Raw genomic sequence first — 130,000 nt, forward strand, 5'->3', positions numbered from 1 at the left:
TCAAGTCGGCTCGTTGTTTGCATTACGTTTTGTGATGGAAGACGGATTAAAATCAGAAATCGCAAACAGATTTTTCATTTTATCTTCAGAGGGATATGTTATCTAAAGATTAAATAACAAATCAGCCTGAATAATTGGTTGGACCCACAGAATTTTGCAGTTTTTTTTTCTAACGCAATTTTTAAGCGACTGTTTTGGCTAGTTTAGAGTTTACGAGATTTAAACTCCGTTTATTAAACAACTATCATAAGAAAACAACTTTTGACCTGAAATTCACAAAATAATACATATTTGAATGGCACTGGCAAAAAAACAGCGCTGTTAAACCGCCCGAACTCGCGATTTCCTTTTTCATACTTCGCCAGCTGAAGTTGGACATTTTGACCCTGGGATATTAGTCACGTCATTTGGTGTGAACTTCCAAGCGTCATTTCTTCCCAAATAAAACCCCCATGACCTCCATATTGCAGGTATTGCTTTTTCTATAGAACCTCGACCTGCAAAATGTTTTTGAAGAAAATTGGAAAAATAAATTTGTTTGGCATCCGGCGCAAAAAGGCTTTTTTTCTCGATTTTTACAGTCAAGCTCTCTTAAAATTGAAGTTGTGCCCGTGCGCATCAGTTTTTTCAATAATTTCAACTTTTTTAAATGTCAAGAAACCGTAAATGTTCTTCATTTTGACTTCTCAAGAATTTAATTATCCATTCGCATCAAGATGTTCCTTCAAAACTATGGAAAAACGAAAAAACGTCGTCTAGGAAATGGAGACGTTTTTTTCGCTTATCCAAAGTTTTGAAGGAACATCTTGATACGAATGGATAATTAAATTCTTGAGAAGTCTAAATGAAGGACATTTACGGTTTCTGGACATTTAAAAAAGTACAAAATTTTGAAAAAAAACTGATGCGCGCGCACACAACTTTAATTCAATCCGAGCGACCTTTTTTAGACGCAAAGCTTAATAATACGTCAAGAAATAATTGGAAACCGTCATTTGATGGAAATTTTAGTAAGAATTCTACTAAAACAATTAGATTATTCGCTCTCGATTTCTATGAGGTGATAGTTGATTTGGCCGGCTTCGGCCTCATCAACTAGGGGTATCGAATGGTCCCATTCAATTTAAAAGTGCTCGAACTGCTCGCAAAAATTAGATGAGTGCTCACTTGCTCGTGCTCGCAAAATTTTTGTCACTGCTCGCATGCTCGGATTCTCGCTAAAATTCCCGTATGGCAAACCTGAGGAACATTCGGAAAACTTCACGCGCTATGAATGTTTCTGGAAACATGCTTCCTTGTTTTGCTGACGTTTTCTTGAAACTGACGCACGTAAGAATTCTTCGCGAAAGGCACCAGTAAAGGTAGAAAGTAATCTAGAGACATTAAGACATGTAGAGCATTACTATTACTATTCGACCTTCAGAGCTTGTCAGAGCTGTTTGGCTTCAATGTGAAACCTTCCATGTCACAACACTTGAAAGTCTGGTAACTTTAAGCTTCTTCCCATGATGTGTTCACAATGCCGAAGTAGAAAGCTTTGGATCTCCCGGCCTGAGCGTCCACCTGGTGTACCGCACTGAAGCTCACGCGAAGCTACCTGACGTAATTTGACATCCAACTAGGCATAATTGGCTGTAAGCCGCTGGGATTAGTTGAACGGTGTCAGCTAGATTACTTGGCTCAAAACGTTTCTTTCCAATAAAAGAGAGATATAAATCCCGCCTAGAAAATTTACGAAGTGCTCGCTGCTGGCAAGACAAAATTTGATCACTGCTCGTGCTCGCAAAAATAAACGCGCTGCTCGCATGCTCGCAAATGTTCGCAAAGACCATTCGATACCCCTTCAACTATCACCTCATAGAAATCTCGAGCTCATAATCTAATTGTTAAATAGAAACTCTCGTGAAAGTCTGGGAGAACTCGAAAAAGCCGTGTAAACACTCGCCTGCGGTTCGTGTTCCCACAGCATTTCTCGTTCTCCCAAACTTCCACTCGTGTTGCTATAACTCGATAGAAACACGGCACATGTTTCTATTTCTTAAATAGTAGGATCATACGTAGAAAATGCAAAATGGAGAGCAAAAGTGTGATCTCAGTCTTTGTAGTAACAAAAAATGGTCTTAGCTGGGGTATCATTGGGTATTGAAAGGGGGTCTGTGAAAAATACAAACAAAGAAACCGACACAACGTAGGATGATTTTTTTGAAGGTGTACAATATTCGGCTGGCCAAACCAGCCTTCTTCAGGTACAATGAGAATTTTACATTGGAACGTGTTTTTATGTCGCATGTTTTCGTAATACCGGAAATACGTAAAACTAATTGACAGTGTAAATTAAAGATAAGCATAAGGCAAAAACTGTGCTACTTGTCCCTACATTTCTCACGGACATATACCTTCTTTTCTACTCAGGGAAACGCGCCCCATAAAATCTAACCTGACCTGTGACATTAAAAACCTCATCTACATGATTTAATGTAACCGCTGTAAATTACAATACATAGGAAAGACGAAACGACGAAACGACGTTTAAACGACCGATTTAATGAACACCGCCGTACTTTACGGATCACCCTAACAACAAATCTAAACCTGCTACAGCCCCAGAACATTTCCTGTCCTCTCCTAACCACACTGCTAACGACATACAATTAATCACCATTGAAAAAATCTTTTTTAACCGAGACTCTATAGGGGAGTAAGCCCAACAGGGAAGCTTTTTTAATTCAAAAAGACAGAACAATTGATCCTGATGGTCTGAACATCCACGAAGAACCATATTAATTGTTTTCTTTTATTATGTTATTTCATTATTTTTATTATGTTATCTCTTTATTATATATGATACAGGAGGGGGGGGGGGGGAAGAGAGTGAGGCAACCACGTTCCCAGGATCTCTCATCTCACCGCCCCCTGGTTGAGAGCGAGAGCGGGGATAAACGTTTTCTTGCCTCCCCACCCCTTCCCGTTTACTCCGGCTATGTAAGTTAGTAAATTTCTTGTGGGGGAGTCTATGGCGGGGGCGGGGGGCGGGGGAGAGGATTATTCTACTCGCTTTTTTGCGGGCTTTTGCATTGCGCATGCATAATCCCAGTAAGCCATGAAAATCTTGTGGGTTTGAGGACGTGATATCACGTGACAGAGCTTTTAACCGACACTTTGCCAAAAATCACGTGAGAGGGTTTCACTAGAGAAGCCCTTTTCTTCCGCGAAGAATTATTTAAATTTCCATATTGTCTCATTTTTTAAGTATTGTTGCTTTACTTTTATTGTTTCAACATTTTTATTTTCCTTTATAATATCACAGAAATTTATTATCCTGCCAAGTAGCTCGTTGATATTCCGAAGTGTCTCTAAGGTTTTCGTTGATCCTGAAACTGCTTGTTCGCTGCTAAAGTATTCAGATGACATGCTTTAAGGCTTTGATCATATGCTGGTATGTATGTTTTGTTTGCGCTGCAAGGTTTTTCCCAGACTCTTTATCAGTACACTTTTTGCCAAGGAGAAGTTGTCTACAGTGTCATACCAACCAAAAGGCACGCATTTTTCTATATTTTAAACAAAACTAGCAAACGGCTTTTTAAATCATAAAAGACTTCTTTCTCTTCTGCGATGGTGAAACATCTACAAACTGTTTAGCATTGTTAACTGCTTGCGTTGATTGAACAAAGAATGCCTATACTGAACAACACTTGAAGTGCAAAGGAAAAACGAAATTTTAAAACCCACTATGGCAATGATACATTTTATTAATGCCTAATTTTCCACTGTGAATTTCCAACACAACTATGTTTGCATTTAACAAAAGTTAACGCAAAGAATTTGATTACAGCGATCACGTAATCGCTGTAGATTGTCTGGGCTTTCTTTTTTGTTTTGTTTTTTGCACCGTTGCGGCTTTCTTTGGCTGGAATTTATCGAAAATAAAAGATCACACTGCGGCATTTTAACAATCTAGCTATCATGCTATAAAAGTAGACGGTAAAACCACTTCGTTCTCACTTCACTCGGTGTCAGCCATGGCCACAGCTCCAGCAAGGCAACTCAATAATAAGGTATGTACGAGATTTGATATCCCTTCTTCGCTTAGTCTTGATTAAACAAGTTAAGGAAGAAAAAATGCTCCCAATTCTTTCAGTCAACGAATTTACGAAGATTCGACTTAAAACGTAACATACTGGGAATGAAATTCTACATCGCTTACTGTTCTTAACTAGCTAATCTAAGAGACTATGTAGTTTGTAACATGCAAAACCTGTGGATACGTTTCCTTCAAGATTACAGCGTTGTGTTTAACTATATTCTGTACCGATTATTTTTCTGGTTTTCTTTGTCTACTTTTTAGAGAATACGAAGTGCCCTGTTAAGCAAGGTCTTACCTAGACTTGCCACAAGTCGACCTCATGAATTTCAGGGTAGAATATGTTAGGCCGCGAAGCGGCCGAGCGAGCGACGAAGTCGCGAGAGGTCGACTTGTCTCGCTTGAAGGGTTTTCATTTACGTTCCGGGCAAAAATGAGGAGTGGCGTGACTTGCAACTGGTGTGTCAGATTACATTTGGATTGAATTGAATGGCGGAAAGTATCGGTTCCACTCCGACCAAAACAATCGAAAGTGTGTGCGTTTCTCCCGCGTCGAAAGAACAAATTTGTTTACTCTATACTAAAGTGATTACGAACAAAGATTTTAAACGAAAATCGACGATATCGGGTGGCCAAAAAAAGACCAAAGTTTGTTTGAATCTTGAATTGATCGCCGGAAAGGATATCCAGATATCCAGTGGCGAAGGTTCACTTTTGACAAACATTTTGTGCCGAAATTGCGCAGATAAAAACGAAACCGTAGTTCGGAAGATTCTTGAAGTAAGAGAAAGCTTCGAATCATCGAGGAAGTCCATTGAAGCCGAGAAAGGCAGAACAACAGTGTGGCGATAGTTGTTGAGAATCGCCTCCGGACTTCCAAATACCATTTTAACTTATCTCACGAAAAGATTAAGAATGTGAAAGGAGTAGCATTTTTCTTCTCCTCTGTCGCCGCCCTAGAGAGGCGAAGTAAAGAAAAGGGAGAAAAGGCAAACAGCCAAGAACAAGAGGACGACCAGAATGATGAATTGCCTGAAAAGTATTGGCCAGCAATAACTTACTGGATTGCAGTACAGTCCTCCAACGGCATGCGCGTGTCGACGGTCCCCATGCATTCAACCCTATTAGAAACGGGCATGGCAGTGATAGCGAAAGTCCTGCCAGACAGAAAAAGAGGAAACAAAGAGGACTCCTGCGCACCATTATGCACCACGCTAAAAGATGACAACAACCACTTTATGCAGACCAAAGTGGACATGTCTTTTTCCCACAGTCTTCAGTTGCTACAAGATCAACTGGTAGAGGAGCCCTTGGAGTCACTTCATGCAAGTGAGCATGTTGTCAGGTTACAAGTTGTCTGTAGCTTATTCACTGCAAAACTGCGAGACAAGTTAATACCCTCTGTCGTCAGTTCCGGCCTCCAATTTGATGTGTTTGGCATAGAGGTATGCGACTTGCCCTCGGAAATCCCAAAAGGCCTCGCATCGCCGATTGTCGTAGCAATGAACGACATAGAACAAGCCATGGCGAAACTGGGCTATGCACTACACAGTGGGGAAATGTTCAAGAGGGACAAGAATTCTGAATACACATGACATATCAGCACTGGTGTTCGGTGAAGAAATTCCTTTCTCTGCTGGAAAGCAATGATCAGTTTAAGGACACCATCATCAATTATATGAACAAGCTCGTAGAAATCCTTGGCAATAGAGAATGCGAATTCATGAAGCAGCTGCGCATCAACTACGACTTGATTGAAGTGAACGGAGGATGGTGCTTCTCAGTAAGTCAGAGAAAGTTCCTTTTTCATCCCATCCAAGGCACGGAAATTGGAAAAGAATCTCCCAAGGCGTACATCGAATACGAGCACACTAAGACGCCAGATCCAGGTTACTTCAAACAAATACTACAGAATAGCCTCAACCAGCAGGAAATGGCGCACTTTTGCGAATATTACATTCGACTCCTCGACTGCCGCATTAAACAGCACAAAGAAAGGGTCATGTGCCTCGTGAGAGAGCCTAACAGTGGAAAAACGAGCCTTTTCACGCCAATCACCCGCTTCATCTCAGCAAGATACATTGCCATGATCAGTAAACAAAAGGCTTTTAACAAGAGCGTGGTCGATGAAAACACTCAAATCATCTTCCTAGACGAGACGCACGCGAAGCTGATGCATCCAGATGACCGGAAAATTTTGACGCAAGGAGGGCTCACTGCACACGACCGCAAGTACAAGACATCAAGTCTAGCAGTCATAAGATGCCCAATGTTCATCACATGTCAAACGGACATGGATTTGGCCAAGAGCACAACGGCGCCATGTCCTACCTTTAAGAAAGTTCTTCTTCAAACGCTTGACATCACCGTGTGTAGCAGGAGTACAAGAATTCTTGCAAACCAATGTAATGGACTGCATTGTCTGGGCATGTGGCCTGGCGATAACTCCAGACGATGAGTTACCACCTCCTGTGCCTGGAACCAGTGTACAGCGAGGTGACATCGGTGAGGAAGAAAAGGAACGGATTAGGACCATGGAACTGGACGAAAGCGAAAGCGAGCAAGAAGGGAGTGAGCCAACGGAGCCGAACACGGCCATAGACGATAGTAATGTGTAGGGAGATGGCGAAGAGGCAGACACTGATTCTACCTATTTGGACCAATGGGAGGAGAGTCTGAAGAATATTGCACGTCTGCAAGAGCAAGAGCCATACCACAGTCTCAAGCAGAGGCAACTTGGTCTACTCGCCGCTGACGTAAAACGTACCGTCGATGAAAGGGAAAGCCGGGAAGAGCGCGCACGATTGCGGGTGCTGGAAGAATCTGAGAAACGCTGGATCTCGCTGGGGATATTGAAGGAAGAAGACGCCCACTTGCTACAGTCAGTCAACGGCCCCTACCATCCGAATATAGAGCGTTCTCGAGACCAATACTTTGCAAGGAAGAAAGAAGAAGACCAACGGATGCTCGAAAAGAAAGCACGCGAGTACTTCAACAACGAGTGGATTATGGAGGAGGAAAAGGAACTTCGAGATCCCCAGAGTAAAGAGGACGCGGCGACAGACGAAGATGTTAAGCGTGCACTCCAGTACATGTTGGAAGTGACTGTCGAAGCACTCAAGTTGAGATTTCAGAAGGAAAAAGTTCAAGGGCTCGCGAAGCTAGTGCTGTTGGAGCGGAGGAAGAGGGCCGTGGAGATGCCATGGGTTTTCCCGTCTCAAGCGCAACGTATAAACAGCATCTGGTGTCCCCTACCCTATCCTTGTGAAGAGATGGAAGATAGCGACGAGGAGGAGCTCTTCATAACACCCTCGACGGCGTCAACAGCGCACAGCCGCTCATCCAGTCAGAAACGACGAAGTCAGCAAACAAGTACATCAGTGCCCAAGAGAGGAAGAATAACTCACTTTTTCACTCCCAGTCAACAGTAAAGCTGAAAGTCTCATGCCGTCAGGAATCACTGAATTAAGTTAGCATCGAGTTTACTGTAAGAGTTTACTATACTATATATAGGGTATAGAGTTTACAAACTCTACAAACTCTATGCCCCTGTTTTTTTCGTCAGTTAATGATGTTTTATTAGCTAGTTCACTATAAGAGTTTACTATAAGAATACAAAGAGCATACGTCTTGAGTGTAACATGCATCTGGATGCATTGTCAATTTCGAAATGAAACGTTAGATCATTGATGTCATGTAAGTATTTTTTTCGTGGGTATATGTCCCTCTGGTGTAAAGCCAGCGGCATTTTCATTCCAGCCCTTTTCTTTAGAGAGTCTGCCGTTCTTCCGTCTTGAAACTTAAAATAAAGGTCTCTCAAAATAGCAGTCCACTGCCCAAACCCGTGTTTAGTTATCCCTTTCTTTAGAAAATCGTCCTCTTCTGTTGTCAATTTCAAAACATGACGAATGTTCCTCTGAGAGCGCAAGATTCTTTTACGCAGGGCGTCCTTTTTGGGAGAGGAGTTGACATTTTGCACTGTTTCAACAGAAGGCACGGCGTTGGAAGTCGAATCTCCGGGTCTTGCGTGGACGTCCTCGTCCACTTCTGCCCCCTTGGCGCCTTGAAGTTTCTGTATGCACTCGTGACTCTTCAAAGCAACTTCTCGGGATCGTTGCTTTTGATAGTGAACTTTAGCAAAAGCAGAACTGTTTTTGGCCTTCTGACAAAATCCCCTGCTCTTTGCTAGTGAGCTGATTGAGGTCCTGCGTTTCAACAATTTGGCGATAACGCGTGGGATGGGTGTATTTTCCAATTGCATCAAACACCAGTTTGCTCATGATCTCGCCCAATTTACCATGTTGACCTCCATTTCTGTTGACGAGAAAGAAATCACATTGGGGTTTAAGCAAAGGTCTAACGTACGAGATGTAGCCATTGAGCACTTGCATGTTTACATCGGTCAGAATCAAAGAATCAAATCTATACTTTCCAGCAGTCTTGATCGTTTTCTGATCAATGAATCCACCCTTTTCCTTAGCTGCAGCAATCATGTCCACCGTCAAATATTGATAAGTCATGAGACGCGACCCCTTCACTTTGATGAACAGATACATGGCTACAAATCTCGTGGCAATTGCAAAGTCCGAGGGGTTAACTTGAGTTGGACTCAATTTGCAAATCTTCACGGTATTCTGGTAGCGCGGCAGGTGGAATTTCGCGACCTCCAACAATTCCTCCATTGTTGCCTAATGGCCTCTCGCTTCTAGTGTTTCGATGTCTAAATCTTGTGTCCACTGCAATCTCATCATCTTTGCAACCGTCTTTCGCGCTCTTTTGAGGTACAGCTCTGTTGCAGAGAACTTTCGAAAGACTGCCTCTGATGCGCCATGAAGTTTTCTGAAGTCTATCATTTCAGAAATAGCATCTATGTAGCTCAAACGCCCACCCATTCTCGTCCTCAGAGCCCACGATCCTTCCGACCTGCGGCAGGGATCGAGAGCTCTGGCCGGACCCGATTTTCTGAGCATGCGCAGAGCATGCGCAGAGCATTCGCTTCGTATTCTCAGCCAATCAGATTTGCCAGATTTGACGGGAAGTCAGTGAATCGCAAACTTCCGGTGTTGGACCAGCCCAGAGCTCTCGATTCCTGCCGCAGGCCAGAAGGATCGTGGGCTCTGGGGATGAGAATGACGCCCACCATGTCCGAGCTTGCATACGTCTTGTAAGTAGTCGATAAACTTGATCAACAAATTTGAAGAACACAAACTAAAGTCCACCACGTCAAAAGTCAACTCTTCCTCGTCTTCGCAACAAAATCTAAGAAACTTAAGGGGGTACGATACCCTAAAATATGGCGATGTTAATGAAAAATTCAATTTCTTGGAAATACAAGACTTAAGACCCTTGAGGACTTATCAAAAACATTTTGAAACGACTTGCCGAATTTCCTTCCAGATGAGTGTGTAGCAACAGCCATAGCAACGACTGTTTACTATAAGAACGTGACCAAAAACATAGATTATTTTTAACTTATATGAACGAAACTATTTAGAAAAAACTTTTAAGACATGCACAACTCGATTGGTATAATTATTTGTGAAAAGCTTTGCCTCAAATTGCCATCACAGGCTCATTCATTTCCCTTATGAAAAGGAATATTTCCTACAACTGCGGTAACTTTTTACAAAATAGAACAACCATTGCTCCCCCTCCCCCGAGATCCAATCTGCACCCCCCTCCGCTATTTGTGGCTCGTTAAATGCTTAATACTTCGTGTAAGAAACTTAAAGTGCATTTTTCTCAAAAGTTTTCTTTTGTACCGACTGACTTCGCGCCAACATTTCTACTTTGCAAGGTTTTTAAGTAGAATTCCCGAAACTTGGGCTGATCAAAGACCAATAGTGTCGTGATGCAATAAACTAAAAAAATCATAACATTTTTAACGTCTGTCACGTGACACTAGATAATTGTTTCACTGGGTTTGGTGCAAAATAAGGTTATTTCCAAATAAAGCGTGTGGAAAGCACTGAAAACAAGAGTTAACTGTCAAAACTTTAGTTTATTGCATAGAACGAAACAGAAACTTGCAAGATATTCTTGCTTGAAAATCAAATCTTGTTTTGTGAAAGAGCAGGAACTGTTGGCGTCAATACTGTAAAACACTACCTCAAAAGGTTGTGGCTGGTTTCCATAGCAACCATTTTGAGTAAAACTTTCAAAATTTAATTTCTCTTCTAGAGTGCAATGGCACACAACTGATCTTTCTTCACCATATTTAAACAAACTGTTTGGTCCATTTCGGGGTACCATACCACCTTAAAGCATCTTGTCATCGTTGAGTTGCACGATCTTTCTTGCAACCGCACCACTTCCAGTGAACAATCTCGCCAATGTCACACGGTAATGAAAATGAGGGAAGTAACTTTCCGGCATGTTTTGTGGTCCCAGTTGTTTGATCTTGAATTGTGTTCACCATTGGAACATTTCTTGCTACCTTTAGCGAATCTGTGATTTCCTTCGAATTGGGCATTTCATCAAAATAAAAGAACCAAGTGTGCTTGGTATTAACATGTTTTCTGCACCCTCTTTGACTTTGAAATCCATCATGGTCACACTCTTGTATTGGGCAGTGATACAAGCTGTCGGTTTCATCCTTTTCCAAGTGAAGCCGTTTTGGTTTGGGTGATGCTCCATCGATATCCGACCAATTGACTTTTCACTTCTTGCTTATTTTGCCTTTTAAAGAGTATTTGGCCAACATGATCTCCTTTAAATCTGAACCATAACCAAGGAGCCGATGACAAGCAAAGGAACTGCATATATGTTTGTATTTGCCAAGGCACGCCCTTACTTGCCGCCCTCATTACTATTGTGCAAAATTCATGACAGTGACATGCAACCAAACTTGCCCAAGCAGGTCTGAGCGCGCCCTATTGTTTGTCTCATTCACAAAGGACACCTTCATTTGGGAACAAAATAGGAATGTGTAGAAAAATGGTCCGAAATCTGTTCCCAAATGACCAATTTGGGAACAATATGTTCCATTCACAGAGAGGAACTCAGAAAAAAACGCTCCTAAATTATGAATTTGGGAACAATATGTTCCATTTACAGATAGGAACTCGGAACAAAACAGTCCTAAATGTCCAATTGTGGAACAAACTGTTCCATTTACAGATAGGAACTCGGAACAAAACAGTCCTAAATGACCAATTTGGGAACATTTTGTTCCATTTACAGAGGGGACCTCGGAACAAAGCGGTCCTAATTTATCAATTTCGGAACAATGTGTTCGATGCACAGATAGGAACTCGGCACAAAACAGTCCTAATTTATCAATTTAAGAACAATATGTTCCATTTATAGTTGGGAACTCGGAACGAAACGTTCCTCTTTTACAATAGAGTGAACGTTTTGTTCCTACCTTGCAAAAAATCTGGTCCTCTTATAGTCAATAGGAACACAAAAACGAGGAACAGTCGATACTACAGGAACGCTCCTTTCGGAATATAGGGACAGGCAACGAAACTTAAAATCAGCGAAAAAACGAGGCGAGGACTAAAGAAAAACTCAAAAAAGCGTAAGACGAAGAAGAAGAAGACGAAGAAGAAGAAGAAGAAGAAGAAGAAGAAGAAGAAGAAGAAGAAGAAGGCGGAGGTGGAGGCGAAGACGAAGACGAAGGAGAGGAAGAGGAAGAAGAAGAAGAAGAAGAAGAAGACCACCAACCCTTCCATCCGACTACCGATTCCCTGACTGAACGCTTACCGCTGCGCGACCCATTAATAATTAATTAATCGTGAGGGAATACGGCTGTGAATTCATCACAGCCTATCGGAAAGGCAAATGCTGCCTTTCGGTAAATGTTTCGGTAAATGTTAGTAAATTTTGACCCACGACACATGACACGTTTTCCTCCGATCGGAAAACGTATTTGGGTTGGGAGGTATAACAAATCGGTTTGTACGGAAGCGATGGGTAGTTAAAACAGCAGGCTCAAGTACGTTCCTAGCATGAACCTCATTTATTTGTGTGCTTTCATCTTTCCAGTGATTACCCACTCAGCGTAAGAGTACAATACTTCAACCTAATTAATAAAACTAGTCATAAGTCCACAAGTACGCATTGTGGGGCTATTTTTTTCTTATGTAGTTCAGTTACTGATTGATGCTTGTGAATTTCTCCAATCTTGGACTCTTTTCTAGCCTCCCTTCTCTTAAGTTTGGACTTCCAGTCTTGAATCAGTGACCTTAAGAGCCTTACGACTAGAAGCATATAACTGTTATGTGACTTGAAAACCTCCACCGAGCCGAGCCTCTCTTTTCTTTGGACGAGATAATTTATAACACGTTCCGACTCTGAGAGGCGTTTTATTTTGTTGGATCAAGTACAGAAAGAGAGACTTTCTTCAGCTTATTCATTTCTTCTCAATTGATCAATCAGTATTAACAGACTTATAAGCACCATAGACAAATTAACACTATATAGACAGATAAACACTATTCACTTGCCTCTTAAATGACTTCCGCGTCAGTCACCAGCAACAGTTCTTTTGAAAACTAACTTCACCTGAATCACCTTAGATGAACAATACCTGCGAGGACGTCCCAGGTGGGATACAAGTTCCATCCATCCTTAAAAATTTCACATTTTCTCTCTCTGTTTTCGCCTGTTGTTACCGAATTGATTTTTCATCGAAGTTCCCATTACCAGACGGTATAGATATTATTTCCAAAAATATCTCTTGTTCCCGGACCTTGAAACAAATCATGGTGTTCCTTGTTTCCCCAAAACCCTTTGAGTTCCCCCTCCCCCTAGGTTCTAACTGTTTACCATGTTCCTTGTTCCCCCAAACCCCTTTGAGTCCTCCACCTTGGGTTCTAAGACTTCTAACCGTTTATTATTTTCCGTGTTCCCCTAAACCCCATTGAATCCGTCACCATTATGTTGTAACAGTGAATTCAAAGATTCGCATCAACTGCTCAATATCAGCAGTTCTCCTGACATACTTTCATACAATGGTGCTTTTCTTGTGCGTTTGGCAATAGAAACAAAAATAAACGACACTCCAGACGGTGTTACAATATCGTCTTCTTCATGATTTATGCATATAACCGGAACAAAATTCTTTTGGGTTAAAACCAGTTTTAAGACATACCGAACAGCCGATACGGAAAATGTATTTAAACCACATCCGTATGCCTCGACAGTCGGCCCGCCTACCTAATTAACTGGCCAATGCACGACATACTCATACGTCGTGCTTTCAAAGTACCTCGAATTATTTCCTCCCTATCCTTTATTAGATTTCTGTATTTCCTGTTCATGCTGATCACCAAAGCGAAAACAAACACCGTTTACTTTTGAACGACGTGAGTTATAGGAGAATTCGTAGAAATGTTGAGACGAGTGCTGAGAATATCAACCTTACCTAGAAACTAGACTGTCTTCAGTAAGTCGATGCGTAATCATGTGTTAATTTATGTTGCGAAAAAATAAAGAAATCTGCAAATGAAACGGAAATATGGAAACTAGTCTAACGGCAGGACTGCGGATTGGTTTGGCCAAACAATGTCAAAATAGTTTAGCCCCACGCAGTATCAATGTCCTCAAACTAGATTAACCTTAAAATACGTACCGCCAGGCCTCATATTTTCCTCCATTTCCAATTCATTAATTTTTCTATGAACGAGGAGATTTCAGACTCAGGAGTTTTCAGACTATTTGCTTCTTTGTCTTCAAACAATTATTCTTTAACAGTCATTCAAGAAAATAATTTGATTTATTGGCTTTTACATTTTACTTGTAAAACAAATCAAAACTCAACAAACGGGATACCCATTCGAGTTTTTAAAAATCGTGTAATATCAATTAGGAAATCAATTTGGTACATTTGAAGAATATCGCTGAAAACTGTGTTATGACCAGGTTTGAAGTTCGCTCACACCTTTCCAGTCTGACCGTTAAGACAGGAATAATCTGTCGTCTTACCCCAGTACCCCAATTGAGTTAATTAATAAGCTTTTTTTCGGAAATGACTCGTGAATCCATTTTCATATCACAGGGCGTCTTCTTTCCTAAAAGAACAGTGATCTCGATGAAGCCGTTACAATTTAGGGAACGGAAAAAAAACTCTTAAAAAACACTCTCCAAAATATCAGTATATTGGTAGTAAATCGTTAATTTTGGCCCATTGACGTCACTGGCAGTTCAAGAATGACAGAGTGTTTGTTTTGAGGTGGTTTGACAGTGAAAGTTATTTAATCCAACTCAGTTAATTTCATATCCTCCCAGCGTTATGTTGAAGCAACGACATCGAAAGAAATTATGGAACCTGCTGCCCGCCTGATATATATCCGGAAAATTTCGTTCATAACTTTGAAGGCCACGATCGAAAATTAGTGTTACAAACTAAAACTAATTTTCACCGATTAAGCGCTTAGTCACGACAACAGTTGTTGTCCATTGAACCGATGAATGTTGAATTGTTGATGAATGACTGTAGTTTTCTTTGGCGGTAAAAGTCAGGTGTTATCATGAAATTGCAACCGGCCACAACCAAGCAGAAGTTGAAAACGCTGGATAGTGACCCGCAATAGCTTGTATATCTTTATTGGCCCAAAAAGCCTGATATAAATACCAGTGAATGCATACAATGTTTAACGTAAAGCGGATAACCTAACCGTATAACAATTTAACCGGGATTTTGTTTTTCTCTCTGCTCTTGGCGATTCATATCTCCGCTTTGATCAAATCAATTACTCTTTTGTTAGAATATTAAAAACGTCCAAGTCCTTACCGCTGAGGTGATTGTTAGCAAATTAAACCATTTACCTTGTTTCAAGTATGTATTATATATGCCGTAGCCACTATGTCGGGTACTCTTGATGAGTAAATTTCCTCAATCAACTGCCTACTGTGTTTAACTGTACTTTCCAGACTAGCTGCCTCGGAAAACCTAACTTGCGAAAAGGTAGCCCTTTCTGAAAAAAGCTGTAGATGTTATTTTTTTGGCAAGGATTCTAGCGCTTTTTATATGGCAACAATTTTGTTTGAGAATCAAAAGCGATTACATTACGACAGCTTTTGCATTGTTTTTGAACCATAGACTCTTCAAGATCAAATAAGTTATCCAAAACACGATGTTTTTGTGATAACCATCTCTGAAATGCTCCGTAACGCTACTTTAATGCATTTTGAAGCGATCAGTTGAAAGTGTCCCTATTTCGTAACAAATAAATCTGCGGAGCCATAATCTTGAAAAGTAACACATTTTCAATGTGTTGCAACCGTTGAAACTCTCTCCTCTCTCGATCTGGGACCCCGGGACATGATTTATAGCTTTTTGGTGTTCGGCTTGCGTGAATGGAATTTGTTTATTCAAGTGGCCTGAAGGCGGCTCGTTTGATAGATGGGTCTGTAATTACGTGAAGTTCTTTGCAAAATCTCATTTGTGTATTATTAGTAGCCGGAAAACGTCGCTCACACTGCTCTTGTTTCAGCCTGTATTGCAAGGGAGTGTAAAGTGTTGGAGAAAAGATTCAATACCCGTAAAATTTGAGTACTCCCCAAGTGAGAAAAAAGTTTTGTGGTGCACTATCTTTCAATCTGAGCGAGTGCGTGTCAATCCAAGCCCAGCTGTTTGCACAAGCAAATGAAATTAACATCTGTACACTCAATTGGTTCGTTTTACACGTCTCATTTCATATCAATTATTCCGCTGTCAATCACTCTTTGGGAAGGCTGAAATTTGAGCCTCATGGATGAATCGGAGCGAATACAACAAATTTTATTTGGGTTGTATCCCGCGGCTTAGGTCCTTGTCATTTCACCGACAGTCCGCGAAGTCGACCAATCAGAGCGCTCGCTATTGTTGTTGTGACGTTCGTGGGTGGTCAGTTTCATGTCGAAAGTAGCATTCAATTTCAATCTGATGGTTTCCTCTTTGAGGCTTTATGAAAACTTTGCGTGAAGGTACACATTCTCTAATACCGACACCCCGCCAAGCTAAGGAAGCTTTTACCCAAATGAAACTGCCTGTTTGTTCGAAGTGCGTCAAAGAAACGCTTTTCTAGTGTAGTTTGCCGTGGGAAATGTGAAAACGTTGTGGATTTCAATCAAAGATGGCGTCCATTTATATTGTGAGTGCTTTGGCTGCAATATGTTTGGCGTTGTGTGGATTGTCGCGCGGAGAAGATGCAGATAGCCAGGCGTGTGTTACAGCCAAGCCGTGCATTTGTTCTGGAACAAGAGTTTCTTGCAAAAACCGCCAACTACAGGGAATACCTCAGGGGATTCCTTTGCAAACGACCTCATTGTGAGTAAAACGGTTTCTTGTTTTCTTTCTAGTTCTATGCCGTCTTCAGGCGAGTTGTACGCTCGCTCACCAGCGATTTAAAATCCCTTAAGTCAGTCCTAACGAACTTTTTTCGAGATCTCGTGTTTATCGGTCGTGATAAGATATTTCGGGCTACCCTTTATCTAAGGTGAATACTTAGTTATTTACGAATGGCAGTTTTTGAACTGGGAGATTTCTCGTGGTGTCACCTTTCAACGCGAAAAAGTCCGTGATTTGAAAGCGTGTTGGTGTAACGTTTACAGGTTTCCTTCTAAAACATAATGATTAATGGAAGGCGCTTTTATTTAATCGCGCGAGGGTTTTTGGTTCTGTACAATACGCTCAAAAAGAATGCAAGAATTCATCAGAAGGCATTGCTTCGAACGAAATTAAACACGTCACAGATATAAGCTTTCAATATGTCAAATCATCATGCGACAAGTTCTTCCGAGGAATTGCAATTCTGAGTTGCACGCAAGCTTATAAAACGATAATATTTTCTTTAAAAAGCCTGGTTATCGCTTCGAAAGGTGACCTGATTTCCTTGCCAGCGCTGAAAAATGGTAAACAAGTGACATATTGCCAACGAATCACTGCTGATACGTTCTTTCAACTGATAATGTGTCAACTAAACCATTTCTTTGAAAGGTTCTCTTCTTAGTTATCTTTTCTTCGCTAAACAAATAACTGCACCTTTAATAAGCTGTGAACTCGATATTTCCTTCAGTATAAAATAAATTTTGGTTTGGCGCTTAGAGAGGTTTATTTTAGGCGAAATGTGAAGGAAGGATTCGTTTGAGTGTTGTTTGGTTTGTGATCATGGGATATATTGACATTATGCACATCGTTCACAAATTATGTACATATTGGAAAGGATTTCCCGTCGCGTTTTTGCAACATGAATCAATTTATAGTTGTTCCTCAAACAGAGACTCTCATTTTTCGTTTCTTGGGCTTCTCTAGTGTCTATTTTCTTGATATTTTCGTGCGATGAAGCCGAAATAGATTCAATGGCAGATTTCCTTACCACGCATTACTCTACAGTCACATTATTCAATTATAGTCTGCAATATAAGAAATCAAAAGTAAACGAGGAAAAGGAATGATTTTTATCGTATGCAAAGTCGTGAATTCAGATCAAATTTTTATCGTGTGATCGTCTTGCAGCGGTACACGGAGTTAAAGTCAAACCAAAGACCTTTTGAATGAAAGTTTTCCGTCACCGATCAAGGACAATTGTTTCGCCTGAGACAAATTTATTAAATTAGCTACTTTGTTTTCTTGTGCTCTGAATTGTTTTTGTTTGCCTTAAGAACGTCATTCATTGGTGCAATTGTTCTTTCTTTCTGTGTTTGAATTTATTTAACAATTGGACTCAAAGCCAGGAGTTATTTTTTGATCATCACGCTTGTGCTTCTTAATAAACTGAACGTTTTTTTTTTCGCTTGTAAACACCTTTTCTCAGTTCCAATCCCGGGGCTGTCGTTAATTTCCTGTGCTTGCATATCTTGAGGTTTTTAGCAAAATCTCCTGCTGTTGTATTTATTCAAACTGCGTTTTCCAAAGAGCGTGATTAGAAATTCTAATTTTGTAGCAATCTCGACAATGTAAATGCAAACATGTATTGAGAGCAAAGGAAAGCTGGCGTCACTGCACAGTTTTTATATTCCTTTAGTTCAATTTTCTATCTCCAAAAGACGTCTAAAGTTCAATTGATAATCATAGGAGAGGATTAAGAATCTATAGATGCTGGGAAATGTGTTTTTTTATACCCCGAGGCTAGAAAACAACATATGCAAATTCCTCTCTAAATGTAGGCCCCCTACTGTTGAATTGGCGAGAACCTAGTACTTTGGCTATTGTAGTCTTACTTCACAATTTCAAATGGAAACCTGGGAGTGGTTATGGAAAATATTTTTAATCCTATCCATTCCAAGGTATTTTCGTGTTTATTTCTGTTCTGCTTTGGGTGAAAATGAACTGAAGATTAGCTTTTCGACTCTTGAAGTTCACAAGTCGAGTTCGATTGTTATCAATTTTATGAGATTTACAATCGCTACAAGAAATGTTATGCAGAACAGACTAAAATTCCAGGTGCTTTTAATTACGTTTTAGATACAAAAACCAAAGTAAAGGGAGTTTCAGCCATATTCGTTATGAGATAGACGTTTGTATATATACTTACGTGTTATTTTTGTCACTAAGAAGTCCCAAGTTTCAATTTAGTCGGCAAAACACAATTTATATGTTTTCCTTGGTGTTGAATGTGATTGTTTTGATGAAGAAAGTAAATACGATTTAATGCAACAATTTTTTTTTGTCACTGAAATGAAATGAATTTTATGAACAGAAGGAAAAACCATTTTTGGGTCATACATTCTCTCCACATACATACAGCGTGCGCCAGTTGTTATTCTCTCCAGCACAGAAAGTGAGCAGCGTCAGGTATTTAGAACTGCCGCGCATCCAACTAGTTTTGTTGTGGGAATTCTTGGAAAGACTGGTAAATGTTGTAGTTAGCATTTCATTTCCTTTCCACTACACTTGTGATCTGTACAATTTTTCTTTACAAATAGAATTGTTACAAGGATGCCATCTGCACTGCACAGTAACAACATTTTCCTGCTGGCATGGCTAATGAGAAAGACATTCTCTTCTCTGTGTGTTTTCAGATTACAGTTGTTGTGGACATTTTAATCATATGTGTTGCTTGTTACATGCTGATAGGAATAGATTAGGTGCAATCATGTAGAAAAGATGTGCTTTGTGAACTTTGTGTTGTAAAGTGTGCCCCTGCAAGGCTGTTAACACAGTAAAACTATCCATTGAGAAACCAAAGTCTGACATGGTGGGATGTGATTTTTGCATGAATTTGACTTGATAATAATTTGTTTTAGGACTAGTACATGGATGAGCAGTATTATTCTTTAGTTTCTAGTTCTTAAGAATGTGGAACCGTTGAAGTGAAAGTTTCAAAATGTATTTTGACCTGTTCTAACTTTTATTGAACTCTCCAGAATTACAAGTTCGTTTAGTATATGTACTGTAATGCGGCAAATTTATCAGCAAACCTTTGAAACATTGGTTATTTAAGTTGGTTTTTCAAACTGTGTTAGCCTTGGACATCTGTTAGCATGCGGATTTCAGATTTTCCAATGCACAAAATATAGTTCCAATACTAAGCTATTTCTCTAAAAGCCACAGGTTAAGAACTATGTAAGGAAATTTAAATCAGCATGCATTGCCTGCAAGTCATCTTAGAAAAAAATATCCAAAATTTTTAAAGCTTGATCTTTGTAACCCGTATCATGAATGTCTTTCTAATCGGTACTTATCCTTACTTTCATGCTGAACTGCAGTACAATGTGAAGGAATTATTTGCATCCTAAATGATGTTTTGACACAGTATTTTTACACAGAAACGTTTGGTATGTTGTAGTTGAGTATGAGTGTGGCTTCTTGACCTGTCAAGAGTGTCTACAACTTGTAGGACAATTCATTTCTAACATGTATCATTGAATGAACAATCACAAGGTGCACAAACAAGCAAATGAGCAATGTTCATGAACACCCATGGTCTCTGCTATGGGCATAGGCTGTCAGGCAACAAACACATCATTGTTAGTACCAAAATAACTTTTTTCTGGGGTACCTAACATTTGATCACAGATAATTATGTCAATTGGCATGTTCCATTCAGGCATCCTTTCATAGTTCTGTAAATCAAACAAAAAGAAATTTCATTTAACAATTTTAAGGAAAGGCTGTTGTTTGGAAACTATTGCTTTGCATCAAGTTGCAAAGAAATTACCCAGTGTAACATACATTAGGTGTTGCAGAGACCAGAAACGAGTTCAAAATTTGCTGCAGAATTGTTATTTTGCTTTTTCTCTTGGTCAGCTTGTCTTTGATAAAAGCGTGACTAGTTAATTTTCTTGTGTGGTTGTAAGTTGCAGGAAACATTACTTTCTGTAGTGACACACCACTTTTAGTGAATACATGAACCAATACTTAAAAAAAACAATTTGGAAGACAAGAGCCATTACAATTTTAACAATTTATTTCATTACATTTTGAGAAGATGAGCTAAGAAAGTAACTAAACAAGCCAAACTCTATATACATTGTACACCACTAGTTTCCAATTTTTTTTAGATTTTTCTCTCTAATGTTTTTTTTCAATTTATAGCAACACGTGTTATATGCCAACTAATCTACATTACACTAGCTACATCACAAGAAAACATGTTAAAAATCACGTTTGCTCCCAGTGCTGTTTTAGTTAGTACCACTTTCTTTTTTATCATAAAACATTTTACATTACATTACACTGTAATGCAATGTTCAAACTTTCACAGTACTAATGAAGATTTGCTTTGTGATTGTTGGAAAATAGCTAAATGATTCAGTATTTGATTTCAAAAAAAATTTGTTGGTTGTATAGTCAGCTCTTAGTGTCACAAGAAGGGAGTACTATTTATAGCTCCTTTGTTCAGACATAAACTGGTATGACTCTTCTACTGAACTGGCATAAAAAATGTTCACTATTCCAAAACCTTTGATTTGTTTTACTTCATTGCTTGATTTAAAACAAGGACCTGATGTACTTACAAATTTAAGTGAACAAAGAGTAGTAACTAAACTGACATTTTGGAAAGTGAAAAGAGTTATTGGAATGATCAAGGTAGATATTGCGTGCACTCTTATTGAAATCTCTTACAAAGAGTGACCATGCACCAACATGTGCATGGTGTACAGCTAAACATGTTGATCTGCCCATCTACCTTGGCTGTCTTTTGAAGCCGTACTGGAAGTTCTGTGATGTTTTTGCTTAAAATCACAATATTTCAGCTGACTAATTTGTATTAAGGAGGTGAGGGTGATGATATTATTGCTCATCAATAAATAAGTGACAATTGTGCACTTAGAAGGCTTTAAGTGCTGTTAACAATATCACTAGGTTAATATTGTGAAGAGTGTTAATCTGTAAAGCTCAGCTGTATGTATTGCCAAAATAGTTTATTCTGTTTCATGTAATATCAGGATCAAGATGAATGTAGTTAATAAATACCAAAATTAAATGCAAAATGGAATGTACATGTACAAGTTAGCATGTTGCACCATTGGAGACATCACTGTCCAGAAACCTTTTTTGCAGAAATCATTTAGTAATCAATATACAATATCTTTTGCCAAGATCTACAAAGATTTTATTCCGGAAATATTTGTAATATACAATATTTGACCACATCTTGTGTGTTCATAAATAAAATGTCTTATATGCCATTTATTTCAACTGTTTTTTACCACAATTACTAATTATTGGCCAGTATTAATGCTTATTCTTTTACAAGTTCATGAAGTTGATGGGAGTGATCAAGATAATTTTGTCACAGGAAGAAATGTTGATAGCCTATTTTAGAAGAGGTTAATTTAAATGGGCCTTCTGGGAAGATGGATTTGAATAATTTCTTTTTTTCTATGCACTTGTGTGCTGTAACTGCAACCTTATAGTTTGTTTATAACTATACACTATCCTTGGTGGTACATGTGGTTCAACCATTTTGTCTTGGTCAGAACTAGTGAGATCACAGCATTGAGTGGTGCACAACATCATAGTGAGTAGTTAGTGACATTTTAGTGTTAAGAAAAGATGAAATGAATTAGCAGGTTACATGGCTGTCAGACCTTTGTAGAGTCTGTACAAAAGTATTTTGTAAATGCTTTTATATATATAACTTAGGAGTTCTTGCAATTTAAGCAATTTGAGAATTTTGGTTTTTCAGCCACATAGTCATGAGACCTCAAGGTTTGTTCATTTACAAGTTTAGCAGTAAATCATATCATTAGTGGTGTTGTAATAGGATGGGTATTTTGACTCCATGAAAAACTCAGGCAGAGCTGATACATTGTCACTACTGTGGGCTATTCAGGCAACTGTATCATACATTGTCTTCATGTGTATATTAGTGTCTGGCCCTGTCACGGAACCACTTTACAAGCAGTAAATCGATTTGCTGTATTTATTAGATGTACAGCATATTAGAAAAACATTCAGTGAATGGCATGTTTGGGAGAGATTAATTTAATTGTTGTTTCCTTGTTTTGTGTCAGTTATCTTTAATAAGTATGCCTGTTTGAGTTTTTTGTGAACTGACAGCACTTTAAACTTTTTGCCAACTGACAGCACTTAAAATATTCAGCCTGTTTCAGACTCTTTTCTGCTCCTGCAATATGTTGTCATTTTGTGTTGAGATGGCTCTCAAGGAATGGCATTCAGAGTTGTTTTGCAGGGTGACATTTTTCAGCTGTCACGTGCATGCGGGCACAAATCTACAAAATGTTCCTGTTGTTAGTACTAAGTCGTTTATTTTAGGGAGCTCCTCATATATGCAGTTGTTAGTACTTAGCTCTTATTAACTGAGCTGGAGGTCTGTATGGGAGAATCTTGACCGAGGTCGTGAGTACAGACCAAATGCGGTGAGGTCTGTACACATGACCGAGGTCAAGATTCTGCCATACAGACTGACTTAGCTTGGTTAATAAGATGTTTATTACATGGGAAAGAAGAAAACTTTAATTTGTTTAATGTAACTGGTGTGCTGACATTTTACTCTTGAATGGCGATGAGCTTAACTTAAACCTGCCGAAATTTGCTTGTCCTCTTTACTTTTTTTTGTCATTAGGCGTTTTGCACTTCCATAAGTGATTGAGAAGAAAATAAAAGAAAATGGTGAACATTTTTGTATTTTAGTTTGCTACTTTTTCAACGCAAAATGAAACTGGTCTAGATGCCAGTCTAGATGGGAAAATCTAGGCCGCAGTCAATATCGATTTCAGCCAATCAAATTTGTGAATTTGGTAGTTCCCAGTCCTTGTGAAACACAGCCATACAATAAATGCAGATATTGCTTCAGGATTTCCTGTTGAAGTTGTTTATGTGGCACAGAGTCCATTGGTACTTACCAGATTTAAGTGTTAAGAAAAGCTTATTTCTTTGTTGTATTCTGTGAAAGTATCATTTTTAGTGCAGAGTGCACTATTGGGATGGTTTTGGGGGCTGCTGTTCGGTCAGGTGCTAACCTCCTTACACAATAATTTACTAACACAATAATTAATAATTTACTAACAATCATGTTGCATAGCTGGGCAAGGGAAACAAAAGTATCAGGTTACATACGTTGGAGTGAAAAATAAAATTGTCATATTTGCCACTTCTGTGTATTATTGAATTTAAAATGATTGCAACTCAGCGTAAAACATCACAATAAAATTCAAAGCCGTCTTGACAAACAGTAATTGTAAGTTGTTTTTGGGCCTTGAAAGAAAATACAAACATGAAACTTATGCAATGCTAAGATTACGTCCTATCAAGTTTTTGCCCGCTCATATTCTGCAAGGGGAAAAGGCCTAGTTGACTACCAAGGGAGAAAACGGCATGGTTAAGGACCTGTGCGACTACTGTATCAGAGCCGTAAATTGCACTATGCACTATCTGAAATTGTCTCACTAGTTTTGTCATTAGAGAAGTGCTTTATTTTCCTTTACTCTGTTGTAATTAACAGGTGTTAAATACAGATTTTCTTGGAGATTTCATTTAGTCTGGATGTTGATTTTTTTGTCCATATTGTAGTCACTGTTTTATATTGAGAACTCAATATTCTTAATGTCGCCATGCTAAATGAAAGGCAAAGTTAAAGATTTGTTTTTGTAATATTATTGTGCAAGGTACTTTAAATTTAAGACCTTTACATTCCAATAACAAATTAAAGCTGCCTATAACTGCAAGTCTCCAGGACCCGATCATCAAAGAAGAAAAAAGGGTGTCGATTAAGATAAGAACCAAGTGCATTTCTACGATATGAATGACATAAAGAAAGGAGACTGTGATATCGATTTTGTGGATTAGAAGTATGCATCACCCAGATAAGTGAACCCTAGGAGATAAGAATTGTGAATTGTGTGATTGTGATCACTATTCTGTTGGTTTGTAAACTTTACTCAGTGAAAAGAAACCATAAAAAGCTGTGTTTGAGCTGCTTGTAGGAGATTAATTTATTTAACTGTGTTGTCAGCTTGATGACATGAGTTTGGCAATGCTCAGTATTCTTACTAGTGCAAGGGTCTTAATACTAAGTAAATAGAATTTTCTTGAACTTTCTGAGCTACAAAATGTATTGTCAGCATTAGGTTTGTGTTGCGGCGACATAATATTTTCATTTCTTTTTTTAGAATTATTGTTTTGTCATTCTCATCATCAAGTGTTATATCCTTTTGTTTGTTTTCAGTGTGCTGCCAAATTAATTTCTGTTGTCTGCATAATGCTTAATTACTTGTAATCAGGGATTGGGAAGGCAAAACAGGCAATTGAGCCTATGGCCCGTCGCAATGGAAGTTATGGGCCATTTGTAAAAAGTTTGGGCCATTAGGGTAAATAAATGGGCCATAAAAACATTTTGACAAGCGATACTATGTGCCCATTTTGTTCCTTCAGCCTCCCATTGACCCCTTTTCGTTCTCCACTCATGACATTTGCTCCATCAGAACCAAATCCAGTCATCTTTGTAGGGGATATATTCCTTTTCTGGGCTTCATTTAAGATTTTTTGTGCTAAACCTTCCCCTGTGCCATTTTTGTACTTAACATCCCTCAATTAGACTAGGAGGCTTGGAAGCTTTGTCTTCATCATTGTTTTTGTTGTGGTGGACTCAGCGTTCATAGTGCAAAATGGCAACAATCTCCGAGTCTTGGACATCCAATTTCGGAACTTTCGCATTTGGAGGCATATTATTTGGCTAATTATAGCATGCAAAACATATTCAAGTCAGCTGATTCTATCAATGAAAACAGAAAGCACATGGATTGAGTGAAAACCTCATTTCCGAGCAGAGTTCGAGTAAGGGATCTGGGACGAAAACAAAGCGAACACTTTTATAGCGTTGATTTAGAGCAAAGGCATCGTGATTTCTCACATGTTTATTCATCAGTACTAAAACTGAAAATATCACAAATGAAAGTCCTTCTCACAAAATAGTGTATATTTTACTTGCTGTTTTGTGGCTAGGATGCATTGCAGGCCCAGTAAGTACTTCCAAAATGCACCATTTCATAGCTTTATCTGCCATATGCGCATGGCACACAGCCTTCCCAATCCCTCCTTGTATTTGCATTTTTGAGAGGTGCAGAGCTGAATATTTGATTTGGCAATCCATGTACAAACATAATGTCAGTCAGAGTTGTAAAGCCCCCTTAATTAGTCCATTGTGACATAGTTCAGTACATTCATTTGCATGGTGTATTGATATGTCTCTGTATAGGGATGATGGAAAATGTTATAAAAATAATTTTATATCAGTTATTGACTGCTGTATTGGCCCTGTACATTGTTCCTTTCACTCCTGTGGGAAATATCATAATATTATATATGTAAAATGGTACTTATAGAACCAAAGACCAAACATATAACACACCATTTGAAAGGTATTGTTTGTGGAATACCATAAATCAATCCAACACTTGTAGAGAAAGTCACAGCTTGAAGTGAAAAGCATTCAGGATAAAAAAAGAAAAGTGTTGAAAATTTTGTTACTTCTATAGTTGGGGTATACCTCTGAACTATAGCTTAATTTGCAGTTCTTTATATACAGATCTCTACTTTACCTTAAAAGTATAAGAGGGAAAGAGTTGTAAATGAAGTCTTACATACATGTAAGAGGGGGTGTGTGATTCTATGCAAATTAAACCTTTTGCCTGTTCAAATATTGAGGAGGTAATGGCAATTTTGTACCATTAAGTAACGCCCTGGCTAAGAGTGATAACACTAACAGCCATGGAATATGCGGAATTTCTTTTTTAACCACAGATAATTGGCTTAAGTCATTAAAATACGGCATTCTGATTGGTCTAAATCAGTAGTTACCTGAAAATACCACGAGTTTTGCTGATTACAGCCCTGAAAGCCCTGACAATCGGTCAAAATCTATTGTTGTGCAAATTCAGGGAAAATTTGTACGTGGGCAACACGAGCTATTATAAAACAAAGATGGTAACACGTGGAGCTCATATGTCACAGCATGGTAGCCATCTTGTGAAGAGCAATTCTTTGCATGTTTTATGAATTTTTCATTAGAACGGTAGAACAAAAACAGCCTAGAATTACTCACGACTTCAGAACAATTCTAAAGATTGTATTCATGAAGATCAATAATCGTGATCTTTGGGGTAATTCCTTGAGGGACCTCTCATTGTGTTGTTGTTCCTGCTGGGTATGTGCGTGGATTTGCCTGTTTGATATCAAGTGCCTTTGGCTTGCAACTGAGGAGAGAGATTTTCAAAATCAAAGAACTCTGTACTACAGACACTGCTAAAATTAGGCAGAGTGACAGAAGATTTATATCCGTTGCCAACTGGAATGTGAAGTAAGATTTCTCTCCTTTGTAAGTACATTCACGTCACGTTCCCGCGAAATAATTATTTTGTTTTTGCTGTGCCAGGCAGGAAAAATTGAAAAAGTAAGAAGTTATTCCACAGAAAAGAAAAGGTTATTTTCCTCTCTGCCCACTTTAATCAAAGAAATTCCGTTTGCATGCGAAATTTGTGTGGCAAATAAGCTTTGTATGAATGTTTGCTGTGTATGGATAATGAGAATTGCACAAAGAAAAAATATCACCATAACTTGCAGTGAAATGGCAGTCACTGGACATCAACTGATATGGCAGTTTTAAACAGTAGTTGCTACAGTTTATATGAACTAGGGACGCAAAGGAGAGAAATACACTGTAGAATCCCACAGTAGAGTCGCAGCCAAGTATGTTATGTGAAAACAACGATATCCTGTTAATTTAAGCCAAGCAAATGGCCTCTGCATGCTCCAAATTTTTATAAAAACCATTTGAATTTCGCGCTAATGTGATTTATCCAGTAAATTAAAGTAGCTCAGATTAATTTAATTATCAAGTTTCTGCCCATCGGCTACTAACGGCTCCAGGAGCCGCGGCCCTATTGTTCTCGCTATTGCTCTTAGCCAGAGCATTACTTAAGGTGGTTGCCAACAGTATCCAGCTCTTTCCAAGACTTGGATTTTGATTGGTCACAATAAGCACTTTTCATCAGTTCATGCTACAATCATGGTACTAAAACTGCCCAATCATGGTGAACAGATTGTTATCATTTTTGTGACACAATAGGTTACCATAGTGACACTTACCTGCTAAAAACATCCTATTTTTAAAACAAAAATGTTTTTTTTTTAAGATTTTAGAATTACTTAAATGACAATGGAAAATATGGTTATTAACAAGTGTCATTATAGTTCACTTTGGTCCTGTCACCCAATACTTTTGTCCCTATTGTATCAGTAGAGAAGAAAGGTTGGGTGCTTCGCAAATGTCAAGTTTACAAATTAAAATTAACACCTGCGCCAAACAAGTGACCCCCCCCCCCCTCACTGTTTCCTCCACTCTGAGTTAGTAAAACATCAGTAATAACACCCAAGTTTGTAAATTGAATTTTATGATTAATGTATTACATGCACATATGACATTGTTTTTCCTTTTTCTAGAGATTTAAGTAACAATGAACTGAGAACCTTGGATGTTTCAAAACTTTCGAGACTTACAAATCTTCAGGAGCTGTAAGTATTTAGTTTTTATTTCAAAATTTATGCTCTAAATTTTCTCACTGATTGCTAGTTTGTGTTGAAGAGGCAGTAAAACATATGAATTAGTCAAATGGCCATAAATTTAGATGGCTTTGTTCCCTGCTTATTGTTTCTTAATGACACTAAACTGGACAAACCCCCAAGTATTATACAATTTTCAAGTTATTAGGCTCAAAGCTCTATATTAGTGCAGATGGATGACAACTGTCATCATCTATTATGGTAATTGTTCAATTTTAGTAAAATTTTTAAGCTAGGATTGATACAATGTAACTTGATTACTGTGAGAAAAGCACAACAAGTCTTTACGTTGCTTACCACTTGTTCTTTCAGGCTTCTTCACGAGAATAAGCTCAGGGATATCCCACCATGGCAATCTCTACCATCCTCCCTGACTCGATTATCACTGTAAGTAGTGTATTTACCATCATAAAATGCTCAAGGAATTTCATGCACCCCGACCTTGGTAGTCAGATTGAGTTAGTGAGGATATTGATGATTGATGTTGGTTTATCATGAATATCAACACCATTCAATGGAAAGAAAGTTTTCACAACAGTTTTTGGAAAATTTCTCCATGACTAAACTAAACTAAGTTTCAGACATAACTGTTTTTTGTGATGATAAATCTAAAGCCCTTTCATAAACAGTGTGTACTTTTTTGGTGGTTGGTCTTTTTCAGTGAGAGAGAAGTGGCTGGGTAAATTTTAGTCTTGTGCTAGGCAGTTGATTCAGCAACTGACTCAGTTTTCATATAAGATCATCATACTCTCATCATTTAGCTGTGTACATCAGTGATGGTACTTAGTGGACGCACTGAAAGGACTTGCCTCCTCTTACCACAAGCAAACAGGGATAAAACTTTTGATTCAGAACGAAATGTGCTGTAGAACACCTAAAGTTGGCTAACTATCCCAAACATTCTTCCAATTTGAATGCATGTGTATTACGATGTCCCTGAACTTGTGAATTAAACACTTTATTTGCAATCAGTGTCACTGGCACAATAGAAATGAAGCTTCCGCATCATCTTTTCATGTCCTGGAATCAAGGACAAATACAACTTGATAGATGACGGGAGCACTGGACTAATCAAGATGTAAACCATGTATAACTAAACATAATGATTAATATAGATTTAACCAAGGCTAAAAGCGGAGCCCCTGGGTCGGGTTGTTCAAAGCCTGATTAAGCTAACCCAGGATAAGTGAGAATTTTGTTTTGATTTTTGTAACTTTACGGTAAGGTTTTCTGTTTCTGTTGTTTGGCCTTCTGGTTTGAGTTTGAATAATCTCAAGGTCTTCAAAATACACAAAACAAAAGTAGTGAAAAACATTTGTATAGAAGACAAACTATACTTCAGTTAACTTTTATAATCCTGGGATAACGTTAACCGGCTTCCAAACGACCCGGCCAACAAGTTAACCTGATACAAGGCTATGATCCAATTGAAAACCAGAACTTGGTCAGCGGTCAACTGAAAAAAAAGTATGTGACCTTGATGAGCTCTAAACTTGAGCTGCGATATGGTCACGTGATACTGGTCAGGGGATACCTTGTTTTGACAGGTGTCAATTGACCATAACATGGATTGGAGTATGGCTGCCATCTTGCGCGACTCTTAAGTCGTCGTTGTGCGTATGCGCCCACGAGGAATACTCATAGCCATGATAACCATGAGAAAATCAATTCATGGCTTTCCTTTTCTTTCCTATATGGGTATGGAGCTCTGCTTGGCAGCCTGAAGGAGCTCTGCTATAATCTATGCATTAGACTCATAATTCAGGCATTATTTATTTGTTTTGGTGATTGTTGTAGGCACCACAACAGGATAACTTCAATTCCATCTCAAAATGTCACTAAGAAACTGTCTTTACAATATCTGTAAGTATTTCTATCAATCTTTTTTGTATTAAAGAATAAGCTTTTAATAATGAGCTAAATACTTTGAACAGTCCTGGTCACTTTCTTCCCATCTTTGTGAGAAAAGAACTGTTGATCCCCTTAGGCCAACAATTTCTGCCATTTTATTTCCTTCAATCAAATAAGACTTAAGTAGAGAATGTAGTTATACATACAGGCGGTATTTAAACCTAGGTGCCTAATTAACTTTTGGAAACAAGTTGATAATCAACTTAGTAGTTGTGATGTATATGGGGCTTGAAAAAAGTAGATTTTCCTTCTAGGCAAGTGACTTTTCATTTTCACATCAGGCAAGTTGTCTGCCAACTGAATTATTAAAAGAGCAAACTAAGACTTGCCCAGGGCAAGCAAAAGAAGAGCAAATTGAACAATTTGGATAGGGGTTAAAATACCCAATTGTGCATATGCTTTGTGGACATTGTAGTGTCATTGGTTGTTGTATTTTGGTGAGATGTAGTTGAAGTAAAACAAGCACATAAAAATTCAAATGACACAAATTATGAAACTGACATGTTATTGTTGAGCTGCTGAAGTGGTGCAAATTTAGTCTACGCTTGGCAATAACTAGTCCTCATGATACTAATAATTCAAAAAGGGGATACATCAAAGGAAAATTTAGTTTGGCCTTGCGCACGATGTTGGTGTACAAATCAAAATTAGCAAAAATCGGATGAAAATTTGTTTTAGAAATGCTGTAATTCCCAGGTTATTAATTTTTTTCTCTTCAAATGAGCACCATCTTGTAGTGATTTTCATGTAGTTTCCTTCCATCTTAGCTACGTCTCAAAAGCGCTTGTGCCTTTCTTGTAAGGAGTCAAAATCACACACTCTCCATTCTAATCTTCGCAAGTAGCGTAACACATCAGGCCGTATTTTACGCTATTCTTATCGCGCCCATTTTAGGCGCGATTTGCTATTTTTGCCTTTTTGGCAAATTTTGCTTTTTGCCAAAATCGCGCACGTTACTCCTTTTGGTGGTTTTTGCTTTTGCCTTTCGCGCCAGCAAAAACATCGCTCCCTTTTGGCTTTTTGCATGTTTTTCCTTTATTCCGAGTCCAGCAAACTGAGTTGGTTCAATTCCGAATGTAAGCTTCCTTAATCATAATACAGGTTTCGCAAGGCAAAGCGTTGCAAATTATTGTTAAAGGAGCTCTTTTGAATCACAAAAATGGAGAAAAGCGTTCTCGAGAACGCCACATGCTAGTAAGTTACGCTATATATCGCTATCAGAGTGCTTACCAAGGATTTGGAAACGATGTAACTTTAAACACACGTTTGTCCAATTTTTGTCCAGCCCGGCGATCTTGAGAAAATGACAGAACAAATCATCTTATGTGGTTTTTTATTTCTTTTTATGCGCACTAAGCAAGCAAGTTCCCTGCATCTTCTTGTCCATTTCGTGTTCATCGCGGCCATTTTGTTATTTACAACAACCCCAAATTATGTCCAAATAAGGAAATGGATGGACGAGTCGAGTTAGACTGGGATTGAAAGGTTTCCCCATGAAGAGAAAACAAAACAAAACATCAATGTGTTGGTTGACCTTTATTACGGTGTTGTTCGCCAACTTTGCGGAAGGATCGGAGAGGATAACGTTCAATCTCAACTGAGCATTCGCCTGTGAAAATAGCATCTCTAAAAGTATCATAAAATGCTCGCTTCGGCTTTTTCTCAGTACTTTGCACCGCTCGTGTACTTCAGCCTTTATTACGGTGTTGTTCGCTAGCGCTCTAGCGGCAAAAGTGCCACGAGGCAAAATTAGCAAAATGACAAAATGGCAAAAATAACGCGGGCCTGAAAGGCAAAAAAAATGCGCAATGCCGGAGGTGCGATTGGCAAAACACAAAATTTGTGCAAAAGGCAAAAAAGGAAAAAAGTGCTCGAAACGTGCGAACAAAGGCGCGATAAAATGACAAAGTTTTTAAATAAAAAACGTGGTCTCACGCTAGTTTTTTAATCATATTTTTTTGACAGATACAACCACAAATGAAAGAATCCCACCATTTTAAAGCAAAATTTAGGTGCACTTTGGAGACACCTTCTTGAATTGAATTGTTCACACTAAGAAGTTAAAAATTATAATAATGCACTTTCCGTTTTGGTCAAAAAATGGGGGAAAAATGCCACTTTTTGCCTAACCTGTTTTCGGAATTTTGTTATTGTTCTTCTAATAAATGTCTTTCAGACGGAAAATTTCGCTTTTTGGGGTGCACATAGATGGAACTTTAATTCTGCGAAGTTTTACGACCACTGGCTTTAAGAATGACGAGAAATAATAAGAAATCTAGCGTGAGACCGTTTTTGTTACGCAATTGTACACCAACATCGTGCGCGAGGCTGTTTGCCATCAAAAAATAATTAATACCAAGAAAATGTATTTCTCCAATCAAATGTTGCAATTTTAAATACTGTTTCTGTGCCAGGCGCTGCACAGGCAAACTTTGTTATGGCTTTTTTTCTTGCCATTCTTCCACTGTAAAAGGATATTCCAATCCAGCAACACTACTAACATACCATCGTCTCCCATCAGGCCTGTTAATGACAGTTTGTGAGCTTTTTTTTTAACAAAATATATTTTTTAGGCTATGACATCGGCAACAGTAAGAAATGCCAGTTCTGCTACCAAACATCAAATTGCCCCTTTCCAAGTGCTCAAGGTTCTTTTGGTAGAAAATAATTTGTTGGGACACCTTTTGCTTTGCCATCCTTTATTTCATCCTGCTTATTTTGGAAAGTCTTGCTGTATGTTTCCACAATCTCACAAATATTCTCCATTTTCCACCACGTGCAGGTGCTTCTTGTCAGAATCATGTGATTTTGGGCTAATCATGTTTCAAAAGCCTGGATCTACACACTGCACTGAAATCAGCTGTTGTTTATGTGAATCAAATCCCTTGGGTTTTTGAATCAAAAATACACGTTACACTGACATGAGACAAAGACTGAAGGAAACTAAAATGTAGTTTTTACCAACATTGACAAGATAGGTTACAGTACGTACTCAGAATCGAATCAACACTGTTAAGTAGGCACTGATAACACACACTCATTTCACCACTAAACACAGTAACTTCTTTTACTTTTTTACCATAGGTTGTTGAGCAGTAATCGTATTTCCAGTATTGGAGTAAAGGCTTTTGCCAACCTAACTTCAGTCCAGTCGCTGTAAGTTGATTTGTAGTCTCATTATGTCTCGTAATGAAACAATTATTCACCCAAAATACAACTTTACATGTATCATTATCATTACCAGGGTCTTTCCGTTGAGTTAGTTAAATGCTAGAAGGAAAAAAAAAAAAAAACAAGGCCAGTAACTACAGTATTTAATATATTTTTGCTGTTATATGTGTAAACATGGCACAAAAATTTTGTTGATATTAGGTCTCTTCAAGTCTCAATTATAGTGTTTAATTATAAATTGTTGGTGAAGCAATTTCCCCTTTTTGAGTGGTTCTGTTCATTTTCATCTCCTGTTGACAAAGTAAGGACAATTTATTTAAATTTGGTGAAGACATGTATGCACTTTTGGGAACTAAAGATTTAAACTATAATGTCAGAAAGCATTCCTAACAGTTGTCTTACTTTTGTCAAGAATGTAAATCACCAGTGAATGAAATATTGAGGTGTCTGTGTGCTATTCCACAGAAAGCTAAGCAGAAACAGACTCACATCTATTCCAGTTCAGGCCTTGAGCCATTTAACCTCATTAAAAAAATTGTAAGTTGCTTATGTGAGATTTATTTAATCATTGATGTTGTATTTGATAAGAGGCTTATCTCATATCTACACCTGCTTCTGGAGTGACCCACATGACAGGTTATTGTCCTTGCATTTCCTGTGGGAGAATAGAGCATAGTACTTTTTATTGGCATGGACTTGTTATTACATTTGATGTGGCAGGCACCTAGCTTTATCACCAATGTATTTGAAGTGTCTATTTTGTTTTGTGCAGATGCTATATACTAAGATTACCTAGACTGTTTATCCATAAAAAATGTCTTGTGTGACCTGCAATGTAGGGCAAAGGAGACATTTTCTGAGTATTTTTTTTAACATTTTAACATTTTCAAATGTATTTTGTCTTTGCAAAGATGTGAAAGTAGATAAGGTTAATATGCATAAGGTATAATTATGTTTAACATGTTGTGACATCATATGGGGAAAACAAAGGTTGTGAAAATACACAGCGCTGTAATTTACATGTATCTTTGCTGTATTTTATATACTTTTGATTGAGGGGATACTTACTTTAATATATACCATTTTCTTCTTGTTTCCTTCAGAGACCTCACAAAAAACTTAATCAGGACAATTAACAGTCCGCTAAAAAGTTTAAAGTCCATAGTCATATTGTAAGTTCTGATTTCATGTGAATAGCCAGTGTAATATTCCATGATCCTGAAAACAATTCTTCACATATTTATTCCAGATTAAAGGAGTTTACTATAGTGGAATGAAAATCTAGCTTAATCGGAGGTATCAGGTTAAGTGAAATCCTCTTAGATCCTATGGGTCACACTTTTTACTTGTTTTTTTATTGTTTTCTAAGCTTTGCTTTTGGAATGAAGTAGCATTTATCACATTCCACAAATGTTTTGGCCACTAATTTATCAGGCAAAATTCAATTTTAATAGTGTGCATGTAGAGGAAAGTTTCACACAAGATCATTACTAAATCTTTGTTCAGGGAAGACATATTAAGGAAGGGAGAAATGTGTTATACATTTTTGGGTGTTATAGGCAGTATAAGTGGGTTATTTTACAGGCATTTTCTCTTTCCTCGTGGGGAATGTTGATGTTACAGACCCATGGCAAAATGACGAGAAGAGAAACTTAATCCATACCATTCAGCTGGTGATTGAGGCTCTCCTTATGAGTAATAATTTTGGAAGTCATACTAGCCTTAATCTGTCTACAGTCATTGGCCTAGCAACTTTGGACTAGGGGTCATGTAGACAAATTGTTTACTGCCAAATGCCTTGTTAGTATGTTGTTTGTAGTATGTTAACTATAAGCAGAACTTATCATGTGTGATTTAATTTTGTAATTGCAGAAAGCTTTCAAAGAATAAAATCAACACAATTGCACATTCCTCCCTTTGGGAAATGAACAATCTCAGAGAACTGTAAGTACAACCACTTTCAAATTCTCCTTAATTGCTAATGTTGTACTTTTTCTATTACTGTTTTTGGACAAATAAGGGTTTATAAAAGGACATGTGAGCTTGTTGTTGATTACCCATATTCTCAGTACCCCTCTATCATGGGTTTCATTAGAAGCCGGCAACCAGCGAAAATTGCTGCCTACTTTGTCAGAATTTACCTCTTACTGCTGCCTACTTTGTCTGTATTATCACCAAATTATTAAAAAATTCATCAGTTTGCTGCCTACTTTAGTTAGCTCAGACGGCTATTTCAAAGCTTATTGAAAACCCTGCTCTACACACATTGTGTTGATATTTTAAGAAGGAATAACTTGTACATTACTGTTGTTTGAAGCTTACAACTGACTTTGAATCTTTCAAGGCACTTGGACAATAATAATTTAACATCTGTTTCCACATCATGGTTCATTGGAGTTTCCGAGCTTCATAAACTGTAAGTTGAAAATGTTTTGCTTGAATTCTTCCCATAGTTGTTTTTCTAGATCAGAAAACATGCTATGACTGCTTATTTGGAGAAATTTCATTCATCGAAGTGTAAGGCATTCATGCAGTCAGTAATAGCATGTAGGCAAAAATAGTGACCTTGGTTTTCAGGGCAAATTAGATGCTGATGAATCTAAAAGCTAAAGGGGTTATTATTTCTCTTAAAAAGACTTGTGTTGCAGGACCTTGCAAGTTTATAGCTTGTGAGTTCTGCAGACACTTGGTAAGCTGGTAGAGTCTTTTTTGTGGGGTGAAAAGCAATTACTTACACCCATTGTCACAAGCCCTTTCTCTGATCCAATTTTCTGTGAGCACATTATTGGCTTTGTTTCAATAAACTCTTGCATGAGTGAGCACACTTGTGGGCTGACCACATGTACACCATGTGCATAATGATGCCTTAGCTCTTGCTTTGTGAGGAACTGCATCTAATGAATCCTGTTTTTCTCCCTGGACAAAACAGTTACCTGAACAACAATCATATACGTATAATTAATAAACGGCCAGGAGGCATGGGATGGAGAGCATTACTGCTTCTCGGAGAGCTGTGAGTTGCTTGTGTTGTCATTTTTTCTTGATTTTGCTCCTTGCAACATCACTGCTTGTTGAAGGATTTAAGAGACCCGGCGCCTAAGAAACGACCGATGATTTCCGGCTAAAAAACAAAATAGGCTGATTTTTATCTCCCAAGTAGAGGTTACCGAATACTATTTAAAAATGAATTTCTTTTGTTTCAGTTTAGCTTTAAACCAAAAATATCGAGCCGCAAACTTTTTCCGTCTGACAGCAGCAAAATCAGGCCGAAAATAAGCCCCCGCAAAATACTGTTCAGAAATTACTATCGCAACGCAAAATAATGAGAAAACTACACAGTGTTGAAGAAAAAGGCCTTTTAATGCAGTATCATTCGATAAACATCAAAAAACTGCCGAAGCGATTAAAAAATAAAGTTTCAAATGTTGCATACTAAATTAGATGGAGCGCTGGAGCTGATTTTAAAATAATTATTTCTCAAAAGTCCAACGCTGTTGAAAGCAATCACAGTGATGAATTAGACATTGGAGGGATACACATCACGTTTCTGGAAAAACATTTTTCGGCCAAAGTATATTGACCTTGTACAAAGCGTTCAAAGTTACCGTGTTTGCCATTATCCTGCTACTTCGGCGAAACACTTTTCTTTTGCCAATACAGCCGTGGATAGCGTGTTAAACGTCACTTTAAACCTTGCTAGGCATTCAAAGACCATCCTGAGTAGAAGGATGTAGAATTGAAAGAGAAAGGAAGATGAAAAATACGCAGAAAAAGAAAATAACTCGAAATTACCGTCTGCTAACGAAAGTTGAATCTGGAAAATGTTGTCGCGTAACAGCGGCCATTGACGTCATTTGTCACGTCAAGTCGCAAGAGCGTGGGAAAACGAGTCTGCAATGTCCTTCGGGCGGTCAGCAGCTAGGGATCCAGTCGTGACCCCATAACTCAGATCACGCTGTGGCCAAACCGGTGTGGCGGTTGGGGAAGTTTTTCTTTTTGAGTGACCATCATTGGTGAAAAATAACATAACATTGTTCCACTAAATGTTTTCTGGCCGGGAAAAATTGTTTTCCTATTTGGGCATTCGTTTGCATTCCGCCGCTATTTGTACAAATGACGTCAATGGCCGCTGTCACGCGACAACATTTGCGAGATTCAACTTTCGTTAGCAGATGGTAATTTCGAGTTATTTTCTTTTTCTGCGTATTTTTCATCTTCCTGTCTCTTTCAATTCTACGTCCTTCTACTCAGGATGGTCTTTGAATGCCTAGCAAGGTTTAAAGTGGCGTTTAACACGCTATCCACGGCCGTATTGGCAAAAGAGAAGTGTTTCGCCGAAGTAGCAGGATAACGGTAAACACGGTAACTTTGAACGCTTTGTACAAGGTCAATATACTTTGGCCGAAAAATGTTTTTCCAGAGACGTGATGTGTATCCCTCCAATGTCTAATTCATCACTGTGATTGCTTTCAAAAGCGTTGAACTTTTGAGAAATAATTATTTTAAAATCAGCTCCAACACTCCATCTAATTTAGTATGCAACATTTGAAACTTTATTTTTTAATCGCTTCGGCAGTTTTTTGATGTTTATCGAATGATATTGCAGTAAAAGACCTTTTTCTTCAACACTGTGTAGTTTTCTCATTATTTTGCGTTGCGATAGAAATTTCTGAACAGTATTTTGCGGGGCCTTATTTTCAGCCTGATTTTGCTGCTATCAGACGGAAAAAGTTTGCAGCTCGATATTTTTGGTTTAAAGCTAAACTGAAACAAAAGAAATTCATTTTTAAATAGTATTCGGTAACCTCTACTTGGGAGATAAAAATCGGCCGATTTTATTTTTTAGCCGGAAATCATCGGTCGTTTCTTAGGCGCAGGGCCTCTTAATTAGGAGGTTGGAACAAAAACTTTTACTTTGTCATGATATTCCTGCAGGCTATTTCTATTTTATAATTTTTGTTGTTTTCCTTGCAGAAATCTTGCCCAGAATGAACTTTCTCACATTGATGTGACAACATTTGCCCATCTTTCAACATTACAGAGACTGTAAGTGTTGAGTAGTATCTGTGTAAGGCTTGTATACTTAGCTTGCTTATTTGGCAGCTTCTTTGCTGATGGAGGTTCAACTACATGTACGTATGACAAACAACGACGCTTATTTTGCAGAAACCTGGGCAGTAACCGTATTTATCACATGGCAGAGGGGGCATTTGCTGACTTAAACTCCTTAGTCATGTTGTAAGTCTGTATATTATAATTGTTAAAAGTTTACACCGTGATATTTGTTGGGATCTTCTATTTTGTTTCATTTCTTTCCTTCCTTTTCTGTTTCAGGGGTGAACTATTTACTTAGTGGTGAATTTACTATCAAATCAGAATAGAGTTTGTAATAATGTATTGGCAATGTTAATGTTTGTTCTATCCAAAGAAATAAATTTGGGAACACATGTTGTTCAGATTTTGCTATCATTATGATGCCTGTCGTGAATGCAAAGGCAATTAATCACAAATTGAAAATTTTGACTGAATTGATTCTAAGCTTGGTTTAAAATGACAAAATGTGGCTTGTAAGAAATACACTGTATGTTGTTTATGTTGGTTGACGGAAATAACCCCTGAAATGCTTGGTATCTTATAATTATTTTACTTGCTTGCACATCAGGGACCTGAGCAATAATGCGCTTTCATCAACAGTAGAAGGAATGAATGGAGCTTTCACAGGGCTTCAGAAGTTAATCATGTTGTGAGTACTTTGGTTTATTTGTATTAGGTTTGCTGCCATTGAGTTATTGAATGTATCATTACAACAAGATCATTGTGATATGTTGGGCCAGAATAATAGTTTTAAATTAACTTGGTACATGTATTTCCTATTGTACATGTACTATAGCTCATAAACTGTGTAAACCACGCATCAAAATGTTCAGGACTATTCCTTGATGAAGTAACTAGTAAAATGATAGGAAAATTCCATTACTAATTAAAAGAAGCAGAACAGTTTCACAATCAGGATGACTCCTGCCAAAGTTGTTGCTTTGGAGGTCTCCTTAAATCACTATAATCATGACACATAAGGTCTATTCACTCCTTTGTTTCATCTCAAGAATCTTCTTGAATTTTTTGGCCTTGAAAAGCTCACCATACCTACAACTTTATAAAATAAATCAGGAATCAAATCCATCAAGCATCATTGCACCCACCCTGTTGACATGGCCACAACGTCGATGTAGATGTTACTATGGCTTGGCATTTTGTATTATGTATTCATTTCATTTTAATGACAGCATGTGTGATTTGTTGGTGATAAGAAATCTAAGCCTGTCTAACATAATGTGCTGTGTTTCCTACTTTGCAAGTTTCCTTGGGAGATATAAAATGATTTAAGAATATATCTTTTTCAGGAGACTTGATGGAAATCGTATCACCTGGATAGCTGCTAATGCATTTTCTGGACTAAAAGCCATGCAAAGTTTGTGAGTATATTTGCTGCCCGTAGAGGGCAGCCTCCCTTTTCTGTGTTGATATCTCGCCTTGAGATTGTCTGTTTGTAGGCAGTTCTAAGGCCCCACTGTGTAGAAATCTGCAAATCTGTGACCTCGTGCTTGATCGTTCATACCTTGTACGTTATAGCGAAATAATATACGTTGAAGGGAAGTTTTTTACTGAAATGGTACGTTACTCAGTAGCTTGTCATGTTAGGTGTAAATTTAAGTATTTCAGGAAGTATTCATCAAGGTAGGGAATGTTTTAGTGATTAATCAAGAGGAAGACAATGTTCTTTCACGAGTCTCACCGTGTGGCTGTTCCATGAGTATTGCCCATGCAGCAAGGTAAACAGACTGATTGAAATTATAATTTGCCCAACAAGGCAAATAAAACAAGTGAATTGCCCAGCAAGGTGAACGAGCTGAATTCTAATTTGCCAAACATGACGAATAACACAAGAGAAAATTTTTGGCCTGGGAGCCAGGCGAACAAATTGAATTCTAATTTGCCCAGAGGCAAATGAAACAAGCAAATTACCTAAGGAGGCAAACAAACGGAATAACAATACTTAAATTTACACTTGACATGACAAGCTACTCAGTAACTTACCATTTTTGTAAAAACAAAATATCTATCACGTTTTGATAACAGTTTATCAAAAATGATAAATAAATTTGTCATTATTGAAAATTATTTCATCAGCATTTATTGCAAGTGCTAGACATCTACAGTGTTATTTATTGTCAATATACAGTTTTTACTGTCCATGTTACATGAGTGTTTCAACTAAACTATCTATCACATTTGATAGCAGTTTATCAGAAGAATAATGCTGATTATATTATTGACAATTATTTCATCAGAATTTGTTGTAAGTAATACAAATCTACAAAGAGTCAAAAAAATCAAATGTACCAGTAAAAAGAAATTGTTTGAGTTACATGTAAACATTACCCTTGTCTGTTTGGGTTTGTTAGATACTAATCCGGTTAAAATAAGTGAGTGCAAAGCTGTAAAAACTTGTACCTTAAGAAGGAAAACAAGGTTTAAATAAAAACTACAATAGAATTCAATTTCAAACTTGCTTATTTCTATGACATTAATGTACTGCAAGTGAATATATGAAATATATTGCGGGTATATTATGGGTACATTACGGGAATATTACGAACTCACAGCATGATCAGCTCTCAGTTGGCTTGATAGCTCAGTTGGTAGAGCACTGCACTGCTATTGCAGAGGTCATGGGTTCGAATCCTGTTCAGGCCTGAATTTTTTTCATTTCCAATATGGAACCACTAGTTATTATCACTAATCAATATGCAATCTTCCTTAGAAAAAGTTTGCAAACTTGTCCAAAAAATTCAAACAAAGTTGTAAAAAAGACAGCAATGAAAACGTTTGGCTCAATCTGTGCACACCTTCAAAGGACCAAAGCAATATTATTCCCCTGGTATCCACTGATCAAGCAAGTTCATCTGTGGTTTCCATACAGATATTTCTCTAAATGTGATGAAAACACAAGTTTACATCATACAGGTAATGTAAATCTCAAATTGTAGTGTGACCGTTATGCTATACATACTATTCTTTTTTCAGGAATCTTTCTGCAAATATCATAACATCTATTGAGAAGAATGCCTTCCTGGAAATGGAGAATCTTCAGTACCTGTAAGTAGGCTTTAGTTATGGCTACACAAGGAAATTTTGCATGCATGAGCATATTATTTCACAGGGTTCTGGATCAATAAGTTTTTAAGGCAGGGTGTCAATAAGGAATTCCAGTGGGTCAATTGCCACTGATCCCACCGAAATAATCTTTATAAATTTTTTCTTAATTTGTTGGGTCATGCAGCTGATCTTGTTGGGTTTTTGACCTGAGTCCCCTCACTTCTCTGGAATGCTGATTTAACTTTGATATTAAAATAAATACAAGAACAGAGAACTGTCGCCTGTCGTTGTCAATCATATAAATGGATGTGAAAATTTGAAACCATTGAAATTTAACTGCAAGATTTTATTACAGTTCGTTTGTGTAAGTCTTGACTCTTCAAACTGTGAGGAAAATTAATTCCATGCCTATTTTTTTGATGATTGATGCTTGAGATCACATGAGGACCTGCAATGGACTTCTAAAATGTGGAACTTGTGGTTGTAATTAGTAATTAGGGTTCTGTTTTTGGTAACAGATATTTAAACACAACACACCTTCTTTGTAACTGTGAACTCAGCTGGCTTCCTGTCTGGATTGAGAGTAAACAGTTCAAGTCAAATGTACGTGCTCTCTGTCTTCACCCTAAACAACTGGAAAGAAGAAGTATCTTCAACCTTACCTATTCAGAATTTGTTTGTGGTAAGTGGTGAAACAGTTATGACTGGTAACATGTTTTGCTTCTCTGGACCTCTATAAAAGGGCCTCAGTTGTTCATGTTTCTTGAATACATAAGGGGCGCTGACATTATACACCACCAAACAAGTGTAATAAATGTCTAGCCCCCCCCCCCCCCCCCCTCTTCCTCACACACTAGCTCCCACATGTGTAAGAAATAAGGAGAGGCTCAAATACTTAACCAGTGTTGTCAGCGGACACCAACCAGTTGTCACCAGTCTTAGCAGACTTAATGAGGGACCACCTACACACACACACACACACCCACCTATCCACACACTCAACCAGACTAAACGAGAGACTACATTTACCTTCAGTTATTTACATACTTGCCCACCCGTCTGCCAAAACTTTACCTCAGGGTAATGTATCTGATCCACAGATGAGAGTGATGCTAAACCAGAGATAATAATACACCCAGAAGGGCATAAAGTGCTCCTAGGTCAGAACGTTACACTGCGGTGTGTTGTCTCACAGAAGAATCATACTATCAGGGTCAACTGGACTAAAAACAACAAGCCATTGGCGGGGGCTTACATCATAAACCATGCCAAGGTGAGATGTTAGCTTGTGTGATAGGCATTAACGTGTTGATGAATTCCTCTGAACCCAGCTTGCTACCCTGTGGTGGCAAAAATAGTTTACTTGTGAGAATACAAGATGTAACCTAAGCAATCATGTTTTATCTTGACCATACTGTCACCGTTAGGCTTAGTTTTCAATTCAATTCCCAGTCTCCATCAACTTGCAGATACTTGTTTTCAATTTCATAACAACCGCTGGAAAAGGCCCTCCCCTACTATCAATCATACTTGATAGACTAGCATCCCACAGTGTATCCACTGTACTTGTAGGAGTAGCAGTGCTGGTCCTTGTTTCAAAGCCCAGTGTCAGTTTTGATCAGCCAGTAAGCTTAATCTCAGTCTTATGTACTTCCATGTATTCCTGTACAGTCCAAAGATGGAGAAACAGCAACATACACCAGTGAGCTAAACCTGGTATCAGTGACAGATAAAGACAATGGATATTATCAGTGTGTGGCATCCAATCACTTCACACCTGTCTCATCTAAAATGGCGCACATCACAGTGTTAGGTTAGTGTCAAACCTGCAAGTAAACAACCTATTTTCTCCTGATGTTGTAGTGACTTATTTACAGTTCAGTTTTAAGTGAAATGACAGTTTACTACCATACATGACTAGCTCTGCTGGTGGCAGCAACAATTAAACACTGCACTTTGATTGGCTGCCCAGACAGGCAAGATGGGGCTGTCTTTCCCAGGGTTGTCACTAAGCGCCGGCTGCCAGCGAAATTTGTCAGCAGAGAAAGAGGTGATCGAAGGTGAAAGAGGTTTTTCGGTTGCGCTAACGCACGTACAATCATTCAAATCTGAACCATATCGAACCGTCTAAATGAAAAGTTTGGAATCAATTCCTGACTACCATGAGCATCGGTGCCACCATAACAAGTAAAAAAATTGAAATTTAGTCTTGTTTGGAACACTTGTTTAGCGTGTTCTCTTTCCATGTACTGCGTCTGCCATCTTGTAAACATGAAGCTTGGTAACCCCGCATTCAAGGTATTGCAAAAGATTGGAGACAAAAATTTTGTTTAAGGTCCCTTGTGAAAAATGGTGACCGGTTCAATGAAAATCATAGCCAGTAGACTAAGTTTCTTAGCTACAACCCTGCTTGCTCACTCCGAATAACAAACACAGACTGATTTCCAACTACCTGATTCCAGAAATGCAATGAGAACTGTTGCACTACTTTGGTTTCCTTACATTTGAGGCAAACTTCAAAACATTTCTTGGGCAAATCCCTGGTAATCCTTTTTTCTTGCTAGCTACACACGTCCAACAAATTTCATCTGTACATTAGTTCACCATCACAAACTCTTCCTTGTGAAACTGAGTTTGGTGTGAATGTTAAGGAAGTTAAATTAATTCAAAGGGTTAGGTCATTTGATGTTTGTAATGCTAGCACAATGTAGAATGGCATGATCAGGTCTTTTTTGAACAAGATTGGCTGTCCCTAGTCTGTACTTTTTAGAGCTTCATGGAGATATATTGGCGTGTTATCACTAGAGGAATTTTTGTAATTTAAAATATGGGGCGGTTTTGGTTTTTAACTTAGAACAGGAGTATATGGAATGGTAAATATACTTATTCTAGGACTTACATGTATGGTGACATCTGTGTCTCATGTCTCTTTCTTTTTTTGGTAGTGTTTCCTAAGCTTATAGAGAAACCATCCAATGTGTCTGTTGTGGCAGGCAAAACATTTGAACTGCACTGCCAAGCTCAGGGTCAGCCTGAACCTGTTCTGTCATGGCAGAAGGATGGAGGGACAAGTTTTCCTGCTGCAGATGACAGAAGGATGGATTTTGTACCTGCAAGTAAAGTGTATGTGATCAGAAATGCTCAGCCTGGGGACACTGGAAAATACACCTGCAGTGCTAAGAATGAAGCTGGTTTTGTTAATGCCACAGCTTTTGTTACTGTGCTCGGTAAGGGAACTCCTATCATTTCCAGTGCTGAAGAGCTAATAATCTGTAATGACCACTTGGCATATAAGTAACGTTTCACAGAAAAGGTTACAATTGTTGCAGCAGGTTATGAAGCCAACGTACAGCTTTTTAACAGTCGCGATCATGAATGGCATGCTCAGGAGTCCTTTGATTTAGTGTAATAAAATATTTTAAGAATACATGGTAATACATTAAAGCTTATAAAGAATGCATTCATGCCTCAATTGAAGCTGTTTAGATAGAAGCAAAAACAGAATTCACTTGCCCGACTTCAAAATCTACCAGCCCTGGACTATCGGACATGACTTCCTTTGCATGTTGAACAGCTATGAACGTCAAATTTCCTCCTCAAAACACCAGTTCAAAGTCGGACCTACAGGTCAGAATAATCCAATAAGACGATAACCTTATCTTCACTGAGACTTAAAGAAACGTGTTTTATTACATCTAGAACCACCGCATTTCGTGCGTCCCATGAGGAGTGAAGTTGTGGTGTCCATTGGTGATAGTGTTGTGTTGCAGTGTGTGGCCAGCGGTGCTCCGATGCCTTCCATTCTTTGGATCAAAGATGGTAATATAGTTGTAAAAAGCAGTCATGTTGTGTTTGCCGAGGCAGGACAGTTCCTGGTGATCGCTGAGGCAAAGGAAGAAGACAGGGGGGATTATGCTTGTGAAGCTACAAACTCCCAAGGAACTGTTAGACAAAGAACGCAGCTGTTTGTAGAAACAGGTATGTGGTTGATTCTTCATCGCCAAATCGCCATGTTGGCCATGTTGAATCCCATGCAAGCGAAGTCTGTAGCCATTCAAATTATTTTATAATATAGCTCACGTGCTAGTCCAACCTAATTCCTATTGAGCCATCATGAACGAAATCGCCGTGCGTATATAACATGACGTGTGCAGTTTCAATTTAGCTGCGAGTTCCTTTTGTGATCAATAGACTATCTTTTTCTTCCACTGAAACGTGGACAAAACAAAACGGAAAACCGTTTACAGAAAGAAACGTTACTGACAATCATTTGTGCTAACTTATCTGCTACCCTTTGAATCCTTCTGTGATCTTTTATGCGCTATCTATTTTTAAAAAGCTTCTGTGTTAATTATTAAATTAATTATTATTTTAACAGATTAATAATAAACGCAATAACGTCTTTGAAAAGTGGGCGGGACCGGGATTTCAATGCAAAAACAGGCGGGATGGCGGGATTAACAGGAAAAAATGTGCGGGGAAGAGGGATCTGAGAACCCTGTTGTGGACCTTGGCTAGTTCCTAGGCCTCATATTTCGCCGCAGTCAATCGTTTCGGGTCAGTGGTCTGGGGCGAAAAGTGTGGCGTAGACAAAAACCCAAAAATTGAGACAGTTCGTCTCAATTTTTCACTGAGCCGCTTTTGTGCGATCGTGACTAAAACACCACACGAGTACAAATTAATTTTGTCGTGTGATCGGGTCATGTGCACACACACGCGAGCGAGCCCAAGTGCAATGAAATAAAATGAATTTTCTTAATAGCAAACAACTGAATTATCGTGTCATAATTTTGTGAGGCAGACAACTGTAACCAAACAAACTTCTTCCTTCTTATATTTTAGTGGCACAGACACCATCTCCTCGAAGCATAAAACTGTACTTTGGACTGTTCTTTGGTCTTTCCCACATAATTAGATACTCTCGAAGCGTAAACAGTCAACTGTCACCTTATTTTTTAAACTATTTCTCTCATCTGTCTCGCCCGGCTCTCGATGTCCGACTCTCGAATCACAATGAGAGAGGATGATCAGGAAATACTCGTAGTCTGCCCGTTTATTAATTTTGATTGATTATTTTACCTTTTATTACCGTATGTATCGTCGCATCACATCATTACATCAGCGCTCAGGTCTGTTTGTGTGGGTGTTGCAGAGGCGCATGTGTGTGGTAAGCGCGCGTGTCTGGCACTTGTGGGTGCTCGTGTGTGTGTGTGTGTACAAGATAAAAATGAAATGTAAAGAGAAAAATGGTACATTTCATGTTAATTACCCTCCTGCCATCATATGTTGCTCCTATGTACTCGTATGTTACTCGTATGTACTCGCATGTTACTTGTATGTACTCGTATATTAATCGTATGTTACTCGTATGTTAATCGCATGTACTCTTATGTTACTCGTATGCACTCGTTGGTACTCATATGTTACTCGTATGTATTCGTGTGGTGTTTTAGTCACGATTATTTCTTGCCGCAGAAGAGAATTCTCTGGGCATTTCTGGGACGGTGATGTTTACTGGTCTAGTTAAACGTCTCATTTGGATCTAAACGGACATTTATCGAGTCAGAAGCATGACCGCTTTCAAACCACAGGCAAATACTGATTACTCAAATTATACGTTGAACTCACTATCTGTTTTCTGATTAGTCGAAAGCGTACAGTGAAATTTCGAAATCAGCGCCTGTGACGTTATCTCTGCAGATTATATAGTAATCATGTCAAGGACACTCAAAGTCACGGGTAATCATGTCAAGTTCGCGTGCTTTGTGTTGCTTGCCTTCAGTGGTGAATCAAAAACATGACTTCTATTTTTTTCGTTCAATGTATAATAAAACAATTATTAGATTCGGTTTATGTGATATCCACAATAATCAAGGTCTCTGTAAGGGTTATCAACCTCAACCTTGGGCTTGGGCTGATAACCCCTACCTCGACCTTGATTATTCTGGATGTCACAGAAACCTCATCCAACAATTGCTTATTATTATTCATTGAACTCACTATCTCTTTTCTGATTGGCCGAAAGCGTACAGTGAATGTTCGAATCACCACCTTTGACGTCATCAAGCTGCAGATTGTACAATCATCATGTCAAGGACACTCAAGGTCACGGGTAATCATGTCATGTATGACCGCGGTGCATGATTTCTAAGGGTAATCATGTCAAGTTCGCGCGCTTTGTGTTGCTTGCCGTTATAGTGAAGAAGCAAAAGCATGACTTCCATTTTTTTTTTCGTTCAATGTGTAATAAAACAATTATTGGATTCGGTTTATGTGATATCCAGAATAATCAAGGTCTCGGTAAGGGTTATCAGCCTCAGCCTTGGGCTTCTGCTGATAATCCCTACCTCGACCTTGATCATTCTGGATATCACAAAAACCTCATCCAGTAATTGTTTAATATTGAAGCCTTTGAAGGTTTCTATTACATATAACCGTAGCGCTTGATCAAAGAAAAACAATAATATACCAAACTTCTTCAATTTCGGGTTCAAGAGTAAGCTAGAGTAGCTTTCTAGTTCGACCGCTATGCAATAAAAAGAATTCGCTCGCAGCGCTGTCTTATAACCAACAAGTTTTATAACCAACAAGTGCGAAGTTAGAGCGGTTTTCATTTTAGTATCGAAAGTAATTAGACAGTTACTTTGGTTTGCGGTTTGAGATTGGCTGAGTAGTCTAATTGGTAAGTAATTGGTTTGGTTTTGGTTTTACGACACTCAATTGAAAACCGCTCTAACTTAGCCTTGCATTTAATTTCTATTCGTACATCTCTGGACGAACCACTTAACCACAGGCCTATTTTACTAAACAACAACGTAATACAGCAATCTTTTCTAGAATTCTCTTTAATATACATGTAACGAGATAAAAAGAACACGTCAAATCGTCCTGGCCTTGGACTTTGCACTCATATCACGAGGCAGCGACGCAAATTATTATTTCATCACGACAAGCGCTATTAGAACTGAACTCCGTGAAACACACAGATATTTCGACAGATTTCTAATGTCAAATTCGTACAGAAGCCAAATATTCTTCCAGTTTTCGGTTCAGAAGAGTCGGAACTATTAAAACATTCCGTAGCATTAGAAACTTGATAAAATTGGTTGCTTAGGCTTCCAGTTGAGGTGCATGTCAAATAAAAAAGTTTGTATGAGAAGCATATTAATAGTGCTAACCGTAAGTTCTAAGGAAATTGTTCTTCTGTACCAAACTGCAGCAAACTTGCTAAAAGGTACAGTTTCCCATTCCTATGAGTTGCAACAATTAGCATCTTCTCCGATTGAGTTATTTCGGATGAGAATGTTTGAAGTTGTCTGAACAGCAAAGTCGATCGAGTTAATGAGCCCCTTCGGCTTCCTGTTGTACGTAAAAATTTGCGATTGAAATCCCTGAAGCTTAGCAAAATTAACAACAAGCACTGCTGCTGATCCAAACGCATGCGCATTCGTCTAGGCTACTCCGTGCCGTTCGTCTGGGATACGTCACCGAAATCAATTGAACGCGAAGGCCTGGGAGAAAGCCGTTCGGCAATGTGAAAATTATTCCGAAGAATCCAAACCTTTGACTTGTGCTTTTGTTTGTCTACATTTTCATTAAGTATTTTTGACTTTGTTTGCCTACATTTTCATCAAAATCATAAAAATTACAATTTCCTAAATTGTGATTGGTTTAGAATCTCCTATTTTCTTCTAATTCACTTGCCAAGTTGTTATCGGACAAATCAATAAGCCAATCACATTCAAAGTTTTAGTTTAAATTAACCAATCACATTCAACGTTGTAGTTTTATTTCAGTGCGACATTAAACAGTTTACGCCTCCTTTGTCAGTCTGTTAATGCAAATTTTCCCTTTCTTTCATAACTTGGCTATTCTTCTTTTCTCGGAAATTGTAATTTTTATGATTAATTGGTATTAAAACTTCATGTCGTCCAATTCGGTCTGTAATCATACTCGTGATAAACAAATCAGACTCCCGCTGCGCGGTCGTCCGATTTTGTTATCACTCGTATGATTACAGACCGAATTGGACTCCACTCAGTCCTGTTACCATTACTAATTAATTTGAAGAAGTGAATTTTTCATTGACAGTTTTAGAAACTAGGTTAAGCGTTTCAATCACGAATAAAACACGTTTTAGCACGCAAGTTGCTGTCGCCATGTTATAAAAGAATTGGTTGATGCTGTTAGCTGTGGGTATGTGTAGTTATGGATGCACTTGGGAAGTTCGTAGAGCACTCAAGAAGCTAGAGTTGGTCTCGGCGCCTCGAGCAACTCTTACGCGTCTTCCGTACTCTCCAAACTTCCCGCTTGCATCAATAACTCGATATACGCACGCTAAGCATGAACCAATTCATTATAACAGCTGAAGTTGTCTTCGTGTCACTTTGCTTCAGAAGATCGCAGTTATTCTTTTTGCTTCCGTTTTTGGTCCATTTATTGAAATTTGACTCGTGTCCAAGCAGTGGCGCGCCTTGTATCACTCAGCGGTCAAACTGGCGAAGCTTGTGCAGTTTCCCGCGTAAACTGCCGCCGTTTTGAAGTCAAAACACTGGACTGACAAACTAATAGTATCTTTGTACGCAATGTGTCTAGGTAATTTTATTATGCCTTGTATGTCTTGGTATAATAATTTATTTCTTATAAACTCTGGTATATGTACTAATGACGCTTCAAACTCATTCACTGTGAAGAGGAAGCAACGCCTGACTTACACACAGCATGCAAAGCAAACTTGGGTTATACACCAAAAACGTCTGTTTCTTCAAAGACTTTTATGACACTTTTTGATATTTTGTTATAATTTCAACCCCCGCGCGTTTTTGTTTAGCGGTAACGCCTCGCGGCCCCTGGAACGAGATGGCCCTCACTAAACCTTGTTATGAGGAGTTGTTTCTGAAGATTTAGTAAGTACTGTTTTTTTTTTTATTTCAGAGAAAAGCACTGACGTTTCTGTAACGGAAAAGGCGAACAAATCGAAATACGTGAAATACGACAAGAAGACATTCCTGGGAATCATTGTTGTTGTTGTGGTGTCGTGTATTGTGGTAACCTCAATGGTTTGGCTATTTATTCATTACAATACAGTCTCGTGCGGAAAAAAGAAGTCTCCAAAACGGCGTCCTCAACACGTGTCACATTTTGAAGGGGAATGTTTGGATGACTCGAATGCCAAGGCTTTCCAACATGAAGGCATTAGCTACATTCCTTTGAAGTCATCGAGTTCAAGTAGCACACAAAATAGTCGCGAATCGCCGAGATCAACGGCAACCTTCCTGACGTCTTCCGAGTCTGCGCAAGGACCGTGTATGAACCTCGCGTCAAGTTCGGAAAACGCTTCGGGTTCTGAAGAGAAATCGTCCACAGTGGAAAACATCTCCTCAGAAAACTCCTTTAAAGGCAGCCATAGTTCTTTGACATCTTCTTGTCAATCAGATGCATGTCTTCCCAGTTATCAGCAGGTTGTGACTTCAGCGCAAATTCATGTTTCTGATAGTGACTCTGAGAAACAGAGACCGACTACAGCTGGGTCTAGAAGGAAAAAATCTCAAACCGAAGATCCAGGTGGAGGCCTTGGCCAACTCAAACTAGACATTTCTAAAAGTACTAATTGCCACAAAGAGACTTCGTTACCTCAGAGACCATTGCCAACAAATGGCGACAGCGAGGCTTCTCCAGTTGATGTGAATAAGGACGTTTCCGTGACAATTTATCAGCTCACAAGCACGGACACCTCTTGCGTGACGGATGGTGTAAACTGTTCATCGACAGAAACATAGTATTCTTTGTCTTTACATATATGTATATACCTATGTGTGCAGCAGCGCAGAAGTCGCGCGGAAGCCACTCGATGAAGTTCTCTACGTTTGTTTACGATATTCGCAGACGCTCATTTCTACACTTGACTTATTCATTGACTAAGCAAATTCATAGAAAGCTTCATTGCTTGGTAATGGTGCGACGGATTGTATTCAAGATGTACACTGCTAAAGGAGTCTAGGGTCTTTTACGCGTGGTTCTTGTATCACGATATTTTTCGTCATTAGAAAGCAACATGCTACGACTAGAGCCGACTTCTTTTGCAGACTGTTGGGAGTTAAATTTTAACTGAAAAGACTAGAAGACGACTTCGATTGGAGTTTGAGTAAGGATTTAACATGTCATTGCAAAATGGATGTAGTAATATAATATATTGTGCATTTTGTATATAGGAAACTCAATTTTTTATTCCTACGACAGATATTTACACTTTCTATTTGATACTCATCATCTAGATAAGTGTTTTGTGGAAATGAAATTTACCACATTAACAAAGATGGCAAGGAAAATTTCGTACAAAGTACTCCTTTTCCACTGAGGACACTCGAACCATGTACCTTTTGGTATTTTTTGCCCTTTTTTTCAGTGACTGCAACATGAGGGATCTTCATGGTATGTTAATACAGTAGTAGCACTTTTACACTGCAATTTTACATCAATGAAGAGCCCTCATTCTATAGTCCTCCGAAAAATGTATAAAAAATGTCAAGTGTTCATACTGCTAGTGTTCCAAGGTAGTTTTTGTCATTTGGAACTCGAAACCTTTGGTGATGCATAGAACTTATGAGTACTTTTACTCATGAAATCATCAACTTGTTTTGCAGCTATCACTATACACCCTTTTAGCTTGTGTGGTTTGTTTCCCCATTACAGACCACGTGATATTTTCAAGAGAATTTTTCTTTCATCCATCTAAAAATTATTCCTTTATATACGCACGACTTTTTGAAAATTTGAGAGGAAGAATTCTCAAGAGTATCATCACATGGTCTGGAATGGGGCAACAAACCACCCAAGCTTAAAGGGTCTATTGCCGGCGTTACAGCTGAGGTAGAATAGCGTGTCTTGACAGTATGTAAACGAAGCTAATGGGTCAGTTCAGTTCTAAATACCTAATTCGTTTCGTTTCACTTGTTAACTCCCTGACAGTTGCAATAGCAGGCTTAAAAAATTTAAATTATTAGGGAATTGGCAGTAGTATCAAAGCATCGCTGTGGCTTTCCGAAGTCTTAGTCATTTCAATTTGATAGAAATAAGTCCATTTGTATCCTCCCAAATACTAAGATTTAAAGCTCTGATTAAATTAGTTTGCTAGGTAGTTTATTGACTTACAGTACCATTCATCGCTTTATCAACTTATCAAAATTGTTCATTGTGACGCAGAAATCTAGACGTAGAAGAAGTTTCTTAAATGTCATGAACCTGAATTTACTAGAAAGAAAGGAGAGCATAGTTGGCTAACGGTATCGAATAGTCTGGTAAACCGCGCTCTCTGTCAATCCAAAAGTAGACTTAACTCTCATGGATTTAGGAATGGGTGGGGGGGATAGTAGTCACAACTGAGTGGTCTGAGTGTTAGGAAGCTACATGACCATGAGTCGTATACTATAAATGACTGGTTTACTAGAAGGAAGACCATTTGCGTGATGGGCTTTGTTATACACTTGAAGATGCCATGGAAAACAGTGCTGTGGAATACTCCATGGGGTTTACAGACGTTTGGCTTTAGATTACCATCAGCTAAGCGCCTCTTTCTCGTTCATTTTAGATTACTTCATGTCTACTCAGAAAAAAAAAAAAAAAACACTTTCTATTTTCTCAGACAAGTTTTCCATGTCTTAATATTTATAAGGTGTGATTGTCACTGTTTTAATACTCTGACTCGGGTACATGACACTTAGCGCAAGTTGCCTGTGGTAAAGATTTCGTGACGTGTATTTCTGAAGTGCACATTGCGCATTTCTTTGACTTAAACTGACTTAAGTGTTGGTGTATGTTAACCTCGGACAGACCAGGAGTAGATCCTGGTACGAGCTTGGACGAAAACTTTATTTATTGCAGCAAGAAGCGTCTGGTTGTATAGATTTACTTCCATACTTTACAAATATACAAAGCTGTATTATGAATAAAATGAAAGGAAAAGTATAGTACAATAAAAGAAAAACCAAAATAGAAGTAAGTTGTTGCAGTTGGTTTAGGTGATGGGAGTCGCCATTTTGTAAAACGACACCGAAAAGGCCATTTGGACGAAAGTGACCCGGCAAGAAATCAATTTTCTCCTTCCTGGAATTTTTTAGTTGTTTAATAGAGGCTTTTCTTTAACTTGGCTGAGAAAATTCTAGAGAGGTGGTTATGGAGATTGTCATTGTTGCGTCACACGAATGCATTTGGAACAATCTTCAGATGATGGGGAGGGCATCAGTTAAGAATGCCGCGTCACACCCTTGGCTTGCGGAGGTTCATCAATAAGGCAATACACTTGAAGTTCACTGGAAGAGGCAGGTTGATCTGCGCAAGACGTAAAAAAGATACCGCACGGCCAAAACCGGTCGGACAATTCACAGCAAGGCTGTGTTAACAAAAAGTTGGAAGGCATCTAAATCCGAAAATTTGAATCAGTGTCAACAGATAAAGAACGGTTTAAAATGGTTTTAAGAAACTCACATTATTGAGGGATCTTTTGTAAAAAAAAAATCTAAGTCAACGCGTCGGCTTGTTATGAGCGGATGAGTGCATGAGTGAGTGAGAGATAGTCTAGAGATGTATGTAGGTCACACCAATCAGATTGGGGCTACTATTCTCACTGCATAATAAATTAGCTCATTGCCTATCACATTCCCCATTTTCGCCCATGCTGGTAGCGTCGGTAATGCTTTTCGCCATTTGGAGTTTACATTTGGTCGTTCCGCTTGAAGCGTGGTCTTTTCGTCCTGTACTCCACAGAGACAGTCATCTTTTGCGACCCACCCACCTCCCTTGATGGGAGGGTGGCAAAGGGTTTTAGCGTGACGCGTGATCGCCCCCAAATTAGCAGCGTGATGCGTGATTGGGACCAAACTAGCCGCGTGACGCGGAACAGGACATAACGTAATGCGCGATTTGCTATTTTACAAGCACGGGATGCGTGATTTACGAATGAGATTTCCGTGATAAGTGAACGTCCTTAGAACTAGGATAGCATTCATTCAGAGTAAATAGTCTTAAAAAGGATCATCAAATCGTGGCAGAAGTGACACCAATTTCTGTTCTTTTTCGTCCTTTTCTTGACCTCTGATGTCTTTGATCTTCGTGGACCTTCATGGTCCTATAGGTCCAAACAATGACTATAAGCTTCAGTGTTATTTCTTTCCATTTTGTCGTCCGATCATTTGTGAAGGGTCTGAACGAATTTCGTCCAAAAGGGATGAAACGATAACACACTTTAGAGTTTGGTGTCATTTTATACCGCTCGAGAGGACCGTTGTGTAAGCAACGAGAGACTACACAAGGAAAATGTTTGTGTGCCACTTAATAAAGGTCGTCATCAAGACCTACCTGAACTCAAAAGCCACGTTATATCCTATTGCCTGTATATTAGAGCGTGGCAAAGGTGACGTAAACGTCTTCTCAATTCGTATACAACATCTCTGCCAACTTAGCCTGTGAACAGGCTCCCGATTGTGTTATAGGGGAAGGAAAAACAGGCGGGCAGAGAAAGCCGAGGGTGGTCTGGAGAGGGAAAAATCCCACCCCGCCAGGCTCGCTTCGCTCGCCCTATTTTATTTTTTTGGCGCTCGTCGGGAGCCTGTTCACTTACAGACGATGAAAACTCTGCCAGATTATATCCAGGAACCTCATGGATACAAGCTGATACAGACCGAATCTCCCGGTCTCCCCTACGGATTACCACCTTTATTTTCGGGGGGAAATTATTGGAATAATTGACAAATGGTGTCAAAAGCTTTAGCTAAGTCGAGAAAAACAATAGATGTGATAAGGCCATTGTCGATGTCGAAGTACCATTGATTGGTAGCGTCAAGCAAAGCTGTAGCGGTTGAATGTAACACCGAAAGCCTGATTGATATTTGTTTAGAAAACATTCCTAAGAAAATACGCGCGCTGATTGGTTAAAGGTCGTGTTTCTATAACTCGTTATAGTTCACCACTAAATTTTTTCCGATTGTTATTGGTTTAAATTGATCACGTGACGCGATAGTGTTCATCCGCGGAGAGACACTATCAGGCCATAGTGCCCGTCCCAGGAAAATACCCGGATGGATAGTACTCGTCCATGAACATTTTTTTTTGTATACAAGCGAGCTTATAGAAAATAAACAATTGAAATTGTATTAAATGGGTTTTAGTCTTTTTTTTTCAAATTTTAAATTTGGCTTTCACGGCTTTCCTCTAAATAAGTTGAAAATAATGTAATATAATTTTTGAACTGGCCCGTGGAAGATAATTTAGTGGCTAACAATAAAGACAATAGATTGTTTATGTCTCGGAACTATCGGTCTGATAGTTGCCCCTTGGAAATTGGATGTTCTTAAAACTAGCATATTTGCCCTCGAAGCTTTGCTTCTCGGGTAAGTATTTGTTTTAAGAACATCAAATTTCCGCGGGGGCAACTATCACGCATAGAAATCGAGAGCGAATAATCTAACTGTTTTAGTATAAATCTACTAGTCGTTCAAACCTTTATCTAAATCCTCCTCACAGACACTGAGAAAACGCCAAGAAATGGCCGTCATTTTGTTAACAAGGGCACATTGCTACGCTACTCACTATTTAACAATTAGATTATGAGCTCGAGATTTCTTTGATGAGGCCGAAGGCCGAATCAACTATCACCTCATAGAAATCGAGAGCGAATAATCTAATTGTTTTAGTAGAATTCTAACTGTAATTAACGCAAATAACGGTTTCCAATTATTTTTCTCCGCATTATTGACCTTCAGGCTTTAACAAAATCGCACGTATTGAATTGTCCTTGGTAATTTTGCAGTTGTTTACGCGCGCGCACCCGGTTTTTCAATAATTTCAAGTCAAGAAACCGTCACTTTCCTTTTTTCAGTCGTCTCAGGAATTTAATTATCTATTTACATCTAAACTTTCTTCCAAAACTTCGGAAAAACGATAAAAAAGTCGCATTTCGTGGACGATCGACAGCTACTGCACTCTAATGGCTGATAGTGTACGAGTAGCTTAGTCAATCAGATTGCAGCATTTGCATTAGTATACAAGTAGAATTCTACTAAAACTGGATAGAAACACGGAACATGTTTTCTATTTCTTAATTAGCAATTTGTTATCCGAACGGTATAAACAGAGTTGGTTGCAAACAAGCCTTTCCATAATTTTAGAAATAGAAGATAGAATGGAAATTGGACGATAATTGTTAGGATTTGTGTTACTGTTGCTCTTGTGGAGTGGAAAAACCTTCGCAATTTTTCAATCACTAGGAATATAACCACTAGCGATAGCATTGTTAGTAAACAAAGGGGCTCGGCAATAATATTCGCTGCGACCTTGAGTAATTTGTTTGGAATTCGATCGAGACCGGCAGATTTATTAGTGACCGTTTAATTTAGCTCTGTCTCTCCTGACAGTAAGTGCCGTGATGTCACGAGTGAGCCAAGGAGAAGCCTTCTGACGAACTCGCTTTGTTTTTGGCGGAGCGTGTTGGTCAGCTACAGAAAGAAACATTTTTTTTCCAGGTATTCCACAAATTTTCAGGATCATCGTAATGTTTCAGAGTTTCCTAAGGGAGCTTGGCTAAACCATTACGGAATGTTACGCCGCAAAATGTCATAATCGCCGCAAAATTTAAGGCTAACGCAAAATGTATTAACATCAACGCAAAATGTAATAAAGTTATCAACGCGAAATGTAATAACTTTCCAACGCAAATTGTAACAACTTTTTTAACGCAAAATGTAATAACTCAAATTGTAATAACTCCTGAATTGCAAGTATGTTCAACTTAGTCAAAAATTATTAACAGTATCGTGATTCTGACTTTTCGGAACCCGAATAACCTGTACATACTAGGCCTACTAGTTTTATTATGAGTTCTACACACCCTCGAATCAAAATAAGAAAGATGTTCCTTTTCCACGTTGGTTGAACGAGGAAGGGGTGTGCGTGAGGGAGCGGGAGGACCTTGTTTTGTGTGAAGCTTTATGAAATTATCCACAAATGCATGTTCTTTTTTCTCATACAAAGCTATGGCTGATTGATTTTACCATTGATTGATTGCCATGAGATTGTTAAAGAAACTTTGGCTTCCCAATGAGAGGTTTACCTTAATTTAAATAACACATGATTGAAAGTCAGTGTAATTGCCGTGAATCTCTCTGTAAGCAGTTGGTAAAGGGGTAGAAAAAAGAAAAGTACAAAAGAAATATTGAAATCCATGTTATTGTCTTCAAAGTAATATAAAGATCCTCGCTTTTATTTTCAATTCTCTTCAAAAATGCCTCAAGAAAACTCAACAGTATGTCACAACATTTTTTTTCTCTAGAAGATTTGTTACTTTAATTTCGAAAACACTAATAACTTGAACGTTTATTTGGGAACAATAACAATAACAACGCATGAACGTAACAATATCTGCGAAACTATTTTGTGATTCAAAAAAAGGTTCAATCAATTTTAATTTAATTACTTAAAAGCACTAAATCAATCCAAGGTTCGTGACGGAAGGCACATTGAATACAGTTATTATTGTTGGCATCATTGATGGCTCTTCCGTTTCCAATAAATGTTTGAAACAGAGAACCAACCGTTTCCTAACGCAAAGAAGCTGAGCCACGCGCTTGCCCACAGAACAGAGTTAATAATTTCCTTTAACCTCAAAACAGCACCACTATTTTTTCCTTTTCAGGTCACTCCACTGAAATAGAGTCTGCACTGAGATTTTTGTAAAACTTTGCCTATTGATTGTCTATATTATAGGAAATTAAACTTTGAAATAAAAATGAGGGGTCCCCATGTTCGTTTAGGAGCAACAGCACCTTGTTTATACCCAATAAATCCTTATAATAGCACCACGATTGTAGTCACGATTGCTTGCCAAATTCACGTTTCCGACGATTGTTTTTTGTTCTACACTGAGAATCGGTCCATATTTATTTTACACAGAGACATTTATTACTCAATTCAAAACAACAGAAAAAAATGATGGGTCACCATACTCGTTTGCGAGAAAATGACGATTTACCACTATGGCGAGGACCAGCCGTAAAGAAAAAACCGCCATTTTTTCATGCGCGCGCGCTAGTCACGCGTTAAATTATGCGCAGTAGGGATGCGCGATGCAATACCGGGGAATGACCTTAAGAGGATAATTTTGCGCACACTAATGTGTCGAATGTCTGTAACGTTGTTTAGTTCTGGGATGTACACTCGAGGCAGCGGTTCTCGGTCGACAATATTTCCAAAAAAACCTGGAAACAGCTCTCAAAGAGGAACGCATGTACGGATACAAACGTAGTGGTTGTCGTACAATTTCCTCTAAAATGTCTGGGTTTAAATAAGGCTCTGTGGATGACGAGAGATCGTTTAGTCCGTTCTGGCACGCTTCATCACAGTCCCCGGAGTCTTGTCCGCCCACAGACACTTGATCGTCTTCCCCAGAGTTCTGTCTGTCCACAGATGCTCGATCGCCATCCCCATAGTTTATTCCGCCCACAGACTCTTGATCATCGTACCCAGTTTTCTGTCTGCTAGCAGACGCTTGATGAAAGTGAAGAATGATCAGCGCAGTAAATTTTCCAATTTAAGCAACTGGAAAGAAGAAGCCTGAAAAAATCGGGCTTCAAAGGGATTCGAACCCGTGACCTCCGCGATACCGGTGCGATGCTCTACCAACTGAGCTATGAAGCCACACATTGGGAGCGAGGTCATTTAATTGAGTTCATATCTACATCAGACGCTTGATTATCGTCACCGGATTTCTGTTTGTCCACGCATACCTCAATACCGTTTACAGGGTTTTCTCCCTTCTCGGACGAAGACACACCACTACAGGGAGCACTGTAACCAACATCTGCTAAACACTCAGCCTCATTATCAATCTAATTCATTCAAATTATGTTCATCTGTTAAACAAACATAATGTTCTTCGTCATCCTCGGCAAAATGCCCTAAAATGAATGTACACATCGGGTTTGCAGCCACTGAAGAAACAGTAGTTTCGTACCCAGGACCATTAGACGATAGAACTTGGAACGCGACATTGTACAGATTGGAAGCGGCCTGAAGCGTTGTGTGGTCACCAAATGTACCATTTGGGGACATTGAAGAAAGATATGTAGGCCACGGCAGATCTGTAAAATTTTGCAGTGGTGTCCCTTTGCCAGCAGTGGGGTTATTATTAAGGTAATTGACAATATCTTCCCGCATCGTGTGGTTGGACCGGTGAATTCCTATGCTGTTTAAAAGTTTGCAAATAGCTGCAAACTGGCAGTTTCCATCTTTTGGGGATCAAAGAAAATAACGAAATGGGCCGAGCCTGCTCGATCTTCAAATAAGGACCTCTGGTTCTCATAACTATGGAAATATTTTTTTGCGGTGGGCTTTTTTCTTTTTTTCTTCTCGCGAACATTTTGTTGCAGCTTTTCGTTTTCATTTTTCTCTTTCCATGGTTAGACTAGTCATGTCACTTACAGAAATCCATTTCTCAATCAACTTCCCCGTCGTTGGTGAAACAAACTTGACCTTATATTTATGCTTAGGTACATTTCTGTCAACAACATCAGCCTTTAATACGTGTCTTTTAGATACAGATTTTGTTGCCGAGGGATAGCGAATCAGTACAGTCTCGCCTACTTCGTAAACTGATGGTGGATTGTTTCTTTCTCCACGTGCCATCATACGTTGGGCACATTTTCTTGTTGCTGATGACGCCAAATTCCTGATTACACGAAGATTTGTCTCACGTTCTGAATAGTCTTTCGAACGAGGGTGTATCATGCTGTGATATTTTTTGGAAGTCATATCCCATTCTTCTGCATTTGGGTTTCCCTTACTGTCAACGTTCGGCTTACGTCCATAATAAATCTAAAATGGAGATTTCCAGGAGAGCTCTTCCTTCGGGTCAAGGTTTAAAGGTCTAGCGTAGTCTGGAAGTGACTTGATCCAATTCACACCCGCCTTTCCCATGACCAGGAGGTCGTGCATGATCTTCTTTTTAAAAGATCGATGTGCTCGTTCTACTTTTCCTTGCGATTGCGGGTGATAGGGACGACCTTTAACAACTTTTATGCCTAGCTTTTTACACAACGCCGCCACCGCTCCTTCAAATTCACGCTCCTGGGGCCCGTTTCTTGAAAACTCCGGAAACTTTTCGGGCCCGAAAAGCCATTTCTAGTTAATCGGCATTTAAAGACAGAGAGGTGTATACGCCTGGAACTTCTTGTACGGAATGGAACCTCTGTTTCTATTAAGAATATGTGAATAGATTAGCTCTGTAGTCATAAAGTTTAAGATTTTGCTACGGCTTTCCAGGTGGGAAAACTTTTCGGGAGCTTCGAGAAACGGGCCCCTGGTCGCGCTGGATCACGCGCGAGGCCCCATGCTCTGTGTAAATACGAAGAAGTTCACGCGCCACCTGGGAGCTCTTCTTTGTTTGCAATGGTACTAACCAATGGTAGCGGCTGAACACATCAATAATTGATAGCACATATCTGTATGTCTTTCCCTTGTACTTAGTACGCAATCTGTTCATATCCACCAAGTCAATTTGATGGCGAATCTGGACCGTTCGGCCCGAACCGGTCGAAGTCTTGCTTTGTTTTCAAAACGAACGTTGAGCCTTTGGTGGACTGACGATTTTGCAAGCACTCTCTGGACATCTCGTTCCGCGACGCCACTATAGCTGTTTCAGGGGCACCCAGCGGATCGTTTCGGTAAATTATCTGTTCGGAAGGCCTTTAATCCCCTCTGATTTGCTAAAGAGAATTGTCACCTCGAACTTTCGTGATTTGAGAAATTTAATGTCTGTTGTTCTTGGATTGTTAAAAATGTCGTTTTGGGAACCGAAAAAAGGTCAGCTATTATTTTCGGAAAGGCGATAAGACCTAAGGTTTTCGGGGAATGGACAAAAAGTCCCTAATAAATTCGAGAATACTCAAGTTCCCCTAGAATAACCGAACAGATAAATTTTTTTTTAGCGCAACCTGAAACTAACCTACAGAACTTTAAAAGTACTCCAGATAGCCTAAAACAGCGTTTAAAAGCATTTGAGCGAAAGCGATCGTTGGGTGCCCCTGCTGTTTTTAAGTTTGTGATATATATTTCGTACTCCTGATCCTTTCGAAGACTTATACATCTTTTTCACGACGTCACTAACGCCCTCTTCCTTAACCACGCTCTTTCCATCATAAGTTTCAAATAGTTTATGTTTGATTGGTTGTTAATTATGTTTGAATAATCGATGAAAGACCAAGAATATTGATGACACGACGAGCTCAACAAGTTGTTTACCTGTCTCACTTTGTTTTCAAATCCGTCAGTAGGAAAATTAATTTCTAGTTTATGGTTTGGAAATATATATTTCCTTTAAATAATTTACTTTGGAATCTTTACTTTGATTGGTTGTTAATTGTGCGGCTGGTGTCTAAAAATCTCTCCTCATAAGTAATTCAGACCTTGACAGGAAGTGCGTAGTAAGTAATTTCTCTTAAAGTGTTTCGTAGTAAAAAAGTCTCACCCTTAGTATTTTTTTCTTGATATTACTAAACTAAGAGCTGAACTTTGCAGGGATACTAAGAATTTACGATGTAAAACATGGGCATGGAAATTATGCTATCTGAAAAACAGGCCATTTCCGGTTGCTTCCCATATGCTTCAAATAGGACCACGTTGTGATAACAGCCATAGGCTATCAAAAAATTCTCGTGAGCTAATGTTTTCACCCATAAGCGCCTAAGGATAGGGCATTACAAATATGGTTTTGGGTTTGTCTGAAATTAATTGTACGTTGCTAAAAGAGAAATTGAAAAGTGGCCAAAATTACACTGAAAATAAGCCTTTGGGGACCCCTTAGGGGCTGATATCCAGAACTCGGCTAAAAAATGGTCATTGAAGCTGAAACTTTGGCATATTATATAAGTCCACGTAACGACTTTGTGCACCAATTTTAAGCGAAATCGGTCAACCTTCAATTCCAAGTCTGCCCCGATCTCTCAGGCAGAAGCTCTTAAATCCTCTGTTGATGGGAAGAGAGTAACCTGATGTCACTGTATTGGACTTGGAAGAAAACTCATTTGGGCATGCAGACTCAGACTCCAAAATATCCTAACTAGAGATATTACGGATTGTAAAGGAAATGTTTTTAACTGAGTGGACTAAGAGAGCTGTGCCCTTTCCGTTCAAGTGAATACCATCGTCATTACGATGGTTATCTAAAATGTTTGAATAATCGATGAAAGACCAAGAATATTGATGACACGACGAGCTCAACAAGTTGTTTACCTGTCTCACTTTGTTTTTGAGTGTGGAATCACGACGACAAATGATGCTGGAAACGAAACCTTGCGTTTTTTAGCTGAGCCTTCAGCTTCATTTGCTAATTCTATGATGTTGTCTGCTACTGAGCGAGGATCACGACTAAAGTCGTTTGTTCCGATGTGGATTACCACTTGATCTGGATCTTTCGCTAAACTTGGAACCATGTAATAGAGAGAATAAGCATGACGTTACGTCAAACGGCAAACGGCAAAAATGAAATTTTTGCCGTCTGTCTTCAGCTGTCTATACAGTAGAGTGAAAATATTTGGGTTAGCCTTCGTTATAACACTGGTAACATATAACTAATATTAAACTTGATAGAGGTCCTTAAAGAGTTCCACTCCTAAATTTTTATTTTGTTTGCGGTGTTTATTTATGATGCATTTCTCCTTTGCGCGGGACCTCCGATTTTTTCCTCTGTGGACTCATTGAAGAACGCTTTCTGATTATTGACTTCATTAGAAGCCTAGGAAGCTTAGGCCCGGCCGTCCACACTACACTGAAGCAATTTAAAAACACAACAATCACCGGTTGTTTTATATCCTTGTTTGAGGAAATCTCGGCCAGGGAAATCACGTGATTCTCCTCACGCTATCGTGTTCGAAAAGGTCTGTTTTAATACGTTTTCCGTCCACAAGAAAACTCAAAGCCAGCGTTTTCAAATTCCTCCGGTTTGAAGAGCGTTTTCGAAAAGCTCTGTTTTCGTGACGGATTACTCTCGACCGTAGGCCTAACCGTAGAAATAAAGCTGTGTGCGTTTTTAAATTTCTCCGGCGTAGTGTGGACGGAGTCTGGCGCACACCACGACGTCAATGAGCACCACCAAACAAAAGGTTTAATGAGCAAAACGATGATTGTAAAGTGTGTTCAGTAAACCTTTGTACATTTCATAGCCGTCCTCTGCAAAACAACCAAGGCAAAATGACCGCGAACGCGAACGGTGAGTCGAACTGCTAATTTTTCGTATTTCCATTTACAATTGAACGCCGTCATTACATATTTAGCCTGAGCGAGATTTTAGAGCCATAGGTATTCTGGGGCTAGGTGGAAAACGCGGCGGGGGGGGGGGGGAGGGGGGGGGGGGCGGGGTACGGGATCTCGGGGTGTGGAAAACGCGGGGTCTGGTGTAAAACGCGGGGTACCATTTTTTTCGCCAAAATATGAATTTTCCTCACTAAAATGAGAAGCCAAAATTTTGTTAGCTTTGCGATGAATATCAATTCAGCATCTCGGCCTGAAACGCGTTGCTCGATCAAATATGCAAATTAAACATTTCGTGAGACAGAAAACCAGTCAAGAGCCAACGTGTCGTGCATTGGTTTTCTTTTGGGGCGTCTATTTTGTTTTGGGAAAAAACACAAAAACATTCCAAAGCCAACGTGTCGTGCATTGTAAGTGGGCGTCGTTTTGTTACGTGACACATGTCGGGACTTTCCATTTACGATCTGAAAAACTTTGTCTGCGTGCTTTTGACCTGCTGTGAAAAGTGTATCGATTTGTTTTGTTTGAGATGAATATTGCATGTGCCATAAAATTTATGTTCCTAAATATCTGAATGTAAAACAGTCCAGAAATGTAAAATGTAAAACAGTTCTTTTCTTATACGGTTTTGCTTTTGGCTGACTGCCGAAATGCTATCTGGGGGAGCACACCTCACTTCCCGGCTTCCCCGCGCTCACGACCGTGTCATTCCAATGCTAACCCCCTTCCAATTAAAAACACTCGTCACTGTTTGCAGAAGTAAGGAATAAAACATGTTGCTTTATTTTACCTGTCACTAAAATTAACGAAAGACGAAACAAAAATTACTTGGATGGTTTGTTTTCTCATTTAAGACCATGTGATATTCTTTAGAGAATTGTTCTTTTATCCAACTAAGGCAAACTGTTCATTCGTATACACGCAACTGAAAATTTGAAAGAAAGAATTTTCAAAAGTATCATAACCTGGTCTGTAATAAATGAAGCAAAAAGAAAACGGGAAAGCGAGTAAGATCTATTACAACACAACATATGGTGACCTCCAGGTTAGGAACATAGCTCAAAATTGTTCCGATTACAAACGATCAAAGTTAATTACTATTCAATGGACCTTTTCGGCGATACGGCGGCCATTTTGAATTCCATTGTTTCAAATAGCTATTATGGGATGTTCAGTAGGCAAATAAATACTAATTTGCCCCCCACCCTTGAGCATCCCATAATAGCTATTTGAAACAAAAGAATTCGAAATGGCCGCCGTTTTACCGAAAAGGTCCATTACATCTACTTCCTTAAGGTTACCGCATACCTTCAGGGGTGTCTCGCGTGCAAGCGATGTAGCGCGTGCAGTTTAAGCTGTAGATACCTAAACACCTATATCAAATTAAAGCTTATAGAGCTGGCTATCAAACTACACCAAGAATTTTGAAATAAAATGAATTGTCGAATTTTTCACGACCACTAAATGCGAGCGCCCGAATCACCTTTTGAAAGCTACAAGTCAAAGCGAATTTTGTTTTTCGCCAATTTAATTTTTTCCTGGGTTTCAGGGCCCAAAGCGCTTAAAAAACGTGTCTGCGTTTTGGCATATTCAATTGCAGTAAAAAGTTACAAAACATCTTCGAAATAGGATTAAGAAAATGTGGAGTGATCGTACAAAAATCGCTCTCGAAGAAAAAGTATTTCGAAACTTGCAATTCGCAGACACGTTTTTGTAGTTTATATCTTAAACTAGCTACTGTCCAAATTTGAGGGCAATTGAACAAATTCCCTTTTAGATATAACTGTGCCTGCTTCAAGCGAAAAATTTTTTCGAGAAAACAGCGCTAAGAAGAATCTTCTGCTTCGTAAACAAACTCCGTCCACAAACGCCTTCAACTGGGAAGGTTTACTACCGTTAACCTCCTGGTGAAATCTACGCGCGAATCTCCAAAATACCCTTGTGTTTCGCAATGCGCTCAAGGCGCCGAAGAAGGCCGAAGGAGGAGAAATAATTTTTCCGTAGCTCGGTTGTTCTTGAAGCTGGTCTGGCAAAATGGGGAAGACTAAAGAGGTTACCAACGCTTGAGTGGCTGCGCGAAGAAAATAAACAAAAGAAAGCGCTGTGGAGCAACCGTTTGTGGTCAACTTTGCATGGATAATATTTCAAATGGTCTCATTGAATCCGACGATTCGTCGATATCGGACTCATCAGAAGAGTCTCTGTCAACATCCCTGTTATTGCTGTCAAGTTCCAAAATTTTTACAGAACCTTTCTTTTCTCTTACCACGAATTTTTTGATACGATAGCTATAGCTTCATCCGCGAGGCGAACTTTCGCTTCTTCACTCATTGATGTATTTTCATTTGTTCTTCGCTGTTTTCGCTTTTTCGAACTGGTTCATGTTTTTAACGTGGTCTATGTTCACTTCTAACTTAACAGAGTTACACCTAATACCAAGAATGCTTGGTAGTCGGAACAACAAGGCTGATCAACTGAGAAGTCAATTCGTGACATCCGTACAGGTAATTCCCGCGAAAATCGTCTCGGTTGATTGCATACGCGCCATAGGGCTGTCAATCAAGAGGTAAACTTTTACTTCCGGCGAAAACGAAAAACCGCCATTTCTCCGCCAATATTTAGCCTTTTTCAAAATATTTTTCAGAAATTCAAGATTAATCTTCGACCACTACTTCGACCCAAAAAGCCAAATTTGAAGAAAATTGCCGACCCGAAGGTATACTGTAACCTTAAAATTATTAATGTACTACAAGTTTCAACTGGAACGTCCGCCTTCAGTTTCCTATATCCCTCAATAATGCTAGTCTTTAATTAATTACTTAGTATAAACCCAACACTTCTTTACTGTTCTGTTTCAAACGAAAATCATTCTAACTGAAAACAACGTGATTCAGAACATTCGCTTTAAATGAAGTTAAAAAAATAAATAAATAAAAATAAATAAATAAATAAATAAATAAATAAATGAATAAATAAATAAAAGCACAAAGTAACATAACGCGCCTGTGTACGGTATTCTGTAAAAAAAAATATATATATAAACTAAGGAAATGTAATTATATATAATTATATCTTTTTTGGAAAAAATGCCAGCAAACAAAAAGTTATTCTATAGCCCTTTTTTTTTGGTCAAGTAGTGAGCGCAATAAATGTTTATAACAAGTTACGACTTACTCGATTAAACCCCGGTTACCCTGTAAGTAGGACTATAAGAAATGGAAACAAAAATTGCCATAGAATATAAGGAATAAACATCGAACTTAGCTAAAACGTAGAAACAAAGTATGCCTGGCCCAGCCGGGTTTAAAGGGTTTAAAGAGTTTAAAGGGGGTTTACAAGATTATAAATCGAGAAAATATAGTAATCTTGAAATGCCAGTTCGGTATAGTTGCTCGCGTTAGTTTCAGCGCGAATAATCTCCACTCTCGCGTATATGAATTTCGTGTTGGTGTCTTCAGCCATACAGTTTACAAAACATTTCCTTCTAATAAAGTCACAATGATATTTCCGTTACATCAACTACCGACTGGGACCTCACTAGCGATATGCCACTCTCGTTTCATAAATGATCGGACCAGTTCCAGGTTTACAATTACTTGTGTCGTATTCCATGTAGCTGTTGTATACATTAGTCGCACACTGAACGCTCAGGTCTGCAGTCAAAAGCGAATTAAAGTGTACGGAAAGGCTTTTTCATGGTTAAGGATACTACGCAAAACCATCTTTAAAGCGCAGTAAGCTAGCAAAAGTAAAGGCGAATCCAGACAAGGTAGGGATCCTCAATAAAAACGCGTTTAGCGAGACTTATAAAGGAAAACATTCTGGATTCTCTACAGCGATGAATGTTAATTAATCAAGGCTGCTTCACAAATGTGACACAAACGTAGTATAGAGAAAAGCAAGTTTGACAACGCAAACGTAGTAGGACTGTGGACAAGAAACCGTTCTAATGTAGCTGATCTGGGCGTGGCACTAATTTTGCGTTTGCGGCATGCTTTCAATTTTTTAAGGTTAACGTGCACGTCTTACGAAGAGGAGAACTTGTCGATTTTTTTGCTTGCATTACCGCTTGTTTTTGCGTCACACCTGTGAAACACTGATTTACCTGTTAGGTTTTCGCGATCTTGTTTTCAAGGGATGTCTAAATTCCCAGGTGATTTCTGATAAACTGCCTGTGGACATAAGTGAGAAGGGATTCTATATCTAAATTCACGAAACAAGACCTTCCATCAAAGTTTGGCTGTTTTCTTTAAACGCATGGAACGTTGCAGTGGAAGTATACATTCGAAGGCTTTCTGTACAGACGGCCTGTACAGACACCACTTTTGAGACTGGTTTTTTGTTTCCAACAGAACGTTTCCTGGGAGCACGTTCCCCTTTACGGCCCCTTCCTTTGGGCATGCCGTAAGCAACTGCCGCGGATAAATTGATCCCGCCCGAATTACGCTTCGTACTAACCAGCCAACGAAGAAAATCTTTTAGACGATCTATGGCCAAACATGCAGCCAGGGTGTGGGCACAGATTGAAAATGCGGCAAATCCGGGACATTTTGCACATTCATCTTTTCCGTTAGCAAACAGGTTTACCACGTGTGGATCTCTGGGATTTGACTTTCACGGCACAACGACTGTCTCATTGTTTTGCGGCATTATACAGAATGATGTTCTTTATTCAGGGAATCCGCCTTATTCACTATTGCAGATAAAACGTCATGAGGTATCCAGTCGATTCCGATACTTTGAATTTCCTGCATAACGGGATGTGCTCCTCTTCGAAGGGCATTCGTGGCTTGGGTAACGCTTGGCTGTTGCATTTCATCAATGTTAGCCTCGTGAATTTTTTCTAACACTGCTTTTCTCTGATCGTTGCGCATTCGGCTCCATTCGCTGGGGACAACTTCAAGGTACCGGAATTCTTTTCTCAATTTGTATTCCCCTCTTCCTACTACTGCTGGCTCGACATCTTCCTTTTGGATCTTGACCAACTTCTCAACAGATGATGCAAAGGAATACTCATCCACTTTCTTCTTTCCATGCGATTCACGTGACAAGAAGTCCTGCAATACATTGTTGGTTGCCTCTGAACGGTTGGCTGTGAACTTTTCGGGTGGACATCCCAGTCTGGCTCTTTGACGAACTGGACTAATAACAGAGTTCACGAAATCAGCGCTCTTGTGATTATGAAACCATTTGAAGAAATTCCGCCCATTTTGGTGTAGTGCTGACCATGGTTCCTCCAGCTGGCCGAGCTGTTTGGCAAACATGTCTATGCTCGAAGCATCTCCAAGCCCAGCTTCAAAGACAGTTCCTCTCTGTCTTCCACATATGCAGTGACAAGAGCCTTCTCGCCATCAGTACCAAACGCTAAGACTTTGCCTAAGCCTGGGTTTAGTGATTTCAGGGTTCCGCTAAAAACGGAATATGTCTCTGTCGTTTTCTTTTCGTGAATGAGGACAGGGCCTATCATTGAAGGGTGCTTGCCATCTTTTCTGTTTTCTAACAATAAGTGCAGGTACGTGATTGGCGTCACAATATAGTCACCTATGTCAAATGTTGGGTCCTCGGTGAAGGGTTTGAACTCGACTGGATTACAGCAAAATCTTACCATATCATTCAGTTGTCTGTCGGTTGTAAGGACACACATTGGTTCTGGAGCGACTTTTACGTCTCTTATGAATGCTGATTTCCGGTCGCTTGCTTGTTTTTTACAATCGCCGAGAAGACGAAACCACGGACCATCTTGTTTTCCTGCCCCAGAAATATTCTTCACGCGCACACTCGTTTTGTCTCTGGCCTTTACTTGCTGTCTACCTCTGGGGAGTTGTCCTATGCCAGAACAGCCGGGCAGATCCCCAAGTTCTTCTGTGACTGTTTTGTAGACCACTTCCCCTGGCTTAGATTCTTCAGAAGCCGACTTCAGGAAAGTCTTGGTACTGGTCCAAGTAGTCCTTATGTATCCTGTCGACCGTGACTTGCAATTTCCATGTGGTCTGAGCTCAATTGAGTGTTCGGCGCCTCCTTTAAAGGAATACTGAACCAAACAATATCGATGCATCATACCATTAGGCCCTATAATGTGATATATTAATATCAGTGATGCTTCATTTGTCATAGGTTAGTGGCTTTTACCACTAACAGTTTGTATTTTAGTTTTAAGGTTGTCGACAGTGGACATTTTTTTACATCTAACGGTTTAAGGACGTTCGCGCGAAAATGTTCTACTCGATAGATTTTCTTCAAACTTTTATTGCGGACAGATGAATTACTTGTTTCAGAAATGAAAAAAAAATTGGGGGTCACGGACTTCGTTTTCCCTTTAGCGCGCCCTCGATGCCGTGACGTGGCGTGTGAATTTGCGTGTGCAGTAAGGATGCGCAGAAACAATTAGCGCGAACCGGTGTCCTTACTGAAGGGCAAATTGAGCCCTTTCAACTCGAAATTTACTTCATTTTACTTCTCGACATTGAAGCTGATAAAAGTTGCGCGACATTGTAGCATGACATACCCGTGATCAAAATCAAATTCTGTCCTGTCTCGACCTATTGAGAAAAAATATAGAGATTTCCGCTTTCAAAAGCAAACGCAAATCTTCAAATATAATTTATCTCTATCTTCTATTTTGTGTAATGGGCCTTTGCAACTGCACGGGTAATAATAGCTCCAAAATCTTCGGACTGTTCTTTAGGGTAATCCTCTTGAAACGGCAAAATGCTTACAACCCAAATGGCTCAGGCAAGCAAATCTGTAACCTTGCATACGTGCTTGGTAACTCATCGGTTATGGAGTAATCCCGTCTCTAAACAGCTATCGCACCACTGCATAGAGCGATGCCGGTCACATGACGGTCACTGCTCTATTATAATTTTTTAAGCCAAAGGATCACATTTTTCGGCGTTTAACGGTTGATCCCCATTGAGACCCTCACGTCGGGTAGAGACACCCGGGTAAACCCTTTCTACATAAACGTCAAAAGTAACCTACCATAAATGACATTAATCCTCTTCCTAAAGTCATTTAGAATCCCGTCTTTCAAGCAGAAGTACTCTCTCTTAAGCGTAAGAACAACAGCTGAGCCATTTATTTCTTCACTAACGTCTTTGGAGACATTTCCACCCTTGTCAACAACAAAACGGAATTTCTTGTTACTGTTATTAAGCCAGCAACCACGATCATCACACTTGAGATCCTCGATGGATTTCAATGCTTCGGTGTCGACATGGATACGTTATTGGATACAGGCGACGCTTATGGGAAGCGACGTTCCAACTGATCTAAGAAGTTTTACAACTCTCAGTGGTCCACGAACCTCTGTTTTCTTTGTATATACAGGAAGTTTAGGGTTGGCTTTATAATACTCAGTGACACGAAATGCTTCATGCCCGCTACTACTGTCACTTTCTTCGTCACTTGAGCATTTCCATTTACTGCAAATTGCAAAGGAATGACCAGAATAAAGATTAATAAGGACGGGAGAGTAAGTTGGAAGCCCTTCTCCATTCATGAAACAGTCATTTAAGGACTCCCTAGTTGATACACAAGAGGCCACCAGAGAATATCGATCATCGTTCAAAGCAAAATATATTTGCCCGGCAGCATTAAGCAGCTTAATATAGACATTGTTGGATGTAAATGAATGAAACACTATTGAAAGTTTCAGTTTTCGCTTTAGTATCCCACAGTAAAACCATGAAAGCAAATAACTATCAAACCTGTCTTGTACTGACGTCCGCCGGAGAGCAAAGTGAATACTTTTATATAAGAAACTGATTGCAAATATACCCTATGCATGCAGACTAGAATGTTTTACACTCAATGTTAATTAATGAGCTGAAATCAAACAACGCTAAAATGACTTCTCAGTTAAAAGAATGGTTTCATGGCTGTTCAGAATTTTTCTTGTATCTATCCGGTATCTATTCGGTTCACGAAATCTGCCTCAGTCTTTACTTGAGCGTCTTGACATTATAAACGTCGAGATATAATACCTTGTCTTTGGTGAAGGCATCTGTTGGTCTGCTGATGTGGGACTCTGGGACCCGGTAAGATCAACGACATCTTGAATCTTTGCGACAATGTCCCCGCTGTGTAACAAAACGTATATCGTATTTATTCGAAAGCACTACTATATCTGTCCTTTTTTGGAGTAATGCAGTCATTTTTTCAACAAACTAAAATCAAACTAAAATAACTGGAAAAATATAAACAAATACATCAAAAATTAAAGTAGATATCTGGCCTAACCTACAAGTAATTATGCCTTGCCTCGCAATGTCTTACATGTAAAATCATAAATACACAGTTGGCATATTAATTTACGAGATGAATGAATAAAGCTATGGAAAGTTTCGGCATCTTAGGATAAATACTCTTTTTAAGCCTCAGATTGGGCCTGATTGGTGGGTGGAATCCACTCCCTTGTTCATCCGAGGCCGGCAGTTAACAAATAAACTGCATCTGGGAGTTTCTTTTAAATATATAACATAAGGAAAAAGACAATTAAATTATTAAGTTCATGAGATAACATATTACCTGGTTTCTGGTGAGGAAATACTTTGTTGCGCTGATGCAGAATTCAGGCAATGAGTAAGATCAACGACATCTTCAATATCTTCAAAGCGGCTTCTGCATGAGAGAAGCAATTATAAAACCAGTGTTTTTTTCTTAAACAATGAGTACTAACTCAATTTCTTCACATCAAAAAATAATACACTTTATAATTTCTGTTGTAAGGGAGAAGGCGAACACCTTTGTTTGTCTAAGGATATTCAGATACACTCGTATTTCTACCGACCTGTCTAAACTGCCATCATTTTTGTTTCTTGTTTCTTTGTTTCTTGAGCCCATCACATCTGCAAATTTGTTCTCGCTAGTTGCTGGGTCGTCCCTTTAAAATTATTTGCAACGAGTCTCAGTTAGTGTCAGCGACCTTTATTATTTTCTCCTAATTAATCAATTAGAGCAAAATTTGAATATACGTCTTTTCACATGGATAATGAGGGCCGGGGAAGCGTCGAAGGGCATTTGGACAGGACGGAAGGTCTCGCTTTTTGAAAGAGCAATGTGTGAGCTTAGAGTTTTCAGTGTTGTACCTCCCCTTAAAGCAAAAGCAATCATTCTTACCTGTTAAGCTGGCGTCACGAGATTTTCTCTTTCTATGACTCAGAGCGGATCCTGAAGCATTCTGAACTTCGTTCTCGTCAATCTTGGAAGAATAACTAAAAATAGTTGGGGTGAATTAGTGTCTAATTTCAATATACTTAGTGTTAGTATTAATTTATCACGAAGGTAATCAAGCATTTGAACTTTATATTTTAAAAGCCGTTCTAGAACTGCAGCATTGGAGTTCCAATTTATGAAGCCCGATTTGCGTTCCCACCACTTACTGAAAAGGGTTCCACTTCCCCTCTAACCTGCTAAAAGGGTTTTGAGGGGAAACAATTCTGCGCGAAGGTAAATACATTTTGGCGAGGGAACAGGGCTGAGTTTGGCCTTGGGATGAACGGAGGGCGGGGGAGCTTTCCCCAGATCCATCATCAATACCTGTTGATATCGTGCGCAGGTTTTCCAAAATTGTGACATGGTATAGATCCTTTACCGTCCTCTACTTTGTTGTTGTCATGATCAGCCTTTCTGTTGGTACTGCAAAAAAGGAGAAAATTGGCCTATTGTATATTATTACACTCCTTTTTCAGAATTTTCAAAATAAAAATGATAAAAGGTAGATTAGGATAAAACGCAGGGTTCTCCTTTTAATTCTGCGGAAACTGAACAAATAAGTCATACTAAGTTCATTCCTACTACTGCAACTATCATATTCAGCACTGAATCTCCCTTCCCTTCCCCGGCTAGGATCATCATATGTACCTGTCTAAGCTGAAGTCACGTACAGACTTGATGATTGGTGTGGATCCTTCAGCATCCCCAACTTTGGCTTTCATGGGTCTTAGAATCGTCACTGTATAGATTGGATTAGATTAGTGTCGTCAGTCATCACTGAATTAATTGATCCTTTGTTAACAAAAACATCATTTAAACGTCACAGAAACGGAAAAAAAGTGTCGATTTCACTTCGCGAGAACCCAAATGTACTTTCCGCTTCTCAGACGGTTTGTTTTTAGTCCACACGAACCTGATTATATTTCTAACTACTTATCTCATAAGCAAATCGACTTTAGGCTACATCAATTGGTTGGACTTCATTTTTGAATGAAATTCAAAAATAAGCCCAGTCCATTCTCTTATGTCAGTCTTTACATCGCCAGAGAGGAGGGAGTACTCTCCAACAATTGCGCGGACGCGCTTCTGAAACCCTTACGTCAGACCAAAATATGACAATGTTTAGCCCCCATTAAAAACGGATACATTTTTTAGACCAGACTCTTAGTCTATTCGAAAGGGGCTTCAATTTCCGGTATTATCGCTCTTCCTCAATATGGAGGCAAAAAATTTTAATCAGAAGACTATTACTGAGCTGGAAACTAGCGAGGGAGTTAAAATAACGGGCCACAAGCAATTATGACAAGAAATTGAAAATTTTTATCAGAATTTATACCAGTCAGAACATGCTGGTTCACATGAACTCTTCGCAGACTTCGTCCACTCCGTGCAACTTCCTAGGCTGAGTGATGATGACAAAGAAAATTTAGAAGGAGAATTAACCATCGCAGAATGCCGTCAGATTTTAAAAACCTTCAATTTCGGGAAGTCACCAGGTGAAGACGGCTTTACAGTAGAGTTCTATACAAAGTTCTTTGAGCTTCTAGCTAGCGACTTAGTTGAAAGTGTAAACACAGCATATTCGAGAGGGGAGCTGTCAATTTCACAGAGAAAGGGGGTTGTCACCCCCATTCCAAAGGCAGATTCTGACACTCTGAAGCTCACAAATTGGCGGCCAATAACCTTGTTAAATGTTGACCACAAGATTGCATCCAAAGCAATAGCTACACGAATTAAAAGGTACTTCCGCAGTTAATACATACTGACCAAACAGGCTTTATGAAAGACAGATTTATCGGTCAGAATATACGTCTTCTACGTGACCTCTTAGAACAGACAGAACTGGAAAATATACCAGGCATTCTCCTCCAGCTCGACTTTCGCAAAGCCTTTGACACAATCGGGTGGCCAATGATTCAACAGGTCCTGTCAATTTTCAACTTTGGTGTTTCTATTAAGCGTTGGATAGAAACTTTCTGCTGTAATGCAGAGAGTTCCGTTATTAATCATAATGGTTTCACTACTAAGCAGCTCAAGTTGTCTCGAGGAGTAAGGCAAGGTTGTCCACTATCACCCTATCTGTTAATTTTATCTGCGGAGATACTTGCGAATAAAATACGGCAAGATAATTCGATTTGCGGCATTTTTATCTTTCATAAGGAACTTAAAATTAGCCAATTTGCGGACGACACCTCTCTCATTTGCAGTAACCTAATATCGGTCCAAAACGCCTTGCTCATACTAAACGAGTTCGGGATTTTATCTGGCCTAAAACTCAACGAATCCAAAACCAAAGCTCTTTGGCTAGGTCCATGGAAACAGCGTACCGAAAGACCTCTCAACTTCATATGGACGAAAGAACCGCTTAAAGTCTTGGCGATTGATATCTCTCACGATAAGGCGGGAAATGAGAGAAAAAATGTCAACCAAAAAATTGAAAACCTTAATGCAAAGCTGGGTACCTGGAGATCGCGCCAACTTTCGATCTTTGGGCGCTGTTTAATCTTTAAGTCTCTAGGGATTTCACAGATCGTTCACTCTGCTGCCGTGCTAGACATTCACAAGGATTACATTGCAAAAATTCAATCTTCAATTTTTAAATTTATTTGGAAGGAAAAGCAGGACAAAATCAAAAAGGAAGTTCTATATCAAGATTATGAAAGAGGTGGTCTGCGTGTAACACACGTTGAAACTTTGTGTAAGGCTTTACGTTTGGCATGGATTCAAAGGTTCCTAAAAAGTGACAGCCAGGGGACAGAAAATTGGAAAGTCATCCCTTGTTCTTTCTTTAAGAAACATGGGGGCTTATACTTCTTGCTTCCCTGTAAATCTGACGAAAATTTCCTAAAGTCGATTGAAATGCCATCCTTCTACAAACAAATTCTGAGTTTCTTTTTGGAACTGAAGAGTATCTATGACACGAACGGAGACAAGGAATTAATCCTTTTTAACAACAAAGAAATAAAAATAGGTGGTAAAACTGTGTTTTATCAGGATTGGTTTGACCAAGGAGTCCACTCGATTGGTGACACTCTCGATTCCAGTGGAATGTAGTTGAATTTTGCAGATTTTCAGTCAAGTCCAATTTTCTTACCTATTTTCAAATTCTGTCGGCTATCCCTAAACGACTGCTGGAAAGGCGAGGGACTATTTTGGCACCAATTCAATTTTTACTCCAGGGAATTCCACTTTTCACCTGTCACCGTCGCTGTTGATCGACCTATCTCAATTAACATGTAAAGATTACTACTAGCTTTTTTTGAACAGGAGGGAACCTTGCGCAACTGGCCCTAACAAGTGGCAACGCGACCTTCCACAGTTCACTCTCTCTTGGAGCACAATTTTTAAGCGGATAAAGGCAATCATAAGCAAAATAAATTAAAAGAATTTTTTTACAAACTTGCTCATCGTATTGTCACTACAAAGAAAGAATTACAGTTATACGGAATTGAAGACAACAAGGGTTGTCATTACTGCGGGGATGACGACTCTTTACTTCACTTCTTCTTAGGTTGTCATATTGCAGTCGACTTTCTCCGGAAAGTGCTATGCTGGTTTAATGAAAAGGAAAACTCTTCCATCACATTAAGCTCAAAAGAAGTACTCTTCGGAACACTGAGCTTCTGATAACGATAATATAATGAAAAAACTAAATTTCTACCTCCTCTATGCCAAATTCTACTTTCATTTCCAGAAAATCACATAACGTGCACGTAATTGGGATGTTTTTGTCCGGAAACTAAATTTTATGTTAAAAATAGAAGGCTTCGCTTAGTTCAATTTGTCCTATACTTCTCGCAATCCAAAAAAAAAAAAACCTCGCAAAATTTTCATCTTAGCAATTACGTAAATTGAATAGAATATATCCTGTGGAAATCAGTTGTAATTATATAGTATTATTGTTAGTACAGTAGTTACCCGTAAGTGTTGTATGTAGCGTAATGTTAATGTTGAAAAAAATAGTAGTAAGCAGTTTATTGTCAACATATTATAGGTAAATTTATTTTAAGTATTGTATTGTAAGTAGTTTAATTGTAACTATGAATTGTATGTAAGCTTTTTCAAAATAAAAGGTCCAACTACGGAAAAAAAAAATCGCTCTTCCTCGTCGAGGGAAAAATAAAGATCGCAAAAGCATAATTATTTTCCTATATGCCTTCTTCAAAACAGTTTAAAGATGGTCGCGTTTAATATCCAATGTTACACACTTACCAAAGCTTTTTCTTCTTATTTCTACCAACTTGGTATACGTCCTGAAACAAAATATGAAGATATCTATATTTAGAAAATAGCCCAAAGAAAATACGCGCGCTGATTGATTTAAAATCGTGTTTCTATTAAACAATTAGACTATGAGCTCGATATTTCTATCGCGCGATAGTGGACGAAGGTGCAGCCCGAGTCAACTATCACGCATAGAAATCGAGAGTGAATAATCTAAATGTTTTAGTATGAATCTACTAGTCGTTAAAAACTGTATCTAAATCCTCGTCACAGACACCTCGAAAACACAAAGAATCAGCCGTCATTTTGATAACAACCGCGCACTGTTTAAGCGCACATCTACAACAGAATAGATAGTGAACGGCGTTCGTGATAGAACGCCTTTAGATTTACACCTAAACTCGATAGAAACACGGTCTGTTTTCTATTTCGTAAGTATAAGCATGAGGTCAAACTATGGCTTTCGAGAATTTTTGTTGCGGAACACAGCGCGTAACCCCCAGCGGGCAAGATAGCGCCATCTTGTCCAATCACAGCACAGGATTTGGTTCATCTTGCCCGCTCACGGACTTAGCCATATAATAATAGTAATTACTGTCCAGCGAAATTGTTTAACCCTTGGTTTGGTGGCTATGCTTCGAGCTCAACAATCGCATGCAGGTAAGACATGGAGCTTAATATTCAGTTGCTTGTCTTGCATACGCTAATCCGTTTAGTGCCTACCTGTACAGGTTCATTCGCTGGTGAAGTCTGAATCACCGCAGATAATGACTGGCCTCCATCGTCTTGAACAGCTCCATCAGCTAGCCGGGTCCAGATCCAATGGCACAGGGAATCGCAGCTGGCGGAATCAGTGCTTGAAAAAATCGTCAGCATACCATTGCCATCTCCTCCTAGCTTTTCTCCGATTGGATGAGCGTCTAAGGCAAAGTAACAACCATTTAGAACTCCAACTAGAAAGACATAAGGCACACAGGTATATGGGTATACTGACGTTGCCTGGTTTGGTGCAGATGGCAATGCGCTGCGTAGAAGATGGCGACCTTGAGGTGAGAAGATACAGCTGTCGGATACAATATTCTCAGAGAGCGCCACTTCCTGAGGGATAAGCTTGTGTGTCCTCATTATCTGTAAGGCTTCGAGTACATCATAATAGCGGGTACGATCTCTGACATTGTTCAACAAAGATGGAAGTTCAATGATAACTTTGTGGGCTATTTCAGCTACCTGATCCCAAGACGTGTCGCTTGTGTTAGTCAAACTTAACAAAGAGTCAGAGATCGCTAGACTAAGAAAACTGCAAGCGTTTGTCGCGTCATGCTCCACGAATATGATGTGGTTTTGCGGGTCATTTGCTTCATCACAGCACGCTAGCATATCTTGATCAAACTGCTCCACAGCGCTTTGCTGACTGACTGCCAAGCGCATGTACCTTCAGTTTGTTACTTGGTCTTCAAGTAATCGTTGAATGTCCCGGGCAGCAGGTCTCGCAGTAGCATCAAACGCTATGCACTGATGGAATACCTTTTCCACTTTGTTCCATTCTGATGCCTGCTTTCGATGATACTTCTCCGACATCCTTGGTATTTCTTGCGCCCGCATTTTGCCCTCGATCACTTTTCTGTAAGGCATTAGTACCTTTACCCCATGTTTTAATAATTAAGGGCCTTGCAGATCGGGATTGAGTAGCACAAACAAGGTCATCCCCAGAGCCTACACATCAATGTTCTTGAGGTCCTCTACAGACGCCCCTTCCAAGTTGTTTAATATTAATTCAGGTGCCATGTAGGGGAGGGTACCCAAGGTTGCTTGTGCGAGAATGCATTGCCATCGATGTTCGAATAAGTTGAGATCTGTTTTCCCCAAAGTCTGTTACTTTGCACACGATCGGGCTTACTTTCAAAACATTTAACGCTTGCTCGCGGTTTTCCTCCCCACTGTAATGCCCGTTACTAACAAGTACATTCCCGGTCTCTGTGAGTAACATCTTTATCGTGAAGATATGTAAGGGCACGTGAAATATTTTGGGCTATTTTTAGCACTGTCGGTAAGAAAACAGTTAATGAAGTTTCTTCAAAAGAATCCATCACTTCCAGAAATTAAAGTAGATTATTTACTTCCTTCTCAATTCCGAAAGGAGGGAAGTCGAAACACTGATAACTCAGCATTAGAGCACAGGGGAAAAAACAGCATCCTTGGATTTCAACAATATTCTCATGGTGAAGGGTGTTTAGCAGCCTACCTTCTTTGGCAAAAGCAATCTCGGCTGGCCGCTCACTTCGCAAACGCTTCACAACCACCGTGTTCCCGTTAAACTTCGCTTTATAGACCACTCCAAAAGACCCGCTTCCAATTTCAACTTTTGCCTCAATTTCCTTCCACTGAAACTCACTCAAACCGTCTATACTAATTTTCTTCCTGGGTTTGGTTTTGATGGTATTTGAAATACGCCATGACGACAACCACTAAAAGTGAGCCCCTCCCAGGGGTTTTAGGGAACAAGGGAACTGGAGCATTTATTTTCAGGGAACAGGGGATATGTTCAGTTTATTTTCAGGGAACAAGGGAACTCTTGAGTAGATTTTTGGGAACAAGGGAACACCAATCTATTTTCAATAATATATTTTTAACTTTCCGAACCCCTAAAATATAAAATCTATTACGTACATGAGTGTCAGGCGAGATTATTTCGAAATGATTATTATTATGAGCTTCGCAAGGCATCTTGAAAGAAAAGCACCTCGGTCACAGTAGAGATCCCCCAGGCAATCGAGAGACTAGAGCAAGTTTACTCCTTTGACAAAAAAGTGTGTTGATGCGGTTATGAGCCTTATTGGTACCACAGCTGTGACACAAGGCCCTCAAGGAACTGTTTCATCTGTTGTCATGGAAGATGAAAGAAGGATCCTGAAGTCTCTGCGTAACATCAAGGACCTGCTGGACCGTTTTAATCCAAGCCTTACCACCAAATTTAGTATCAAAAGTCTTCTAACGCTTGTCGTCGAAAACACATTTTCAGAAATGAGAAGTGGTGCCACTGACATGTGCCTACAGCTTGAATTCGATCACAGATTCAGCAGGACAATCAAGGAACGGTTGAAGAGGCAATGTTTTACACCATTTGCTTACTTCACAGCTCCCAAGTCCTATTACCCACAGGTTTTCACCACCACACATTACAAGGATTTACCCAAGTTATGCCCTCCAAAGGCACACAGACTATCCGAGAAGCAAGTGAGTGAAATGAGGAACTGGAGAGCAATGTATGGTCAGAGTGTCCCCCAGAAAACAGTGCGAAACATGACAACAAAGGACAATCCAGGAACTCTGCTCATAAATCTGTATGCAACTGACTCTCCGACTGTACAGCCCCTAGATTTCACAGTGCTGAGTGAAGCAGCAGCAGTCCCAGTGCCACATAGGGAAACAACAGAGACTTTTTACAAACAAAGCCAGATTGTCTGTGTTAAAGCTGATTCCAGTGATACTCGTCAGTTGTTCATAATGGCCTGTCTGCAAGAGAATGTGAGTGTTGGCATGAAGAGGGTGAAAACCAAAGTGTTCATTCAAGATCCTTTCAATCCAGTGCTTTTCACGGAAGATGCAGAGAGATATGTCGATGTAAGCAACATTGTTTGTGCCCTAACCTGCTATAACTACCGTGAAGATATCCTAGAGCTTGAAGAACGTGATCTTATCCTTCTCTTTGATGTGCTTCACCATACCAATGAAGTCGTAACTGTCGCAGAGGCAGCTGAGACAGTTGAGATGACAGAAACTGCAGCCAATGAAGTACAGCATGAGCGGATCTCAAGGAGAAGAAAGAGGCGGTTCGAAAGCGATTTTTTCTACTATGAATAAAAAGATAAAACAAGCAAACAAGTATGGGGAACAATGATAAACATTTTTGGGGATCAAGGGAACGGTGCGAAAATTTTTCGGGATCAAGGGAACATGAGCTAAAAACATATTTGGGAACAGGGGGTTTATTAATGGGGAACAAGGGATAAAATCCAAAAATATCAAGGGATCATGGGAACATGTACCCCCCCCCCCCCTGGGAGGGGATCAAAAGTGCGTGGACCGCGCGCATCGCAAACTGATTTATGAATGGAGTGGCAGCACTGCACGTGTAATTTCATTCCGTGATTTATAGCACTAGTGCCAAAACGCAACGTAATCCAAGGGCTCACATCATATCCTTGTTGGATTACTTTCTGAAAAAAGATGTTTCCCAAACAATGGAGGCTGTTTACACATTCATTATTTCTTTTTCAAAAGTAAAAAATACACGCAAGTTACTGTGAAAAATAAAATAGACGCCCCGCATCTCGGATGCTGGAAGGTCGATATACTTGTCTAACGTGAGGTCTGTCATCCTAAGTGGCTGCTTTATGCTTTGCTCATGTTTTATCCCAAGACCAATCGAACGCAGATGAGAGTATCGTGTAAAAACCGTAAAACATTACATAAATTGAACACTTTGCCAAGGTTCTTTTTTATCCAGCGATTAAGTTTTCGAGCGTTTCGGTAGGAAGTTTTTCCCTCCTGCTGAAACAATCTCGTTTACGTTACTTCACCGACGCAATACCTTTTCATCTTCAGTTGTATTACTACTCTTCAGCATTTTCTTCTTCAGTATAGCTTAAGGCTTTGACCACTTAAAGGCCATCGTCATCAATAACGTCCTTGAACATGGCGAGTTGATACTCGGGGCTTTCCCGCTCCAAACCAAGTAATTGTTACAGTATTTCTCTTTCCATAGCTTCCAGTTCTCGAGGATCTCGCCACTTAATTGACCTCAAATCTAAGTGTTGCGGAGACAGTGATATCTGGTGGAATGACATTGAAAATTGTGATGCTTTAGGCGGCGAGGCACCGGAAGTTGTTTTCGCTCGAAGGCATTCGTAGACGGTAGACGTGAACTACCCTTTCGCTGCAACTTGTAATATTATGGCAGAGACAACCTTAAACGAACCTCATCAATCACGGCTTAATCTGGCTACTGTAACTCAAGATACACAAGGTGAACGCGTATTTTAATATATATATGTTATTTGCCGGCTGGGAGGTCCGTATAGTGAAAGACTGTGACCAAGGCCTTGGAGCCCGAGGTCACAAGCCTGAGGTCACAGTTTTTCATTATACGGACCGACCCTAAGTCGGCTAATAACATGTTTACTTTTTTCCCGCAGTAAATTGGTTTTACAGATTACAAATGGGTTTGTTTACGCAACTTTGTCATTCAATCGGCTTACGCGCCGTCTACTAATGATCTATAAAAAACTGTTCGCAACGAGCGAGTAACTCAGTAGACAAAGAAAGATGGATTAAAGAACAGAATTTTTTCAAACTACTTTATGTTAGTTGCATTTATTTCACCAGTTAAGTTCTCCAAAATTGTTTTTGCGGTTTGGAATTTCGTGCGTAGTTTGAAGTTTTACTACAAAGACAATTTCTGTCAGTCGTTGCTATTAAAATCACTTGAAATCAGACTTTTCTACCGTAAATTGAACTGCAGAAAGCGAGGAAATTCATTATGTGTATTCCACAAAAATTCTTCTAAACATAGCAACAATCAGAGAGGTAAACTCGACTGAAATTGACTCAAATTTTATAGCGAGAGAAACACAGGATTATGCGCCTTTACAGCGCCAAGCTACAAACAACCAAGCAAACTCTCAAAACTTCAGAGCACTCAATTGAATTTACTTACAGTGACTTTCCTTGCCATTTTAAAGTGAACAGAGATAAACTTGCGTCGACTAATCGTCGATGGAAGTGTAAAAAAGGCAAAAGATCGACGATTACCGCTAGCTTTTAACAGCGAAATTTAGGAGCCGTAATCGCTACAGCGGGACAAAAAATACGGCCCCTGGGCCGTACCGTAAAAAGCTGGACCGGTCAGGAGTGCATGATGAGCCAATCAAATTCGAGGATTTAGGATTCCGGACCGGTCAGATGCTTGAGAAAAAATAAATAACTATATGTATAGCATAAATTACAAAGCCGTTACAGAACACAAGCGTGAATACAAAGAATGTTTGGAAAATTAGCATATTATAGCGGAGTTCCAAGCGGAGCCTCAAACCCATGTAGGAAAGTAAAGGAAACCCATGGAATGATTTTCTCATGGTTATTACGGCTAGCGATATTGCTGAGTCTATCTTTTTGTCGAGGGTCGAGGGTCGAGGGTAATTTTTTTTTTTCTGGGTTTGTTTTTTTACTCTTTGCTGTAGGCTCGATTTCCGCCGCTCAGTCGAGTCCGATCTACATGTTCCTCCCCGATTTGGTTAAATGTCCGCTAACATGATCGCACTTCATATCACAAACGTCTTTGCTACAGCGAGAAAGATAATTTATGTAGTCTTCTCGATTCAGATATCTTTTTGGGTCCCATGTCGAGGGTTTAATAATATATCACAGACCTGATTATTTATCCATAACCTTCTATAACATTCAAAGTCCGGTTTTCATGTGACTTCATCACGCTGGATGCTTTGGCCGATTTACTAATGCCATCAACTTTTGAATGGCTGTCCGCGTAGAAACAAATCGAAACATTCAGTTTTGCAGTTGTAATTTCTTCAACACAAAGATAACACATAGGGATAACAGAATGTGGTTTGCGTTAATATTTGTATTGATAGTGACAATGTTGTGTCAAAGTGCCTCACTCGCTTCGAATTTCACATTTTTAGCTTCAAATTTTTCACTGTGGAAAACAAATAAAAACGCCTTCCCTGGCTTCGTTTGTGTACCTTCTTTTCTATGTCGCTGTTGTGGTTTAGGTCGTGTTACTATCAATGCGATTTCGTGGAGTGTTGGCTTCATTGTTTTCCAGTGTTATTGAGAGGCCGCAATGAGAAATGTTCGTTTGCCATCTATCAAACAGGAACTGTAGGTGAAATCTGGAGGCGATGGGAGCTATGGAAGCAAATTTACGGCTATTTTCCTCCTTCGGTAAATTCGCTGTCAAAAAAATGTCTGTGAGATTTGCGATCTAAATTACCACTCTCCGTCGGTAAACTTGCAGGGCTTTGCGATGGGTCGCAATGAAACTATGACCATTGTTAAATTTTATTTTAACAGACCTTATCACGGTTTTCGACGCCATCTTCTCTGGGTAGGCAAAGCGGTCAGAAATCGACAGTGTTTGTATAGGAATCGGATGGCAAAGAACTTTTTCCAAAATTGAACTTTACACAATTTGTGAATCGTAACGTTAAAATACCAGGTAGGGGATTGTACTCACCACGTTTAAGGGATGTAGCTTGGCTAGAAGACGCTCAGTTTATTTTTCTTATTTTCCATACATTTGTCTGTAAATTTGGCTGGGTGGACGCGGTTCGCGGGAAAAAAAAATACGTACAGACAAATGTTAGAAAAATTAACAGTGTCTTCTAACTATGCTATATGCATCCTTCAAACTTGGTGAATACAATCCTCCACCTGGTATTTTATACCTAGTCAGAACGAATGATAGGATATCAGTAGAGGAATTTAAAACATATTAAACGTATTCATGGGGAAACTTTTCAAGCAAAATTTCCCCTACGTGTTTATTCAAAGAACTATTTTTACTCGGGAGAAAGCCAGTTCAAATCCAGTTCTATTTTCGCGGCGGCAGTTTCTAATGCTGCTTTTTCCCTTTTTCCCCCTGAAACTCCTGTTTTTCATCTGGATTCCTACTCAACTCTCCACAGAAAAACGCTGACTCGCATTTTGCCGTTCGGCACTTGCGAACTGTGTGATTTCTTACATGACAATTACATAGCGTTGACCGGTATTTCCAAGCGCGGAAGCTTGCCTGTCTTATCTTGGAAGAGGTTTCTTCAAGTTCTTATCTTTTAGCCCTCGCTTCCTCAAGTTTAAACTTTAATTCTTGCCTCTTTTCCTCGATGAACCTTTCCATTTTTTTCTCGCGGTTTTCTTTCGCGTCACGCACGACGGACTAAGCGAAAGAGGGACTACTCGTAGTCTATTTCAGCCCGACGTGAAGACCTTTTTTCGTGTAGAAGATTTTAAATTTGATTCAGGGCTTTGTAACTGCTGTGTTGACGTTGTTTGACGCTTCAAGCTGCTTTTTACTCTCTTAGGCATTGTTAGCCGAGGAATCGTGTTCAAGACTAGTCATTTGTGGCCTTCAGGGAGAAAATGAAGATCTTCTTCGACTAGAAACCGTGCAGACAATGTTGAGGTGAACTCTTTCTTCCTTAATTCCACTAGATATTGTAAAAGATTACAGTCGATATCCGACAGAAATTCCTCTCTTGATTTCCTATCATTCATTTTGATTTTCAAAACTGCAAAAAACAAAATCCCCGTACGCGTTGCTGACTTTGCTTCTCTTCAAGTGTTTTCGGAGTGGCGCCAAAACGTTCCTAAGTGGGTGGGTAAACTTTGAAGTTTGATCGTCAAAACTTTGAATTTTGATTGACCGGCAGTTGCCAGCGACGGTAAGACTTTTTTTAAACGTTTCCTCCACCGGGCTGTTCGTTTGTAATAGCTAGTAGTTATGGTATGTACTTCAGAAAATGTATTTAAAAGCTCAACTGATCGTGTGACAGGACGTCACGCCAACATTTTACCAAATTAGGTTTGGTGTTATGACAAAGCAAATACACGTCAGTGTGCTAAATGGTCATGTAAAATGGGGTTGACAAGCCTTCGATTCACGACTCCTCCGATTTGTGACATTTGAAAAAAAAAACTCAGAAAAAAAATACCCTCGACCCTCGACATGGGACCCTCGACCCCCGACAAAAAGATAGACTCGGTATTGCTCGTGGGCGCGTACGCACGACGGTGACGACGGAGTCGCACAAGATGGCGGCCATACTCCAGCTAATAGGTTGACAGAGAGAGGTCACGTGTTTTTTTGAAGTTGACCGCTGACCAAGTGCTGGTTTTCGATTGGATTGTGGGCTCATGTCAGGTTAACTTGTTGGCCGGGTTGTTCGGAAGTCCGTTAATGCTAATCCAGGGCCGGGTTGTTCGAAAGCCGGTTAACGTTAAGCCAGGATTAAACGTTAAAGGAGTAGGTCACTCCAAGAACCGTGTATTTTTTCCATCACCAATAAAAAGTTCACATTGAGTTGAGTTACTCACCCTTGTTTTAGCTTCTGAAGTGGATGCGATCCCAATGAAAAAGAAGTGAAAAGTTCGACACCGGGAGCCGCCAGTTTGAAAGGATCTTGAAGACCAGGCCGCATATCCGTGACGTCATTCCGTCCGAGAATGTGTTTGTTCCTTTGAGCTTTAGTATGGCTGCGCTTGAAGCTAGAGCGTGCTAGTGATTCCGGGGATGATAATAATCAAGTTGGATGGAACGATTGGTTGGAAAATGCTCTGTGGTGTACTTGTGAGAGATGTGCAACCATACCGACGCAAAGAGAACGTGTTTGTTGCCGAGAACGCGAACAGCCGGAGTAGGTCACCAAGATGGAAGGTACATTTTGCAGTACAATTGCAATGGACGCAGTTAGCGGAAGAGGAAGTTTATTTTTGATTGTATATTGCTCTCAGAATTGAATTGGTGGCTTAAATAAATCCCCAGTACAATGCTTTTGATCTGATTTGTCTCCATTTTTATTTTAGTGGCGGTTCAATGCGGAGGGAGTTTTCAATGGTGTTTAAATCGGGCGAATGCTTTCCACCTCACAAGTCTGTGTTTTTACTTATAAAATGTGGATACTTTTTGCCCGTGCTCGTACGTGTTTGCCAGGTTTCTTTACACTTATGGACTACGTGGACTCTTGTGAAATATGCAGTGACTTTACATGTAAGATGCGAAGTGAAATCGACGTCTTTGACGTGAAATGTGAAATTGGCGACATTCCTTATCATTACATAAGATTTTTTGTGAGAATTGTAATTTGTATTGTTGGAAAGCTAAGCATATGTCATATATTTTGGATAGAAGAAAAAAGTATATGCAACTTTTACATGAGTAAACATTCGCTGATGAAGGAAAATTCACTCTGCTAGTGTGTTTATCCGTACCGTATGTGTCGTGTTTACTCGCCTCGTTACTTGACAAAGCATGCAGTAAAATTAAAGCTTCATTTTTTACCGTAGATTTGCTTTCATTAGCAACTGTAATTCCCAAAAATGATGTGAATGCAAAAAAAACTGTCCTTAATTGAGGGGAGAGGAACGGTTTAGGGAGGAGGGAGAAACGGCCAAAAAAAATAGGAAGGAGGGAGAAAGGAAGCAAAAAAATAGGGAGAAGGGAGAACCAGAGCATAAAAAGGGAGAAGGGAGAATGTTCTCCAAAAAATGTGACATGAATGTTCAAGGCCTTACCGACCCACAGATGAGGGCAGCTTTGGCCACGAACTGCAAGTTAAAGTGTATTTAAGAGTTTTCGCTTGTAGTCTCAACAATTTCAAGCCTTCGACCTCCCCTTGGGTCCCTGGGGTCCCCTTGTGAGTCTTGTGACGTCATTATTTATACACCATACCCAGTCTTGGCCGAGCGGAGACGACAGCACTGATCTGCCTGATTTCCGGTCTTTTGTGACTTCTTTTGTCTGGCGTCGGTTTTAGCGGTCTCAACGAATTTGAAGTTTTCGGAGTTTTTTTGAGTATCAAGTCTATCAAGGTGAGTGAATGTTATTTTAATGTGAATGTTTTCGGTGTTACGGAAGATTGTTTTGAAATTGAATCACGAAAGTCTCCTTCCTTCTTTTTTTATTATCATTATTTTAAGACTACAACGCTGCATGGTTTATGACCTGCCGCTGAAAGTCATGAAACACCAGAAGAATTAACACCCAGCAATGTGAAATAAACTCTACAAGTTCAGTGAATTACACCTGATGCATAGATTGATTTCAGGCCATTTAAACTTTCAGTTCAAATGAAATCGCTATTGTTGAGGTCTCGATGATCAAGGTCAAGGCGATAGTGAGTACGAAATGTCTTGCATGTGGACCATGTGTGTGTTTAGGTCTGTTTGGGCATCACCAAAGAAACAAGTAATACTTTCCAATTCGGTGTTTTCATTAGGTTCCCATCAAATAAATGTATAGTGATCATGAGCAACGTGATCTTTTTTATAGCCCTTGAAATCGCGCTTTCGGCATTCGATCCATTCATGTCATCGACAACAGATACACAACGGTGCCATGTTGTGATCTAACATTTTGACCCATTCTGGCTGTCAATCAAACATCGTCACGTTTTGGGCTTTTCTCTGGTACTGTATCATGACTCTATAATGACTGTCACGCAAAACTCCGAAGTTTTTATTACTCCTTTTTGTGCGAAAGAAAATGCTCCCGCAGATCGCGCAAGAATAATTTGCGGAAAGGAAAGTCAGAAAACTATTAAACTAAACTGAATTAACAATGTAATCGAATTTTAGAAATATTTCGTTTTAAAATCTTTATGGTCTTTATGGACTTCGCAAAGGTTGATGTTGCGTTACCGTGACGGAACTAACGTATTAGTGTGTACAATTGCAAACATTTCCATACTCATCAACAACCATTTCCGTTTAGCCACACAGCGATATTGCTTTGCTAGAAAGAGAGAAAGCATGCATTAAGTAATGCTCTGATTCAGTTGTCCGTGTGTTAATTTGCTGGCCGTAAACTGTCCAGTCTGTTAACGGCAGGAAATTATAAGTTATGTGGAGTTTGTAAGTATGCACGCTTCCGATGCGAAAGGCTACAACTTTAATTTTCCACTTTTAAGTCCACAGTATGTGCGCTAGTGTTGCATCGCTTACCTAGGTATGCTTCGATTTGGTCACTAAATAAATACCATTCTTTTGCAAGACACCAATTGTTAGGGGTTTTTTTTTAGTTTAATGGAAATTAAATATTACAAAGCCCACATAAATACTTGCAAAATGAATTTAAAGAACAGAAAGGGTTGCAATGGTAAACATTAAAACCCCGTACAATCTTGAAAGGATTCTTAAATTTCAGTTCCAACTGAGGAATTGTTTTTGTATCACGTAGGCATCCCTAAGTCGTGTTGATGGAACAGAAGAATTACTTTGTATGCTCTCCAAAAGGCCCATCATCCAAGCCTGTGTCCTTGTCTTCAAACAAAATGACAGAACAAAGCCAGAGCAAAATTTTGCATTGGATCTAAGAATGAACAAAGACGACGTAAACAAGGACGCATTTATAAGCAGACTTCGGTTTAAAGAAGGATTAAACACAAAATCTTCCGAATTAGGGCTTGGCTCCACTGATGTCGTTATCGGTTACAGCCAGAAATCCCCTAATGGAACATTATGTAATTTCGTGGAATCAATAACAAACAGCTAGTGGGAGATTGCTGTTGAGAAGGTCATACGATCTTTTGAGCAAACCCCTAAATTGATTTTAACAGTAAAAGTTGTAGAAGTTGATGACAAACATCCCCTGTCAAGACTTTCAAGACCGAATTGCACTGGCTCCCCAAAGGGCAGCTCAAAAGGGACGTCTGCCGCGAGCTCTCATAAAAAGGGTGGTAAAGCAAAGAGAAAGGCTACCGAACTTCAGGAAGATACGTTGTTGTGGGCAAAATTAAGGGCAGGTACCCAGATCACCAGGAATAAGCGACAAGAGGAAAGACTGCGCCAATGGAAAGAAAGCGTTGCTAGCGAATACGGAGGTTGTGAAGCCCTTGATGAGCGAAAAATCAAGTGTTCTTGCGGAACAGTTTTCACTATAAATAAACAGAATGCCATCAAAGACGTGGGAAGAGCTCACGTGAGAAACTGCATGAAAGCCAACGACGACAGACAGAAACAAGAAGTGAAATCGAAAAATTTACAAAAGTATTGGACCAATTTCCTCAAAAAATGAAAGACTGCAATTACAAGGTCTTACAAGAAAACGCTTATTTCTATCTTTACATAGATAACATTAAAGTAAAACTTGTTTTACTAGTTTTGTTGGGTTCTTTTTAAATTTTCACTGAAGTATATGCAGCGGTGTAAATGTATCTGCTTCTTTGCTTTTGTTGCTATTGCCAAAGCAAATTAAATGCTACTGTTATTGTCATTGTCGTGGCTGTGATTGTAAATGAAATTCTAATGTTTATTATATTTAAAGAGACATCAGTTACATTATTGCAATAACAAGAAGGTATACTGTGGTTGTCAAAAGTGGCAATAGTTGGTTCGTACATTTTTGTCTGTGATTTTCAAATAAAATTAATTGCTTAGCAAAGTGTTCTGGCTTTTCTTTTAGGTATATTAGATAACAAGCGGCCAACATGACAAGCAGTGACATTGAAATGCATCTAAAAAGAAATCCAGTCGTTCAAGTGATTTCATTTTTTTACATATCTCAAGCATCTTTGCCAGTAGAGACATTTCTCTGTGATATAACGACATGACAAACGTGTTTTGTATGTTTTTTCTTTTAAGACATGTGGAAACGAGGCGCTGCAGCGAAGTAGCACATGAAATAAGCCTCTTAAAAGACTAATCAGGAAGAAAGGCGAAAAATCAGGGAGGAGGGAGAAACGGCCGAAAAAATTAGGGAGGAGGGAGAAAAATAGGGGAAAAAATAGGGAGGAAAGATATTTAACTGTCCGTTCCTCTCCCCTCTTAATTAATGATGAATCGTGTTGATAAAACTGAAAACAAATTGTAACACATTTGAGACAACATATTATTTACATGCGGATATCGGATTTCGCTATAGCAGGACTTGTTATCGGTAATTGTCCATATGTAGATAGGACTGATGCACAGTTAACTACTTCTTCCGATGTATTTCAAATCAAATTAGACAGCATTTAAAAATTTGTAAGTAGTTTACCTCATTCCTGGCTGTCAAGGCCGATTATTAAACACGCTCTGATTTTGGCCCACACAAGAGATTTATAAAGCGAAAAAATACTTTTTCGATAAAAGAAAACCGTACCGGGTTAGTCTGACTTGTAATTTTAAAGAAATCTGCGGGGCATTTGAAGTTCCCACGGTACCCTAAGAAATTTAATAAATCACTTCCAAAAAACGCATGCAGTCGCTATGCATCAATGAACACGAAAACACGAAAACCTTAGCGCCAGTCTACGAAATATAATGAATTAAAGCTTGTAACATGGAAGCTTTTTTAAAAAATACTGGTAAGACTGGTAAATGAAGAAAAGAATTTTATTCAGCCATTTTCCCTGTTATTATAGAAAAAAAAAACGGCAAACTGATTATACATGCAACTGACCCGTGATTCACGCCGTTTTAGCGTCTTTTTCGTGAAAATATATTGCCTGAAGGGTCGAAAATTTTTGGCGACTAAAATACTTGTGCTGGCGACTAAACCTGAAAACTTAGGGGCCAGCTGGCCCCAAGGTTTTTTCTTGAAATTCGAACCCTGTAGTCCAGCGAGGAGCTTCAATTTCTTGCGCAGAAATAATATTTACCCAGTCAAGTCAACGACAGTTCTGCCGGGCAAAAATATTTATAAAAATGAAAAGTATAACTGATAGCTACCTCTTTTCGTTCCTTGCGATGCGCCGTTCGCTTGCAATACGTGCCTTTACAGGGGCTTTGAACCCTTCCGTTGAAAAATTGTCGGAAAGCATTTTTCTTCGATGATCTCCTTCTTGTGTTTCCAGCCACAAGCTCAAATCGGTATTGAGTTTTGAAACAGTCGTCTGTGAAATGCTCGTTGCACACATACACATTTTCGTGTTTTTTTGGCATAAATCTCTCATCCCGACGTAGCTGTTCGAGCCACTTCTTTAGCAATTTTTTGTTCTTTTTAGGCAAGTTAAGGAAAGTCACTCCTCTTTCCCTATCCTTTTCGGTTCCGGTTTTACAGCCCGGGCCGAATTTTTTAGCTCACAACTGAAACAGAAAAGAAGAGCTTTAGCCTTTGAACTTTGCGCCAATTCGGACCGAATGACGTCACGGATATGCGGCCTGGCTTTCAAGATCCTTTCAAAATGGCGGCTCCTGGTGTCGAACTTTTCACTTCTTTTTCGTTGGGATCGCATCCACTTCAGAAGCTAAAACAACGGTGAGTAACTCAACTCAGTGTGAACTTTTTATTGGTGATGGAAAAAAATACACGGTTTTTGGAGTGACCTACTCCTTTAACGGAAGCGTTATTTTGTTCTTGTTTAAAGTATTTTTCACCTCTTACATTTGGTGTAGTTTGAGATTACTACAGCTCAAAACTGACGGGCAAACAATATAAACAGAACGCCTCCACAAAAAGTTACAGAACTGAAATTAAAATTCTCGCTAATCCTGGGTTAGCTTAATCGGGCTTTGAACAACCCGGCCCAGGATTATAAAATTTAATCGAAGTTTACAAAAGATTTTCAGTGCTTTTGTTTTGTGCATTTTGAGGACCTTGAGATTATTCAAAATCAAAACTGAAGGCCAAACAACAGAAACAAAAAACCACACCGTAAAGTTAAAAAACTCAAATCAAAATTCTCGCTAAACCTGGGTTAACTTAATCGGGCTTTGAAAAAACCGGCCGTTAAATTAAGGTATGTCCGCCATTTTGAATAATAAAATCCAGCCGGTATCGGATACTTGTTTGTCCGGTTTGCCTAGACGTCAGTGCTTTCTAATTGGCTCACAACCAAACCTCTTGTTCTTTCGCCTTATAAGTGCGACACCACCCGGATGGTTGGGCGGCCAGTTAACTCCACCGCAATATACACATTTCTATTAATCTCTCTTAAAACAATACCTCCTGGATATATAATCAAGTATTCTTCCTCAACCACCACCTAAATATCCCCAATATCGCTTCACAGCCAGCAGTATTTCATTATTCCACTACATATACCTAAACAGCCTACATCTCATTAATCCCCTACATATACCTAAACAGCCTACATCTCTTTATTCCCTCACATATACCTACACAGCCTACATCTCATCAGCCCCCACATATACCTACACAGAAAACATCTCATTAATCCTCTACATATACCAACAGAGCATACATCTCATTAATCCCCTACATTTACCTACACAGCTTACATCTCATTAATCCCCTGCATATACTTACACAGCGAACATCTGATTAATCCCATGCATACACCTACACAGCATACATCTCATTAATCCCCTTCATACACCCACACAGCATACATCTCATTTATCCCCTGCATATACGTACACAGCATACATCTGATTAATCCCCTGCATATACCTACACAGCATACATCTGATTAATCCCCTGCATATACCTACACAGCATACATCTGATTAATCCCCTGCATATACCTACACAGCATAAAGGTAAAGGTAAAGTCTGCATACAAGCCAAGTGGCCCATCAGGCCGGAGCTTATCCCGGTTTCTGTAGCATGAAACGACTAGGAGTATTTCTACTCCCCCCTGGATGGGATGCTAGTCCATCGCAGGGTTACCCCCCCAGCATTAAGTTCGCCGGTACCCATTTATACACCTGGGTGGAGAGAGGCACTGGGAGAGTAAAGTGTCTTGCCCAAGAACACCACGCAATGTCCCCGGCCAGGGCTCGAACCCGGACCGCTCGATCCGGAGATGAGCGCACTAACCATGAGGCCACCGCGCCTCCCTACACAGCATACATCTCATTAATCTCCTGCATATACCTATACCGCATACATCTGATTAATCCCCTGCATATACCTACACAGCATACATCTCATTAATCCCCTGCATATACCTACACAGCATACATCTGATTAATCCCCTGCATATACCTACGCAGCATACATCTGATTAATCGCCTGCATATACCCACACAGCATACATCTGATTAATCCCCTGCATATACCTACGCAGCATACATCTGATTAATCCCCTGCATATACCTACACAGCATACGTCTCATTAATCCCCTGCATATACCTACACAGCTTACATCTCATCAATTCCCATCATATAACTACACAGCATACATCTGATTAATCCCCTGCATACACCTACACAGCATACATCTGATTAATCCCCTGCATACACCTACAAAGCCCACATCTCATTAATCCCCTGCATATACCTACACAGCATACATCTCATTAAGGTATCATGGTAGGTGGATTGACAGTGTTTGGAAATCGCGCTCTTATGCTGGCGCTTTGAAAGAAACCCTATCAGCCTAAACATTTTCTGAAAGCTTAATAGTTATAGAACACAATCATATCTTTGAAATTTTCTAACAGTTATTGTCGCAGTGAAATTAAAAGAAATACCAAGAAACGCTGCTTCGCTTAAGGTTACAGTATACCTTCAGATCGGCAATTTTCTTCAAATTTGGATTTTTGGTTCAAAGTAATGGTCGAAGAGTAACCTCTAATTTCTGAAAACAAAATTGAAAAAAACTCAATATTGGCGGAGAAATGGAGGTTTTACGTTACGGCCGGAAGTAAAAGTTCCCTCTTGATTGACAGCCCTATAACGTGTACGCAATCAACCGAGACTACTTTCGCGGGAATATATGGATACCACGAATTGGCTGGCTACTCAGATCCAAGCATTTTTCCTATTAGATGTAATTCTATTAAGTTATAAGTAAACATGGACCACGGAAAACTCTGTTTACCAGTTCGAAAAAGCGAAGAACGAATGAAAACACATCAATGAGTGAAGAAGCGAAGTTGGCCTCGCGGATGAAGCTATAGCTATCGTATCAAGCAGGCAAAAAAGATCGAGTCAAGAGTAGAGAAAGATTCTGTAAAAGTTTGGGAACTCGACAGCTATAACAGCGACGTGTACATTGACTCTTTTGTTGAGTCCGATACCGATGAATCGCCCAACTCATTGAGATCCATTGGAATATTATCCATGCACATTTGCTCCGCCGCGCTTTCTTTTGTTCAGTTTGTTCTCGTCGCCCAGCCACTCTAGCGTTCGTATCCTTTTTCGTCTTCCCCATTTTGCCAGACCAGCTTCAAGAAAAACCGAGCTACAGAAAAATTATCTCTCCGCCTTGAGCACATTGCGAAACTCAAGGGTTTTTTCGAGATTCACGCGTAAATTTCACCGCGAGTTAATGGTAGTAAATTTTCCAAGCGCTGATTGGCTCAGTGATCTGAGAACCCAGTTGAAGGCGTTTGTGGGCGGAGTTTGTTTGCGAAGCAAGAGATTTTTCTTAGCGCTGTTTTCTCGAATAAATTTTTTCGCTTGAAGCAGACACTTTAAAGAGTTACAACTCAAAGGGGATTTGTTTGATTGCCCTCAAATTTGGACAGTAGCTAGATTAACATATAAAAAACGAAAACGTGTCTGCGAATTGTTTATTTCGAAATATTTTTTTCTCCGAGAGCAATTTTTGTACGATCACATCACATTTTTTAAGTCCTATTTTGAAAATGTTCTGTAACTTTTTACTGCAGTTGAATGTGGCAAAACGCAGACACGCTTTTTTAGCGCTTTTTGTCCTGAAACCGGGGAAAAAAATAAATTGGTGAAAAACAAAATTCGCTTTGACTTGTAGCTTCCAAAAGGTGATTAGGACGCTCGCATTTAGTGGCCGTGAAAAAATCGGCACTTCATTTTATTTCAAAATTTTTGGTATGGTTTGATAGCCAGCTCTATAAGCTTTAATTTGATATAGGGGTTTAGGTATCTACAGCTTAAACCGAACGCGCTACATCGCTTGGACGTGAGACACCCCTGAAGGTATACGGTAACCTTAAACTGGTTCGCTTCCGCGCGTGAATTATCAGAGCGGCGCAATAAACATCGGAAATGTTTTCTTACACGTCACTCTCAAAAAGGGTGTCTGCGATTTTCCAGATGTGGGTTGGTTTTTTTTCTACACCCTCCTAAAGTTTGATATTTTCAATGCGGACAGTTTTCTTCTACTAAAGAGGCCATTACTTTGAAACGGAAGCGAAATTAAACAAAGCCCGACACCCTTTTTCGAAGGAGGTATCCTGGAACATACCTGCTGAACAGGAACTCAATCCATTAGAATTTTTTGGATTGGGTTTGGCAGCCGTACTCAATCGAACGCAATCCATTGGATTCCGTTCCATTGAGTTTGGTGAGTAAATTTGGTTGAAATGTAATCTGTGATAATCGGTATTGACATAAATTAATATTTTGCCGACAAAGAACAGAGAACTGGGTGCTAGCGTAGTACGCAAAGGCTCATGGTTAGTATGTTTGTAAAAAGAGACAGTTGAAAAACTTGTGAAATTCTACGGTCAGCCTTGCCACTAGCACTTTCTCATAAGGTGTATTTTTATTAAATAACGTTATCTGAGTTATCTTTAAGTCTGTTGATTAGATATCGACCTTAAAACCCCAAAGGTGGTGCCACTGCATTTGGTCGGGGGTACACGGTCCCTGGTTTTCCTAATAAGAGGTTTTCGGGGTTTACGTGTCCGGCTTTGAAGTATGTAGGATGTTATTTGATGTATCTCTTATCCACTTTGTTGTAAGCTTACTGTCACAATTAAAACATATCTTGGGCCTGGCTAAACAATCCGCCCAAGCCTCAACCTTAGAGTGTGTTCTGTGGTGTTGTAAAACCAAAATAAAAGATTTAATTTAATTTAAATCCACCGCCGTTTTACCTTATGTCGAAGGAGTTTCGGACTGTCTCCGCCGCTGCCTAGAACAACAAGGTATTCGCACCGTCTTCAAGTCTGACACGACACTTCGGTCACAGTGCGACCAAAGGACACCGTCCACCCGGCTAAACAAGATGGTGTTGTCTACAGGATTCCCTGTGAGCGCGGCTAAGTCTACATCGGGGAAACAGGGAGATCTATGCAGGAGAGGATCAAAGAACACGACAGGGATATACGACTCGCCCGTACCCAGACCTCCGCCGTTTCTGGACACACCCACGAGACCGGCCACTATCCTATTTAGAATGAGGTCAAGTTTATTGATCGAGATCCTCACTGGTACACACGTAGGGTCAAGGAAGCTATTCACATAAGACTTCACCCTAATAACATCAACAGGGATAGTGGAATTGAAATTCCTGAAGCATGGATGCCCACGATCAAGAAACACAACAACAGGAGAATGGTACAAGAGCGGACCACTGAGGGAACAGCTACTCGCCGGAACGATGGAACAATAAGAGGATCGAAATGCACCAATCACAGCCGACCTTTGTGATATAAATGATACCGTGCAATCAGTCGACCTTATCGCCTGAAGAAGACTAGTAGTAAGCAGTCGAAACGTCGCGATCTACATCTCAAGTGACTACATCGTGAGACAAACGATAATACACTTTATTTTAAAAGATTATGTTGTGTGGTCTAGAAAACACAAAAAACACAAGTTATACTGAAGTAACTCGAGCCTCGAAAAATTGTTATCGATTTTCAACAGAAGTTTTACAAAAAATCAAGAGTTCAGAATCAAACGTTCAATTTAGTTCGATTGTCCAATTATGTTTGTGTGAGTTTGATTTGGTTGCATTCAAATCGTTCATTCTGTACATTTTGCTTGCGTTACATATAGTAACTGTTGTATCAAAATATTGTATTATTACCGTGAAACTCAGAAAAATGAGAAAACCAGAAATATATTTATGGAATATTATTTTATAGCATGGAAAAAGTCAATTAAGAGTGAAAAAATTAACCACAAACAGCAGTGGTAATTGGTTGTGGTTTTGAGGTTTTCGCACGTACTAAACTTTATTGTGATGCTTCAGTACACAATTGACCCGTCAGAATTAAATCAAAGTGTTCATGGTTTTCTGAGTTTCACAGTAATACAAGAATCTAAATTCCAAATTCCCGAGTCCATACATTTCCACCCTTTATTGTGAGGCGACCGTATGCAGTCAGGGGATCATTTACGGTACGTACAATCTGGGGATATTTTCCAGTCCAAAATGGGGATCATTTGCAGGCCTGTACAGTTCCACGTAGTTCTAATAAACAAAGGCACTGATCCATTGTTAAAGTCAAACCATGATAAAAGTAGGCTTGATGTCGCATTTGGTAAGGTTTCCTATTTTTTTCGCTGTACATCGTAACCAAACAAACTTGTTGGATTAACCTTATCATAAATGTTAGTAGTCCACTGAGTGTTGCTACCTTCAGGGGTTTTCGCACGCCTTGCCTGCCTATGTTTTTTCCAAAGCAAACGTTCTGTTATGTAAAATTCACCATCTACTCCATTTAGTACTGCAAAACACTCCAAAATAGCTTTCCACTAAACATCACCTTCAGCAATTCCTCAGCAACTGCTGTAAATCTGTGGTTAAGAAGGACCCCCTTCCTTAACTTAAGGAAGTTTTCGCTAATTGTTTCTGCGCATTCTTACTGCGCGCGCAAATTTAGTCGCCATGTCATGCATGAGACAGCGTGCTAAGTAATAAAATGATCAATTATAGGGCACATGGCCATTGCCATAGCTTTGCCTAGATTAAATGATCTTGGACGTTTGGTGACCCCTATTTTTCTTTTGATGGATCATTTTCTCTACTGATTTTCGACGTTTAGCGAAAAAATGAAGAAAATCTATCGACTAGAAATTTGAATTTTTTGCAAAATGCACCATCGAATTCCATTCTTTCTAGCTCTTCGTTTATTTGTGCGACGGTTTCAAATACCTCTTGAAGGGTTAAGTTTTGTGAAGACATTGGTAAAATTTGGAATTATTTAAGCAACAGACCCACTTCTACAAAATATGATTACGATCATTTGCCTCACCTCCAATATTTTTAACTATAAACCCCTGTAGACCATGCTGAATTACGAACGCCAATTTTTCTGAAAAGACAGTGACCCCCAATTTTCTTTGCATTTCTGACACAAGTAACTCATTTTCTGACTGCCTTAAAAATTTAAAAAATCTATCGACTGGAAAATTTTGCGCGCGAACAGCCTTAACAACAGAGAGGGTCCTCCTTTGAGACACTTCCACCCCAGCAGTAAAGGAGGTCGATTGTCTCCATTTTAAAGCAAGCAGCTAAAGAGAATAAAGGACTACATAGATAATCCCAGAAAGAATTTCCCGACTTGAAATCAAATTCTCACAAACCAGTACCAGAAAATGTACAAAGCTTGAGGAGAGCTTTGACGCTGAACTTGGAAAGTCTCTTGACAAGTCTCCTCACACAATATGCCTCGTCACACAACGTTCTTGTCTCGTAATGTTCTTTTTCACGCAATTTTCGACGGATACAATTGCTAGTCTACAGATGAATCACAAGAGTGCAGTTCTCACGAAATTCTGTGGTCTTAGTTTAAAGCACACTGTAATAGGCTAAAAAACGTGACACTACGCGCTGTCAAGTACGAGGCTAATCTCAACTGTAACTTCTCATGCTGGCCATCAGCTTCATGTTTTTTGTCTCGAGTGTAGTATCAAATGGCTCTCCTATTGATAGTTGTACGTTGTCATTAGAAAACAACAAGTCTCTAAACAATGCCCTCGAAGGAGGCCTGCTCTCATCTGGGTGTGTCAGGCATGAGTAGTAGCTCCATTGCCAAGCAAGCCAGGTTGATGGCTGTTTAGCCACTACTGTTAGGTTTAGAAATCATTCGCACCACCAACATGTTCACAAATGTCATCATAATCCGCAGTTATTACGTTCTTGTCCAACAACAGTTGAATAACAGCACTGTACTTTGAAGTATCCCGCTTCAATAACACAGCAAGCTTGATTTGGAAAAATAACATAATCAGACAAGCCTTTCATTTCCATTTAAGTCGGCATACACCAGGCAACGTGCTGAGGGGACGTGAAGTGGGGACAAGCCCCTTCGTGTGTACGTGTACGAGGCATATTATAGGGAAAGTACGCAAGCTGGTGCGCTCAAATTGGGTATTGGTTCATTTCTATGTTGTAGCGAGCACAGCTTGCAAGAGCAGTGCACACGATGCAATATTGAAAACTGAGGTCAATTTGTCCAAATTCAAACCAACAGGATTCATACAAAGTCTTGCGGGGACAAAATTTTGTCCCCGCAACAGATGTTTTTCGCAAAAACTGGAAAACTGTCACTGCAACATGTCCTCTACTGTGTGCTGAACGTTAGTAATGAACTCGCACATTCTCCCTTCAATATCAACACATAGCCAACCAGATAGGTGACTTTTAAAAGTATTATTGTTCCAAAATATTCAGGGAGACGAATTACCCAAACTAAAATAAAATGGTAGTTGTTTCCCTGAACACGTACTGTTGAAAAGATGTTTCAAACGAAATATAAGATAGAAAACCTATCTATTGAAAACATCAAGGTGTAATGAAAAAATGGAAAGGTAGAGGAAACAGCTACTAACTTGTCCTCTGTGCTGACCGCTGACCACTCGTACATGGGTGTCTAGAGTCTTTGGTACAACTGTTTCCAATGCTGATTGTGGTACCTCTGAACAGACGGATAAATAAACAAACAAACTAGTAGCAATCGTAGATTAAAGACTGCGTTCGAGCATTGGTAGGTAAAGCAAAAATTCTGGGAACAGCATCTTGTGCCTGAACTGTTAGGTGGACATTGTTCTCATTTGAACATGTATTACATAATATTAGTTACGACCGGTCAGTATAAAACATGGACCATAGTCGGTAGGCCGCATTTAGTCCGCAGTCCGCGTTTTATACATGAGACAATATTTTATACCCAGTCCATAATGATAAGTCCGCGTTTTATACCTCAGTCCGTGTTTTATACCCAGTCCATAGTTCGCAGTCCGCAGTCCGCATTCCATATTTTATACTGACCGGAAACCTACGATTCTGGACCGTGTAAATTGATACAAACGATGCCTGTTCCGTCGGTATGCAAGACGACGTGCTTTCATTACCAAAACTAAGACAATGATTAACAATTAACATTTCGTGAAGACATGTCTGCAAGGTTTTTAAATGCCATCAACACTGACTTCAAACTTTAAATAAACAACTTGTCTGCTACAGTCGACAATAAGCTGCCTCAACACTCGAAAGTCTGCAATTTTACACAACACGCAAAAGATAGCACATGGATGAAAATGATGACGTCATTCGCCCCTGAAGAATTCTTTGGGGGGACCAAATTGATGTCCACAGAAAAATACATACAAGAAAACTCGATTTTCCTCCATTACCCAATTAGAACTGCGTTTTGTCGAATGCAAATATTAAGACTCGACTTGTATTTCAAAATAGCCAATAGTACAAACACAAACTTTATTTTTGCATGGAGAATAAAGGAACTTTACATTTGTCAGATGTGGACACATTACTAAATGGAACTGATTTTGCTCGTCTATTAGAAGAGACTGAACTCGTTGCAGCGCAGAATAGGTGAAAACATTTTGCTCCAAAAGTCGGCAGTGTCACAACTGAACAAAGCTTGGCTCAGCTGTAAAAGACTGCAAAATAACTTACGCTCTCGATCAGGAATGAATCCCATTTTGTTTGCATTTCCGACCTACACTATCTGGAAAAATAATTCTGCCTATCAAAGACAAACTCCGAAACAGGTGCTAACCTTCTGTAGTGGAGGCATCTAAAACTCATACATGATAACTGACACCAGCAATTGAGCTCACGAAATTGAAACTCTTCAGGTTTGACATTTACATCAAAGCCAAACCGTGGTCCTGATAAGAATCTGATACACATTTGTTACAGAACGCTTTCAAGTGGTATACCATGAAATACCACGAGTCACTTGTGTTGTCTTGGGATAATGTAAGGTGTCATACCGTTGAGTACTAGTACAATGGCTTTTTGTGTTTTGACTGGCTGTATTTTCTATGACATGGTATGAAATATAGTTATGACACTTCTGCGTGGTATACCATGGGATATCCCTGCGTCACTTGAATTTCTCAGTAAACACACTCCTCTTAAAGTTTGCGTGTATATTGAGAACATACAATTAACTCATGAGATATTCCATAGTATACCACTCGAAAGCGTCACAATAGCACTTTATCAAGAGGGACTCCTCCAAAGTTCTTTTACGTGTAGTTTTCTCTGATCAAATAGAACCGGCCTTAGTTTTTTCCTGAATATTGATCACCCGTCAAATGACTCAGCAAGAATATGTGCAAAAAACAGCTAAGTTTCCCACCTTCGAGAAGTCTTCCTTCCTCTGTTTGACAGACGCATCTGTCTCTACTAACCACATCAACAACTTGCACCTTCAAAAAAAATAACTATATTCAGTTATTATCCAACAAACATATCTACATGGAAGGTAATTAATTTCTTTCTCTTCAGGTTTAAGATGAGCTTACTTCTATCCTCTCCGAACTGTGTTTAGCCTGAATGGGCTGGAATTGTTTACATGACTACATCCAACCTATTTTCTTTCCCATGACGACTCCGAAGGGAACTGTTTGTAGGGTGGGTAGTGATGTTATCTAACCAATCACAGCACACGCAAATGACGGTTTCAAAGCGAAATGACAACTGGCCGATGCTGAGTGCGTAAACTAGGCCACGACTGAGCTGGATGCTGTTCCTGGTTGGTTGAAACACAGCATGTTTGTTCTGATAGGATAAAGCACAGTTTTACCTTCTTGTTATAATATTTGCCTTTCTTGAAATCCTTGCTGATGATCCTAACTTTGGTTTGTGGATACAGCCAGCATTTTGCAGGAGTTTTACCTTCCTTGTGTGAACTGGATTTACTTTTGTCATCACCTTTGTCCACTTTAGAATGTTTACTAACGTTGGGCTGTGTTTCACTGACATAAACCAAGGAAATCACCAACCAATTTTAGTATTTCAGTAGAAACACTATTATTCTAGCTATCGTATGATTGTGCTACTAGGTTCACAAGCTACTTAGCCACTTCTAAGCTAAATTCGAGATAAAATAACATGTCTCGTATACAAAATTACTGTATAACCAGTTTATTGATAGCAGGAACAGGATTAAGAGAAATGGAGGCACCAAATAACTACAATAATTGGTCACAATCAGCAGGAAAATTCAAATCTTGAACTTGCAGCCGAAGGGTATATGCTAACAAACTGTCGCTACTGGAGCAAGAAGCTAGTTAATTAAAAATTTGTAATTTGTAGCTAATTACAATGCAAATTAACTGTGGACACATTGAAAGGTCTTGACTCTCATTCCTCGGCCTTGCAAAGCTTTGTCCTTTTAATAGTAAACAGGTCTTTTAACTTTTCTCGGTGACTTGAACACTACATTGTACGGCGGGAAATCGAGCATTTTACTGTCTTTCTTCACATCAAGGTGGTAAAATGGTTGAAACGTCGCCAAAAAAACCGTAAACCTTAAAAAAGATTTTATTGACGTGTTTATAGTTTAAAGCTTATATAGAGGTGTTTTGATTCTATTGATGCGACTAAAAAAAGCAACAAAAAACAAACAAACAAAAAGATACCAACCTTACACAATCATCATCTCTAGATCTCTTGCAAGCTTGTTCTAACTTTCGGCTATTTTCCTTTGTTTTGTCTGATCAAAAATATCAGGATTTCAGAAAATAGTGTGTAAAAGAGCAAAAAGAAAGGCGCAAAAAATTGCTTAGAAAACTAAAACAGAAAGAGCAACTGGAAGTGGATATTTTTAACCATAACAAAACGAGCACAATTTATATCGTTAATTATACCGCGCACTTTCTACAGAATCTTTTCTGTATACAGATGATCCTGGATATCATGTCATATAACGAGCCTAGTCACATGGCCAATGGGATGGGTTTACCAAGACAACTATCACATTTGCGACCACCCACTTACGCAGAAAAAGTGCACCTAACAAACATGCAGAAAATACAAGAAATCCACAGGAATAGCATTTAAGAATATTTGAAGGAAGGTTAAAAAAAAGAGTAAACAAAATGAAATGATGCATTGTAAACCAAAGAACCAAGACTCTTTCAAGTGAAAGTAATTTTGGTCCGCTGGTGATCTTGCTAAGGACGGTACCTACCTTTGTTAGTGTGCACATGTTACCCATCATGCAAGGCATGGTTTAACCACCAGGTGCGCGCTAGGGTTGGTATTGACATAATCAACTAGGCTGCCATGTATGCCACTAAACTAAAAGCAAATTTTCCTACCAAATCAAGTTAATGAACCTGTACTTAAACCAGGAACACCAGAAAAGCAGTGTATCGCTAACCACTAACTGCTAATGGCTTCCAGCTCAAAAAGTAGCTGTTATCTGTCAAAAATTATACTGAAATCCAACTGTAAACCACATACCTAGAGATGGCGTAGTGTGTGCACAAAACAAGTGCAAAAGATGCAAATGTTCTACTTACTGGGGAGGTGACAGAAAAAAAGAGTAACAGGCACCGTAAAAGTTTTCAAAAAAATGAACAACTTTAAAAATGTGTGGCTACCCCTACATTTTATGTTATGAAATGGAAGTGACAAGCCTATTCAACACGTGATTAGTTTCTAGTTGTTAGGAAAAGGTATTGAGACTGTATTTTAGCTGGACTAGAGGAAGGCTGTCAGAGACGCTTAAGACGTTGTTGCAACGATTTTGTTGTTAAAAACATACCAAAAATGGGTTTTATGTAATTATTTACCATGTAGTCTTAAGATCTTTAAAAATGTGTTTGCTTTTCTGTGTGTAACGGCGAATTCTAAGGAAATCTGTGAAGAAATATCTTCCATCTTTTTTCAGAAAAATGCTGGCAGCATTTTTGTTGAGATTCAAGACTAATTATCTCGAAAAAATGCATGGCTACCCGTTTTTCAATGTGGATTCCAATACCCCTTGCAAAGATCTACTTTTTCCACATGGTCCTAATCTGGCGCAAAAACCCAATTTGTATTTAGTAGGCACCGTCCATAAAACAATGTAAATACAACAAATGATATTACACTCAATACTTGTGATATCTACGGTTTAATCAAGGTTTTGGAGAGTGTTATCAAGTCTTTGCCTCCATTTGACAACATTTACCTCCTCTCTCTAGATATCATAAAAACACCATCCAGTAACAGCTAATGACGGTATCCACTTAAAATAACTGCAGGAGGCAATTATCAGACAACATTCTTACCTTGTCTCAATAAAATCTTATATTCAAGATCATCTAAGAGTCTTGCATTAACTTGGTGTAAAGTGATGTTCTACAAATTAAAGGAAACAACAATTTTCCTCTTTATACCTAGCAAAACATTTAAATATAGCAACAATCTTTATGAGTTCCTTTCTCAAAATCTAATTTCTCATCACAATACCCACACATTATGAATTACCAAATGACAAGGATAAAGAAAATCATCGACTAAATCATAAGATCTTGATGCACCAGTCCACCAAATTCTCAGAACTGATATTAAAAGAACTGTATGGCTGTCAGTAAAGAGAATTTACATTTTAAACTTGGGACTGAAAGGATTAAAGACAATGAAAATGTTTGAAACTTTTGGAATGATTCTTTTTAACAATCACTCAGGTACAATCAAGAGAAGATCAAGGTAAACTGACCGCGATCTTCTCTTGGTGCAAAGTGAAGCGTTGCAATTGCAACTGGTTAAAATACTCTTTTTTCGTTCAAATTGTCCACGAGTGGAATGATTTACCTGCAAATGTTGTAGAGGCCGGCAACCTGAAGCTGTTTAAGAAAGCTTTGAAATCGTTTTTACGTATTTTATAATCTAAATTTTAAAGTTTTAGCACTTACTTGTATTTGTAACGGCACCTCAGCATTAGCTTGTAAATACATATTTTATTTTAGGGAGTTTCTTTTACATAGGGTCCACCTCAGGGTGTTTTTTTGTATTTTATGTTTTAAACCCTGATTTAAGTCCTGTATGTATTTCTTCCTAGTCAGTACTTTCACTTCCGTCTTTCATCCTTAATTCTTTATAATGTACTGTTTTGTGGGGTTTTGTTGCATTTGAGATTGGCCTTTTTTGGAGGTTGACTTCCAATCTTCCATTGAGTGTCCCCAGACTGGCTTACACATCAGGAAAATGACAGAACTTTGTTTTTTGCACACTACATTGACATCTATAAACAGTGGTAATAATGGCAGAAATGCGTTGAATGTTAGATTTTGAAATTATATCCAAATTCAAAACTACAGACGGTTTTGCAACCTCAAAATCATCTGTAAAACCCTGCAGCTTTTGAAAGTACTGTTTGAAGAACTTTCAACTAAAACTTGGCACAAGAGCTAACTTTTAAGTGCTATTTTAAGTCTTATCTTATCACTGGGTGAATTTCAAAATTGGATAGAAAAATAACAACATCAACATGTACTTTTACCAAAACTAGTGAGAGAATCTCAGAGAGTACAGAGTGCAATTTACGGCTCTGATGCAGTAGTCGCACGGGCCCTCACCCCTGCTGTTCGCTCCCTTGGTAGCCAACTAGGCCTTTTCCCCTTTGCAACATATGAGCGGACAAAAACATGATAAGGCATAATCTAAGCAGTGTGTATGTTTCATGTTTGTTATTTCTTCCAAGGACCAAAGATAACTTACAATTACTGTTTGTCAAGACGGTTTTGAATTTTATCGTAGTGTTTTACTGTGAGTTTCGTTCATTTTAAATTAAAAAATACATAGAAGTAGAAAATGTGATAATTTTACTTCTCGTGCCAACATTTGTAACTTGATACTTTTGTTCTCCTCGCCAAGGTATGCAACATGATACCCTTGTTACCTCGAAAATATATGAATATATATGTATTTTTTTTACTCACTGCTGGAAATAAATGGAATAAAGTTAAATATCTGATGAAAATTTGAAGAGGAACGATGTTTTATTGAAAATGCAAATTTTCATTAGAGTGATAAAGAACTAATCTAATTATTACATAGTTACGTCGCGCCACGGAATAGTGCATTGTTATTCATATCAAACTAATACACGATGCTATCGATTAATACAACAGAGGAACGTTTCAACGAGAAGAATTGAAGGTAGAGATCGTTACTTGGCCGAAATTATATCCTACATCAGTGAGCGAGTTGCCACATCAACTGATGAAATTGGAGGTTTTAGTAAGTGCCATGGACTCCGCGGCAATAACTGCGAAGTTTCTTTTGTCACAAATTTGCTAGTTTTACATGTAACTAACGCGGAAAAGTTTCGGCTGAATATCAACTTTTTGCTCCCCTCATAGAAGAGGAAATAAACAAGCCGTTAAGGAGAAGCAATATGTTTCCATTCTTTATTTGAACCCTGGCAAACACACAATAGTTATAACAGAGCAGATGGAATTTTTCGGGTGATTCCAGAAGATATGCAATCACAATAGCGGTTTTTGCACTAAAAAGGGATAACTGATGTTACCTGAAATATAGTTGCTATCCCCTGCCCCTGGTATCACTCAAAGAAACGTGCAGATCTGAACTCGAGAATGGAGTTTATCACACTGCCAATGCTAGAACACATGCGTTTTACATGTCGTGTTCTGTCACAAGGAAAACCACTCTACATTTGTGTGTGATAGCGTATGAAATGTGTCTTTCACCTTACATATAGTCGACACTGACGCTAACTAATCTGCACATGCATTTAGAGCAAATTGCTTTTGTTCCTAAGATAATAGCACCACAAGGATAGCATGAGATTTGCGATAACATATACATAGTTTTGTCATGTTTTCAACTAAACAACGTAAGTATAAGCCCGATTCTCATATCCCGCCGACCTACCTGCAAAGTAGTCGCTAGTTGCAACTGACAATGTTCGGCGATCTGTTCTAGTAGGTCCTCAGCGCATCTGCGATGGATTGCCGACGTAATCTAATTGGCGCGAAATGCAAATTGAATTGGCGCAATTTTCAACCATTCCAACTGTAAATATGATAGAATCGTCTTACTGTACTACGCTGTGTCCACAGATGATGTTCACATAAAATATTTTCATCGCTGATAATCACCGACAACTGCCAGCTTGCCTGCAAAGTTTAACTCAGCTCAATTTCACAGGCAAGCCGGCGGTTAATGCCTGGGACAAATTTTTATTATGATTCCCCGATAGATGTTCACATGTGTCATAACGGTGTCCCAGGCCATGTCCCAGGTATGTCGGCAGCATATGAGAACCAGGCTTAACACGTTTTGCGTAGTGCACTCGGGTGCCTACCCCACCCAGCCCCCCTTCCCGCAAGGCAAATGCCTCAGCGAACAGCAGCCTCCTAAACTGTCCCTGGCCAGTAGTGCACTCTGCACTAAAAAGGAAAGAAGAATACTATAATTTGAAGCTTATAAATAAGGTATTAGCTGCCTATAACAACCATGTGGCAAAAAATATGATACTGCAACTTAGATCAGTTACTAACCTCTTCGCTTAGATGAAGTTGAACAGTGATTCTTGATGTATCGACATCTACAGCAACGATCTGACAAAAGAAGGAAAATCCACATGCAGCAACTGTTATATTTTCACACTAGGAGCTCTCTCTCTCTCACACACACTCTAAAGTTCTTATGGGACCAAGCGCGCCCAGAGGCGGGAAGAAGTGAGAACTCAGACAAAAATCAAGCCAGTATTGAGGGGGATGAGGGTGGAATGGGAATTTAAAAAAACAAACCATTTGCATAATGAACAATCTCGTGCATAGTGAGGAATAAGAAGAAATCTAACAGCATTTCAAGACTCTGCAAGGTTAAAGAGAGCCTACAACTATTATAAACGTGTATCTCCCAGAACAATCTCGTTTAATTTATATATAGTTAGGTGCCACTCAAGGCGTGTGGTTTTTGAGCTATTTTGAATTAACCTTTTTGTCTGGAAAGTGGCAGGATTTGGACATCTACCCAGTCACAGCCCCACAAAAAAATTCTACTGGCACCCCAGTACATTTCAAAAATGCACTTCATATCTTGGAGAAAGAATAGAGAAAAAAAGTGGACAGCGAGATAATGAGTGGCATGAGTTTGTAAGAGAGTATTGGTGTTCATATGAGTGACAGAGTTGACTCATACCAGCTCTTCAGGTGTCTGCCCAATGGAGGTTATTAAGAAAAATGGCAGTGTTGCTGGGTCACAGCAACTGGCACCCGTTTTATGAAGCTCGATTTGGCGTAGAAATTTTTGTAGAGCTCTACGACTCTACGCTTTCGTCACCAGTCTCCTCCTACGTGTTGGAAAGATACATTGCCTCCTACTTCATAGCTCTTACCGTAGTTGTGTATTGTTACTACGGTTACCTGCCAATTTCGTAACATTTGATTTCAAACCATCTACCCTCTAAGTCCATCTACGCTATACGTTCTACCAGCTACTCTCTTCGATCTACGCTCTACGATCTACCATCTACCCTCTAAGCCCATCTATGCTCTACCCTCTACGTTCTACCAGCTACTTGCTCTACGCTCTACGATCTACCCTCTAAGCCCATCTAAGCTCCCCACGTTCTATCAGCTACTCGCTCTGTGCTCTGCGATCTCCATCTACACTCTAAGCCCATCTACGCTCTACTCTCTACGCTCTACGCTCTACGATCTACCCTCTAAGCCCATCTGCTTGGAAGGTTATTGGAATCTTTTAATTTTTTTTTAAATTTTTAAATTTCTTAACGAAGACTAGTGAGCAGCACAAAGGAGGACGTCTTGTGGTTGTAAGCTTTTTCGTTTACTTCCGACACGCTTCGTCTCTATCTGAGACTTCTTCAGGGAATGATTTAAGCGTGCCTAAGTTTAACTTCCCAAGGAAGTGAATAGCTGCTGAAACATGCTGTAAACGGACGTTATAAGAAACGCCTTAATGCACATGTTCTTGCCTGTTGTTATATTGTGGGGGCCATACAATTAGCGTTAACCGTATGGCCCCCAAAATATAAAAAAAGTGAAAAAATAAAACAAATGTTATAAATATATTCAAAAATTAAAACATTAGAAAAGGAATTTTTTTTTTGGAAGGGTCCCTAAGAAATCCTATTAGAGTTTCTTAGTTGTCTCTATAGCAAGAATGATCGTATCAAACTTACGTATTATGTCATTGACGAAAGTAGTATTTCGTTTCTCGATTTATTTCTTTGCAAAGATGCTAATATTAGCACTCTGCAGTTTTCTACCCATCAAAAGCCACTAAATAAGTATCTGTACATTCCCTTTGAGTCGTTTCATCCCGTGAGCAACAAGAGGGCGGTTATTAGAGGCGAGCTCATATGCTATACTAGAAATAGCTCCACGTTTAAAGCCTTTAGCGAAACGCGAGAAATTCTGGGAGCACCTCCAGCTTCGCGGTTACCCAGATGGGTTTTTACTTCCTTTATTCACGGAGGTTAAATACAGTAACAGAACTAAATGGCTTTCGCTAAAACGTAAATCCCGCAACGGTAGAATGGCAGTCTTTAAATCTACATTTAACTGTAGTCATGCTAGCTGATGTGAAGCACATTTTGTTTTAGAAAACAGGCCTGAGAAAATACGCACGCGGATTGGTTAAAAATCGTGTTTCTATTAAGCAATTAGATTATGAGCTCAAGATTTCTATCCCACACTGCTATGCTACTCACCATCTATCACCAAATAGGTAGTGAGTAGCGTAGCCAATCATAGAACAGCATTCATAATACAAAGCTAGTAGATTTATACTAAAACTCGATAGAAACACAGAACTAGCACGAGCTGTTCACGTAATGATGGCGCAAGCAAAGAGAATTTACATTTTGATAATCAAAGTTAACAAGTTGTTTTCCTTTTTTTCGTCGCAGTGTTCTCTAAAAGAAATAGAAAACATGTTCTCCATGTTTCTATCGAGTTATAGAAACACTCCTGAAAGTTTGGGAGAACTCGAAAAAGCTGTGGAAACTGTGCATTTCTCGTTCTCCCAAACTTCCACTCGTGTTTCTATAACCCAATAGAAACATGGTACATGTTTTCTATGTCTCAAATAGTGTACTCAAAAAGTGCGAATACTTAGGTCACGTGACTTTGAACGCTTAGTGGATGTTTTGCGACCACGTGGAGATGTTGTTTACTAGTTTTTAGAGTCGTAAATAGTCGTAGAGATTGCTGTTAATTTCAAGTTCGAATAAATGGTTTAATTCAGAACCATACTGGTAGCAGAGCGAGGTTCACGTTGGGGAAATTCGCCGAATTCAAGAAAATGCCGTCAAATTCGAAGAAGAAGAAACGCCACGACTGAGCGAAGGGCACAGACGATGGCGAAGATACCCTGCGATGAAATTGCAGATAAAATAGAAGAGCAAAAGATCAAGAAAGCCAAGTCGAAATTGCTATTCACAAGACGAAAAAATCAGCTGGCGGATTTATTAGAAGATGGAGTGGTGAGTAACCGTGAAATAAGCGTCAAGCTCGAGGAGCAATTACGCGAAAAAGAATCTGTCAAGCGTGCTCAAAAGAAAATGGAGGAAGAATATGCCCGTTGTCAAAAAGAAATAGAAGTCGAAGTTAGAGAGGCGAAGGAGAAATTAGCCCCTGCAAAAGAAGATTGCAAAGAGAAATATTCGAAGCTCGAAGGTGCCATAGACGAGGAGCTTGAGTTGTCGCCTCCACGCCCGCCAAAAAGGGATATTAAGCCAGAAGAGGACGAGAAGACTGTTGAGGAATCACGGAAACATGAGCACGGGAAAGACGTGGAAACAATTGACGAGGGTTTCTATTCCGGTAGTTAGTGGAGACAAGCGGTCGTATGGGAGCTGGAAGGCAGCATTTATGGCTTGTGTTGACAAAGCCCCAGCCACTGCAGAGTATAAATTGTTGCAGCTAAAGAAGTACCTATCTGGAGAAGCGTTGGCAGCAGTTGAGAGCTTAGGACATTCGGCCGAGGCCTATGAAGCAGCTAGGGGCAGATTGGCGAGAAAATTCGGTAGTCGATGTTGTCAGATCAATTTGCACTTAGAGGAATTGGACCAGTTCCGACCAATTTGTCCTGGAGAAGCCAAGGACCTAGACAGGTTGGCAGACTTACTGGACGTGATTGTCATAAATCTGAAAGAGGCCAGAAGAAAAGAGGAACTTGGCAATGGGTCCTTGTACATGAAGGTACAAAAAAAATGACCAATACCATGCTTGCTAATTACAACCGGTGGTTGTTTGAGCAGACAAAAGTGGAATGTGTTGAGACACTTCGTGAGTGGATCATGCAAGAAGGTGAATTCCAGACTGCTGCGGCAGAGACACTATGTGGGCTGATAGGAAAACGAAGTGATCGCTCACACACATTCTTTGGTCGGACAAGCGGTTAAGGAAAGCCTGTTAGCACAAATTACCCACTTTGTAAAAAAGATCATCCAGTGTGAAGCTGCGAAGAGTTTAAGAAAATGGATGTGCAAAGTCATTGGCAAAAGGCTAAACAGCTCAGACTCTGTTACCGTTGCCTCTGAAGAAATCACAAGGGAGGGCGATGTACTCAAATTAGTCGGTGTGGTATTAATGGCTGTCAGAAAGCGCACAATCGGGTATGCATGGAGATCAGTTTGTAAATGGTGGAAGTGCTAGCAAGTCACAAGTGATAGAGCCAGAGAGGAGCCTACCCTTGGACATGGGAGCTAGTGAAAACAGTGCATGGAGTTCTGGCATGGAGGGGGAGCGAAGTACACGTACTGAACACTCCTTAACAACAACCATGGCAACCACAAAAGCTCCAGAGCCGGCAAAGTATCTCGCCTTGTGTACAGCACGTGTAGTGGTGAAGAATGGGGAGCAAAGAATGATCGTAAATGCCTTACTTGATGACGGAAGCACAAAGACCTTCATGAATGGTGATGTGGCTGCTGAGCTAGGATTGGAAGAAGTACCCAACGGATGATAGTTAATGTGTTAAATAGCGAGGAAGATTCCTTTGAAACCATGCCAGTGGAGTTCAACCTGCAGAGTATCGATGGCAAGACTTGTGCAAGAATTTCATCATTTACTGCAATATGGGTGACTGGGAACATGAAACCAATTAACTGGAAACGGCAATCGGGAAAGTGGAAGCACCTGCAAGGTGTTAGCTTCCCCAATCTTGGCCCTCGGCCAATCATTGACATGTTGATTGGCATAGACTATGCCGAATTGCACTTTTCCATTGGAAATGACTGTGGCCAACCTGGGGAGCCGGTGGCTCGACTGACACCTTTAGGCTGGACGTGTACTGGTTCACCTGAGCTGACAGAGGACAGCGTGCAGCAGACAAATTTCAACATGGCCCATTTCGTTCACCAGCAAGAGAAAGAATCAAGCTCCGTATTGCAGAAGTTTTGGGAGGTCGACTCATCTGGGTCAATCACAGAAAGAGAGTTGTTGAAAAAAGAGGAAGCTGAAGCAATAAAAGCATTTGAGAGCTTAGTGCAGTTCAAAGGGGAAAGATATGAAGTAGACATGCCATGGAAACCAAACGCCCTCGAGTTTCCAAACAAACGGTTGATCAGCACTGAAAAGAGACTTCTGAAGGATCCTCAGCTAGCGGCATTGTATTCAGACGTCATCAGTAAGTACATACAGAAGGGCTACGTTTCTAAAGTGACACCCTCTAAGACAGAAGAGAAGGCCTGGTGTCCTGAAAAGAAAACTACAAAGACCAGGGTGGTTTTTGATGCCTCTGCAAAATTGGATGGACTGTCATTGAATGACGCCATCTGCCAAGGACCAAAACTCCAAAGGGATATCTTTGATGTACTGCTACAGTAACAGTTTCCAGTAGCCCTAGTGTGTGACATTGCAGAGATGTATCTTAGAATTTGGATATCACCCTCAAGTAGACCATTCCATCATTTCTTCTGGAGGGACGTAGATCAGTCAAGACCTCCAGATGTTAATCAGTTCATTAGCCTTGTCTTTGGAGTTAACTCGTGCCCCTATCAAGCACAATTTGTTTCCCAGAAGCATGCAAGGGAAAACCAAGGGCAATACCCGAAAGCTGCCGAGACAATCTTGGAGTCTACATACATGGATGAGAGCATGGACTCTTTCCCTAGCAAAGAGGTGTGAGCAAAACTTTATGAGGAACTATCAGCACTGTGGGGGTCCGCAGGTATGGATGCCAGAAGGTGGCTTTCCAACTCACGATCAGAGCAAGTACTGAAGAAGATACCTGAAGAAGACAGGGCTGCCGAAGTGGACTTAAACAAAGGAATTTTGTCATCAATGAGGACGCTTGGTGTGTTGTGGTTGGCTAAGGAAGATGTTTTCACTCACAGAGTGAATCCGCCAGATGAGAAGTTCCAATTGACCAAGCGAAATTTCCTGCGTAAGATAGCCATGCTGTTTGATCCTATGGGGTTTCTGGCACCATACGTGATCCGGGCAAAGATTCTACTGCAAGAGATGTGGACCTCAGGATTAGATTGGGACGTCCCACAACACCAAAGCCAAGCTAGACAGGCCAAGAAGTGGTTTGAAGAGCTCACAGAGTTGTCAGAAGTGCAAGTCCCTCGTTGCCTGCAGTTGAACTCAGATGTTGAAACAGTTACCTTGCACACCTTCACAGATGCATCAGGGGATGTGTATGCTGCAGCAACTTACGTAAGGTACAAGTACAAGGGTGGTACAATATCTACCAGCCTAGTGGCCTCCAAGACACGAGTGGCACCACTATCAGCTACAAGCTTTCCGAGACTCGAACTTATGGGAGCTGTTTTGGGATTAAGATTGGCCCTGTCCATAGCCAAGGTTCTTAAGATTGACCAGAACCTGCTCACATTCTGGAGTGACAACATGAATGTGCTGTGGTGGATACGAATACCCAGTCACAATTTTAGATCATTGGTAGTGAATCGAATAGGAGAAATGCATGATTCAAGCAGTCCTACTGAGTGGCGTCATGTTAGCACACACCAGAACCCTGCCGACCTGCCAACACCCATCACCCCAAATCATTTCCTGATTGGACAAGTAGGAGGCCAGTTCAGTCCCAAGAAGAGATGGAGACGGGTGCAAGAACTAGTGCGATATTTTTGGCACCGGTGGCTGCGAGAGTAGCTACCAACTTTGAATCGTAGGTCCAAGAAATTAAAAAAATTCCAATAACCTTCCAAGCAGACGGGCTTAGAGGGTAGATCGTAGATTGTAGAGAGTCGAGCGTAGATCGAAGAGAGAAGCTGGTAAAACGTAGAGAGTAAAGCGTAGATGGGCTTAGAGGGTAGATGATAGATGGTAGGATCGTAGAGCGTACATCAAAGAGAGTAGCTGGTGGAACGTGGAGAGTAGAGCCTAGATGGGCTTAGAGGGTAGATGGTAGATGGTAAGATCGTAGAGCGTACATCAAAGAGAGTAGCTGGTGGAACGTGGAGATTAGAGCCTAGATGGGCTTACAGGGTAGATGGTAGACCGTAGAGCGCAGAGCGTAGGTCGAAGAGAGTACCTGGTAGAACCTGGAATGTATATGTGCTTAGAGGGTAGATGGTGGATCGTAGAGCGTAGATTGAAGAGAGAAGCTGGTAGAACATAGAGAGTAGAATGTAGATGGTAGAACATATAGCGTAGAGCGTAGAGGGTAAACTCAATACAGAATTGTACATTAAAACGATTATTAAAAAACTGTAAACCTTAATAACACTTTAATAACACTTTACACCCGCTATCAAAATGCCACATCATCTCACAACATGCCATCTTTCGACATGCTAAGTAACCTGGCCTACATCAAAATGTAAGCACAAGCGGCTTCTTTACGGTCGACCTCGACTTTAAGTCATGAAGATGGATTTATTTGACATCAAACTAAGGCTAGGAGCATCAAGAAAACATTCTGTGAGGGATAAATCGACTGCTTTGAATGTTTACATCTTTCGAATACTAACTGAGCAGTAGCGGCCCAATTGTACCGGAAGTCACTATTGAGAGCCGATCGACTACAGTAAAATCGTTTGAATTATTCCGTAAATTGGGAGTCCACAATCTTCTTCATTCATTTTAGGTCAGTAATTGTCATATACTTGTCATTTGTTCTGCTAATAACTGGAAAAATTGCTAGTTTCACAGGCAAAAAGTATTTCAGCCATTTACGTAGCATGTCGAAAGATGGAATGTCGAGAGATGGTCGAAAGATGGCTCCTATGCACGTAACACTGAAAGCGGGTGTAACATATATGAGATAATAAAGAAAGCCAATAAATTACAATTACAAAAATTACAGCATCGCAGATGGTCGAGAAACTCGTACTCGCAACCTAATATTTTTTATCACTCTACTGGTTTTTTAAGCCTCTAAGCTGGTGTAGAGAGTAGTCAAAAATTCTTGAACTGATAAACTCGTAAATACATAGAGTGTAGAGGGTAGATGGTGGACTAGTGAGACAATCTCAGATAGTGCAGAGCGCAATTGATAGCTCTGATACAGTAGTCCCATAAGTACTCACCCCTGCTCGGTTCACTTCCGGTTTGTGTCTACCTTGGTAGTCTGCTACGGCTTTTCCCCTTTGCAGTGTGTATGTTTCAAGGTTGTATTTTCATTCAAGGTCCAAACATTACGCACAAATTAATTACTACTGGTGCTTTAAGTTGATTTTCGTTCATTTTAAATTCAACAATACGCTGAAGCAGCAAACGTGACAATTTAGCTCTTCACGCCAACTTTGTAACTTGATACTTGTGTTTTTCTCGCAAAGCCATGTAATATGAAACCCCTGTTTTCTCCAAAACATACGGAAGATGTCCTTGTTTTTTGGAGATAAATGCAAGAAAGTTAAATATCTGATGTAGTGATGAAGAAACGGAACAGAGACGATGTTTTACTAAAAATGCAAATTTTTACCGATGAACAAGAACTAATTTAATTATCAGATAGTCACGAAATACCACTTTCTTTTTCTGTTGCCACCTTTGTTGTTAACAATAAAACAATTCAAAATTAACACAGAACGATATTGATGGCTGAGAAGCTTTTCAACGAAAAGTATTGAAGATAAACAGCGCTACTTGGCCGATATGAATGAGTCTCCTCAAAGACTGATTAAATTAATTTGAACTTTCATTAGGTGCCACGGCGTCTACAGCAATATTTGAGCATTTTCCTGGTTTCTTTTGTTACAAATTTACAATTTGCGGAGTATTAAAGCCACTAACTTGAGAACTTTTTGATCTCTCTTACAGACACAATTAAGGCAAGAAATAAACAAGTCGCTAAGGAGAAGCAATATATTTGAACTCTGACAAGCACACTATTGTAGATTGAAAACAGCAGATGATATTTGTTGAACCGACCTGTTTGTAATTCTAAAAGCTACGCAGCCATAGTAACGTTTCACTTTTGCAATAAAAAGGGACAATTGGCGCTACCTGAAAAATAACTGCCGTCCTTGGTCACATGACACGATATATAAAATACTGCGTGTAAAGATAGTGTATAACACTAACAATGCTAGAACGCATGCGTCTTACATGTTGAGCTCTACCATAAGGAAAACCACTCAACATTTGTGCGTGATTCCGTATGCAATGTATCCTTCACCTAATATAGAAGCCACGAACCCTAACTAATCTACGCATGCGTTTAGGGCAAATTAGTTTTGTTCTAAGGAGAATGGTACCACAAGGAGAGCAAGGGGTTACCTGAAACAAATATATCGCTTTGCGATGTTCAAAGTGAAGCGACGGCGATGGAATGTGTTTTACGTAGAGTACACATGTACCTTTCCCACCCTACTCCCACTACTTCCTTGCCTCTAGACTAATCATGAATTAATTGAAATTAATTAATTAAACAAACATTAAAGTTTACACCTTAGCGCCATATGGCCATACCGCCATATGGCCATAGTGCCATAGCGCCATAGGGCCATAGTGCCATAGTGCCATAGCGCCATAGCGCCTTAGTTCCTTAGCGGCAGGCAACCCCCATAACCATCCCAATACTGCACTCTGCACTAAAAATGGAGTGTAGCGTAGAGCGTAGAGCGTAGAGCATATAGCGTAGGGCGTAGGGCGTAGGGCGTAGGGCGTAGGGCGTAGGGCGTAGGGCGTAGGGCGTAGGGCGTAGGGCGTAGGGCGTAGGGCGTAGGGCGTAGGGCGTAGGGCGTAGAGCGTAGGGCGTAGGGCGTAGTCAGGGTAAACTCAATACAGAATTGTAAGTTGAAAACAATTATTAAAACACTGCAATCCCTAATAACACTCAGCATTCCCTAAGCGATATAATATTTGCTACAATAACTATCCGCCATTAAAACTCTACGGTGTACACATATTCGAGAGAAACAGAGCTTAAACATTCAAAATACTACCGTAGAGTCGTAGAGCTCTACCAAAATTTCTATGCCTTATCGAGCTTCATAAAACGGGCTGGGTATAGGTCACACAGTATGTGAAAAGGGGGTGTCTAATTTATTACAGAAGGTGTCAATACTATGGACAGGTTCAACTGTATGTAAAAACCTGCAACTCACCTTTCCACACATATTCCGATGGGAGCCTTTCTCTATTACCACTCCTACGCCAGGCCTGTAATCTAAAAGAAATATTATTAATAACATTCATTACCAATGGCTACTTAGTTTGCAGTACATGTCACAACAAATTTTGTCTAACTTAAACTCTGACAGCCGAGATCTACTAGTGATCCATTTAAATGCTACGCTTTAATTGAATTGAAAATGAAGTAATTTCCTCTTTTTTATAAAGCATGTTTCTTTGATAAAGGGTTAATACTTAAACTGTAATCTTCGTAAAATTGCCATGGTGGTTAACTCACCTTTATCAACTACAAGTTGTTGAAAGAAGCTAAACCTGCTCTTATGTTAAGACCAACCAAGTCCTGACTAGAAAACCCTGTCTGTTGAATTGGTTCATGGTTTCATGCTGCGAATCTATCAGGTTCTAAATTCACTTGCTAAGCTCAATTTGCGCTCAGCTACTAATATACCTAGAGCAACTCTTAAGCTTAAATACCATGCTTCCAAACATGCACAACTTTTTATATAATAACCAAGTTATTCTCACATTTTCATTGGTTCTCGCCTATGATCTATTAGAGGACAGATGCACAATTGCCGTCATCATTAGAAAGTTTTTCCCTTTGTGTTTTGAAATGGCGGAAAGTTTTGACAATTTAGATAATATTTTACGTGAGTGGACCAAAGAAAAGGTACAAAAATGTCTTGTCGAGGCATTGAACAGGTACGAGAAGCAGGAAGAAGAAAGATAAAGCTGTTTCTTTTTTTAAAAAATGACTCAGAAAAAGTACTCGAGCAGTCTCAGTCAGCAGTCGAGCGAGACTAAACCAAGCACAAAATTGGTCTTAGTAAGCTGAAAACCATTGCTTTATCTCAAATTTAACAAGTACCCAATAAACAAAATGTTTATGAGATTAATTTATTTAAAAAATTCAACTTTTCTCAGTCTCAAAATAACTGTTGACACACTAATTGATGTCAGGAATGAAACATCAAAACATCAAAACATCAAAACATCACTTCTTAACCTTCCTTTCCGATGCGCGAATGTTCCAGTCTGTTTCAGGGCACGGCGCACGCAAAGTATAGTTCACTACAGCTCACGGCCAACTGTATCACAGCTAAAAGGTGTCTCCGACATTGTTTCAAACTGATTTGAGAATCACCAACCACAGAGGACACAAATTTCCACTGTCACTAACGCTCCTTTCATTCAAAACTCGAATCGAATAGCCTCCAGGTTGACTGCAACCGCAAGTTTTCTGAGAGCATTTTTTCAACTCCTGCAATATTCAAGGCAACGTCCAAGCTTTTTGGCTCACAGGGCTGCTCTGATGACAAAAACTGACTTGATTTTTCCAGCATTTTCTTTAAGATTTGTAGATTTTGCAGTTCAATTTTGCTTTCGCTGTAAGTTTTCATTCCACGAGAAGCAACGCTTGAGTGTCCACTCGAGTCAAGTTTGACGGTGGCGTGATCTTCCTGGACCAATCACAATTCTTTACTATGCATAGCAACCAATGAGATTGCTTCGTTTTGCATAGATAATAATAATAATAATAATTTAATAACTTCTAGAGCGCTATTTCCATTTACTGATCAACGGCACTTTACGACTTAAAATAAAGTGCCACTAACCCCAAAATTTTTTTTCGCTAATATAAATTTTCTTTTTCTCCTGATCACCACTACAAAAAGATTATCGTTGTAGCTACTTTCGTTAATTTTCTATGAATTTTTAAAGTTTCTAACTTTGCCCTTTTCCATGTTCACGATAGAGGAATAGCGGAGAATGGGACGAGTTGGCTTCTGACGTCACATCGGGAATAACAGTATTTTGTTTCTGAGAAGAATGTATGCGAACTTGCGATAGTTTGTGTCGAAATCGTTGCAGAATGCAAGGAAGATATGTTGTTGGAGGCTGCAGCAATACAGGATGCGTAGAATAGAGTATTCCTCTTCATTCAATACCTCTACCTCCATGAAACTCGACCAGAAACGAGAAAAAGATCAAAGAAGTGGGCTGATCTGTGCGAAGCTTAAGCCGGGATTTCTTCGATCTCGGGTTCGCTACTACTGTAAAAACCTAGAGATTTTCATGGCCTATATATTCTTCTCTATCTCTAGTGGAAAGCTTGAAATTGTCAAGGTACTCCATAAGACACGAATTTGGGATAAGCTGGAAGCCATCTCACTATTTCGAACGCAAACGATCCTCCGAGTCCCAGACAAAACTATATAGGTGAGGAAATTACACGTCGAATCAAATGCATCGCGTTTTTTGTACTCAAAATAGAGACTTGTCTAAACGAATAGTAAACGAAACCTAAGTTCTACAACCACGTGAAGAAGATTGTTGAGGCATCGAACTGGTGAACTAGCTATGTATTGGTGGATTTTAATAAAAACACACGCACGCCAGAGGTCGCCGGTAATCCAGCCGTGTTTCTCAATGGCCATTCCGAATACAGAATTGTTTTGTTCTTTTAGCTTCGTCTTTGAGGAACGAAATATATCTAAATTACAAACTTAGAAAGGATAGAGCAGTTATAAATATATGAGGAAAGTGAAACAAATGATTAAGATTCGACTCTATAGCTACCGACGGAGATTGTCGTGCTGATGTTCAATCACCGTTTAGGACAAGCCCTGTCGGCCTATCGTAAAACTCATAGCTGCGAGACTACCCTTATTTATCTAATTGAGCACTGGAGATTGGCTAGGGGACAATAAACAGCTAGTAGGAATCTTATCAACGGATATGTCAAAGGCCTTCGACTCCATGCATCCAGCTCTGTTACTGAGTAAACTCAGAGCATATGGCTTTGAAGAGAATCTCATCAATTTGTTACGCTCTTATTTATGTGATCGCTCCAACAGAGTGAAGCTGACATCTCAAAAAAGTTCTTGGAAACAAGTTAGCCGAGGTTGCCCCCAGGGATCAGCGCTGGGGCCGTTATTGTGGAGTATTTTTCAAAATGACTTAGTCTATGAAATTGAGCAGAATCTAAGCATGTATGCTGATGACCATCAACTCTTCGAAATCAGCGATAACATGGCGACGATTAATGACAACCTTAATGCGAGCGCAACAAAAACCTCTTTATGGTACGAGTCGAACTTACTTAAGGGGAACCTCTCGAAATACCATACCATGCTAATCAACAATAAAAAGAGGGACAGCAGAGACGAGATAAGCATAAATGTACAAGGAACTGGCATTGAATCTCTGGACAGTATTAAGTTATTAGGTGTAACTATTGACAACAAGCTTAATTTCAGTGAGCACATAAATATCACGTGCAAGAAAGCGAACCAGAAGATAGGTGTATTAATGAGACTCAAGAACTTAGTACCCACCGTTGCGAAACTACACCTTTTTAAGGCTGCTATTCTTCCGTATCTCACCTATTGCCATCTTACCTGGCATTTCTGCCGAGCAAGTGACAAGAGAAAACTCGAACGCACCCTGGAGAGGGGTTTACGTGCAGTCTTCAGAGATAGCAAATCTACTTATGAGGAACTGCTGAAGAAAGCTAATTTAAAATCTCTTTACGAAAAAAGACTACAGGATATAGCTTGTTTGATGTTCAAAGTGAAGCATGATTTGTGTCCTCCAAACGTCAAAAATTTGTTCTCATTGAAAAGTTCTACTTACAACCTTAGAAGCGCAGATTTCCACATTCCCAGATTAAATACTGTCACCTATGGGAAACACTCGCTAAGATATATTGGACCTATGCTGTGGAATCGACTCTCAACTAACTTAAAAAACTTACCGTCTCTACAATCTTTTAAAAGACAGATCACGTTACCTAATCTTTCACAGACAATTGAACATGAATGCGAGAACTGTGTTTTATGTAGCACGTGATCTACTTACGAATGAATTATTTTAGAATTGTTGGAATTACTGTAAATAATGTAGTTAAATTTTAGTCTCTTTCTATTGTAAATATCAAAATTAGGTTTTTAAATTTTATAATTTATTTTATTTATTTTATGTGTCCCTTATTAGTAGACGGTTTTTTATCCTCGGCTAGAATGTATTTGACACATTAATAAAGTTATTGTTGTTGTTGTTGAAAGAAGAATGCGCTTGTCAGTCAACCGAAACGCAAACTAATAAGTCGAGGACTCCCAGGTTATTAGCGTGCGTAAAATGGACATTTCATTCAAAATAACAGTGAAGTAGAAATGTATTCATTCAACTGAAAGTATACTGAACCTCTTTTCAAGATCTTGTCGAAGGATTTTCCATGATTTCACTAGTACGAAATATGCAAATTTGCGTAGCTTGTGTTCGTACACAGTAATTGACTATGCATATACTACGGTCGATCGACAATACTGAAGCGAAAAGTTACCTCACCTTCGAATATTGTTTGCCAACATCTCTGCTTATCTCTTAGGTTAAAACTATTTTCAGTCATTGATCTGGAGAAGTAGACAGGAGTGGAGTACGACTCTATCGCATTTTAACTTCTATTTCGGGGGAAATTAATGTTTGAATGTAAAAATGTTTTGACACTCCGAAATTTGCACGTTCCGTAAAGTCAAATTACCAACTCTTCGTGTTCATTGACATCTTTATAACTCCTTAAGAGCTTTAAGCTAACTCTTCAGTCATTATTTGCACCTTTATAACCCAAATGGACCGGCAAAGTGTCGATCCCGGCCTAAATATCATTAAACAACGCAGCGATCTCGACTGGTGACCCACACTTCGAAATGGAAAAAATATGTACATCGCAGCCATCCAAATCGTAGCTAGACTCCGAATTGTAATGCTAGACGATACAGTTCTTTCACTTAAAGTTCTTGTCCAGTTTTGATAAAATATGAATCACAAATAACCAAAAATGTTTTAACTGCCCTCGAAGCTCAGTCAAAAGTCTCTTGAGTGTTTTAGCCCGGTTCCCGAAGTGACGTCACTAGTAGCCCGACCCAGATCCACTTTTGCGTGGTCGTGAACATCGAAATTATATGGGGGGGGGGGGGGGGGGGGTCTGAACACCGCAACACCGCAAGAAAAGTCAACGAAACACCGTCACCGCAACTCGTATTTTTAACGCCATGATTCGTTCATCTGCACTTGAAACAATACTTTTACACCTCAACAATTTTCCACAAAATAAACACATCAGAACGCTTTTCATTGCGCATGTGTCGATACTGCTGATGCCTGTAAATCAGTTTTCTTGCTCTTGTGAAGAAACCTTGCGGGAAGCTAGGAAGCGGACGAAAAAAGAGAGGAGCCTCGAGAGATGGCCTTTACCCCAGATCCCTATCTTCTTTTACATGTACTTCACTCACTTTTCTTGGTGTATAAACCCACAAACTGAAGCCCTATCTTGACTGGAAGTACTGCTTTCCGGAGCTAGCTGCGTTTGCGTCCAATATCGATAATCGTTTGAAAAAATAGAAGGACAAGAAAGTCGCAGGACCTGGGAGTGGGTATAGACCGGTATCAGAATGACCTCTAGACGAAGCTGAATAGCAAAACGAAAAAAGAATAGTAAACGTGTGTAATTTACAAAGCGTCCATAGCTTAGAAAGCCTTCTTTCTAACCTGCCGACACGACATCTCAATATATTTTGTTGCCGGTAGTTTTCGCCACCTTTTCCTTCTTTGCGTAGAAAAAAGCTGCGCAGTCAATAATACATTATACTCGGCCTTGGCGTTTCCAGAATTTCCAGGATTGTTTCTGTCCTCACTCCTCCACGTGTCTACCGAGCACTGAGCTCCGGGTGGCACAGGTCGAGTTACTTGTCAAATTACGTTATAAATAAAAACAGCTTTGGATTGACAGCCGAAGCATGTTGAAGGTTGACTAGGAAGTGATGGTCTGTATTTTGTTACAAATTATTAACCTCAGTGGTCCGTGTTTGTCATAAATTAGCATGGATTAACGGAGTTTACATGCTAAATTTAGGTCAAATTTAGGTTTGAGAATGGTAAATCAAAAAACCCCAGCACCGGAAACAATTTCATTTCACCGAACGCCGCAGCGTGAAAAACACAAACATCACACACCGCAGGGTTTGAGATCACCGCAACACCGCAAGTTGAGATTTTATTCATCGCATCACCACATTAAAAAAACATCAACACCGCAACACCGCAAATCCCCATGTCCCCCTCTATGTTTAAACGCCTGTAGAAACGCAGGGATTTTATCTATCGAGATCATTTTTTCACTGAAGTAATCATGGAAACTAGTAGATTTTATTAAAGGGAATACATTTTTGGGGGTTAGTGGCACTACAATAAAATTCAAATTTGCAAAACTAATTACATGTCTATTGATAAAATAGAATATTTATAATAATGATAATAAACTTAATTTATTTAGTAATACTAATGAGAGTGAATATATTCACCTACAGAGATATTGTATACATCATTGACCTTACCTAACTGCTGTCTAGTTCCTATTAATATCAACTCAGTTGTATCATCATTAATCAGAGGATAGACAATAGATTACGTCAAATGGCTATTTTCGTGTTCGCCAAAGTGGGCAAAGGGCGGCTTTCAAGTTATGTTGAAAGATTTTGAAAAAAAAAGCGTTTTCTGTAGTTTGTTTTATTATTATAAAAAACAAATAGATTCCATGTTGCTGTGCGCCTGTTCAGTAATAGGTCATAGAAGATGTCAAAATGTGGTAAGAACATCAGTGACACACTCGGCTATCGCCTCGTGTGCCACCTATTTGTTCTTACCACATTTTGACATCATCGGTAATCTATAACTGAACAGACAACAAGGAATCTATTTGTTAAATATACACATGTTAAGCATAAACCAATTCTGAAGTATCCTCTGCTCTTCCCCCATCTTTCCACCTTTTGACACACAAGAAGACAAACTCATCATCATCTTCAATATCTTCTAATCTGAATGTCAGCCATTTCACCTGCAAGTTGTTTTGCCTACAAGTCAATTCGCCCACATCGAAGTCATTTTGCCTACATTGAAATCGATCCACCTATATGATCTAAGTCGTTTCACCTACACTTGAGTCAAAGTTATGTTGCGAAGATAGCTAAATATAAGTGCCATACTTCTTTAGATGGAAAAAAAACAGAAAAAATTCAGTGGCGCACGGTACTCTCTAGCTACACATTGGGGTTGCTCAGCAGTTTTTCTCTGACTGGAAAAATCCTCCCACCATTCGAATATTTTAGCCTGCAAGGAGTGGTATCTTGCTCTTTGAATCCTATTTAGTTTTCTTCTGAACCCAAACGAATTTGCAGTGCCGTCAGCAGAGCCAAGGAATGTCTTCCCCGCACTTGACAGCGTTTCATTATCAACTTACTGCTGTGAAAGACAAAGAGAAAAAAAGTAACACTTAAGCCTGGTTTCCATAAGATCGCAGACGATCGCAATGGATCGCAATCACAGGATCGTAGGTTCTGCGATCTGCGATCATATGGAAACACGCATCTGCAGTTGTTTGCAATCCATAGCAATCGTCTGCGATTGATCACAGAAAATAGAACCAAGTCCTATTCCCTGCGATTGCCTGCGATCGTTGCGATCATAGGGAAACACAATTGCGATTCATTGTGATGGAAACTTATCCCATAATATTAATAATCAATCCCATTTGAACACTCCATAGCAACAACACCGTGTTATTCGTTTGTGGCAACGCTACACTCATTTCTCGTAAACAACAGCGGAGTTAACAGGGCTCGAAATTGCGACTCACTGGTTGCCAATGCGACCAAAAATTGAGCACTGGCGACTAAATTTTCAGAACTGGTCGCCAGCTGGCGACTCGCGTTTTGTCCGATAACTAAAGAAAACCACAACACAACTTTGTTTTTTAATCTTTTTATTAGGAAATCAATCTGATATGGTAGCTAGTAGACAACTCACCTTTCCGTCCCCAGTAAAATAATGTCTGAATATTACAAGATAATCGAAAAAATGTATTTCGTCGATACTGCGTTCACGGCGCGCCATATTGTTTCAGCGGCTTCTTCCGAAATTGGGATCGCAGGCGCACTTCAATGCCATGTGCTTTTCATTTGCCGCGAAAATGGCGGCAGATGGCAGATACCAATCAGTTGAAGGAATATACGTGAGTTTTTACGTGCGGGGAATGAAGATTCAAGCATGGCGTTGTTTGTCGGCAGCGAAAGGCGGCGAGGAAAGCAAGTCGAAAATAAAGAACGGCATTTCGAAGAAGTAGCAAAGGGAAAATACGCAAGGACCCGTGTTTGTCTGACAATGAAAACCACGGACTTAAAGCGTTTTATGCTTCGCTTCATTTAAAATGACTATGGAGACAACCATCACCTTCGGACCAGAGACATATCACCTGAGAACAACAGTAGCTTTATAACTTTTTTACTCGTGTTGTTTTTAATTGCTTTCGCTCTTCAATTGTGACTTTTCTTGCGTGCAAAGTAACGTGTAAAATCGTGTTCTTGTGTAAGTTATAATTATATAAAATAAGTTGGCGACCAAAATTTACGATCTGGCGACCAAAATTTTTCCGTTAGTCGCCAGCTGGCTCCCGAACGAAAAAGATAATTTCGAGCCCTGGTTAAGATGGAAGAAGGTGAGCCTTCTGACTGTTTGGTGATCTTCAAGTTTCTTAGCTCGTTTGTTGAGACAGAGCATTCAGCATAGCTGCGCCATCGCAGTGGAATACTCTACCGAAAAACATTACTATAATTGTTTTAAACCTATTTGTCAATTTTTAGATATGAAAACTTTTTAGCTTTTTAGTATTGTAAAGTAGTATTGTAATGTAGGCGAATCCACTCAGATCGTGTCGGCGAAAAGGCTTTGATCATGTAGGCGAAAGGACTTCGATCGTGTAGGCAAAACGACTTCGATCGTGTTGGCAAAACGACTTCGATTGTGTAGGCGAATCGACTTCGATCGTGCAGGCAAATCGACTTCGATCATGTAGGCGAATCGACTTCAATCGTGTAGGTGAATCGACTTAGAAGTTAGGCGAATCCACTTGTAAGCGAAACTACTCGTAGGCGAAACGATCGGGTCACCTCTAATCTTTCCCGCTCTTCTTGCATTCATTCACAGCACTTAGCAATTGCACACAACTGTTATCAATGGCTTTAACATATCTGTAAGGCTGACATGACAGGAATTAAATTTGCAAAGTGAATTACCTAATGATGTATCCTGTGGAACTGTCTCGCCGACTCCTTTGAAGTGCCTCACACGACCATCTTTTTCTTTAATAGGACCAGACACCTAAAACAGTGAACACAACGAGAATGATATATTATAGAAAAAATGAAACTGAAGTAGCTGCTTGTAAAATGCAGTTTCCTAATGAAGTCAATGGACTTTCAAGCACAAAAACAGACACAATGTAAATACAGAATTCAAGTTATTATTTTCCCTGTGGAAGATACATTTTGTATTACACCTGACAGACTAATGGTACTGTACATGGTGGTGAACAAGAACAGATTTTACTTTCTTGAGGTATCTTTACTCATTTTGCAAGCTCTGTACTGTTCAGCACAACAACAGCAGAAATGTCTAACAAGTTACAGCCATAAAATCATTGTCATAACAGGAGCTCTTAACAGTGACAGCAACAACATGCAGTTGCAACAAGAGTAAAAGCAAAAACATTATGATCATAATTAATCGCAATAAAAGCAGGTCAATGATAATTCAACTTACAACAATGTAATTAACATTGAACAATAATATAACCAAGAGCAGCAAAAATTATCATGACTCGTGAAATAACAGTAACTGTGTGACATTAGTCACAGTATGAAACAGCTACAAATGAACAAGTACATGTCAAGTCTACGTACAGTTTTTGAAGATGGGTCTCCTGGTTTGCGTTTCCTTCCTCGATTCATTTCATCAGATGGTGGTCTGCTTTCTGCTCCTAACCCTAATCCTTTGGATCTTGGAATGTACTCTATGGGTTCTGCAAGGCTATCAAAGTCAAAGAAAATTTAACAGATTTAACAGACAAAATAACACCTTTATCACTGAAAATGCATAAATATGTCTGACCGTTTGTCCAAAAACATGCCCGCTATTTTGGCGAGAGGTCTTGACAAGGTTTTCATAAATTCAGTCATTTATTTGAGCAGGATGTCCGAAATGATCAGGCAATATACCCTAATTTGACTCGAGATGCTTTAGACAGATCAACAGTAATTAGACACGCTCATTTTTCAGCCTTTCTGGGTCATCCAGTCTTGCTCTGTTGAATTTATGAAAACAGTCTTACAGAAATCAAGTGTTTTTGATTTATTTGTTTATTTTATTTATTTATTTTTGGCTTTCGCATGAAATGCAGAGAACTTCTTACTGCTTGTTTCATTTATTTATCTATGTTTTTAATTATTTATTGCTACCCCCCTCCCCTTTTCAATTGGGGTTAAGTTTAGCCCAGGCTACACTCATCTAAATTTCAGTTCGCGCGGTGACTCTGAGAAGGATCTGACTGATTAGCGTTCTATAACTGCTGTCTAAAGGAAGTTAAAGTCTGCTCGAGGACATCATTAGGTCCAATGAAGGTGCAAGTCTAAAAATTTGCTAGCAAGCGTCATCCATGTTCGTACATGAAGCGGTCCTGAGATGTGTAAACGGGTCGACATTTAGCCCTGTAATAGTAGGCTGTTGGCGATAATATTGTGTTTGCTTTAGACAGCAAAGAGCTTTAGCCACATCAATTTAGGGTTTGAAAGTACAATGGACTAGACATTTCTAGTTGCTGTTGGCGTTATTTGGTCTAAACTTTGAGTGGCTACAGACTTGTGTGGATATGGCATTTCCCGCGCAATGAATTTCAAGTACATCTGGGACTAAGCTATTTGCAGGCAAAACATGGCCACCAGCAGAGTGAAGGAAATCACGTCAAAGGCTGATCAATCATAAGTAGCATTTAATTTCCTTGTTTCATCAATTTTGGGCGTTTTCAGCCTAGCCAACTATTAGACATGTCTGTGATTCGCTAGGGCGGAATATATTTATTTGTGTGGCTTCCAGTCGATGATTGACACACTGACATCATGTGGAGTGTTCACTTGCTCATAATTATGGCCCAGTTTGTTTGAAGTTCAATCGATTCTTGATGTAGAAACCTCTTGTTCAGTCCATTTAGGACGATGCAGGCCTTTAGAAAGCTAGGAAAAATTTCCACATAACACCATACATTCATTACGCATGCAGAATGATTAATTATGTATGCGCTCTATTGTTTTTGAAGTCAACGGCTGCCTAAGGTATTGAATATATACATTGATAATTACTGCTTACTGTATGAATAAAAGAGGATTTTATTGCACGCTGCCTTTTTTGCCGATTCTCTTCTTCTTACCCAGGCTCCTTACGCATTTTTTTTCCTTTTTTTTTTTGTACCCCTCCAGGTCTCGAACCCCTTGCCTTTCACATACCTCTCACTTTCCAATCTCTCCTCTACACCACTACACTATGCTGGGTTCAGTTGAGACCCACACCTCAAAAAGTTATTTTTATTTTACTTGACTCATTAACATTCCAAAAAATATTACAATTCACTGATGAATAATACTCATCAGTTTAAGCATGTTTCACACTGTACGAAAACATGCATTGGATTTTTAGATCAACTGGGTCAGTGGTGAGTTTCGTTTCTTCTTTATACCGTTCATTGAAAACTGACCCAATGCTACAAGAGTAGGCTCACCGTGTATCGTTTACGTCAAAGCCTTTTTCACCGCTGTCAATTCTTCTCCTTCTTGTAATCTTCTTCTCGATTGTTGAATGCTCTACCTCTTAAGTCTACGACGTCTTAGACTGTTTGTTCATGTCCTGTGCCAATGGAGATGACTCCATTTACTTTATACCAGCTGTTCATGAAAGAAATACAGTTGATAC

The 130,000-nt window shown here is 39.5% G+C and overlaps 5 protein-coding genes, 1 long non-coding RNA gene, 1 other non-coding gene and 2 pseudogenes across 10 annotated transcripts in view; 6 read left to right on the top strand and 3 right to left on the bottom strand.

The window, feature by feature from the left end:
- Window positions 1–4,019: 4,019 nt before the first annotated feature.
- Window positions 4,020–7,922, top strand: LOC149100909 (uncharacterized; annotated as a pseudogene).
- Window positions 7,923–15,869: 7,947 nt separating this feature from the next.
- On the top strand, window positions 15,870–53,270 carry LOC110055353 (uncharacterized). The gene is made up of 21 exons (XM_020761738.2): window positions 15,870–16,337; window positions 27,918–27,989; window positions 28,350–28,424; window positions 29,835–29,900; window positions 33,033–33,104; window positions 33,585–33,656; window positions 34,223–34,291; window positions 34,992–35,063; window positions 35,464–35,535; window positions 36,049–36,132; window positions 38,094–38,165; window positions 38,286–38,357; window positions 38,782–38,862; window positions 39,521–39,592; window positions 41,205–41,276; window positions 41,795–41,958; window positions 42,377–42,549; window positions 42,948–43,089; window positions 44,222–44,503; window positions 44,976–45,254; window positions 50,211–53,270. Exons 1-21 carry the CDS (start codon window positions 16,144–16,146, stop codon window positions 51,053–51,055), a joined length of 3,102 nt encoding a protein of 1,033 aa, XP_020617397.1. The 5' UTR covers window positions 15,870–16,143; the 3' UTR covers window positions 51,056–53,270.
- LOC149100910 (uncharacterized) lies at window positions 36,139–37,898 on the top strand. Its single transcript, XR_016202992.1, has 2 exons — window positions 36,139–37,294; window positions 37,371–37,898. It is a non-coding gene; the product is annotated as an uncharacterized LOC149100910 (long non-coding RNA).
- Trnas-gcu (transfer RNA serine (anticodon GCU)) lies at window positions 40,802–40,874 on the top strand. Its single transcript has one exon. It is a non-coding gene; the product is annotated as a tRNA-Ser (tRNA).
- Window positions 53,271–68,494: 15,224 nt separating the features above from the next.
- LOC149100911 (uncharacterized) lies at window positions 68,495–70,659 on the bottom strand (annotated as a pseudogene). The gene is made up of 2 exons (XR_016203031.1): window positions 70,551–70,659; window positions 68,495–69,638 (listed from the first exon to the last, which is right to left on the bottom strand). The product of XR_016203031.1 is annotated as an uncharacterized LOC149100911 (transcript).
- Window positions 69,812–78,974, bottom strand: LOC110064828 (uncharacterized). 3 transcript variants are annotated; one of them, XM_020771929.2, is made up of 8 exons: window positions 77,733–77,873; window positions 76,998–77,038; window positions 73,434–73,524; window positions 73,110–73,208; window positions 72,690–72,784; window positions 72,361–72,453; window positions 72,099–72,191; window positions 70,881–70,993 (listed from the first exon to the last, which is right to left on the bottom strand). In XM_020771929.2, exons 1-6 carry the CDS (start codon window positions 77,744–77,746, stop codon window positions 72,413–72,415), a joined length of 381 nt encoding a protein of 126 aa, XP_020627588.2. In that variant the 5' UTR covers window positions 77,747–77,873; the 3' UTR covers window positions 70,881–70,993; window positions 72,099–72,191; window positions 72,361–72,412. The 3 variants fall into 3 exon arrangements, with proteins under 3 accessions (XP_089132134.1, XP_020627588.2, XP_089132133.1); XM_089276008.1 differs by lacking the exons at window positions 73,110–73,208; window positions 73,434–73,524; window positions 76,998–77,038; window positions 77,733–77,873 and adding an exon at window positions 71,555–71,650 and having other exon boundaries at window positions 69,812–70,993; window positions 72,690–72,776; XM_089276007.1 differs by lacking the exons at window positions 70,881–70,993; window positions 72,099–72,191; window positions 72,361–72,453; window positions 72,690–72,784 and having other exon boundaries at window positions 73,124–73,208; window positions 77,733–78,974.
- A 16,505-nt stretch (window positions 78,975–95,479) lies between these two features.
- The window catches only part of LOC110064761 (G-patch domain and KOW motifs-containing protein-like), a 62,851-nt gene continuing 28,330 nt past the window's right edge, over window positions 95,480–130,000 (bottom strand). The window contains exons 5-14 of the mRNA XM_089276449.1: window positions 127,942–128,068; window positions 127,276–127,360; window positions 118,117–118,178; window positions 108,125–108,184; window positions 104,885–104,954; window positions 103,251–103,320; window positions 102,409–102,580; window positions 101,962–102,031; window positions 100,184–100,269; window positions 95,480–99,556 (exon numbers count right to left, since the gene is read on the bottom strand). Of these exons, the coding sequence (XP_089132575.1) occupies window positions 99,428–99,556; window positions 100,184–100,269; window positions 101,962–102,031; window positions 102,409–102,580; window positions 103,251–103,320; window positions 104,885–104,954; window positions 108,125–108,184; window positions 118,117–118,178; window positions 127,276–127,360; window positions 127,942–128,068 (931 nt within the window). The 3' untranslated portion in view covers window positions 95,480–99,427. The remainder of the gene's footprint in view (window positions 99,557–100,183; window positions 100,270–101,961; window positions 102,032–102,408; window positions 102,581–103,250; window positions 103,321–104,884; window positions 104,955–108,124; window positions 108,185–118,116; window positions 118,179–127,275; window positions 127,361–127,941; window positions 128,069–130,000) is intronic.
- On the top strand, window positions 112,559–113,444 carry LOC110064762 (uncharacterized). The gene has a single exon (XM_020771861.2). The coding sequence runs from the start codon at window positions 112,559–112,561 to the stop codon at window positions 113,423–113,425; it is 867 nt and encodes a 288-aa protein (XP_020627520.2). The 3' UTR covers window positions 113,426–113,444.
- LOC149100912 (uncharacterized) lies at window positions 113,771–114,715 on the top strand. Its single transcript, XM_089276526.1, has one exon. The coding sequence runs from the start codon at window positions 113,771–113,773 to the stop codon at window positions 114,713–114,715; it is 945 nt and encodes a 314-aa protein (XP_089132652.1).

Source organism: Orbicella faveolata, unplaced genomic scaffold, assembly GCF_042242905.1.
Source record: "Orbicella faveolata isolate gen_17 unplaced genomic scaffold, um_ofav_v1 contig_4, whole genome shotgun sequence".
Taxonomy (NCBI): Eukaryota; Metazoa; Cnidaria; class Anthozoa; order Scleractinia; family Merulinidae; genus Orbicella; species Orbicella faveolata.

What these genes read in the sequence shown, in the direction of transcription:
- LOC149100912 (XM_089276526.1), top strand. Translation starts at nt 113,771, where the DNA reads ATGGATGCCAGAAGGTGGCTTTCCAACTCACGATCAGAGCAAGTACTG.
- LOC110055353 (XM_020761738.2), top strand. Translation starts at nt 16,144, where the DNA reads ATGGCGTCCATTTATATTGTGAGTGCTTTGGCTGCAATATGTTTGGCG. An exon ending in GTTTCCGAGCTTCATAAACT is followed by an intron (nt 35,536 to 36,048) that starts GTAAGTTGAAAA and finishes TGGACAAAACAG; the next exon opens with TTACCTGAACAACAATCATA. An exon ending in CTATTCAGAATTTGTTTGTG is followed by an intron (nt 41,959 to 42,376) that starts GTAAGTGGTGAA and finishes TCTGATCCACAG; the next exon opens with ATGAGAGTGATGCTAAACCA.
- LOC110064828 (XM_089276007.1), bottom strand. Translation starts at nt 78,437, where the DNA reads ATGCGCTTGGCAGTCAGTCAGCAAAGCGCTGTGGAGCAGTTTGATCAA. An exon ending in CAGCGAATGAACCTGTACAG is followed by an intron (nt 77,039 to 77,732) that starts GTAGGCACTAAA and finishes ATTTTGTTTCAG; the next exon opens with GACGTATACCAAGTTGGTAG. An exon ending in AATAAGAAGAAAAAGCTTTG is followed by an intron (nt 73,525 to 76,997) that starts GTAAGTGTGTAA and finishes CAATCTATACAG; the next exon opens with TGACGATTCTAAGACCCATG.
- LOC110064762 (XM_020771861.2), top strand. Translation starts at nt 112,559, where the DNA reads ATGATAGTTAATGTGTTAAATAGCGAGGAAGATTCCTTTGAAACCATG.